At 32.1% G+C, this 144,179-nt stretch overlaps 2 protein-coding genes across 3 annotated transcripts; one reads left to right on the top strand and one right to left on the bottom strand.

The window, feature by feature from the left end:
* The first annotated feature begins 73,357 nt into the window (after positions 1-73,357).
* On the top strand, positions 73,358-83,834 carry LOC139497437 (probable methyltransferase-like protein 24). Its single transcript, XM_071285659.1, has 7 exons — positions 73,358-73,439; positions 77,962-78,180; positions 79,577-79,661; positions 80,087-80,203; positions 81,936-82,007; positions 82,488-82,668; positions 83,325-83,834. The coding sequence occupies exons 1-7, from the start codon at positions 73,358-73,360 to the stop codon at positions 83,622-83,624; spliced, it is 1,056 nt and encodes a 351-aa protein (XP_071141760.1). The 3' UTR covers positions 83,625-83,834.
* Positions 83,835-86,790: 2,956 nt separating this feature from the next.
* LOC139497187 (probable serine/threonine-protein kinase roco8) lies at positions 86,791-143,619 on the bottom strand. 2 transcript variants are annotated; one of them, XM_071285279.1, is made up of 15 exons: positions 143,426-143,619; positions 138,708-139,121; positions 135,780-135,866; positions 133,820-133,900; positions 127,861-127,947; positions 122,641-123,094; positions 120,654-120,923; positions 111,143-111,553; positions 110,330-110,472; positions 108,826-109,987; positions 108,569-108,627; positions 105,169-105,243; positions 98,296-98,373; positions 90,526-90,988; positions 86,791-87,387 (listed from the first exon to the last, which is right to left on the bottom strand). In XM_071285279.1, exons 2-15 carry the CDS (start codon positions 139,011-139,013, stop codon positions 87,320-87,322), a joined length of 3,744 nt encoding a protein of 1,247 aa, XP_071141380.1. In that variant the 5' UTR covers positions 139,014-139,121; positions 143,426-143,619; the 3' UTR covers positions 86,791-87,319. The 2 variants fall into 2 exon arrangements, with proteins under 2 accessions (XP_071141380.1, XP_071141381.1); XM_071285280.1 differs by lacking the exons at positions 90,526-90,988; positions 143,426-143,619 and having other exon boundaries at positions 138,708-139,144.
* Positions 143,620-144,179: the final 560 nt, after the last annotated feature.

Here is a 144,179-nt window from a genome sequence, read left to right as displayed (position 1 = left end):
GCTTGTTGTTCTGTTTGCGCCAAGGCTCTCCGTTGAAGGCCGTACTATGACCTATAAATGGTTTTTTTTTTCAAAACATTGTGACTTAATCTTTATAATGGCACAAGGTCAAAGTCAAAATACCATTAACGGTCAAGGTATTTTTTTTATTATGACCTGGACATAGACATCAAATTGAATGGCAATTGAAAGGTCACATGAAGATAAAATGTATGGTTTAGGACTAAAGTCTCTACGAATTCTGGTTCTTTAAAAAAGAAATGTTTAAAAAATTGTATATAATATTTCAGGAAAATAACTCTTATAAGGCTTGATAACAAAATAATTGTTTATGTTTATTAAAATTTCCATCTGTTCCTGTTCATGTCGCCATTTCCAAATCGATTCTATAGTTTTTAAGGAAAATGCAATTTTAAAAACAAGTTTAAAAAAAAGTGATAAACTCTCAAATGGTTTGATGAAGTCTTACGCAGCGTGTTCATGTAATAAAATGTACGTTATATCAAAATGAAGGCATGATATCTAAAAAAAAAAACAAAAAAACCAACGAGGGGAATGCCATGTCGATAAATTAATATGGACAAAACTTTTAAAGGGTATGCTGAAATCCTACACATGGTCAAGTGTTAATATTGATGAGGTCTAACCATGATTACTTCAATATATATGGGGGCGGGAGACCGACAATGTCACGTAGGTAAAGACCTCAAATACTACAATATCTATCTCGATAACGACATAAATTAAAATTTCCGCCATTTGATCCCTGTTGGTATATATACTATCATACTGCATCCAATTAAATTTAGATGACGTTTTCTAACATATAGATTTCTGTTCGTTCCGTTTGGCTTACAATGTCTCCTTTTCTTGCATGGAACTTTACTAATGATTGATTGATTGTAGATTGGGTAATGTCCAGTGGCAAATACGTCATGAATTTTTTAGGACGAGAAATTACTACTGCTTGTGCACACTTATTAATAGGAACAAATAGTGATAAATTGGATTGATTGCGGAGGAAAAGGAGAAGTTGGAACAATTGTCAAATATATTTTATATGTTCTGCCTCTTTTGTCCAAAAGCAATCAGAGCAAACATATCTTTAAAGAAACTTTGCTGTGAACACAACGAATAGGAAGTCTGTACATTTTTCCGTTGTAGAACATCCGTCAAAATCAGTGACCTTTTTATTGAAGAAACGTAAGATTATTTACATTTCAAAATTTCCTGTCACAAGTCAGGTGCTTAAAAAAAAGTAAAATCACAAAAATACTGAACTTAGAGGAAGATCAATTGGGAAAGTCCATAATCACATGACAAAATCAAATAACAAAACGCATAAAAAACGAATGGACAAGAACTGTCATATTCCTGACTTGGTACAGGCATTTTCAAATGTAGAAAATGGTGGATTAAACCTGGTTCTATAGCGCTAACCCTCTCGCTTTAATGACAGTCTCATCAATTTCCGATATTTTTACATTGATGCGTTAAATAAACAGACACAATAAATAAAATAGTAATTGAAGACAACAGTCATATTCACAACAAAGTTTACAAAGCCATGACATTATCACTTAATGTTCATGTACGTACTGTAAGAAACACAACACCGTTCATTATTCCACCTGCTGCTTAATAATAACTGATGCATATCGAAGACCCATTGGTGGTTCTTCAACTGAAATCCAAAGTCCTTCGATTGCATTTCCACCAAACTGTATTACATGAACTAACACAAACAGTGATAGTTTAAAAGCAAGACGTCTCGAGTTAACCGCTGATTGTTGCCCAGAAGATTCATTCATAACTTTTGTCCGTCTTTTGATATAACACCATATGATCAAGTACAGGGTTATTATGATGGCAAATGACAAAAATGTTACCAGACATATTTGTAGAAAATGGAATAAGCAGTGTTACAAAAACATCCATTGTTCCGTCTATAAAATCTGATCATAGTCTTATCAAGTTGACACTGTCAGGCGAAAACTTTAGTGAGAGAGGTCCCGGTTTCTGGAAATTCAACTCGGGTTTATTGACAGACAAAGATTATGTGGATATAGTCAAAAAATACTTTATCAGAATGTGATGATAAATATCAAAATTTAGAAAATAAAAATTTAAAATGGGATACCATTAAAAGTGAAATAAGGGGCGCAACCGTCAAATATTCCAAATATAAAAACATGAAATTGCGGGAAAGAGAGTCCAGTTTAAAAAAACGACAAGACGAAATTCAGAAAAATCTCTCTCGTACATATTTAGATAAAGATATAAATACACTTTTAATTGAATTAGATATTGTTAAAGAAGATTTAGAGCAAATAGTAAATAATCAAACAAGAGGGGCTATTATACGATCACATGCCGAGCACTGCGAAGGCAATGAAAGAAATTCAAAATATTTCTTATCATTAGAAAAACGTAATTATAAAAATAAATGTATTAACAAATTAGTTGTAAACGACATTGAAATATTGTCACAAGAAAAAATTCTAAACGAAGAGAGAAATTTCTACGAAAATCTGTACTCATCAAAAGAAGACCCTGATAAATATTCAGGTGATTCTAACTTTTTTGATTTAAATTTTATTCCTAAGCTAACAGATCTGGAAAAGGATATATGCGATGCAGATATTTCAGAATCTGAGTGCGTTAAAGTTTTAAAAACATTTAAAAATAATAAAAGCCCTGGTACAGATGGGCTTACCGCTGAGTTTTACAAATTTTTCTGGATTGATGTAAAAAAATATGTTTTGGAAAGCTATGAATATTCCTTCGAGACCGGAACCCTCTCAATAGACCAAAGACGGGGTATTTTGACTCTTATTCCAAAGAAAGATAAAGATAGAACACTCTTGTCGAACTGGCGACCTCTTTCTCTCTTAAATTTTGATTACAAATTATTAGCCAAAGTTATTGCGGAAAGAATGAAATTATTTCTTCCGAAACTTATAGATCCGGATCAGACAGGATATGTGGCTGGTAGATATATTGGTGAAAATCTACGACTAATTGCTGATATTATATTGTTTACTATTTTAAAAAATTATCCAGGGCTTATATTACTAGTCGATTTCGAAAAGGCGTTTGATACGCTAGAATGGAAATTTATTCAAAAAGCATTGGCTTGTTTTAATTTTGGTAGCAAGTTCCGGAAATGGGTCTTAACTTTATACTCAAATATATCTAGTCTTGTCGTTAATAATGGATTTAGTTCTAGTCCGTTCAAAATTGAGAGAGGTGTTCGACAAGGGTGTCCTTTGTCTCCTTTTTTATTTATTTTGGCAGTTGAACTGCTGGCAATAAATATTCGTAAGAACAACCATATATCAGGTATAAAAATTGGGGATACTGAAATAAAAATTTCACAGTTGGCTGATGATACCACTTGTTTTTTGAAAGATGTATTTTCTGCGCAAATTTTATTAGATTCCTTTAATGATTTTGAGAAGTGTTCAGGGTTAAAAGTCAATTTTTCGAAAACCGAAGCAACATGGATTGGAAGAAATAAATTTAACAAAGAAGGTTCCCTTCCTATTAAATGGACAGATGGTTTTAAAACCTTAGATTTAAAATTTAACGCTTTTGATGAAATGGTTTGTTCTAACTTAGATACATGCATAGAAAAAATGGAATCAATTATTAAAATGTGGAGGATCAGAAACCTTTCCTTGATCGGTAAAATCGTAATTCTTAAATCACTTGCAATATCGAAGCTTATTTATGTCATTTCATCTACACATGTACCAAGATCTTATGTAATTAAAATACAAAGGGACATTAATAACTTTTTATGGAATGATAGTACTCCGAAAGTTAAATCGGAAGTTATTCAAAAGTCTCCTAGCGAGGGGGGACTGAAAACACCAAATTTTGAAGTACAGCTGTTATCCTTTCGTATCATGTGGGTAAAACGATTTTTGTCAGAACATGACTCTAAATGGAAACATGTTTCCAAAGCATTCTTCTCCCTTTTTGATTTAGAGGACTTATTTATGAGCAGATGTGAATTTGAGTTTTTAAATTTAAAAGCACCTCGTTTTTATATAGAAGTGCTATCTGCTTGGAAACGTTTCAAGGGTATTTTCATCCCGTTAAATGCATTTCATGTTAGAAAAGAATTTATTTGGTTCAATCCGTTTATCAAGGTTAACAGAACGAGTATTTTTTACAGATCTTGGTACACGAAAGGCATAAGGTTCATTAATGATATTGTAGATGATAAAGGCGAATTTTTGTCTCATGACGCTATTAACAAAAAATATAATTTGAATGTTACTTTTGTAGACATTCTTTCTATTAAACTTGCTATACCACGTGACTGGAAAGATTTGTTATTACAACAACACATGTCACCTAAGAGCAACTCTTTTGGATTCGTTTTTGAGCATGAGAATAAAAAAATGCCTATTAGCAAATTATATACTAAAGATGTATATTCACTTTTTATCGATCGGGTAAGTGTTTCTCCTATTTCACAACAAAGGTGGGAAGAAAGTTTTAATATAGAAATTAGTGACGAAAAGTGGAACAATATTTATTCACTAGCTTTTAAATGTACTATTGAAAGCAAACTACAAGCTTTTCAATATAAAGTGTTACACAGAATAGTCTCACATAATTATCTCCTTGAAAAATATAAACTTTCTTTAACTAATGAGTGTGCCAGTTGTAAAGAAATAGAAACTATAGAGCATAAATTTTTTGAATGTATAGAAATAAAACGATTTTGGAGAGAATTTTCTAATTGGTGGCATTTAGTTTTTGGAGTAAAATTTTTTTTAAATAAAGACAGTGTCATTTTTGGTATATTGAATTCTGATAACTTAGTGTTAAACTATTGTATTTTACAGGCAAAATATTACATTCATTATGTAAAGTACACACAATTAGACAGATTGTTTATATCTGTGCAATCTTTTCTCAAATTTTTGAAAAGACGTCTGGAGATATTAGAATATTTATATCTTTCTAAAGACAAGCACGAGTCATTTGTCGACAGATGGGGGGAATTTATGGAAGTTATTAATTAAATTTTATTCTCGATATGATCATGTATATTTAATGTATTCCAAAGTATCTTTTACTTGTATCATATACCGATTATTCACATCATTTACTTGTATTTGTTTTTACTATGTCTTATTCGTAAAATATCAATAGTATGACTATGCCATATGTCAATCACTTATATATTGTAAAAATGTATGTATGTATGTATGCACTGTAGCTTGAACACCAAAAAGATCAATAAAAAATAAAAAAAAGAAAATGGAATGTGACGAACCCACGCTCTTCTTTTATAGAACAGCTGAAAAATAAAAAATATAAAAACACTAAAATTTAAACGGATAACAGTTTGATTCGTTTCTAAATAAGAGACGAAAGATACAAGAGGGACAGTCAAACTCATAAATCGAAAATGAACTGACAACGCCTGGAAATCATTACGAAAAAGGAGAATGACAATAACAATGGCGGCAATAAAAAATATAAAAAGAAACAAAAACCAACTCAATAATAATGGAAAATAATCAACGAAGACATATATCTTTCCTTTCAATTTCAATGATGTGTTTGTTTTCTCTTTCCAAATTTCTGGTTTTAATTTATATTCAAATACAATACAGTTGTATAGGATTTTCTGCACATATGTATGTAATTACACAATTAAGGAGCATGCTATTTGTCGCAAAATTTGTTTATCGAATTTACGAAACGTATACTGGAAATCATAGTTAATACAAATAAATTCTTAACGAAACCTGGTGATTGTCCTCGATGAAATGTAATTGAAAAATAGAACGCACGTATGTAACCTCTCAGGTCCGAGAAAAAATAACAGAGGGTTGTGTAAGGCTAAGCTTAGAGCACTACATATGAACTTTAGTTCTTATATATTTTCTCGTTTTTTGGTCATTTCGTAATATCTTTTTCTGATACGATTTCTTTAAATATGAAACCGAATCCGTTAACAGTGTAATATCAATTGAGGAATTTTTTTTTTGAAAAATGAAATATTATTATATAATACTTGCATTTTATCACAAAGTTAAATTTATCAACGGCTCAGTAGTCAACACTTCGGTGTTGATATAAATTATCATTTCAAAACTTTGAATTTGCTGAAATAATAAGTTTTTTTCACCTCAGAAATAAATTGCCTTAGGTGTATTTTGTTAAATTTTTAAGAATAACCATATTATAGTGCACCAATTGCTGATGGTAGTGTTCTAAAACCATATGGTGATACTGTAGTGTTGATGTTTTCTGTATCGTTTATCTGCGGCTTCATCATCCCTTAATGCGATTCGGAAAATGATGTGTCGACTGTGTTTGTGCTGGTTATAACTATATTATCGATGATGATGGTAAGCTAGTGTTTATTACACATTTATCTTGTTTATTAGTATTACCTGTTAAAAGAAACAAAATAATTGGCCATTTGTTATTATTAATGAACTGTTATTGCGCTCAAATGAGGCTAACCATTATATCTATATACGTATAATTAAATGGAATGGCGACTTGGTCGCTAAACAAAACTCATTAATTTTTCGATTTGCTTTATCTGTATTTTGATTCTTTACATAGATAATCACAAGGTCGTTTAAATGTTTAACTAGATCACACACGCGAAATCGCGGGCGTACACAGTTGTAAACTGTTGTAGGATGAATTTTTGTAAAAGATATTATATCTGGAGAATTTCATAAAAGGTATCAAAAGCCCCCTCACTTTTGTTCCTAAGTCCGTTATCTGTTTCTTTTCTGTTTAATTCGACTCAGATTAGCTTATTTATATTTCATTTTACGATTGGTTGTAGTTGTGCTTGTTTAAAACCGGAAAACCTATCTATTACCAAAAGTCAGTCTGGTGACGGAATAAATACCCGAACACCCTTTTTGTCGTTTTTCTCCCAAAATAACTCAGTCTGAATATCCATAAGAATGGATGACAAATGCGACTATGCATGTTACCTATAGGACACAGAGGAATGATGATTAATTTATTGTGGAAGGAAGAGAAGCGACACACAAAATGAGGTCTTCTGGTTTAATAGTATAGATGACAAAATAACAATGTCACGCAGTTTGAAAGTGTTTATTTTGTAGATGACCCTATTAGATATAAACTAAAGTTGTAGAATCATATCTAACAATAACATGGCATCACAAGCTCAGTAGTAAGCACTTCTGTGACTTGAGATAGCATTGATATGTTTGTAATTATAAATTAACTGTTAATATAACTTTGAATTTTTGAATAACTAAGGCTTTTCTACCTCAGGAATAAGTTACCGAAGTTGTATTTGTCAAAACCTTTATTTGGTTCAATGCCCTTCAACTGCGTACATTAAGGTGGTACCTAACACTACAGGGAGATAACTCTGTAAAGTCGGCTTAACGTTTTAATTACGTTATGTTGTAAAAGGAATATTAAGCTTCTCAATGATCAAAATTGTAGTTTGTCAAACTGCTAGATAACCAGTGTAATTTGTCTGATTAAACGGTTAGTTCAAAGTTTTTCAAATTTTTATATTTTTGTTAAAGGGTCAAAGTAAATACTTTGACAAAATTTAATGAAAATTAAACGAGCCAAATTAATTTAAGTTAAAGTGTTGGGTACCACCTTAATTGGTTTTTTCCTTTTTTTTATTCGGGCGTCACTGATGAGTCTTTTGCAGACGAAACTCGCGTCAGCGTAATAAAAAAAACCAATCCTGGTTTCTATGATGAGGTTATTTACAACCACAGGTTGGATACCACTGCTTATGGACATTTCTTTCCCCGAGGGTATCACCAGCCCAGCAGTCAGCACTTTTGTGATGACAGGAATTATCATGGATATGGTTATATTTATAAATTAACTGTTTACACAAAATTTTGAATTTTTAAAATACTAAGGCTTTTCTACCTCAGGCATAGATTACCTTAGCTGTATTTAGCATAACTTTTCGAAATTCTGGTCCTTCATGCTTTTCAACTTCGTACTTTATTTTACCTTTTTAACTTTTTTGGATTCGAGCGTCACTTTTGAGTCTTTTGTAGACGAAACTCGCGTCTGGCGTATATACACAATTTAGTCCTGGTATCTATGATGAGTTTATTTACAACCACTGGGTCGATGCCACAGCTAGTGGAGATTGATTTCCGCGAGGGTATTACCAGCCCAGTAGTCAGCACTTTTTGTGCTGACATGAATTATCATTGATATGGTTATATTTATAAATAAACTGTTTACAAAATTTTGAGTTTTTGAAAAACTAAGGCTTTTCTACCTCAGGCATAAATTACCTTAACTGTATTTGCATAACTCATAGGACATTTGGTCCTTAATGCTCCTAACTTCGTACTTTATTTGGCCTTTTTAACTTTTTGGGATTCGCGCGTCACTGATGAAAAACTTTTAGGAATATTGGTCCTTAATGCTCTTCAACTTCGTACTTTATTGTGCCTTTTTAACCTTTTTTGGATTCGCGCGTCACTGATAAGTCTTTTGTAGACGAAACGCGCGTCTGGCGTATATACAAAATTTAGTCCTGGTATCTATGATGAGTTTATTTAGCTGTATTTGGCAAAACGTTTAGGAATTTTGGTTCTTAATGCTCTTCAACTTCGTACTTTATTTGGCTTTATAACTTGTTGGATTCGAGCGTCACTGATGAGTCTTTTGTAGACGAAACGCGCGTCTGGCGTATATATAACTATATAACATCATTCCTAGTAAAGTTCCATGCAGGAAGATGAGACCTTGTAAGCCAAAAGGAACGGACCGAAATATATACGTTAGAAAACGTCATCTAAATACAATTGGATGCGTAGTTGCGCAGCTTTGTTATATTCAAACCCAACACCCCCCTACTTAACCCTTTGTTAAAATATTACGGACCCCGAGAGTCATAACAAATAAAAATCATTCATTCTAACAAAGATATTCCAAATGTTCTATATTAACAAAAAGAATAATTAAATTAAATAAAATAGTGCAGCGGCTACAAGCATATTTCAGAAAAATTGTGCACATCCTGCTACAAGCATGACATTTGGCATAGTCCTTTCTCAACCATTACTCTTTTATTTCAGATAGGGAGGCTTTGAAAAAAAATGTCTCACTTCCGGTAAAATTCAAAATGGCGGACATCATACTTATATCAGCCCAATATCGAAGGCTAGTATGTTAAAAGATTTTGTTATCATGCGACTATCATAATATTTGGTACAAACCTTTGATATGTACTACTTTGGGATAAAGTTTATAGATTTGATGTTTTAAAAACCCTACTTTCGGTAAAATCCAACATGGCAGACATTGTACTAAAATATGCTAATCTTTTAGGACGGGTAATTGAAATGTGTTTTAACGTATTGCTACTATCATTACATTGTGCAGGAACCTTTCGTTGGTGCTTCTCATGACTACAATGTATAAGAAATTTGTCTTTAAAACCGTTACTTCCGGTATTATGCAAAATGGTGGACATAGGAATACCACACTTTTATTTCAATATTCAACTTTTTCAAATGTAAAGAAAATGTTCTTGTGCTGGTCATTAAACTTTTGGCTTTAAGGTATCCTGAAAACCACTAATTATATTATGTTGTAAATATTTAAATACAAAGTTAACACTATCGGTAAAAAAAAATATGGCGTAAATTTCAAAGAGGAGTCCTCAATCAATATCTTTGATGCAGAGTTTTGAATAGATTGATTAAAACAAAATAAAATCACTAAAGTACTAAAACATTTTTAAAATTACTAGTATTTAGCCAAAAATACATGTTTATTCACAGTCACCACCACATTCACACAAATCAGTGCACGAGAGACCAGATTTTCCACTTTAACAACAACCGCGGCATTCTTTCTTACATCTACAATGTACAAGTTTGCGACATAATGACGAGGCCTCAGAAGAGTTTATTAAAAGTCATCATCTTCGCCATCCATCAGAGCCAATGCCAAGCAATCCCCGTAAACACCTGCCTAAGTATATTGCACGTTTTACATGATGGTAAAGTGGAGGAAAAAACCTCAATTAGCCTTCCCTTTTGCCCAAATAGTTATTTGATTGTTTTTTTTAACCATGTTAACCCCATCTGATAAGTTAGTGCGATTTTACAGTAAAACCCTGGTAATTTAGGCTGATCAATCATCATTCGTTATGTTAAAGTCACATCTTCAAATGCCATCACTGGCTCCCATCCAGTCTTTTTTCCTAGTGCATTTGATAGGTCATTGATAGATACTTATCCAAAGCTTCTTGTCCTTCCAAACACAATCCATAGTTCGTCTACCCTATGTCACGGAATGGCGAAATAGTTATGACAGCATCATCAGTAACGACTGTTCGAATCATGAATCGTTTACGTTTGTTTTTCACTGCAACAGACACATGCATCATGATTCTAGTGTCAGCTTCTTAATGTGAACATGGTGCTTAACTTGAAATACATCACGAGGTGGATAAGACAGAATATCCTTAGCATTTATTGCTACAACTACCATACGCATCCAAGACTTCATCCACTCATGTAACACTTTCAATGATTTTTTTTTAAGATAAGGTCATATGTAATACGCTATCAGCATACTCGTTATGAAACACCTTGAAACTGCAACAACAGTGGATGTAGTCTCGGATACGTACATAAACAATACCGGTAGTTTGAAAGCTGCTACAAGAAGCAAGAGCTACATTTAGGGAAACGGGAATACACAGACGAATCCAGGGTCAAAACAAATTCCTCCAAATTTGCAAAGTTTTCTGAGAGATGACGACAATAAGAAATCATTTTTTATTTTTCATTCACAGCAGGTTGCTCAATAGAGTCTGAGGAAAAGGTAAGTGTAGCAACAAATGCTACGAATGTTCTGTGTTATCCACCATATGATGATGTTTCAAGTTTAGAACCATGTTTACATGACGAGACTGACACTAGAATCAAGATGCATGTGTCCGATGCAATGAAACACAGACTTAACTGAGTCATGACTCGAACAGTAGATACTGATTTTGCTGTTTCGCTATGCGGTAACCTAGGGGCATACGAACTTTGGTTTGCATTTTGAAAGTGGGAAAAGCTTTATATCTATCTCTATCCATGACCTTTCAAATGCACTAGGATATAAGAGATTACATGTTTGCTGGAAAAGGAACTGTGTTGGTGACATGGATGGCGTGTGTTTTTATCACTTAGAATGATGATTGATCAGCCACCATCACCAGCAGATATTGATTTGATAATGTCATTGATAAAACGATACGTGTGTTTTTTGTAAGATGGAACAAACTTATCAGATGGGGTTAACAAAGCAAGAAATCATGTAATTTTGGAAGAAGAACTTATTGAGGCTATTCCCACGACTCGGTCTAGTCTTTTTCAGCATGTAAAACGTGTAATTTACCATGGCAGCTGTGAATGATCAACAAGCTTGGAATTGGTTGCTATGCTAATTGGTCCAGACGCTTATGAATGGCGAAGTGAAAATATGATTCATGGGAACCCTTTCGAACAACTCTTTGTGAGGCCTCTTCCTCTTATTGGGAGCTTGTACATTATCCATGTAAGAAACAATACCACGGTCTTTGTAAATGTGGACAATCATCTAGCTGATTGTGAATAAACATATATTTGCGGCCATAATTAGTAATTCTAAAGATGATTTTGTACTTAAGTATGGAAACTTAACGGGGTCATAATTCTTAATTTGTAACTTGTAATTTTTAGTCTCACATGTTTTGTAAAGGAAATCAAATACTCGCTTCTAAAACTACTTCTGTGTAATGTTGTTACTATGCAACTCGATTTCTTCAGGTATATCGTTGAGAAAGTTCGGTTTGGAGCTGTATACGCTTCAAACCACGAATCGGACAAACAATTTAGCTTTAATAATAAACTTTATTATAAGTTTGATTCAATGTTACATAAATACAAATGTACAAAGATACAATAACACAAAAAGTAATGGTCACGTGATAATTAGAGTAAGGAGACTATTGTTGGAACCGAAGATAAGGCCTACATTTACCTATACAGCTGTCGCTGGCATATAAAAGCTCAGAAGCTGTTGTAACTTTGTTCTTACAAATGTCAAAATACATGTAATTGCAATGGCCGTTTAAAGGCGTAAATAGTCCGTGAAAGGAAAATCGGTTTTTCGGATAAATCTAATGTTCATATTCTTATTAATAGTCTAATCGGTTTCAATTGAGAAGATTGGACAGTCATATGAATGTACAACGAAAAAGCTATAACATTTTAAGTACAACATTTATGCACAAAACAATGCAATTTAAATTTCCCACATTCTCGTTTTTGTTCATTTGTTCACGGTAAGAAACACAACACCGTTCATTATACCACCGGTTGCACCAACAAATATTGAAGCATATCGAAGACCCATTGGTGGTTCATCAACTGAAATCCATAGTCCTTCGATTGCATTGACACCAAACTGTATTACATGAATTAACACAAACAGTGATAGTTTAAATGCAAGACGTCTTGAGTTGATCGCTGATTGTTGCCCAAAAGATTCATTCATAACTCTTGTCTGTCTTTTGATATAACACCATATGATCAAGTACAGGGCTATTATGATGGCAAATGACAAAAATGCAACGAGACATACTTGTAGGAAATGGAAGGTCGTGAACCCACGCTCTTCTTTTATCGAACAACTAAAAAAAAAAAAAAATTGTAAATAAGAACGATTAAAACGGATTAAAAGTTTGATGTATAGCCTTTACGTAAAGATAAAATAAAAATACAACAATCAAGGTGGCAATCACAAAATTAGGCGCAGTGGTGGCAGTTGTACCCGTGTTTTGGCTGTTTTGTTTATTGTGTCTGTTGTGTTCACGCGTCGTTGTGGATGTGGCAGAATTTGGTGAGACTGTTGTAAAAGTGAGAGGTTTAGCGCTATAAAACCAGGTTCAAATCACATTTTCTACATTTGAAAATGCCAGTACTAAGTCAGGAATATGACAGTTGTTCCCCATTCGTTTGATGTGTTATGTCATTTGATTTTGCCATGTGATTAGGAACTTTCCGATTGAATTTTCCTCGGAGTACAATATTATTTTGATTTCACCCTTTTTTTATATATCAAAAGGAATAATAAATAGAAAAACAATTACCGAAGACACTATTATATTCTTCCAATTGTGTTTAAGTTTGTATGTTGCAGGTGTAAACAAACTCCTTCCGTGTTGTTTTCGTTTTCGTTTTTCTATTATTATTGTTCTATTGTATTATTCCATTAATGTATAATTGCTGTCACGTTATAATATAAGTAAAGAGAAAGAATAGGTGATATGTTGGCATATCATAAACATGAATTCATTTTAAATGAATCACTTTTATATTTCACAAAGAATCTTATTGTGTGCTATACCACGTGTACACATGCATATCAGATGATTTAAAAACTTTTTCAATGCTTTTAACAGTACATTTCGAAACAATCTTACGACAAGTTCCGTGAGATGAAAACCTTTATCAGCTCTGCAACATGTAAATATAGAAGTATACCATGAAGCGTATACATAAGCACACATGGACATACACACACTATGCATCTATACAATTATTTCGGATGACTAAATTCTTGAAACATTCTGAGTTTAAGTCAGTATGCTTTTCCTTACACAATTTATACTTTTTTATTACTATAGTTCCTATTTATATGTGCTACCTGAGTTTTGTTTAGTATTTTGCTTGTTTACAAAGCAGTTTGCTTTTATCATTTTAAGTACAAATACTACTTACTATGCTGGGTTTGGTGAAAACTTGCCAAAGAAGGCTGCTGTTGTCAGTTCAACCAAAGGAATTCCAATGGTAGGACAAAGTAGAAAAACATCCCACTTGCCTAACGGTAAATTCCGACTTCTAATCACAAGATTGAAAGCATTAATTGCTATCACGGTACTTAGAAAAATTTGCGAAATTGCAAATTCAAGTATTAAAATTCCGTAAATTGAACATGCCAAATTAGTAATTCTGGCATATTTACCAATTCCTTGATGAATTCCAAATGCTGTTTGAGCTGCATAAAATAGAAGATCACATACCACCGTATAAAGATTGAATCTTTCGATGACTTTCCATTTGAAGAAATTACCCGTCTTTGTTCTGATGAGATAAATCAAGACAATTGAAGAAATAATGATGCTGCAAAATGTTATAAACATTATAGGTAAACCAACTTCTAATGGTATTTCTTTAAAATCATATGGTGATAATGTTGTGTTGATTTGAAATGTATCATTATTGTGTTGCCCCATCATTTTTCAACGCAAGATAGAAAATGATCTGTTTTTTTTATATATATATATGATCAGATTATCGATGAAAATAAACGTATATTATACTGGAGTGAAATACTTTTTCAATGATGTTCGCTGCTAATAGTCAGGTTTTGATATATATTTGGAATCCTCAGGTTTTATCAATGTAGCCTTGATAAAAAAATTCCCGCTTCCCTATTATTTCTTGTTATTATTTTATTACACATAGTTAAAAAAATATTTTTGGGAATCCTTGTTTTTTTCAAATTATTTTTACAGAAAACCTTGCAAAATGTTTAATGATTTACTAAACAGGGTTCTTTGTCTGAGCAAACAAAGAAATAAATGATAATACACCAAAATTCCCAGGGTATAACAGAATACCATAACATTGTTTGTGACCGAGAATTGAAATCATTCCTCAGTAAAGGACCTAAATACCGTCCCTCGTCAATTTTTAATTGGAATACCATCCACGACACACTCCGTACTTACTGCTCTTAATGTATAAAACGAGAAAAATCTGATAGGACATCATTAGATTCCTAATTAGTATACCATTCCTTGGAGCAACTGAAATCCCCCTCCCCCCACGTTTTTTTTGGGGTTCGTGGTGCTCACTTTTTATCTTTCTATGTTGTGTTTTTTGTACTCTTGATTGTCTGTTTGGGTTTTGTCCATTTGTAGCCATGGCATTGTGAGTTTGCTTCTGGTCTTTGACTTTTATGTCCCTCTGGTATATGTGGCCCCTCTTTTTAAACATAATGTGTAAATTGTATAATGTGAGGGATGATTTTTGTCATACATGTTCGATATAAAAAAAAGAACATGTGGCCTTATTGCCAATGGGACAAATCGTCACAAGAGACCTAATGTCATATAAATTAACAGCTATAAGTTTCCGTACGGTTTTTAACAATAGGAAAAGTCCATACCTCATAGTCAACTATAACAGGCCCCGAAATGTCAGCCGTTACCAATATATTATTATAGTTTGAAACTTAAGTTTAATGTCTGTAATACAGTAACAGCATCATGCCTGTTGCCACGGTTTTCTGTTTGCTTCTTTGTAATAACTTTCACCAGATCATGATGTTTTGTATTAGTATTTAATTAAGTTACTTATTTTGTAAGTACATCATATATTTCCATAAAATGAACTACAGCTATTGTCATATGATGTTTGAACTTAAATAAATTGAATGAATACAGGTTTGATGAACTAAAACTATTGTTATATGATGTTTGAATTTATATATGATTTGAAAGAATGGAGGTTTGAAGAACGTTTCCTTGCAATCTGATGACATTTTCGTGCTATGCAAACAATGAATGCGATAAACTTATTATTCGATTAAAGAACCAAATTGTGTCAGTTAAAAAAGATTGCATTAATATAATTTCAGTTGGAATTTATATGTAAATAATGAATTTATTTCTACAAATGCAGTTTATTTTCAAATAAAATCAGCTTCAACAGATTCAAGAAAAATAAAAAAAAAAAACAATTGCTCAGAAACAATTGAAGGTTTTTCACATCAATTTTATAAATTATTGATGAGAAGCTACTTTCGTTTCATTCAAATTTACTTTTGGCTTCCAAGCATATGCATATTCATCCTGATTCAATAAGTAAATGTTTTCTTCTATATTTTTGCCTGTTATAAGGGAAAAATGGTCGACTTCCGCTTAAAAAGGGTAGCTTTATGTACACTGATTCCACAAAATATGGTTTCTATATACTGTTGCCCGTAATACTTGTATTATGGGAGATAGCAGGTACTTCCAGTTTAGTGAAATTAATTTCCGGTCTCAAATGATAGGTTCATGTTCGCATATCTAAAAGACATTTAGTTTCGAGGTACTTTTTCCAAGAAATAATTGCACAAATAGCTACTTCCGGTTTACTTAAGGTCACTTCCATTTGATATTTATCAAGGTCATATAGCAACCAACAATTTGCAAAAGACCCTATGGTTTTATGATGTACGCTTTATTTAACGGTTACAGGGGAGATCTGACCACCAAAAAAAAACACTGTTTTGGGTTAGACTTATAATCTTCGACTAAAAGGGTTAGTCACAAAAAAGTAATAGCTGTTCGATATATATGTAAAAAATCTAAGCGAGATCTTGCAAAACCACAACACAAGTTTTGAAATTTGAAGAAGAAAAAAAAAAATAATCAGAACAATTACAATAGGTTATTTCACAAAAAAAGTGGAAAGACCAATTCAAATAATCAAGTATTGTCACTAGCAAAACATTTTAACTTGGTGATACTACATTTGATAGACGTTGTATCAGTATCAAGATATATTATGTACGCCTTCTAGTTAGTACTACTTACCCTTCCGGAGCACTTATCACAATATCCGATTGTTCGATTTTTCATTGGGGGTTCGTGTCTTCAGTTTTGAATGTTGTGTTTTGTAAAGTTGTTTGTCTTTTTATCCTTTTCTGTTTATTTTTTGCTAAGTCATTTTTTGATTTTTTTCGACTTATGAGATTGAATATCACTTTTGAAAGATACTTTTGTCTATTTTTTAAAACACGTACTGAATGTTATTGTAATTGTTAGTCCTTGGATGGTGTAAATTTTCCACTAACAACATACACCATTACACCATTCACCATACACAGTTACACTAGACTGGTTACACCTTTGCACCATACACCTTACACATTTTATCTACACCATCAGAAATTGATCATAATGCAATTTAATAGCAAACATACGTTGGACTACACAATTATTTATTAATTGTAAAAAACGAATTTTGATCATAATATTGTAAATTGATGTATATATTTAATATTAGTTCTTATCAATAATTTGCATAGTTTTAGACTTTGAAACCCACACTTTATATACATGTTACACATTCACACCATTCCTCATTGACCATTACACCATTCACCATTATACAATTCACCATTATACCATCCACTATAGCACCATACACTTTCTACCATTGCACCATATGCCATACACCTTTACAGCATACATGTTCTTTCGAAAAGTTTACACCATCCAAGGTCTATATTTAGGATTTCCACAGGGGTTTATGCTGATATTCTATGACAGTTTTTCGCTAGTTTCCGCTTTCCATCTGTACTTAGTTTGTTTCCCGGTTGTATTTTTTGTCAATGGATTTATGACATTTAAACAGCGGTATACTATTGTTACCTTTATTATATCCCATGGAAATCCAAATTAAATGATACTGTATTGCTTGATTTCAACATAAAATTCAGAATGAAAATCGGGAATTTGTAAAAGAGACAACAACCCGACGACCAATGAGCTGACAACTGCCGGGGGTGACCAGTGTGTCTTCAGGGCAGGAAAATAATCGCGCCACAGCTGGCCCTTAACAAAATATATGTACTAATATATATGACACCCCGAGCGACACTTTATATTTTGATAAATAACAGTTTTAAAACCAATTAATTTTAACTAAGAAACTGGTATTTGGTATAAGTCAATGAGAGGAATACAATTCTATATAAATGATACGGAGGGTAGCTGTGTAAAGTAGTTTTTATACCGAAATTTGCATATAAAGCCTCAAAATCTGCAACACGGAAAACTAGGGCGAGGTGTTTGAGAAAACTGAGCACTGAAAGCGACTGCTTCTGCTTTCGGGAAATATAATATGTTGCGGTTCCTTCCGTGCAATACATTATATGGTACTGAGAGTTCTACAAATAAGAAATTTTGGTGCTTCAACTTACCTGGTTACTTTTTCGTCGCTTCAAAATTGCCACCCCATGTCAAACATAGCCGACACCCCGCATGTTGCGTTCTACACGGTGTACACGAGCGAATCGAACAGGTGGAGATATATAAACACCATAGTATTGTGACAAAGAAATCTCAACATCTAAAAATTGATAATTAACAAAAGGAAGTAAAACAAATCACATGCATAAGAGTATACATTTCCAGTTCGCTATTTTGTGATGCCTCATCATTTTGGAGAACTTAAAAACATATTTAGTTGTGTTGTTTGACTGATGGTACATGTGGAACAAGATCTAGGTACCCTTTCGAAGAACCTTTGATCACCAAAGATGTTTCTTATACGTGTAATTTCTATAATTAAAAGATGTAATGCACATAAATATTATTTATACAGCAGCTAGCTGTGTTTATTTCCTAAATATAGTAACATAGCTATATATTGTATAATGTCAATTTCATCATGGAACACTTTCTCCACAATCAGGGGTTCATTTAGGGATTACAATAAGTTTGACATTTGTGTTACGATTTTAAAAGCTACCAAATGTATTAATTAAAGTTGCCGTATAAAACAATATTAAGTCAATATCATAAAAATATGAACTTTATTTGTACTCTGCGCAAAATTGAAGAAAGGCTAGATAGAACCTTGCCCTTCCCCAGTTTCTCAGCCTCGTACAAAAAAGCTTGTATTTACCTGACATTGACCTAATATTGTATATTTATTTATTGATTTTTCTGTCATTGCTGACTGTTTTCTTGTCAGGTTATGTTGCCATTTTGCCGATAATTTGTTTAACATTGCTAGAAAACCAAGCCACTAGTGTATCTTTAAATGTTCTGCACAAAGTTCGGTATATGACAGTTGTTATCAAAAAGTATGTTTTAATAAAATTGAATAGGGAAATGGGGAATGTGTCAAAAAGACAACAACCCGATCATAGAGCAGACAACAGCCGAAGGCTACCAATAGGTCTTCAAAGCAGCGAGAAACTCTCGCACCTGGAGGCGTCCTTCAGCTTGCCCTTAAACAAATGTGTATACTAGTTCAGTGTTAACGGACGTCATACTAAACTACAAATAATACACAAGTAACTAAAATCAAACAAGACTAACGTTAACAAAGGTCAGGTGCTCCTGATTTGGGACAGGCGCAAAATTGCGGCTTGGTTAAAGATGTTTTTTTAAGATCATAATCCTCCCTCAATGCATTTAGCCAATGTAGAAAAAAAAGGTTTAAAGGTTTTAGTAGCTTTTAGTAGCTTTTGATGTGCATACTGACATTTTTGAGCTTTGAAAAGAATTCTACTATTAAAGAATTGATGTTAAATACCTAAACGTACAAGATGTCTGCATGTTGAGTTATATTTACGAATGATTTCCTTATACAGATGATAAAGTTAGTAAATGTTTTGACTAGTTTGTGATATCGATAACCCTTTTGTCATTATTTTTTAGTAATACATAAATTTATCTCGCTAAAATATATAGGGTTAGCGCTATAAAACCAGGTTTAATCCACCATTTTTTACATTTGAAAATGCCTGTACCATGTCAGGAATATGAGAGTTTATGTCCATTCGTTTTTGATGCGTTTTGTTATTTGATTTTGCCATGTGATTATGGACTTTCCGAATTGATTTTCCTCTAAGTTCAGTTGTTTTGTGATTTTATTTTATACATACACGAGCGAATCGTACAAGTTGAGATACATAAACATCATAAAACGGTAACAAGGAAACGTCACCATCTAAAAATGGATAATTGACGATAGGAAATGAAAAATCAGCCCTTTCATTATAATTGTTTGTATTAAGCTTTCCCTTAATGTTATAGATACAAAGATCGAGGAAAGGGCAGTGGTCATTGTTAGTATTAGCATTATTCAAAGTAATTTCAACATGATAAATTTCTTTAGTATACATACTGAAGTCGTCAGTATTGAGATTCAATATATCATCCAAATATTTAAGAGTATTGTGAAATTTTTGTATCAATTGTTGTTACGATGGGTCAGTGCTGATTTTAGTAATAAATTGTAACTCATAACAATACAAAAAACAGGTCCCCAATAAGTGGTGCACAGTTAGTCCCCATTGGAATTTCAATAATTTGACGATATACAGAATCTCTAAAGCGAACACAGATGTTATCAAGTAAAAATTCAATCGACATAGTTCTCTTATAAAATATATCATTTGATCAAAGTTATCACTTGGTATAAATTAACCAAATTTCAGAATTGACGAACAGACGTCATTGATGTCTTGATTTGTATTTCACTACAACAAATAACAAACACTGATTTTGTTTGGATATTAAATTGTAATGGCAACATTTAATCAAAATTCATTCAAACAACAACACCAACAATACACATCCAAAATATGTGTCAATCAATAAAATGTTGATGACGATTGAACTAATCATTGTATCACAGCTGGGCAATCCAAAGCTGGTGTACTGAAGGGTGGTCCATTCAGCAATATTTCAAAATTAGCAGCTGAGCTAATACATGTATATGTTAATTCAATAAATGAATTTAATTTTCATTTAATTAAATTCTATTGTGTTTTACTACTAAAAAATGACCTTAAAAAGTTTGAGCATATGTATTCACATTCTGACTTTTGAAATTCATCTGTCATTCATTCAGCCTCACAGTGACCAGGAAGACCATTATATTTAGACCTGTTGAACTTTCTGCTATATAAAGGCAACACATCTGGGTTACAAACGTAAAACTGAGGGAAACACAACAGAAATACTAAAGTGCCAAAAAAAACCGTCACAAGTCAATAACTTCCTGTCAAAACGGAAATCTTAAAAAATGTGATCCTATGTCATGTCTGTGTGGATAAAGTATTTTTTATAGTCCCATAGTCAACCGGTTTATACATGTTTTACTGTACAAAACAGTCATGGGTTGAATATGACTCGAATTTAGATATATATTATATCCTTGGCGATTTTTTATATAATGTTTTATCGTTTTTGCTATACACAAACCAACAAAGGTACTTTCAACGTATTACAAGTATGACCGGCTCACTTCATTTTAAAACTGAAATGTGTGGATTAAAGGACAATGAAACAGCAACCAAACAGCGTAACTATCCCAGGTACCTAAACGACAGAAAACCACAGATTTCATACATCTGTATGTATCATTGTCAATTGAAGTCTTTACCCATAGATTTGAATGCTATGAAGTTCAAAGAAAGTGACGGTTGAAGCACTCATAATTTTTTTTATACTACATGTATATTTTCAACTGCAAGTTAGGATTATAAAAAAATACCTTGATGCATTAAGTTCGTTTTAAACTTGGTTGCCTTAATTTGGAAATTTCAATTACAAAAAGTGAACGTTAAGTATGTATCACAACCGAAACAAGTGAAGATCTAAAATGAACCGTAAACGTAGAAAAATTAATGTTGCCTGAGGTATCTGAAACCTTCACTTTCTTTTCAGGATTAATCAATGTAAGAATGTAAGAACTGTATAAACCATGTCAGTAATAAAGTACTGATTCATGTGCTTATTGTATCCTCATTGGCTAAACGTTCACCAAAAGACGTATCGACCCAGTATTGGAAAAGAAATCGAAATTTAAAAAATATTTGCATCCGAAGCTCGTATATGGTATAACCTTCATAAGAGACAATCAAAGCCAAAGATCTATTGACATTTTTGTGAAAGAAATAAAACCTTAACCCTTACCATGCTTTACCCGTCATATGACGGGCATACCCAGACCACCGTTATTTGGCTCCAATGGCATTCCATACTTTTAGAAGTCAGCTTTATGGTATTTATTTCGAAAGTTATGCATGTTCCATCAACGTGAGGCTATCTAAGTTTCTTATGTATAAATTGCATTTTGATCTCAAAAACGGACTTGGAAAATTGAAATCAGATGAAACTCGATTTTCTAGAGGGGTTGGCTTTCCTTCTGGGCCTTACACAGGAAGTTCAGAGATCTTAAACTTACAAAAAAGTACAATCCTGCAGGCATATAACTACTGTTCAGGTCCATTTGAAGTAATAAAATCGGGAAAAATCGTGAAATTCCGTATTTTCGGTCCAAATGATCTTCTGTAGACTACTAAACCAAGATCAGATTCACCCTAGGCAACAACTGTTGAAGTCAATTTGTTAAGTGGAGTCTACTCTATTCAGGATACAGCTGGATATTTTTACCAGCATCCCTGGGTCTTCGGATCAAGATAAAGGATTAAAAATCGTCAAATTGACGCTTTTGCACGTAATGACCAACTTTGGGGCAAATTAAAGCCCTGTAATCAACAACATTAGGTTTAAAGGAAACAATATGCTTCAGCACCAGGTTTAAGCTCATTTGCATATAATTGGCATATTTTTGCAAATAAACGAAAATTATACATTTTCTGAAAACAATTCAGCATGGTAAGTGTTAAGATGATATCCACTATTATTATCAAATAATTGTTATATGATTTGCATATAAGGAAATACGTAAATATGATTGTTCGAGAGGACTTTCGGTAGTTGTTCTTTAAGGTGTTTATTTTCGACAGACGACGTTGATCGAACTTTTTTTCGTAACTAATGTAAACAAGATGGAGGCGATAATTAAACAATACGGATCGACGTTATTTTCACTTTGCGTTAATCGTTAAATTAAATAATAAACAAAAACATGTGTTTGAGTAATAATAGCAGGTTTTGTAGTTTAGGTTTTATTAGAAAGCAAATTTTTTTGAGTACATCTTTTTGCGTTAACCAACAAATCTATTCATGCGCCAGGTCTATTCAATCAGTCTTATATACAAGTTATGTATGATAGATGTTACGATTGTGGAAAGACAAATTCATATCCTCCAACCTTAAATAATTATAAACTAGAGGCTCTAAAGAGCCTGTGTCGCTCACCTTGGTCTTTGTGAATATTAAACAATGGACACAGATGGATTCATGACAAAATTGTGTTTTGGTGATGGTGATGTGTTTGTAGATCTTACTTTACTAAACATTCTTGCTGCTTACAATTATCTCTATCTATAACAGTACTTTCTGTGGAAAATGTTATTGAAAATCTTCAAATTTTAACAAAATTGTTAAAAATTGACTATGAAGGGCAATAACTCCTTAGGGGGTCAATTGACTATTTTGGTCATAGTGACTTATTTTTAGTTCTTACTTTGCTGTACATTATTGCTGTTAACAGTTTATCTCTATCTATAATAATATTCAAGATAACAAAAAAAAACAGCAAAATTTCCTCAAAATTACCAATTCAGGGGCAGCAACCTAACAACCGATTATCCGATTCATCTGAAAATTCCAGGGCAGATAGATCGTGACCTGATCAACAATTTTACATCCTGTCAGATTTGCTCTTAATGCTTTGGTTTTTGAGTTATAAGCCAAAAACTGCATTTTACCCCCATGTTCTATTTTTAGCCATGGCGGCCATCTTGGTTTGTTGGCCGAGTTACTGGACACATTTTTTTAACTAAATACCCCAATTATGGCTAAGTTTGGTTAAATTTGGCCCAGTAGTTTCAGAGGAGAAGATTTTTCTAAAAGATTACTAAGATTTACGAAAAATGGTTAAAAATTGACTATAAAGGGCAATAACTCATAAAGTGGTCAACTGACCATTTTGGTCATGTTGACTTATTTGTAGATCTTACTTTGCTGAACATTATTGCTGTTTACAGTTTATCTCTATCTATAATAATATTCAAGATAATAACCAAAAACAGCCAAATTTCCTTAAAATTACCATTTCAGGGGCAGTAACCCAACAACAGAATGTCCGATTCATCTGAAAATTTCAGGGCAGATAGATCTTGACCTGGTAAACAATTTTACCCTGTCATATTTGCTCTAAATGCTTTGGTTTTTGAGTTATAAGGCAAAAAAACTGCATTTTACCCCTATGTTCTATTTTTAGCCATGGCGGCCATCTTGGTTGGTTGGCCGGGTCACGCCACACATTTTTAAAACTACATACCCCAATAATGATTGTGGCCAAGTTTGGATTAATTTGTCCCAGTAGTTTCAGAGGAGAAGATTTTTGTAAAAGATACCTAAGATTTACGAAAAATGGTTAAAAATGGACTAAAAAGGGCAATAACTCCTAAAGGGGTCAACTGACCATTTCGGTCATTTGACTTATTTGTAAATCTTACTTTGCTGAACATTATTGCTGTTTACAGTTTATCTCTATCTATAATAATATTCAAGATAATAACCAAAAACAGCAAAATTTCCTTAAAATTATCAATTCAGGGGCAGCAACCCAACAACGGGTTGTCCGATTCATCTGAAAATTTAAGTGCAGATAGATCTTGACATGCTTAACAATTTTAAACCATGTCAGATTTGCTCTAAATGCTTTGGTTTTTGAGTTACAAGCCAAAAAATGCATTTTACCCCTATGTTCTATTTTTAGCCATGGCGGCCATCTTGGTTGGTTGGCCGGGTCACGCCACACATTTTTTTAAACTACATACCCCAATGATGATTGTGGCCAAGTTTGGTTTAATTTGGCCCAGTAGTTTCAGAGGAGAAGATTTTTGTAAAAGTTAACGACGACGGACGACGACGACGGACGACGGACGACGGACGCCGGACGCAAAGTGATGGGAAAAGCTCACTTGGCCCTTCGGGCCAGGTGAGCTAATAATAAACGCCTTTTTAACGGAATTTATTTGCGAATAAACTTGACCAATTCACTCACAAACATATCATACAAGTCTTTTATTTGTTTGTGAGTAAATTGGTCGAGTTAATACACCAATAAATTCCTTTAAAATGGCGTTAAACATTGATACATCACACACATAGGGTCAACAGAAGAAAATTGATTTTAAAACTTTATAAATCTCGATAAGCGTTATTTGGTTTGTCTGTTTACTTACCTTTGCACATTTAATAATTGACGATGGACGGTATTTAGGTCCTTTACTGAGGAATGATTTTAACTCTCGGCCACGAACAATGTTATGGTCTTCTGTTATACCCTAGGACTTTTTGTGTATTACCATTAATATCTTTGTTTGCTCAGACAATAAACCCTATTTAGTAAATCATTAAACATTTGCAACGTTTTCTGTAAAAATAATATGAAAAAGTTAAGGATTCCAAAAAACTGCTTTTTTTAACAATGTGTAATAAAATAGTGACAAGAAATTATGCGCACTCGGGGATTTTTTTTTATTGGGGCTACATTGATAAAACCTGAGGATTGCGAATATATGACAAAACCTGACTATTAGCAGCGAACATCCTTAAAAGAGTATTTCACTCCAGTATAATATACGTTTATTCTCATCGATAATCTGATCATATATAAAAAAAAAACAGATAATTTTTTATCGTGCGTTGAAGAATGATGGAGCAACACAATAATGATACATTTCAAATCAACACAACATTATCACCATATGATTTTAAAGGAATACCATTAGAAGTTGGTATACCAATGATTTTTATAACATTTTGCAGCATCATTATTTCTTCAATTGTCTTGATTTATCTCATCAGATCAAACAAGAGTAATTTCTTCATATGGAAAGTCATCGAAAGATTCAATCTTTATACGGTGGTATGTGATCTTCTATTTTATGCAGCTCAAACAGCATTTAGAATTCATCAAGGAATTGCTAAATATGCCAGAATTACTAATTTGGCATGTTCAATTTACGGAATTTTAATACTTGAATTTGCAATTTCGCAAATTTTTCTAAGTACCGTGATAGCAATGTATGCTTTCAATCTTGTGATTAGAAGTCGGAATTTACCGTTAGGCAAGTGGGATGTTTTTCTACTTTGTCCTACCATTGGAATTCCTTTGGTTGAACTGACAACAGCAGCCTTCTTTGGCAAGTTTTCACCAAACCCAGCATAGTAAGTAGTATTTGTACTAAAAATGATCAAAGCAAACTGCTTTGTAAACAAGCAAAATACTAAACAAAACTCAGGTAGCACATATAAATAGGAACTCTTCTGATAAAAAAGTATAAATTGTGTAAGGAAAAGCATAATGACTTAAAATCAGAATGTTTCAAGAATTGATTTACCCGAAACAATTGTATAGATGTATAGTGTGTGTATGTCCATGTGTGGTTCTGTATTTTTCTATTTATTATACCTTTTTATATATAAAAAAGGGTGAAATCCTTTGGTTTTAATTTGTAACCCGGATTTTTTTTCTCTCAATAGATTTATGGCTTTCGAACAGCGGTATACTTGTGTTGCCTGTATTTAATATGGTATCTAAACACCATAGTTTTGAAACATGAAACGTAAACCATGCATATATATTGAGATGGCATTAATTCATTTCACTGAAATGATATGTACAAAATAACAGCGTAGTAATGTATTTTCAATACTGAATTGTTAAAATATATGTATAGGGTAAAATAATAATAGCATTTGATATGATAGTTACAACAGCTTCTGAGCTTTTATATACCAGCGATAGTTGCTGTATAGGTAAATTTAGGCCTTATCTTTGGTTCCAACAATATTCTCCTTACTCTAATTATCACGTGACCATGACTTTTTATGTTATTGTATCTTTGTACATTTGTATTTATGTAACATTGAATCAAACTTATAATAAAGTTTATCATTAAAGCTAAATAGTTTGTCAGATTCATGGTTTGAAGCGTATATAGCTCAAAACCGAACTTTCTCAACGATAAACCTGAACCTATCGAGTTGCCTAGTAACAACATTAAACAGAAGTAGTATTAGAAGCGAGTATTCGATTTCCTTTACAAAACATGTGAGACAAAAAATTACCACGAGGACCTCAATATCTGCTGTTCTTAACCAAATACGAAATTACAAACAACAACGACCATTGCCTGATGATTGTAACGATATTAAACTAGCATATACATACTCCATACGACATGCTATTGGCTATTCCATTACAAATCCACCCATTAACCTATTTTGGACGACAGATTTCAACGACCATCGAACAATTGTTTTTTAACGTGACTAATATATTTTATTGCACTCTATTGCTGTTAACAATTTACTTAGTGTACATCATTGCACTAAGTATCCCTGATATAATAGTTATTAGGTTACCATGGAGAATATCTAAGAAAAGTAAATTGATGTTACATTACAATATCACAAAATTTTTAATGATTTCATGTTTACCGGAGAATTCCACTTCCATCCGATAGTGATTTTCAATACTAGATAAATGTGCATCGTGTTTGCAATCATCATCTTTGTGTTTTGGATAAAAATTCTTAATACATGGACAGTTTGTCTAATTTAGGGACCGTTCGATATTTACCAGATGGATGGGCCGGTGCCTTCTTAATATTGTTTCATTATAAAAGTTAATGCCCATCCTTTTAAATTCTGAAAAAAGTCCTTGCCCATCTAAAAAAATCTATAAAAAAGTTCTTGCCCCTTTAAAACTTTAAGACAATCAAAAATGATTTAAATTCGTTTTCTATTTTAAAGTTTGGATGTTATTATGTCTTGAAATAAAACAATATACTTTGGTGTAAATACAAAATTTAAAATGTGCTAGTTAATACATTTATGTGTGCATCAGAACCATACATTTGATTGTTTTTAAAACCAGTATGAATATACATGTATAGAATTGATTTTATATGTGCAGCCTCAGATGCAATATTGATTTAAAATAAAGAAAATAATTTAAATTAAGAGACAATAACACTTGGACTAGTAAACATATCATATACCAAATTACTAATTATTTTCTTAATAACAGAGCATATTTATAGTTTAAATATCAATTTCCCTTTATCAGTATTCTACTTTTTAAAAGAGATATTATGGTCTTGCAAAGCAATATAGGCAGACATGTTTTTGACTTTGATGCCACCTTTTTCACCTATTAATTAACTCCCTAAATTTGACAGCCAAACACCAAACTATCAAACAACCTGGCATTCTGTAAGATCAATATATAAATGAGATAGCTGCAAAGTAATATGAAAATCTAAAATGATTTGAAAAAGTTAGAAAAAAATTTAAAGGTGACCATCTGAATTTGCCTGAACTGAACATTTTAGCTTTTTTTAAACCTTTTTATTAAATCCTTAAGAATGACAGAAACACACCAAACTCCTAACATCTTGGAATTCTGTAAGATCAATATATGAATGATATAACAGTAGAGTTTCATGAAAATCCATGTTGATTTGAAAAAGTGATAATTTTTTTTAAAGATGCATGACCATCTTGATTTAGCCTAAACTGAAAATTTTAGTTTTTTTTCAATCTTTTTATTAAATCCATAAGAATGACAGCAATACACCAAACTACTAATCAACCTGGCATTCTGTAAGATCAATATATATGTTAAATAGCTGTAGAGTTTTATAAAAATTCATGTTGATTTGAAATAGTTATAAGAAAAATTAAAATTGACTATCTGGATTTAGCCTATTAAACTGAAAATTGTAGCTTTTTTTAAACCTTTTATTAGATCCATAAGAACTACAGCAATACACCAAACTACCAAACAACCTGGCTTTTTATAAGATCAATAAATAAATGAGAAAGCTGTAGAGTTTTATGAAAATCTAAGTTAATTTGAAAAAGTTATTAAAATATTTAAAGGTGAATACCTGAATTTAGCCTAACCCTAAAATTGGAGCTTTTTTTCTAACCAACTGCATTGATTAAATCCAAAAAATTTAACAGCAATACACCAAACTATTAAACAACCTGGTTTTATATAAGGTCATAATACAACTAAGGTTTGAATAAAATTATATGAAAATCCATGTGGATTTATATAATTTTTTTTTAAAGTGACTATCTGAAATTAGTCCGAACAGAAAATTCTAGCTTTCATGTTTAGTGTGCCCGCAAAAGAAATTTTTCACACACGGATACATTTGATAGGAATTTTTTTTCCCTATATAATAAGTTCTGGCCCATCCACTATGCATATTAAAAAAAGTTCCTGCCCATCCAAATATTTCTACAAAAAAAGTTCTTGCCCCGCCCCATTTTGCACCGGCCCATCCATCTGATAAATATTGAACGGTCCCTTAATTGCCATACTCATAGAAGAAGACCTTATTTCAATACTGAACGAATAACAATGAGATGAAGAACAACGATCAAGAGTTGTTGACGTATTTCTAAACTATGTCGAAGTCCTTCCTTTAATCACAAAGTGATTAAAAATTAATCTAGAGTTGTCTCTCTTTATCTGTTGTTTTACCGTAATTCATAAATACCAAAATTAACATGATACAGACTTTCTGCATGTTATACTCATTTGTGTAGAGGTTTCATCCTCTGTTTTTCATTTACAAATTTACAACTTATACAAAAACAATCCTTTGAATTAAACATACATTCTATTACACCAACTTGTATTTACATTTTCATGACTAGAATATACATTTTTACTTTGTGGCATTACTTTGGCTACAGAGTATTCTATAATATTTTGTTGAGGCGCTAGGGTGACTACCGATTACCTATACACAATGGCTATCAGCTGACCTATGTTGACATAGTATCATAAAACCCCTGTTAGTTAAACACGGTTACACCACCACCTACCATGGGGAGTGACCGGGGAAAACACTCGTATTACCAATGCTCAAGTTATTAGTGCCCCACCTGTTGGCAGGTGTAGGCCTCCCCTCTATAAGATGAGATGGAGGAGGTCCCAGAGTTGCCCATCTGTAGACCCCATCGTAACCACTAACCACATTTTCCAAACCTGCAAATTGTAGAACTTGTCAGGCCCAGAGCAATGGCCGATTGAAATAATCCCCCAATCACTACCAGTCTCCCTGGACCTTCCCCCATTCAAAATTGACTCTGCGCCTAAGGATAGTAGAATATAATTAAGTTCTTTAAAATGTCTTGTTTTCTTTTCAATTGTAAAAATTATTAAGTACTTAAAACTAGAATTAATTCTGGATGCTTAAATCACAATAGTCCATATGTTAATAACGTGCTTAATGACGGATATGTCCAAATCATAGAAACGCAAGTTTATTTCAAATAATCCTGTATAGGTCCAATACTATGAAGGTCCGGCTTGTATACTGGTAACTAAATATTGCAATCAAATACAGCAAACCAGTGCCTGAAAATATAAAACAAAAAAAGCAGCAACTGTTATCATAGGGAGGGTGGGCGGGTTTGGATAGTTTACCTAATTTTCGTAACACCTGCTTTCTTGTCGACAGCAAATTAACAAGTGCCGGTACGGGAATTCCAAAATTCTATTCAAGCTGATTCGGGAATTCCAAAATTCTGATTCATGCTGCGAGCGCTGCTATGGCCATGCCAAATATGGCATTGAGCTACAGGCTGCAACATCCACGCACCCACACTAATATTTGATTGAATTAAACCAGATTATTGAAAATATAACATTTTTACTATCTCAATTAAAAGGTAAGTTGACTATAATTTTCATGATATTCTTAATCGTAGGCGAAGTTTTATCTTATTTTAAAATTTAGGTATTTTAGACTAAGATCATATATAAACTACTCATGTAAACATGATTATAAACAACATCAGAGTGCACAGCACGTCAAAAATAAAATAAAATAAAATAAAATAAAATAAAAGTAGAAGAAGAAGACAAAAAAGAGTGAATTATACAATATTGAATAATATGTTATTATTTTTTAACATGTGTTAGATGTTAAAGTACATTATAGTCACCTGACATGCTCAAGTCATGTAACTTAATATTTGGGTCATGTGTCCTAAAGCATATTTATCACATAGCGAACATTACAATATAATCCAAGTTGATGCGACTGACATACAAGTGAGAGGTTTAGTTACCTTAAAACCAGGTTTATTCCATAAATATTCGATTTATGAAAATGTCTGTACCATGTCAGGAGTATGACAGTTGTTGTCCATTCTTTTTGTGAGTTTGAGTGTTGGTTTTGCCGTTTGATTATGGACTTCAGTATGATTTTGATTTTACTTTTTGTGAAAACGGAGGTTCTTGTGTGTTTATTTCCCGCACATTGCTCGTGTGGTCAATTCTGATCTATATTGCCAATGATAGTCAATTTTCTGACAGAAAGTTGGTGGTTACCCTTCAACAAAAAAGACAAAAGAGAGGATTTCAGCTTTCCAATTGTGAAGTTTCCATTTCTAAGTAGCAACATTCCAGCAGCAACTGAATACGGGGTTTATATATCCCAATTGATACGATATTCCCGTGCTTGCATTTCCTATCATGATTTTCTTGATAGAGGGTTGCTGCTCACAAGGAAGCTACTAAACCAAGAGTTCCAAATGGTGAAATTGAAATCATCCCTTTGTAAATTTTACGGACGCCATGGCGTTGTCAGTTTGTTTTAGATTTATGAGTTTGACTGTCCCTTTGGTATCTTTCGTCCCTCTTTCAAAAAGTCCGGTTTTCCCATTCAAGAAAATATTAACCACACAATATCACAATAGCATTCCTTTTTCTTTTGAAAACAACAACCCTGAATGCAACAACAAATACATACACTAATTAAAACGATAACAGGAGCACAAAACACTAATCAATCAATCAAAATATCATTTTTCTCTTAGAAAAGAACAACACTGATTGCAACAACAAATCCACTTATTAAAACGATAATATCATTTCAGTAATTTCGTGCGTCTTGTTTATCTCACTTGATTTAAGAATTAAGATACTAGAGCTACTTATAATATTGCTTTATGTATAAATACTTTCGTTGATGTTGAAAAGATATTTGGCTATATCATTATATAGCATGTAAGAACTTTTTAACTTTCAATACTTGTAGTATTTTTTTTTTTTTAAATATAAGAAAATTAATCAGACTTTCGATACCCATGTATTCAAACATTTGATAAAGAAGCAGTGCAGCTTTAAAATGATAAAATGATTAAAGCGATATGAAACAAAGAACAAAAATAAAAATAGCAAAATTCCGGGGAAAATTCAGAGCAGACCTTTACCAAGCAAATGTAAAATCAAAATAGCAAACACATCACACGAATAGATAGCAACTATCATCTTCCTGACTTGGCTTTTCTTATGTAACAAATGGTGGATAAACCTTGTTTTATAGCTATCCGATGGAAGCAAATGCATACAGGTATGTTTGAAAATATGCGATCTTGGAAAGTCGTAGTGCAAAGACTTAGATGTATTTTTGGGTGTTTATTCGTAATTCTATAAACAAATATGTCTTTATCTTTATCCCTTTCGAGCAATTTTGAAATTTAAAACACTGGTTGCATGACAGAATCTTGCACGTTAAAGACACCCTTGTAGTGTTCGAAAAGAGTAGGCTAATGCCGCTACTCTGCAGAACTCGCACCCGCAAAGTGGAAAGGGATAAATATAAGTTGCAAAACTTGTTTTCAAATTCACTATAAATAAATATGTTTAAACTAAACTGTTTGTTTGTTTGTTTTCAAAACAAATCTATCAAATGCATACCACAATTTTAACTAATAACACATTGCAAGTGCAGAGGTCGAAACGGATTGTGTAATGTCAAACAACTACATTATATACATATAATGTAGTATGTATAGAAAAAAGACAACATTATCTTGTATTTTTAACCTTGAAATTTCCATTTGTCTCCTACTGTTGTGTATTTTGTTTTTCTAAAGCAATGTATAACAGCATACTGACAGATTGATTAATATATGATCTTACGTGTCGTTTTACAGGTGATTAATATATTTCTCTAATTTTTGTCCCTTTCAATCTTATTCTTATTTTTATTTAATCGACGTTTGATCCCTGTTTTTTTATTTGTCAAAATTTAATAATTACATCAAATGTTCATAAAGAAAATAACTGTTTTCTTCGAAAATGACTTGTCTTGTTATTCTCAACAACTTAAGACAAGAACGTATTGATATGTTAGAAGAAACAAATATGAGATGTATGGTTTGCAGTGAGCCGCAATTTAGGATATGTTTTTAAACAACGACATACCGTATAGCGGGTTATAATCATGGGGTGTAAAGGAGTGTCAAATTTCAAGTTCATCTGATGAAAGATTTGGGACACTTTTTAAACACTTAAGTGTCTATTTTAGTTGATTCAATTAGTTGATGTGAAAGAGTTTTACTGATTTAGTCATTAAAAACGCTCCAATTCCAGCTTAAATATGAAAAATCTATCAAATATGCATAAAAAGGTCACCTTTCAGATAGTTTTTGTCGACAGTGACCGCATCCGTGTTCATCCACAACCCTTATAAATGTTATGTATTATCATTTAATACAACTTACATTTCAATATTAAGAATGAACATAAATGCGGCCACTTTCATTTAAGACGGAATCCGTCAAAAAATTTAACCAAAATGCGAAAATTGTGAAGATTTCAGTAATTTAGCATGACTTAATGATGCTAATATCCGATGTATGTGCATTGTATTGTCAAAAACAGCCCATATTTATGTAGCAGAAGCATTCTACTTTCTAATAAATAACTTACAGTTTACATTTTAACAATTTTTTTTAAACTGCTATATTTTGGGGCCAAAAAGGGTTCTTACTGAATTTACTCCTTTTTGCTTATTTTCGCGAATAAAAACAAATCGCCAAAGTGAATTCGGCCAATTCAAAAGTTCAAATGCAAAGGTATTGATAAAAGTTTGAAATCCGCTAAAAATAATAAACGCCAATAAATCTCGCATACCTTATTCAATGAAAATCGCGAAATATTACACCCGCGAGGAATTCGCTATACGGTATATCAGCTTGAAAAACAGCCAGATTAGTTGATATTAATTTTCACACTCACTGATAATACAGATTTTAAGTCGTATTTAATTTCAAAAGGTTTTTTTGATCCTAAAAAAAACCCCAAACCATGACATTTAGATTAACTCAATTTTCCATGACAATGCATTTATTTGAAAATAAGCAAATTTTTTTCCCCCTTTTCATATTAGCATAATACATTACACTATATTTTCCTCTTTTTTTTCTTAAAATGTAAATTACCAAAATATAATGCAGATGTAAACTTATATCGTTCTCCATTCATTTAGTTATGCGATTGCGATAATGTTGATATTTAGGTTGCTTTTCGTTAGTTCGACCATCTTAGAGACCACTGGAATGATACCAATCTTCTTTTTAATATGTATATATATATAAATGAGTTGTGATAAACATGATCGTATATTGAAATACAACCTACCTCGTTTTTTTATAAAATGATCTACACAAATTTCTTTGAATTCAAAACGCGATTTAAGGTAGCACAATACAAAGATTTTTTTACTTCCAATCACTAACCTTTGAAATGCTGTAACTTTCTTATGAATGCATAGAAAATGATAAAAGAGGTATATATAGATAGATAAAAGATTAATCTTTTAAATGAATGCAATGTTTTTATTATGCAATCATTATGTAATCAATTATTATGTAATTAGTGGCAAAATCTGAGTAAGTTCACTTGAATGAATTTAGCTCTATCATCTCTTTAACTATACAGAAAATTTTAACGGAATCTTAATCAACACATCATGGGCTTCAAAAGGGTGTCTCAGATTGTCTCTATGGTGTTCCATTCTCTCATAAATCTCTAATTAGTGTAAACATCCTAACCACATAAAAGAAGATAATGTTTAATTAGGTGTAAAATTTGTTCTATACATTCTATCTGCAATCTGAGACACCCTTTTGTAGATAATGGCCATAGGAACAACATATAATAAAATCAACCCTCTAGGGATACCTATGCAGAAGCTAATTTCATTTGAAAGTGGAAATTTGGTGAAAAATATTTTAGACACAGCTAACATTATAATTGGTTACATAATTAATGCATAATACTTACATTGCATTCATTTGAAAGAGTAATCTGTTAGCTATCCAAAACTACCACTTTTATAAATTTTCAAGCATTATTAAGAAAGTTACAGCATTTTAAAATTTAGGAGTTGGAGTTATAAAATCTTTGTATTGTGCTACCTTAATAATAACCATTATGTATCACAGAATCACAAAAGGGCTTATAGACAAATCATAAGCAAATATGAAAGACAAGAATACAAAAAATATTATAGAACAAAAATACAATGACGGGAACTACGACATATGTATAAAAAAACACAAAAGTCCCATGGACAAAGCGCATAGGTTAACATGAAAAATAATACAAACAACACAATTATGGAATGCATAAATACAGATCCACGTCTAATTGATATCATAAAACTAACCCAGACCAAACAGTAAAAGTAGTATTAATAAAGACTAATATAACCCTTGTCTAAACAACCCACGACACACCTATGCAGCGCCACGATATGAAACGTGGTCAAATCGAGGGTCAGCTGTGATCGTCGTACGTCAGTCGCACGATTTTTTTAGCATCGTGACGTTGTCGTGTGTCGTGGGACGGATATTGGAAATGCACCCTTTTCACTCTACGTTTTTTTGTCGTGTCACTGTCTTGTGGCTGTCATGAAAATGTCTTCCCACCGTCGTGCGATGAACACATTGTCGTGGGTAACACAATAAACCATTTAATAAATCAATCGTACGACTGTCTCACAACTGTCGTACGACAATCTCACGACTTTTGCAAGACATCGAGGTTGACGGGTTAGGCCATGGATCCAACAGCGCCTGATGTTTGGGCGGCAGTATAGTACACTGATGCATTAAAGTTGAAGTCATTCCTTTGATAATATTATGGACGCCAACGCAAGTTGATTGACTGTTATGAAAAGTTCGTTTCACAGATGATTAAGGATATGTTCTAATTGTAGAAACCACACTCCCGTACTTTTCACTTGAGTGTATACCAACATAGACTTATTACTTGCTTCGTATGTTTACCATCAACACGACGGGTTCCACAGATTAAGGAGTATATCCTGACCTTCCTGTTCTACTTGGGTTCGCTTGATTATTCTTTATATGTTTTGCGGACTGTTGAGGGTTTTTTGTCGTTTTTTTGCTTTTTGCACGGCATTGTCAGTTCGACTATTCTTTTTTTTTTTATCTTCCTCCTCCCTTTGATTTTTATATTTCATATGCCAAAAATTCGACATAAATAAAACGGACAAAACAGTTGTACATATTAGGTACAAGTTGTCTAGTATAAAATTCAAAATGGCAGAATAAAAAATTTAAGGCTTAAACAGGAATAAAGTGAAGCGTAATTCGGGTCTGAAATCAATATCATTCACTGACATTCTGTTTTATTGACAGCTGCTATACGCGTAGCATATACAAAAGGAAAAAAAAACTGTACGTGTGTTGTAAATGTATATGAAAGTTTGTTTCCCATTAGTTAGATGTGTTTAAGATTTAGATTTTGATATGTTATAAAGGACTTACTGTTTTGAATTCCCATGCAGTTCAGTATTTTTGTTATTCCATTTAATATGTTTTATAAGTTCCATTAACAAAATATGGTCAAAGTTATGAATGATACATCATAAATGTTCCAAGACAAACGTTACAATTTGAAGAGACTGCCCCTTTTTTTAATATTTCCCTGTGATTTCGAATGCAGCGATCTAAATTTTAAATGCTTCATTATCTTTAATACAAAAGGTTCTACATGCAACATTTTGCGATCCTCTTGCACTGAATATTTTGCAAACTCAAACACAATGTTTACCTTATTTGTTCTTGGCTACTGCAATGGACCATATTTTCACGTCATTGTGTTGTATTTGCAATAGTTTTCAAGAAAGAAATTCATTCTAATAGCATTACAAAAAACACCCACACCATAAAGTGAATTTACTCCATAAGTTGGAAAATTCATCAACATGTGTAATCAACACTTGTTTATTGATAGCACACAAACACAATTAGCTCTTTATTATAAACATGTATGTTTTGGCAACAATGACACTTCAATTGGCAATGTATGCAGATAAAAAAAAGAGGCATACATTGACAACAGTGACACTTCAATTGGAAACGTATGCAGACAAAAAAAGATGCATACATTGACACAATATCACTTCAATTGGAAATATATGCAGATAACTGGAATGTTGCACAAGCTCATAAAGAACATAGAGGGATAGAAAAATCAATTAAATAGATCTCAAAACGTATGAATTCAAATATCTGATATGAAAAAAATCGGCATATAACGAAGGCGATAACAACCAAATTGACATTTATATCACGAGACTAACACAAACGCCATACATGTTATTTCTCTTGATAAACATCCTACAATCACTAAGTACAAGCAGCGTTTAGTACTGTTTTAATGAAGGCAATTCAAAAGGGAGTGCAAAATACAAAAAAAAATAAAAAAAACACATAGGAAATGAAAAAAATGAAAGTTCCTTTTCAAATGGCAAAATCTAAAGATCAAACACATCAAACTAATTAAACCTGGTTTTATAGCTTCCAAAAACTTCTTACGTGTATGGAAAGTTAGATTTTTTTATTTTTGTCTTTTTATTATTTTGCTTTTTGGAACCAATATCCAGTAATTACATCCGAAATATTCAGTGAAATGATGGTTACGTTCGATACAAAACTTTATGTCAAGAAATGTGATAACTCTAGTCAAGCATATTGCAAATCAAACATCTATAATTGTTATCAAAAACTCATTATTGACACTTTCAAGATAAATTTTGAATATTACAGTTTATTAAATCTTATAAACACTTTTTGTTTTAATTTAAGTAAAGTTTTCTTTTTGTTTCAGCTACATAGAATGTTATTGTTGCTTCTTTTGTCAATTGTCTTTCCGCTTTCAAATCAATTTTTGATAGAACGCTCGACCAGCGATCCGTCCAAGAATGCAGCGTTTTTGACCGATACACATTACTACCGGCTTTTAGATATGATCAACGAAGAAAGCCATGCTCGACAAAAACAAACCACTGCATTCGAACAGTACATAGGTCAACTTCAAAATATTCAACGGGTGGTACTGGAACTAAAAAATCAGATTATAAATAAAGTTACCGAGTCAAAGGAGATAGGGTATTTAAAAAGTGAAACTTCAAGTTTGAAACTTGAAAATGAAAACCTTCGCACAATGCTTAACGAATATAAAGTAGATATCGACCAACTTAAGATGGATTGTAATATATCAAAGAATCAAACTGGCTTGATTGATAAAATTTCGAAACTGGAGGAATTGAAACATATTCAATATTCAAATGCAATTGCTTCAGTCGAAAACAAAACCATCATTTTGGAAAAGGCCATCAAATCATCCAACAGTCGTGTTGATGCAATAACTTCTGAAAATAAAGCAAGGCAAGACGATTTCATAGCACTTTACAATAAAACTTTGTTAGTCGAGTCAAATGCTGCTAAGAGACAACATGACATCGAATATCACCACAACACTAGTATGAGTATGCTCACAAACAAATTAAAGGATGTGTCGCAAAACTTTACAAACACGTTCATATTGATGGACAAAAATGTGAATGACAGAATTGAGGCACTTCAGGGGCATATTAATGGGACAAAAGGTGGTTTTAATACAAGCACCAAAAATCGTAAGTAGTAACTGTTAAATGGTACAATATTGTGTTTGAACTACGATGAACTTTAAATATTACCAAACTGAAATGCACGTCTTCAAAACTTTAAAAACATTGGCTCAACTGAAATTGTTATCATTATTACCCCTTGTCGGATTATGTATTATATAAAACGATAACATTATCATATTCTGCTATAATTAGATTGAGCTTGCTTAGATAGGCAGGATTGCCCGACGATATTTTGATTATGATCGAAACTTACATTATAATCCAAACTTTAGTGTATTCATTTGCACATACTCATAAAGATGAATATTATTTGTCACTCCATATTTTCTATTACTTTATGTTGATGTAGTGTTGCAATTAGAAAATCCTACACCCGGTGTCGTGTTTCAGCTGCTCCATCACAAAAATGTGTACTAATTAATGGCATACTAGGCTCCGAAATATATATATATATAAAAGAAACTAAAATTAAAATAATATAAGACTAACAGAGATCAGATGCTCATGACTTGGAACATACACAAAACATGGGGCGGAGTTAAACATGTGATAAAATTGAGAATGGAAATGGGGAATGTGCCAAAGAGACAACAACCCGACCATAGAAAAAAAAACAACAGCAGAAGGTCACCAACAGGTCTTCAATGTAGCGAGAAATTCCCGCAACCGGAGGCGTCCTTCAACTGGCACCCGGAGGCGTCCTTCAACATGATACATATCATGACATTAATATTGTTATGTTATCTTAAAATCAAAATAGTCAGGGGATTTTGATGACATTTCAGCAAGATATTTGCCTATGAATAATTATAACATTTCTTTTTTGTTACTTAAATTAGTAGTACATCAAAAGTCTGATATTTGTAATGCAACCTCACTTCAGAAGACAAGTTTTTTGGTTGGAATTTAATGACCCATCGATCTCGTTTTTAGGGTTGGTAATTGGAGATTTGTAATGTACGTTGAGGACATACATTTGATTTGAACTAAATGAACTCATTCTTCTAAATGGGATTTAGGGATTTGATATTATCAGTTTTGAGTAGGATTTCCTTAAACGATCAAATTAATATACCAATTGGCCCAAGCTTGTAAAGTGATAAGTATGATGCAAAAGTAATTGAATGTATGAACAGAACCTACAAAGTCGATGAAAAACATGAACATTTCAATTAGCTTTTTTCAATTGAATGCTCTCGGTATTTAGTCAAACATGTAACCATTTTATAAAATCAATCGAGCGTAATAAATAAAGTACTGGTAAATTGTTAATATAAAAAAGAAGATATGGTATCATTGCCAGTGAGATAAAACTTATAAGTAAAGGTTTTCTTAAACATGGTGTCCTATACGAAGTTAGGAAAATGGCAGTTGTTATCTTATAGTTCGTTTCTGTGTGTATTGCATTGTCGTTTTGGTTTTTTGTTGCACTTCAGTATTGTTTCCCTCTTATAATTGATGTGTTTACCTCAGTTTTAGTTTGTAACCCGGACTTGTTTTTTTTCAATCAATTTATGACTTTCGAACAGCAGTATACTACTGTTGCCTTTATGTTATAAGATATTTGAATATTGTTTACCCCGGCACTAATATCGATTTTGTCATCAACAAATTAAAACATAACTAAATTTGTTTTTTTTTGGGATATATAAATCCACATCAACTTTCAATTTCTATTGATAGATGGCCTAATTTTCTAATAAATGAGACATTTTTATTATAAGGTTAAGTCCTAACTATCCTACTACCTGTCGGTACTTTTGATTTGACCTTTTACAAGTCATTTCGTCATTGAATGTTTATGGGGCTATAACTCTGAATTTATTGGATGTGTTTTAATTGATTAAAATCTCTGATGCATGTTTCCTTTATAGCTTGTTGTGTGTTTGAGCCTAGGCCCTCCGTTAAAGGCCGTACTGTGACCTGTAAATGGTTTTTTTCTTCAAAAAACTGTTATTATGACCTTCACAAAGACATCAAATTGAATGGCAATTGAAAGTTCACATGAACATAAAATAAATTGTTAAAGTCCGAAGTCTCTACGAATTCAGGTTCTTTAAAAAAAATGTATAAAAAATGGTGTATAATATTTCAAGAAAATAACTCCTATAAGGCTTGATGAAAAAATAATTGTTTATGTTTATTAACATTTCCATCTGTTCCTGTACATGTCGCTATTTTCAAATCGATTCTATAGTTTTTAAGGAAAATGCCATTTTAAAGTTTTAAAAAAGTGATATAACTCTCAAATGGTTTCATAAAATCTTACGCAGCTTCATCATGTAATACCTCATGATAACATGTACGTAATATCTAAATAAAGGCATGATATCTAAAAACAAAAACAAAAAACAAGGAAGGGGATGCCATGACGATAAATTTATATTGACAAAACATTTAAAGGGTATGATGAAATCCTACACAGGGTCAAGTGCTTATACTTCATGACAAGGTCTAACGATGGACCAAATCTAGTCATGATAACTTCAATCTATACAGGGAGGGGAGGGCGACAATGTCACGTAGGTTCAGACTTCAATTATTACCATATCTATTCTCTATAACGACTCAAATTGTTATTATGTTGCTAAGTTCAACTAGTTTCAATATTTTTGTACGTAATTCAGTTGCAAGTAAATGTTCTACATAAAATGACATAAATTAAATTCTCCGCCATTTGATCCCTGTTTGAATATTATCATGCCGCATCTTTTTAATTTATAATTGGTAAAATGTGTGAACCATTCTTCACGCAAACATAGAAATTAAAGTCTTCATAAGTTATCAAATTACATAAGCAAGTTTGTTATTATGAATGTATGATTAATTGCATATGTTTTTATGAAGCTTGTCATAGCATATACATGCTTTATTCTGCAATTGAATGTCGTATGTAACTGTAACAGCCCAAGATATATCGCTAACCTGTACTTGTGTACTATACAGATATATCGCGTTATAGATCCGTCTAAAGACGGACTACTTTTGTGTATTGTTATATTCGAGTGACCTCAGAATCTGTATTGCAGTCGCATTCCAATAAATTATTGGCTACCTTATATGAACTATATAGATTAATTAACGTTCCGTATGTGTTTATGCATTTTCCTAGAGCAATATGAAATTTATTCTTTTAACTTTATATTCTATATGTTATTGTCATAAGCGCATTACACGTATAACACACACAATCAACCATGCAACAATGTCAATAATCAGTAAATGACAATAAATGTGAGTTTTTGTGTCTTTCAAAACAAATGTATCAAAAAAATATGAAGGATAAAGACAATAGCTGTTTCGTGTCTATAAATGTCAACTGTACTTGAACTATGCTCGAAACAGAAGTTATCGCTCACATATGTTCGCATTTATTTGTTTCTTAATCTCATACTGATATCGCTGATATTAAAAGACACCAAACAAGTATTGTCTATGTACATAATCTTTACAGTGAAAAATAATAATAAAGTGTAATGTGAGGCAATTTCACAGTAAACATGGTACACACGTGTTTATCTTTTTATCAATCTTTAATTTTTAACTGTAAATGCATGACACCGGGTAGTCGTGTTTCGTCGGCAATATTTATAGGTTAATATATATTTTCCAGATATTTATTTCAGTTTACTCTACTGTGTGTACTAATATGTCGAATGGAATGGACGTTGTCCTGAACTCATCCAATGATAATTATTTAATGGATTGGAGAAATTCTAAATGCAATGTTCCCGGATTTTATCTCATGTTTTTTCGGCTGGAAATGAGCGACACAGTCGATTATGTTGGATTATATAAAAACAAGAAGCTGCTCTCTTTTTCTAAACCATGGCTTAGCGTAAACGATATAAATGACCTAGACAAATTCATTCAAAGACCAACGTATCAAGTTTCAATGATGGCAGCTGCAGAGCTTCAAACAGGTGATGAACTTGAAATTAATTCAGTACCTTATGGATACACACCAGGTGATGTTGCAACTTGTTTCACCATTATTAAAATATAATAATGATTTATTGATTTATTAGCTTATACTTTGTGCCATAAGTATCTTTTGAAACATATTTTCTGTGATCATTTCGATTTTTCGATTGATTTTGTGAAATGTCTTCCTATAAGTGTTCTAGTCTGGGTTTTTTTCGTCATTTTCTGTCATTTGGTTTTGTCAGATTGTCTTTGATTTATGATTTTTTATGGTCACTTAGTATGTTTCGTTTCTTTTTAAGATCAATAGTTTATTTAGAAATACAAATAACAAAGTTTTCTTGTATGATCAGTGTGAATATACAGTGGCGGATCCAGAAATTTTCATAAGTGGGGCCCATTGACTGCCTAAGAGGGGGCCCGCTCCCGTCACGCTTCAGTAATTCCCTATGTAACCAACCAAAATATTTCCGAAAAAAGGGGGCCCCGGGCCCCCTGCCCCCCATAAATCCGCCTCTGATATATTAAAATCTTCACTAAATAAAAAATCTTTTAACAACTGAATGGTTGAAAGTGCATAACATGATTAGCCTGAGGACTTTGCATAACCTAACTCGAAGAACGGCATACAAAGTTATGACCGACAGAACATTAAGTATAGTCCAAGCCCCCTTTCCATTGAAAAAAAAACCAGTTGAACAATATTATAATCATTGAAAAAGAAGAACTATCATAAATCCGGAACTTTTTCATTTATGAATAAATTATTTTGTAATTTACATAAATGTGCAGAAACTGATCAAAATATTTAGAAAGACAAAAAGAAAAAGATATTTGGAGATGATCATATTATAATGGGGAACACTCCAAAGGTAAATACAATGTTTCGTATAAAAATCATTAGAAAAAGTTTTGATGGCCAATTCAACAAAAAATCAGCCACAGGATATATATCGTGAAGAAAACTATGAAAGAGCTCTAAAATTATTAAAAAAATTAAATAATGCCAAAAAAGCTACCCTGTACATATGACTAAAGTACACGACAAATATCGAAACGCAAAATAGGATAGTGAGCGACCGAATTCAATCATTGAATTACTGGCTCCTTACTAAGTACTTACGTACTTTCACACATACATACTACGGTGGGTTGTGTGAGTGCTGGGTACCCCTTGTTTCAAAACAAATTTGAAAAAATAACTATAAAACTCAGCAAAAAAAACTTGATTTTTCAGATCGACAAAATGCACATAAAAAATATATAAAATACCTGCCCCAAAAAACCAAAACATTTTGTGGTACTGAAAACTGAAACTTGAAGTAATTGCTTTATGACACAGATATTCTATGATGGTCAACCAAATTAAGACCTTCTTCATTGGAATAAATTACAACATTGAAACAACAATAACATCGCTAGGATACATTACGTTATAAAAAAAATAATTACTATGACGTTCATTTGCCGCGTGTTTTTCTTTATTTCTATACACATTTTTTTTAATATCGTTCCTACATTGTGTTCAGTCCATCAGTCTCTAAAAAAAAATTTTTTTATCCAAAAGGCTTCTTTAGTTTTTCTGTGAATTTTTTAACCAAAAACCTTTTCTATGGCGGTAAATTTAAAATTTTTCATCGAATGATTATGCTGAATGAAGTAGTTGGCTTCCGGATCTTCTGTTTTCTTTGTTCGTATTTTTGAAAGGTTCAATAGCATCCGTCGATAAAGTGTATCATTCGTTTGTCCTACATATATAAGTTTTTCGCATTTTGTACAATTAATTGCATATACTACAGTTTTACAATTTATTTGTCCCGGAATGGTATATTTTTTCCCGATGTTGTCACAAAATGCCTTGGTTTTAATTATTTCTGAGCATAATGAACAATGCTTACCGCATGGTCAACATCCATTAGTTTTTTTTATGAAATAGTAAATTATGCTTCTTGTGCACTACTAGTAAGATGTCTTTTACGTTGTGATTGCGTTTAAATGCTACGATAGGGGGATCATGAATATTTTCTTTAGCCTAATAGATTGAAGGAGAATTTTAAGATTTTTCTTAAAATTGAATGTATCTTTGAAAGCGTTTTAGTAAAATAAATGTCTAAGGGTACTCTGTCGTTTTCCTTCTTTGGTTTGTACTGTAATATATCTTCTCGGTTTACAATGTCGATTTTTTTCATTGAACTTCAGTTGACGAGTTTTTGTATCCACGTTTTCTTAAGTGCATTAGTATTTCTTCTCTTCTTATTTTGTAATATTCTTCTGTTGAGCAACTTTTTTTACGTGAATACCCAGTCAATATGGAATAGCATGTTTTTTTTTACAGAATGTGGATGGCTTGACGAAACATGTAAGTACTGGTGTTTTTTTTTTTTTATGATTGTGTATACAGATCTGTTTTATGTTGTCCTTTTTCTATGTGTACAAACAATTCAAGGAATTCGATGTTTTTAGTTGAGTAACGCCTTTCTGTCGGATGTGAATTATTGGACATTTCTTGAATTTGTTTTAATTCATCTGAACCCATGTACCCATATTCCTCAGATGTCAGGAACATATCTCCAATATTAAAATGGGTGTAAATTGCTGTTTTGAGATACGTTTTCTTCCCATTGTCCGAGGAAGGTGCAAACATAATAAAAAGACGATGTGGTATGATTGCCAATGATACAACTCTCCGTAAGAGACCATTTGACACAGAAATTAACAACTAGAGGTCGCCGTACGGTCTTCGGAAATGAACAAAGCCCATACCGCATAGTCAGCTGTAAAAGGCTCCAAAATGACAATGTAAAACAATTCAAACGAAAAAACTCCCGGCCTTATTTGTGTACAAAAAATGAACGAAAAACAAAAATGTGACACATAAACATAAACAAACGACAACCACTGAATTACAGGCTCCTGACTTGGAACAGGCACATACATACATAATGTGGCGGGTTCATGTCTAGATGAGAACCAATAGCTGTTCCTTCGGTTTGTAAAAAGAACTTAACGTTGAAGCTAAAATTTTTATTTTCAATGACTAAGTCTATCATTTTAAGATCATCATCTGTTGGGATTGATATATCAGATCGATTTTCTAATGCTGTTTTGCATGTTTCTCTTGCGTCTTTTCTTGGATACAATTTGGTTACATCTAAACAAAACATTATTGCGTTGTCTGGTAATAGCTGTTAGATTGCATTTAGTTGTTTAAAAAAAATGTTGTGTCTTTAATATAGGTGGGCAAGTTTCGAAAATCTTTCCAAAATTTGTTTTCCGCTATTTTCCACCCATTAATAATTGTTCTAATCGGATGATTTTTTTGGTGCAATTTTGGATTTGCTTGTTATTTCCAGGACATGTTCTTTTCGGTTATTGATATTTTTTCATGCCTTTACTATCATGTCTCTTTTGCATAAATTCTCTATAAGTTTCTTTACTTTATGTTCATTTTTCTGAGTGAGATCCTTATCTATTGCTTTGTAAGTATCGTTGTTATCTAATTCTTTTTCTACCTCTTATTTATAATCTTCTGTGTTCATTTTAACTTCGCCGGAGGATTTATTGATCGGTCCAATCACGATGCTTGTAGCATATAACAGTTCCTGAAGTGCCTATTCTCCTTCTATAGTTATATTCATTTTAAATTTTTGGCTGAATCTACTTTAAACTGCATCTTTAATGGTCTGAATATACTCGTTTAACCATCGTTCTCGTTAGTTTGAGGGTTTGAAAATACTTGATTTTTTGAATTTAGAGTACTCTTTTTTGCAATTTTCTTTTTCATCCTTTTCTTCATAAAAATATTTGCGAAGACGCATTCTTTTGATGATTTACTATTGACGTATATATTCATGTCTTTCTTTGGTTTCGAATTAATATTTTGAGATGCATCTAAAAAAAACAATTCCCGTCATCCATAATGTCTATATTCTGCTCTTTAATAGAACTAGTTCTAGTTTGAACATTGTTGAGTTTGTGTTGTTGTGTAATTCGTCTCTTAAAGATTTTCATGCTGAGATTATCTTGCTCTTCGTTCTTTTAATTTTGTCTTCTATTTTTTGCAATTCATTCTCATTATTCTGTTTAATTTCTTGTAAGATATCAATTTTCCTAAAATGTTTATGATGCATGTTGCAGTATATTTGTGTTAAATTGCTATCAATAGCAGCATTTCTTTCAACATAGTTTAAATAGTCTTCTACCACAACTTTCTATGTTTCCAACAGATTGCAATTGTGTGTGTATTCCATGCTGTTTACTTCCTATATATAAAGACTCTGAATGATTGTATAATAAAAACTAAAACACAAACTCCCATACGCTTCTAAAATTACAGCCTTCGTCATTGGAATAAATTACAACATTGAAACATTAATTACATCGCTGCTCTTCCGCTAGGAAAGAGAAGCATTAAGTGTAACCTTTGTCTGTCCGTAAGTACACTCGTCTCAAAATTGGTTTCTGATCCATAACTGAAATTTTTCTCAACCAAGTGATCTGAAACTTATACACAATGCGTATTACCACAAAACACACATCAATTTCGAATTAAAGTGGCGTCATTTTTACAGTTTGTTGCCTTTCTAATGTTATATGGAATATCTGTTGTAAAGATAACGACGAATATGTTGCATGTATCGTAACCACGATATTTTCCTCGAATATGACCGACGAAGAGTTATCATAAGGTTTGTACTAGACTGCGAAACATGACAGGTGCCAGATGGGAATCAGCATTTGCTTATCATTCTGTAGAACTTGAAATCACCTCATGGGTATTTTTTAAAAATCACGTTGTTCAGTCTTTATTTTTTCTACGGAGTGTTTTGTATTATATTACTATTGTTTGTCTTTTAGCATAATTTTTTTTTATCATGGATTTGTCTGTTTATTGCCGACTTATGAGTCAGAATTATCCGGCTGTTTTTTTTCTGCAACTCTTTGCCCTAGAAGGATCGGCAGTTCTGGATTTGATTGTATCGGTTGTTATATTGCTCATGTAAGAACACATTTATGTGTGGATTTATTGTGACCGGAAATGAGGACAAAAAAGGCATGGTTAAAGGTGTCATCAGCTCAGTCGTATTTTAAGCTATTTATAATATATCTTTTTTCAAATGGTCTGTTAATATATTAACAAATTATTTAAATAATGTAAGGATTTAACTACCGTTAAGAACATACGTACGATTTGACTACACTGTGAATGATCCTCTTGGTCATTTGTCATTATTCTTTACAGAGAAAAAAGAAACTTGCAATAGCCGTTCTTAAAGCTTTAAATAACATTGGGTTTGAAGATAGTTTAAATTTTTCTAGTTTGAACATGTTTATCTATAGTTGATTGGGAGCAAGTTATTGCAACTTATTTGAACCATTGTGGTGACGTCAGTCTATTCATTTACCGTGGATTCTTTTTTTTATATTCTTTTGTTTCCTTTGTGTGCCTAATTACATTAAGTTTGAATTGACTAATTTACTAATTTCTGTTCACTAATGGAATTGTTTTAAAAACTTACCTTTAATTTTTCTTATCAATTATATGCCTTCTCTGGGAATCGAACCCGTCCATGAATTATGTAACGTGTTAATGACAACATATCGACGAAACCTCTGGGTTACCAATCGGATACGATTTAAATGTCTAATTTAAACATATGAATGAATATATGATATACATCGGAACAACAGACACATAGGGCTTGTACCTTTATATATACATAATAGGCAAACGTATAGTATGAATTGGTAGCCACGAGGTTTCATGGTTAATATAAATGATTTTAGGTACGGACTTGTCTGTTTCGGTTCGAATCTCTGAATTCTCTCTGCTGTCCTTTTTCTTTAGTTTTCCAGTTTTTGTTCTTGTTTTGTATGTTATTGTGGATACTTTGTGTAATAAAAGCGATTTTGGTAGTTTATTATCGAATTATTGTTGGCTATTCCACATGTTTGAAACACAAATGACTGCATTCTATCTGTCCATTTTTGTTTTATCAATTAATATAATCTGATTTCATCTGATTTGCTACATAATTTTACAACTGTTAATTCGCAAATTTCTATGCTAGAAAATCGTGATGTTCCTAAAATTAGGCTTTTTGTTAGAAATTTCGAAGACAAACTTATAATATGCACTATATGTATGTTCTTTGTCGGGTTGTTTTCCCTTTGACAATTTCTCCATTTCCATTTTCAATTTTAATAGAAATTATATATCTTATTTTGTAAAAACAGATAACATTCAGACGCCTTATAGTATGAAGATCTTTAAGGGTAGACGTGATGTGTTATACTATATTTGTATTTTTTTAACCATTTGATTGTGATATTTGATTTATTTTAATGGATCGTATGACACGATTACATGGTTATTTAAACTCACTTACAATACCTTCTAATTAAGAATAGGCGTAAATTTTGAAAAGGCATTAACACAATAGTTTAAGTTATCTATACAATGGATAAGCGATGATTCATGAAAAACAAACCATTCGCCCTCCGGGCTCATGGTTTCTTTTTCAAGAATCAACGCTTATCCATTGTATCTATATCACATAAAACCCTTTCCAATTTGCGGTTTCGAGTGCTAACTTGTAGCGGCATCTCGTTTTCGAAATCCTTAAGGTTTTCTGTTACGTACGTTTAAGAGAATTGCTCTCTCCTTACACTATTCATCCATTTTTCGTCCCCTTCCGACGGACTACCCTCGTTTCACAAGACCATACTCGCATATGTGTCAAGAGGGAGCCAAACATTCAGTCCCTGGAATTTTCTCCACAGAACGGGGATAGAAACAGGAATACTTTGTGTTAGTAGTCTGATGCATTAAACACTAAATGTTTATATTCTTATAAATTCATAATCCTAGTGGTTTCCATTGATGATTTTGATCATGAACTGACGACAAAAAAGTCTACATCATCATGTAATACAACAGGCATTTTCACAACATCTGTTTTATAAATCAATGACATTATCTCAATGTTTATTAACACTATAAGAAACACCAAGCCGTTATTTATTCCACCTCCTGCACCAATAATTACTGGTGCACATCGAAGACCCATTGGTTGTTCTTCAATGAAATCCAGAGTCCTTCGATTGCATTTCAATCAAACTGTACTACATGCACTAACACATAGAGTGAGAGTTTAAAAAGCATGACGTCTCGAGTTCACCGCTGATTGTTGCCTTTGATTTCAAAATGTCAAACAAAAATCGCAAAGACCAATTGAATGACATCGGTGTTTCAGATAAAATAAATGTTCATATTCTTATATATATATCCATAGGCTTCGTGATGATGTTAAACGGTCATATGAACGAAATAGGCTACATAATTATTTAATACAATAGTCATGTTCACAACATACGTTTACGACGCCATGACATTATCGCTAAATGGTAATTTTCGCACTGTAAGAAACACAATACCGTTCATTATTCCAGCTACTGCACCAATAATTACTGAAGCATATCGAAGACACATTGGTGGTTCTTCAACTGAAATCCATAGTCCTGCGATTGCATTTCCACCAAACTGAATTACATGAACTAACACAAACAGAGATAATTTAAACGCAAGACGTCTCGAGTCGACCGCTAATTGTTGGCCAAAAGATATATGTATCGCTATTCTCTGTCTTTTGATATATATCACCATCTGATCGAGTATATGGCTATTTCATGACAAATGACAAAAAGGTATATTTCACTCACTAATCTTAGATTTTTAAAATAAAAATTGCAATGAGCAATTGAATGACATCTTTTTTTCAGATAATTTAAATGTCATATTCTTATATATATATATATTCATATGCTTCGTGATGTTAAACGGTCATATGGACTGAAATTTGCTACAAAATCATCGAAGACAACAGTCATATTCACAACAAAGTTTACAAAGCCATGACATTAACCAAATGTTATTTAAGTTTTTCAATGTCAAAAGAGAATTACAAAAACCGTTTTAAAGTCATTTTAACCATTTGTTTGTATGATAAATCAAATGTTCATATTTTTATCTATTCATAGGCTTTGTGGTTTCCATTGATGATCAGTCATGAACTAACGACAAAATATGCTACACAACTATTTAATACAACAGTCATGTTCACAACAAAGTTTACAAAGCCACGACATTATCGCTAAATCTTTATTTATGCACTGTTAGAAACACAATACCGTTCATTATTCCACCTGCTGCACCAATAATAACTGATGCATATCGAAGACCCATTGGTGGTTCTTCAACTGAAATCCATAGTCCTTCGATTGCATTTGCACCAAACTGAATTACATGAACTAACACAAACAGGGATAGTTTAAACGCAAGTCGTCTCGAGTTGACCGCTGATTGTTGGCCAAAAGATCTATTTATCGCTTTTGTCTGTCTTTTGATATAACACCATATGATCAAGTACAGGGTTATTACGATGACAAATGACAAAAATGTAACGAGACATATTTGTAGGAAATGAAAAGTGATGAACCCACGCTCTTCTCTTATAGAACAGCTGAAAAAAATAAACGGGAAAAATAAGAAAAAACGAAGATTTGAACGCATTACAATTTGATTTATGAGTAATATATTACGAAAGGGGAAAACAATACAATAATGAAGATGGCAACCACAAAATATAGAAAAATAATTCATCAATATTTTTTAAACTTCAATATGTGCTTGTATGTTGCATGTGCTTGTTTACTCTTTCCAGACTTCTGGTTTTTTCTTATGTTCAAACACCATAATGATGCATACGATTTCCTGCATATATATATGTTCTTACACAAGCATGCGATTTTTGCAAAGTTGGTTTATCTAATGGACGAAAAGTATAGTGGAAAACATAAAATTAATAAAAAAAAAATAAAGTCCTAACAAAAATAAAGTCGTAACAAATCCCAGTGCTTCTACTCAAATTAAAGGAGGAATATAACTGAGAAAGTGAAATTGGAAATCCTTAATCTACTGAAATGAACGTATTTTACCTCAACTGTCTGAGGAAATAAAACGACAGTTGTATAATGCCACGATTGGAGCACTACATAGTGAGTCTCATAAGGGTCTTAGTGTGATTCGGGATTGGTCGATTTTTTGTAAGCGTTACTTATGAAAGTCAAATGGTAATGCGTGAAAACGGGAAACGAAGTCGGTCGGGACACGTGCAATTACAAACGTTATTATAACAATATTAAGTTGGATACGGGAATCTGAAAAAAACATTAAGTGGGACCCGGGATCAACCACCCCCCTCCCCCCAACACCCCAAATGAGACCCCCTACTTATAAACTGTTAACATTTGTTTAATTTCCTGATTTCCTGTCTTTTTTTTTTCATTACAAAATAACTTTTTTTCACAAATGGTTTCTTAAGACATGAATAAGTGTAAGTTAGCAGTGTTATATCAATTGCTTTTAAATACATGATATTTTTGTGAAAGCAGATTCATGAATCGCCGTAACGTCGATCTTCGAAGTTTTCAAATTCTTTGCTTTATAAAATATAATTACATGTTTAACGCCACCGCATTTTTTGCGCCTGTCCCAAGTCAGGAGCCTCTGGCCTTTCTTAATCTTTGTAATTTTTAATTTTAGTTTCTTGTGTATAATTTGGAGTTTAGTATGACGTCCATTATCACTGAACTACTATATATATTGGTTAAGTGGCCAGCTGAAGGCCTCCGAGTGTGGGAGTTGCTCGCTGCATTGAAGACCTATTGGTGACCTTCTGTTGTTGTCTGTTCTATGGTCGGGTTTTTATCTCTTTGACACATTCCCCATTTCCATTCTCAATTGTATAATACTTTCATTCCAGACAAATTTACATTTAGTTGCAAGATATGAACAAACATGACACTACACATATACAAGCTATACAATTGTTGTGAGTGACTTAATTCGTTATGCTTTTTCTTTTTAATTAAGGAGGCTCGCGGGTACAAAAATTTCAGGAAAAAATAAAAAAAATGTTTTGTCATAAAAAATTATATTTATTACACTATTAGCTATTACTTTATGATATGATACAAAAATTGACAAAACAAATCGATTCGGTTTCGCCCCAGATGACTTTTAAAATGTTTATATCATTGAAAAAGCTCCAAATTATCTCCCTTTGGTGAAAAAAAATGCTAATTTTTGGCATTACAATTGAAATATCTTTTTGACTCATTGGTGACCTATATCTTTTATTATTGTTTTCAAATAAGCTATACATTAACTAAATTACTGTAAAATTTAAGCGATTTCTGTTATTAAGTTCTTTTTTTATTTCGATATTACCTCTTTTGCTCCTATTAGTTCAACAGAAAAAAAGTACCTGTACAAAAATGTATGCTTCTTTCGAAGAAAGATTGTGAGCGTAAATGATCGGTGACCGCTTTTTTAATTTTATTTTTCTATTAGGTATATGATAAAGTTCATTTATAGAAAAAAAAATAGCGAAATCTTATATTAAATAAAAAAATGATTTAGACCCGCGAGCTCCCTTAAGTGATACTTGTTTTTATAACAATATGTTATGTTTTTATTGTTTACAAAACAGTACAGTTTGCATTAAGTACAAGTACTACTTACTATACTGGGTTTTTAGAAAACTTGTCAAAGGCTGCTACTGTTGTCAGTTCAACCAAAGGAAGTACAATGGTAGGAAACAGTATAAAAACATCCCATTTTCCTAACGGTAAATTCTGACTTCTTATTACAAGGTTGAAAGCATAAATGGCTATCGTAATGGTTAGAAAAATTTGTGCAAATGCGAACTCCAGTGTTAATACTCCGTAAATTGAACAAGTTAATTGGTTAATGTTCGCATATTTACCAATACTTTGATGAATTCCAAATGCTGATTGAACGGCATAAAAGAGAAGATCATATACAACCGTATACAGACTGAATCTATCAATGACTTTCCATTTGAAGAAATTTTCACTCTTTGACCTAATGAGGTAAATAATGACGATGGAAGAAACGAAGATGCTGCACACTGTCACAATGATTATTGGTACACCAATTACTGATGGTAATGTTCTAAAACCATATGGTGATACTGTAGTGGTGATGTTTTCTGTATCATTTGTGTGTAGCTTCATCATTCCTCAATGCGATTCAGAAATTGATGTGTCGACTGTGTTTGCACTGGTTATAACCATATTATAATGCACCAATCGCTGATGATGGTGTTCTAAAACCATATGGTGATACTGACGTGGTGATGTTTTCTGTATCATTTATCTGCGGCTTTATCATCCCTCAATGCAATTCAGAAAATGATATGTTTTCTGTGTTTGCGCTGGTTTATATAACTATATTAAGGATGATGATGATAAGTCAGTGTTTATTACACATTAATCTTGTTTATCAGTAGTACGTGTTTAAAGAAGCTAAAGAATTGACCATTTGGCATTATTAATGAACTGTTATTGCGCTCAAATGAGGCTAACCATTATATCTAGATACGTATTATTAAATGGAATGACGACTTGATCGCTAACCAAAACTCATTAATATTTCGATTTGCTTTATCTGTATTTTGGTTCTTTACTTTTACATTATACACAGATAATCACAAACAAATCTGTGTTCATCTTGTTTCTTCATGATTTTTTTCTGTCTACTAAGAAATAACATAAAAAAATGTGGTGCACAATGAATCATCAACGTAGTGCGTTATTTAAAAGTAAAATCACAAAAAAATAATGAACTCCGAGGAAAATTTATAACGGAAAGTCCCTAGAAAAGTGTGAACTAAATTTAATTCGAAATAACAGAAAACAATAACATTCCGTCATTTTGATTTTATTCTGAATTACATTCTTTAGGAGTTAATCATGAAAATTAGTAAGCAAACGTATTCGATATTGACTGCATTTTCTGCAGCTTGTTGTACCCATTTGACAAAGCGTATATGTGACCTACCGATTTAGACTTACTACCGGGTTTGTATTCGCATGAGCAACGAGTAATTCTAATGCAATTAGTTTGTAACGATAATTTTCATTGGACGTTGACAAATATTTTGAGGGATTAAATTCCACGTTCTTCCAGTCCGTAACTAAGAAAGCCACCATTTTGAATTCTAATTTTTTTGGGGTATGTAATTCTCAAAAAATAAACACGATAGTTACATTTTGAGTCTCAAAATCTTCTTTTTGTCTATATTGAAGCCATTTTGAAGCGTACAAAAAGTCAAAATACGTTTAGTATTCATGTTTGACATCCAGAGTATACATATGATGTCATATTGTTTAGATGCTAAAGACGATGCAACAGTTTCGTGGACTTTTTCATTTATGCCATTTCTAAGCCAAAATATTCACTAAATTACATTTATTTTAATATGTAGCATTATAATGGAGATAACTGTATTGTATTTTAAGCTTGGCCTTCGTATAACTTGATTTTATTGTCGCAAATATCCGTTTACCTATCTCCGCTCCGCGTCGCTAGCCAGCAAACACACAACATTGTAACAACATTTTTCAAATGTCATATGGACGTCTCTCACAAAATATTTCAATAAGATATCATTTAAACATCGAAAAAGTGTTTATTTTAATGTTTTGAAATGTTTTATTTCTAACATTAAAGTAAAATGTTTTTTGATAACATTAACAAAATATTATTTGCTAATATCTTTTATTCATGTTCTCAAACATTGTTCTAAATTATCCTGGAGATATTTTTTTAATATAAAAAAATAAAATTTTCTTCAATTGATATTTTATATTATTACAACATTTAAAGTAAATATTTTCCAAATATCCCAAAAACATTCTGCAAAAAAATGTTTTACAGAAAATGTAGTTTTGCTATTTGCATAAAATGTTTTATAAAGTAAAATTAAAATGTTTTACGTTATACTTCTGAAAAACATCAGCTAAATGTTTTCTATAAAATATTTTGACATGCACATTATTTAATAGTTTTACTGATATTTTATTCAACATCTTACGGATATATATATAACATTTTATCTAAACTTTATTCAAAACCCCACACACATCGTCTTGTGGAATTAACTCGTTTTTTTCAGGATATAAGATATAGTACTACATTTCATCAATATCATGACAAGCAAGATACATGTACTATACCATTGTAATCCTTGAATGGTATCTGGAAGGAGTTAGATTTTATTCCTTCTTACAAATGTATATTAAAATTCAAAAGATTCAACATTAAATTAAGCAATAATGTATTAATAAACAATTATCTTTCTTTAATATTTTTTCTTTTCATTTCGTTCGTGTATATTTCAGAAATTAAATGAAATGAAAACTCGTAACTGTAGTAATTCCATTTGTGTATCGTTTATATGCATGACGGAAAACCGATCATTTCCGGAATCGACTTTTGTTTTATCACCGGAAATGACACTGAATTTGAATTTTGAAACGAAGAGGAAAGTCAGAGAGCAAAGAAAATTGTTTGTTACGCGATATATACTCACTTGGTAAAAATGATTAATCTTTCAAGACGAAACATGTGCATTCAATTGTGTGTTCAATCATTATCGGAACCAATACATCTGTCTCTAGAACTGCGTTTCGAGGTATTTAAAAAAGGGGAGGGGGGCTGTCCGAGGCAAGCAATCGTTTGGTCCTTTTGAGTGATTCTTGTAAATAGTCTATGCATTTGTCTTATATGTAGCTCCATAAGGGGGTCTATGCCCTAAATCCGCCAATGTTCCAGCATTTACATACCCAAATTATGCGATTCAGAGGCACTTGTTTCTATCCATTGGAAGACCCACTATCCACGTTTATTCACAGGTACATGTTTCTATCTATGGGAAGCTCCACTATCACATATATTTATGTATCTACAGACTATACGATAGTGAACCACTTGGTCTTCCCATGAATAGAAACAAGTACATGTGGTTTGATTGCCAATACACCTTATCGCTATTCGTCCGTCAGCACTGGCCATTGACATCACAAAAGTTTCTGTAAAATGTTGACGTCATAATAGAAACTATTTGACACACATTATTGCTATTTGTCCGCCACTAATAGATAACACACAACTGTCACAACATCCCATACATTTTTATGTCATAATAAAAATATCTGACGCCAAAATGGAAAAGTGATTGTTGTTTGACATCAAAAGTTCAAGCAGGACAGATTCTCAGGTCAAGCGGGAATAGTGATACGGTGTATTATTGTATGAAGTTAAGCGATAAGGTGTGTGAGACAGCTATCAATCAGAATTCAAATGACTTGGATAAAAGAAATTATAGGTCACTGTACAGCTTTGGACACTGAGAAACCCAATAACATATAGTTCACTTTAAATCAGCCTTTAAAAGGCCTTGACAAACAAATGTCAATTTTTTTCTCAACACTATTGAAACATATCAACTAACCGTCTACATTAAATACACATTATGAAAAACAAATATGACAGACTTAAACCAAAAAAAAAAAACTATTGCAATAAGCATGACTCAATACCTTGTTCTGAGTCACACAAACAAGTTACAATAACACTAATATAAGCGCCACGTGAATATGGAAATTATTTTCTAGTAAAATCAGTGTACGTATGTATTTGCAAAACAGTAAATTAAATTTCCCTTAACAGCTTAATGAACATGCAAAAAGACTATGTAAGACTTCAGTACAAACAAGATAATATAAACTATTGCTTAAAATTATATTTATTGATTTATATAAGCAATGTACGTATATCTATTATTTTTTAACAGGAGATAAAAGAAAAGCCACAAAGGACACACTCAATATGCAGGGTTACAATTTAGAAGTGTCGCAGGTTCTTTGGAATGAAGACAATCTTTCAGGAGGATTTTTTTTTAAGTAAGATTTCCATACAGAATTACTGTTATTCCATATTTAATTCAAATATTTAGCATAAACATTACATTGCATTCAAGATTAAGGACACAATACAGAAAAAAATATCTGGATATTTGAATAAATTATTTTTTTGGTGACAAAATAGATGTTATTTGGATAGAGAGTTGTCTCATTGGCACTCATACCATCATCCTATATCTATAAGTTATTTATTTAAATAAATCTTTTGGTCCAAAAGTTTGCTTTCATAGATAACATATATTTTGCTTTACTTTGAAGTATTTAAAATACGTATAAACAACTCATTTAATGTCATCTGTGTGTTTCTCGGAAGTTGTCATATTATTATCATCATTGTGAAAACAATGCGTAACACTTCGATAGGTTATAATTATTATGTGCCTATACTGACTACAGTATACAACTAGGACTGTATCGTATGCCCTTAGATACAAATGACAAATTATAAACTATGTCACTCTGCAGTTAAACACTTAAAAGGGACAATGATATGTTTAATGTAGCAGGGCTTTTAAAGGACTCTACACATGTACATTATACAATGTATTTAATGAAAACTATAAAAAACTAAAATAAAACATCAAAATCAACAGCCTAATTTAAACAAAACAATTATAAAAAAAAAATATGATAAACAACAATCAACGAGTATGATGAAATAAGACTCTTGACTGGACACATTTCTAGTTTAAAGTTTTTTATGTTTTTTTTTTTTAACTAAACAAGGTTCAGCGTGGCATATTGCTCTTGCATAACAAGGTCAGCCATTTATCGTCCCATTCCGATAGACTAACATTGTTATTTGTTTCAAAACTTTTAAGGGGAGGGGATGTATATCCTTCTGGCAACATGAATCGTTTTCTAATAAAGGAATGCGCAAGAAGTTTATATATATATGAATGTAAGATTGATATTTTTTTTTAAAAGCATGGCCTAGCAAGAAAAAGATATAAGACACTACAAGAAGACATTCCAAGTGATTTTAAATAAGACAATTGATTGACTTTTTCAATGTACAAATGTATTCTTTAATAAATCAAATAGTTGATGTAAAATGGTGTTTTGTTTTCATCTCTTAATGATTATTGACTCAAGATGTAACCCTATCAGAAGTGTAACGTTTTAGTTTAGAAAGAGAAGGTTATATTGGAAAATCTTAATTTGGGACACAAGTTTTAGTCAATGTAACTTCAATTTATAATTGTATGTGTATAATGTTTGTACATGTTCATGTTGACATATGCATGATGTGTATATAAGATAGTTGAGAGTGAAAAACTAAACATTATACCATTGTCGTAGGAATGTAAGCTTTCTTGCACTGTCTGTCGTCTGTCCACCTAAATTTGTTTGATTTTGTTCAACAAATATTTCATTACTAAAACTGCTGATGAAGATGAGTTCAAATTTGATGAGCTGCCTGATAGTGATGAACTGTGATGTGTGACCATTTTTGTATCTGGCACCTGTTTCCTGTTTGCTTATGTATTTTTTTCAAAATGTTGAATGTTCTTAAATTTTTCATTACTTTTATTAGTATTGCTGCTGAACAGAATGACTTCATATTTGATAAGTTTTTATAACGTTATTTGATGTTCATGATGTTTTTCAAACGTTCAAAAAATATTTCTAGAAAATATTTTTTAAAAGATTATCAAAATGTTTATACGTCATTGGTTTTCACATTATCATGATATTTCTTGACAACATTTTGATATTGTGGAAATATTTTAGAAAATATTTTAGAAAACGTTTTAAAGATATATATTCTGCCATACAATTCATGTTTTTCTCATATGTTTTTATGATATTTTCATGACATTATGCACAACATTTTAATAACATTTTAAGGATGTTTTTGTGTTTGCTGGGTAGGTAAACTCAATTTGCGATAGTAAAATCTACGTTTTACGAAGACCAAGCTTAAAATACAATACAGGTATCTCCTAAGTTGGCACATATGCAGCATAATATGACAGTTTTTTCTAATACAAGTACTTTATCGATTAGTAAGGATAAATTCTAAAATATCCCACTAATAATAATCACCAAAAAGAACCCGAAACTATATAACTTAACCTTAACTTTCATTTAAAACTCATCATCGATTTATTGTTAGTTACTTATAACCTAATCCAAGATCTTTTTCCATGATATCGGACATGTTCCTTATGTCGTAGCTGCAATCCTATTCCCTTTCATGAATTTGACCTACCGAATTATTAAACAGGTTTGTAATAGCATGAGAAACACGGTGGGTGCAACATATGATGCAAGATCTGCTTACCCTTCCTGAGCACCTGAGATCACTTTCAGGTTTTGGTGGAATTCGTGTTGCTCAGTCTTTATCTTTCCATGTAATGTTTTGTTTGCTATTGTTTGTCTGTCTTGGTTTTCCCTTTTGTAGCCATGGCGTTGTCAGTTTGTTTTTGATCTATGACTTTTGATGTTCCTCTGGTATCTCTAGCCCCTCTTTTCTAAGGTAGTGTGTTAATTTCTCATTATGAGGGAGGATTTTTGTCATGCATGTGATTTTTGCGAAAGAATTTTGTAGCCATGGCGTTGTCAGTTCGTTTTTGATCTATGACTTTTGAAGTCCCTCTGGTATCTTTGGCTCCTCTTTTATAACATAGTGTGTTAATTTCACATTGTGAGAGATGATATTTTCATGCATGTGACATTTATCCGAAATATATTTCAACATGCAGACATCTAATACGTTCAGGTATTTCAAATCAAATATTTTATGGTAACATTCTTTACAAAGCACAAAAATGTCGGCATTCATTTCAAAAGCTAACAAAACCTTCAAATAGACTGATTAATATGGAATATAGTTATGATACTGTTGTCATGTAAAAAAAAATTGCATCTTTTGCCTTTAATATTGGTTGTAATTTGTAAATACAACTGTTTCTCAAACCACGCCTCTTTTGGGGAGCTATAATATTCATAGAACATAAATTTTGGTTACATACTGGTTCCCAGTTCTGATCTGTATCTTGCATTTCATAGAGACATAACTTGGGAATGTTACCAGTAAATATACATGTGCATATTGTTTATATTGAAATCTCTGTTAATCCTTCATTCGCGGTAGGGGTAGTTAAGAAAATTAGTGTTAGTTTAAAATCTGAGAAGTTCAGGGCATATAAACGTTAAAAATATGCAGCACAGCACTATATATTGGCCTTTGGAACAAATTGTAGTGAATATGAACTTTCAATTCTAGGATAAGATTTCTTTCAAAACTTCATAGTAAAAGTGGTGGAGTTTTAGCCGAAAAAGGAGTTCCTATGGGAAATTGCTTTGTCAATATTTACAGAAATGCAACCTATAGGGTCTTTGCATCGGAAATGAACACATTTATTTAAAATCCAATTGTTGGCATGATGTAGGTTATGTTCTACTCATTTATTTTATTTTGATATAATACTGAACCCTTCACAGTAGGGATTGTACTTGATATTAATATTATAAAGACACAATCTTTCTATCAGCTTAATTGAGGTCTGGAGCTGGCATTTCAGTAACTGTTAGTTGTCCTTTTTATTTTTTATTTTTTATTATAATTGTAATTTTGTTTTGTTCAGTTTCTTTTGTTACCTATTCTAACATCGGATTCGGACTTCTTAAGAACTGAGTTTTACTGTGCGTATAGTTGTGAGTTTGTTCTTCTACATTGGACAGAGGTATAGGGAAAAGGTTGAGATCTCATAAAACATGTTTAACGCCGCCTCAATTTTGCGCCTGTCCCAAGTTAGGAGCGCCTCCGGGTGCGGGAGTTTCTCACTGCATGAAAGACCCATGGGTAACCTTCGGCTTTTGTCCGCTCTTTGGTCGGGTTGTTGTCTTTATGGCACATTCCTCATTTCCATTCCCAATTTTATCGAAATAATATAAGAAGATATGGTATAATTGCCAACGAGACAAAACTTCAAAAGGGACCTAATGTTCTATAATTTAACAACTATAGGTTTCCGTACGGCTTTCAAGAATTAGCAAAGCCCATACCTTATAATCAGCTACAATGTATAACAGGCCACGAAATTTCAACCGTGACCAATATATCACAAATCCGATAAACGTAGAATGAGAATGTTTGAATGATGGAACCGATTTGACCAATGAGACAGGTCGGACCTCCTTGCAAATTGAACTCTTTTACGACATGATTGACCTTTTGTATATTGTCATCGTTGCGTCCTGTCATTTCTTTATCACGGCTGTCCGAACAATCACTTAATTTCTGTAAACAGTTATATACAATGCTCATAATCACCAAACAGTCTATACTACGGGAATCCTGCATCTGTATGAGGAAACTGACCCACGTATATCTACAAACTGGGGCCATCCATTCCCTTAATACATTGAGACTAGTTGTTGAGTATTTATTTAATTTCGTCATCGTTTTTTCTTGTTTACATCAAACTTATAATTTGAAAACACTTTCGTATTGTCAAAGATGGTGGATAGTTGTCTGCAAATTAATAGTTTGAAACCAAAGTTTTGACATGCAGACTTTGATAATGGAAGGTAGGGAAATTCCTAATTTGTTAAACTTGAGATGTTTGATAAGTGTCTGTAATTCAGTATCATCATGATTGTTACCCCGGTATTCCGTTTGCTTCTTTGTAATAAGTTTCATCAGATCGAGATTTCCTGTACTAGTATTTAATTACGTTTCTTATTTAGAAAGTACGTCATATTTTCCCGAAGAAAGAACTACAGCTATTGTCATATGATGTTTGAACTTATATAAATTGAATGAATGGTGGTGTAGTGAACTAAAATTATTGTCTTATGATGTTTGAACTTATACATAAATTGAACGAATGAAGGTTTAATGAACTATTCTTTGTAATAGGACAACATTTTCGAGCTACGCAAACAATGAATGCGATAAACATATTATCAAATTAAAAACCAAACTGCGTCATTTAAAATAGATTGCAATAATTTCAGTTGGAAATTATGTGTAAATATTAATTATATAACAGATTCAAGAAAAATAAAATAATCACTAATTGTCACCAGCGAAACATCTTACATTTGATATACGTTGTATCAGTATCAACAGACATTAATTACCCCTTCTAGTCAGTATCAACAGACATTAAGTACCCACTCTAGACAGTATCTACTTTCTATTCAGCAGCACTTACCATAATATACTAATGTTAGATTTGTTATTGGGGTACGTGTTGTTTAGGTCTCAGTTTTGAATGTTGTGTTTCGTAAAATTGTTTGTCTTTTCGTCCTATTCTGTTTTTATTTTTTGCTAAGTCAGTGTTGGGTTATTTTTTTTTACTTTTGAGAGTGAATATCACTTTTGAAAGCAACTTTTGTTTAATTTTAAAACACATATTTAATGCAATTGTAGTTGTTATTTAGAATCTCCGGGGGTATAGGCTTATATTCTCTGGAGTATTTTGTTGTTTTCTTTTATAGCTGATTTGTTTCCATCATTTTTAGTTTGTTACCTGGATTTGTTTTATCTACTTCGATTTATGTCTGTTGAACAGCGGTATACAGCTGTTGCATTTATTAAATCCCATGTGAAGCCCAGAAAAACTGTATCGCCTGATTTTAGCCTACAATTTAGAATTGGAATCGAGAATATGTCAAAGAGACAACAACCCGACAACAAAGCAGACGACAGCCGAATGTCACCAATTGGTGTCAGCGAGACAATTCCATTACCGGAGGTGGTCATTAGCTGGCACCTTGAAAACAAATTGTGTACTAATTCAGTTAAAATAGACGTCACACTTAACTCAAAACATATTAATGAACTAATATAAAAACACATACAAGACTAAAAAAGGCAAGAGACAAAATGCGACAGGGTTAAACATGTTTTGGAGTTTTCAACCCTCCCCTTTTAACTCTATCCAGTGTAGGATAAACACATAGCAATACGCACAGTCAAACTCAGTTTAAAAGAAGTCCAGGTCACATGTCAGAATAGGTAACAAAAGAAACTAAGCAAAATGACAATGATGCATACATGAACAAAGGACTACTAACAGTAACTGACAGCTCAAGACCTCAATTAAACTAAATGAAAATTATGTCTTCATCATGAAAATCAAGTCCGTTTGTATCATTCGAAATAAATATCTGAGAAGAAAATAACTCGTGTCATGCAAATAACTGGTTTTAGAATACATTCGTTTATTTCCGATGCACCTTTTTTGCTCTACGAATTTTTTGTCGTGTCGTGCGACTGTCGTGCGATGAACACGTTACGTGGGTACCAACATAAAACATTTTAACAAATCATTCGTACGACTGTCTAACGACACCGCCGTTGGTGGGTTAGGCCATGGATCGAACGACACCTGATGTTTGGGCAGTATAGTACGTACACTGATACAAGAAAGTTAAAGTCATTCCTTTAAGAATATTATGGACGCCAACATGAGTTGATTGACTGTTATGAAATATTCGTTTCACAGATAATGAAGGATATGTTGTTATTGTAGAAACGACACTCCCGTTCCTTTTTCAATCTATTGTATACCGACATAGACTTATTACTTGCTTCGTACTTTAACCATCAACACGACGGATGCCACAGACGGAGCAGTATATCCTGAACCTTTTGGAGCATTTGAAACCGACTCCTGTTCTAGTTGGGTTCGCTTGATTATATTTTAGTTTACTTAATGTTTTGTGGACGATTGAGTGTTATTTTGGTTGTTTTTCGCTTTTTGCACGGCATTGTCAGTTTGACTTTGACTATTTTGTTTTTCATCTTTTTTTTATCTATATATTGAATAGGCCAAAAATTCAACATAAATGAAAAGGACAAAACAGTTGTACATAGGTACAAGTTGTCTAGACTAGAATTCAATATGGCCTTATAAGAAATTTAAGGCTTATACAGGAAGCAAGTGAAGCGTACTTGAGTTCTGAAATCAATATCATTCACTGACATTCTATTATATTGACAGCTGTTATTTTCGTATTGTATACAAAAAGTGAGAAAAAAACAGTACGTGCGTCGTTAATATATATGAATGTTTTTTTCCATTATTCAGATGTGCTTAATATTTTAATTTTGTCATGTTATAAAGGACTTTCCGTTTTGAATTTCCCATAAAGTTCAGTATTTTTGTTATTCTACTTATTTTTTTAATAGTTCAATTTACAAAATATGGTCAAAGTTATGAATTATACATTATACATGTTCCAAGACAAGACTTACAATTTGAAGAGACTGACCCCTTTTTTACAATATTTCACTGTGATTCCGAATGCAACGATTAACATTTTCAATGCTTCATTATCTTTAAAACAAACTTTTCTACGTGCATTTTTTTTTTGCGATCCTCTTGCAGGGAATATTATGCAAACTCAAACACAATGTTAACCTTATTTTTTCTCTGTTACTGCAATGGACCAGTCCGTTCAAAGGGGGATGGATATTTTCATTTCTTAAAGGTAGCATAAGTAATTTCTTAAGGGTTTCAATTGGCTCATAATAAATCTGAGAGGTACACATTTTTTTATTCTGTTTGGTCTTTTCTTGACCAAATATTTAACAATGAGGGGTTGATGACACAGTTTTGAATCTGTGGGTTTTGACCAAGGACCTTAGCGATTCTCAAGTAGGTTTTTGACAAGTAATCATCCACTACCCCGATTAAGTTATTTAATGGAATGCCCCATTTTTTTTAAATAGCTGCTCGACCATGGCTAATTACACATAATCTACTATGAAGATGCTTAATTCAGCTGCTGTGAAAAATAAACTCAACATGAAAACGTACCACGATATATCCGAAAAAAAAATCAATTAATTTTATTCTACCTGAAATTAAAGAAACACAAGTTCTAGTAGAATTTTAAGAATTTACACATAAAACGTTTTTAATTTTGTAAATGCACGGGCTACAAAACTAGTTTGACATGTACAACATTGTGTGCATGTAGCTGTTAGATCTTAATACATCAAAGTGTATGGTAGAATAATACATCAATCGACCTTCCGGCATGTCTTCAATAATTAACAATATAATAAACGGACATTTTCAAAGCATATCCTTACCACTATTTTTTTTACAACCCTAAAGGATGATTTTTATTTTTACATTTTGCTGGCATATTTTCATGTCATTTTAATGTATTTAAAAAAGTTATTATGACCTTGATAAGATTATAAAAGGTGTGTATCTGTTTTCAAGTTTCTAATATTTAGCAAAATTATGTCAATTTTGAATTCAAGATGGCCACCATGAATATGTTGGCTACCCCTCTAAATTGCTAAAGTACACCATAAAGAGTGTATGTGCAAATTCGTATGCTTGTATCAACCTTTGCATGCTTTTGTCGAATTTTCGTACTAAGCCGCCCCACTAAATAAAAAGAAATATAATGAACAGTGATAACATATTGGATGATATACGACGGCAATTTATCAACAAAACATTCTTTTTTGCCAGTATTTTTGTAACATACATTTGTATCAACATACATATGACTTTTTTGCCAGATTAACAGGAATTTGGCATTCCTACTACATTTAAAAATGGTCACAACAAAAATATTTTACAACCTCAGTACCTTCACCCATGCAGGCAGTGATAAGCTTTGCACATTTCTTAGGGATGTACTCAGGTGATAGTTGAAAAAAAAAAAAAAATCTAAAATTGATACTATAAGTCGGAAGAGTTCTACGTTGTATTTCCATTGATACTATTTGGGTTAAAAATCGAAAAAAAAATAACAAGAATTTGTTAAAAGTTTGGTAAATTACCCATTATGAACTATTGAAGTCTTATATCTAAAGAACAATATGTGATATTGGCTAAAATGTTTTACCCTGGAAAAAACAAATGAGTCCGTATATCTGACAAAAATTCCTTGACCTCACATACGTACATCCTAATTTTCTAAAAGTAGTTAATGTAAGTGCACGCAACGGAATACTCTTATCTTGTAACAGATATAACATAACAATATGGAAGTACTGTGACCGAATTTAAGCTAGAACTTAAGTCCGACTTGAACAAACTAGAACATGCCGCTATATTTTCGTCATTGTCATGTACATAACACGGTCAATTGCATGCCTTATCAACTATATGTATAACAGCTATTTACATATTTTTCCAAGTTGAACAGGTGAAATCTTACACTGGATTTATAAATTGTATATTATTTGGAATTAACAAAAACAGTTTTGATATTTTTAACATCAAGTGAGTACATATTTTCATCGTAAATGTTTGAAATCTGCAATAGTCTAAAGTGTCAATTCAATGAACACTAAATGATAAAACATCAAAATTACTATACTTGAATTTTCAATGTCCGTAGGATTTCAATACATAAACGTTTGTATAAAGTAACGATAATAGGTATGTGAAAACGATTTTCAATGATATATTTGAAAAAAATTATAAATAAAGATAAATAAAGGCAACAGTAGTATACCGCTGTTCGAAAGTCCTAAATAGATTGAGATAAAACAAATCTTGGTAACAAACCAAAACCGAGGAAAACACTTTCAACAACAACCCCAAACAAACGAAAATTTAACACACATAGAAACCAACTATAAGGTAATAGAAAAAAAAATGGTGGATTGAACTAGGTTCTGTGGCTGTCCACACCTCACGCTGTGATTGCAATATGAAATATAACAATAAAAGGACAACATTACATGACAGGATTACAGTATAAATAAATGCAAGAACATTCAGAACATAGAAATACACATATAAACAATATGCAGTAATACATTCTGACAAGCTAATAGTTATCAAAGGTACCAGGCTTATAATTTAATACGTCAGACGCGGGTGTCATAAGAAAGATCCATTCTAAATTTTACACCCTCAAAAGAAATTAGAAAATGGAAAACAACACAAGGAACTTTAGGAAAAATCAAATAAGGCAACTAATCACATACACTTTATCTAAAATGTCGACCAGAATATACAATAGGGCTGTACTGGTACCTGGATTATTTTCTTTGTGGACAATTATATTTTTGTCGCATATGACCAGCTATATGAAGAAAAACAGATCGAAAACTATTCTTTCGACATGACCTAAACGCCGACACCGTAAAGTAAATTTAGTCCATAAGTTGAAAAAAGTATCAACGAAAGTAATCAACGCTTGTTTGTTTATAGCACAGCGCGCGTCTGGCGTATATACAAAATTCAGTCCTGGTATCTATGATGAGTTTAATTATACACAAACAATTTATTTTTTGTTGAAAAGCATGCATATATTGACAACAGTATCACTTCAATTGGAAATGTATGCAGAAAACTGGAATGTTGCACAAGCTCATGATGAACATCGACCTATAAACAATCAATTAATAGACCTTACAAAGTAAAAAATCGAATATCTTGTATTAATAAGATCGGCATATAAGGGAGGCAATAACAACCAAATAAACATTTTAACACACGAGTTTAATACAAACGCCATAAATGCTATTTCTCTGTATAAACATCTTACAATCACTTATTTCCAACAACGTTTATTACTGTTTTAATGAAGGCAACTTGAAAGAGAATGCAACACTATCAAGTACAATAACAAAAACACCAAGAAAAAAAAAAAAAAAAAATTAAAGTTCATTTTCAAACGGCAAAAAATAAAACTCAAACACATCAAACTAATTAAACCTGGTTTTATGGCTACCCAAAAACCTCTAACCTGTATATGAAGGTCTTGTTTTTTCATTTTTTCATTTTTATTTTTTGGCTTTTTGGGACCAATTTCCAGTTATTATATCACAAATGTTAAGTGAAATGATGGTCCCTTTCGATACAACACTATACGTCAAGGAATATTGCCAATCAAACATCTATAATTGTTATCAAAAACTCACTATTAACACTTTCAAGATAAATTTTGAATATTCCAGTTTATTAAATCTTATAAACACTTTTTGTTTTAATTTAAGTAAAGTTTTCTTTTTGTTTTCAGCTACATAGAATGTTATTGTTGCTTCTTTTGTCAATTGTGTTTCCTCTTTCAAATCAATTTTTGATAGAACATTCGACCAGCGATCCGTCCAAGAATGCAGCGTTTTTGACCGATACACATTACTACCGGCTTTTAGATATGATCAACGAAGAAAGCCATGCACGACAAAAACAAACCACTGCATTTGAACAGTATATAGGTCAACTTCAAAATATTCAACGGGTGGTACTGGAACTAAAAAATCAGGTTATAAATAAAGTTACCGAGTCAAAGGAGATAGGGTATTTAAAAAGTGAAACTTCAAGTTTGAAACTTGAAAATGAAAACCTTCGCACAATGCTTAACGAATATAAAGTAGATATCGACCAACTTAAGATGGATTGTAATATATCAAAGAATCAAACTGGCTTGATTGATAAAATTTCGAAACTGGAGGAATCGAAACATATTCAATATTCAAATGCAATTGCTTCAGTGGAAAACAAAACAATCATTTTGGAAAAGGCTATCAAATCATCCAACAGTCGTGTTGATGCTATAACTTCTGAAAATAAAGCAAGACAAGACGAGTTCATCGCACTTTACAATAAAACTTTGTTAGTCGAGTCAAATGCTGCTAAGAGACAACATGACATCGAATATCACCACAACACTAGTATGAGTATGCTCACAAACAAATTAAAGGATGTGTCGCAAAACTTTACAAACACGTTCATATTGATGGACAAAAATGTGAATGACAGAATTGAGGCAGTTCAGGGGCATATTAATGGGACACAAGGTGGTTTTAATACAAGCACCAAAAATCGTAAGTAGTAACTGTTAAATGGTACAATATTGTGTTTGAACTACGATGAACTCTAAATATTACCAAATTGAAATGCACGTCTTCAAAACTCTAAAAACATCGGCTTAACTGAAATTGTTATCATGTTTACCCCTTGTCGGTTTATGTATTATATAAAACGATAACATTATCATATTCTGCTATAATTAGATTGAACTTGTTTAGATGGGCAGGATTGCCCGACGATATTTTGATTATGATCGAAACTTACATTATAATCCAAACTTTAGTGTATTCATTTTCACATACTCATAAAGATGAATTTTATTCGTCACTCCATATTTTCTATTACTTTATGTTGCTGTAGTGTTGCAATTAAAAAATCCTACATCCGGTGTCGTGTTTCAGCTGGCCCATCACCAAAATGTGTACTAATTAATGGCATAATAAGCTCCGAAATATATATATAAAAGAAACTAAAATTAAAATAATATAAGACTAACAGAGATCAGATGCTCATGACTTGGAACATACACAAAAAATGGGTCGGAGTTAAACATGTGATACATTTCATGACATTAATATTGTTATGTGATCTTAAAATCAAAATAGTCAGGGGATTTTGATGACATTTCAGCAAGATATTTGCCTATGAATAATTATAACTTTTCTTTTTTGTTACTTAAATTAGTAGTACATCAAAAGTCTGATATTTGTAATGCAACCTCACTTCAGAAGACAAGTTTTTTTTGTTGGAATTTAATGACCCATCGATCCCATTTTTGGGGTTGGTAATTGGAGATTTGTAATGTACGCTTGAGGACATACATTTGATTTGCAACACATTTTCCGTGTTGTAGGTTTTTTTTTTTGCACTAAATGAACTCATTCTTCTAAATGGGATTTAGGGATTCGATATTATCAGTTTTGAGTACGACTTTCTTAAACGATCAATTTAATATACCAATTGATCCAAGCTTGCAAAATGCAAAGTATGATGCAAAATTAATTGAATGTATGAACAGAAACTACAAAGTCGATGAAATGCATGAACATTTCAATTAGCTTTTTTCAATTGAATGCTCTCGGTATTTAGTCAAACATGTAACCATTTTATAAAATTGATCGAGCGTAATAAATGCAGTACTGGTAAATTGTTAATATAAAAAAAGTAGATATGGTATCATTGCCAGTGAGACAACTATCAACAAAAGACCAAAATGACACAGACATTAATAACTACATGTATAGGTCACCGTACGGCCTTCTACAATGAGCCAGTCCCATACCGCATAGTCAGCTATAAAAGACCCCGATAAGACAATGTAAAACAACTAACGGCCTTATTTATGTAAAAAAATCAACGAAAAACAAATATGAAACACATAAACAAACGACAACCACTGAATTACAGGCTCCTGACTTGTGACAGGCACATACATAAATTATGTGGCGGGGTTAAACATGTTAGCGGGATCCCAACATAAGGACGAGCTATAAAACTCAGTTGAAGAAGGCTTAACTCATCAAATGGACAAAAATACAAAAGTACTCGCATGGATTGCGTTACCATAGTTTTTTCTGAAAATTTACTAAATCTTTCATAGATACAAAGATTTGATTTGTAAATTTGGCTATAGTCATCATAAACAGTATTTCGCATTCTAGATTTTACGATAATATTGTACTAAATGCGCGGTAATCACCATGTCGAACCTTTGATAAAACTTATAAGTAAAGGTTTTCTTAAACATGGTGTCCTGTACGAAGTCAGGAAAATGGCAGTTATTATCTTATAGTTCGTTTCTGTGTGTATTGCATTGTCGTTTTGGTTTTTTGTTGCACTTCAGTATTGTTTTCCTCTTATAATTGATGTGTTTATCTCAGTTTTAGTTTGTAACCCGGATTTGTTTTCAATTTATGACTTTCGAACAGCAGTATACTACTGTTGCCTTTATGTTATAAGTTATTTGAATATTGTTTACCCCGGCACTAATATCGATTTTGTCATCAACAAATTAAAACATAACTAAATTTGTTTTTTTGGGATATACAAATCCACATCAACTTTCAATTTATATTGATAGATGGCTTAATTTTCTAATAAATGAGACATTTTTATTATAAGGTTACGTCCTAACTATCCTACTACCTGTCGGTACTTTTGATTTGACCTTGCACAAGTCATTTCTTCATTGAATGTTTATGTGGCTATAACTCTGATTTTATTGGATGTGTTTTAATTGATTAAAATCTCTGATGCATGTTTCTTTTATAGCTTGTTGCGTGTTTTAGCCAAGGCTCTCCGTTGAAGGCCGTACTTCAAAAAAATGTTATTATGACCTTCACAAAGACATCAAATTGAATGGCAATTGAAAGGTCACATGAAGATAAAATAAATGGTTAAAGTCCGAAGTCTCTACGAATTTAGGTTCTTTAAAAAAAATCGATAAAAAATGGTGTATAATATTTTAAGAAAATAAATCCTATAAGGCTTGATCACAAAATAATTGTTTATGTTTATTAACATTTCCATCTGTTCCTGTACATGTCGCCATTTTCAAATCGATTCTGTAGTTTTTAAGGAAAATGCCATTTTAAAGACAAGTTTTAAAAAAGTGATATTACTCTCAAATGGTTTCATAAAATCTTACGCAGCTTCATCATGGAAAACTTATGATAACATGTGCGTAATATCTAAATAAAGGCATGATATCTAAAAACAAAAACGAAAAACAACGAAGGGGATGCCATGACGATAAATTAATATTGACAAAACATTTAAAGGGTATGATAAATCCTATACAGGGTCAAGTGCTTATACTTCATGACAAGGTCTAACGATGGACCAAATCTAGTCATGATAACTTCAATCTATACAGGAGAGGGAGGGCGACAATGTCACGTAGGTTAAGACTTCAAATATTACCATATCTATTCTCTATAACGACTCAAATTGTTATTATGTTGCTAAGTTAAACTAGTTTCAATATTTTTGTACGTAATTCAGTTGCAAGTAAATGTATTACATAAAATGACATAAATTAAATTCTCCGCCATTTGATCCCTGTTTGAATACTATCATACCGCATCTTCTTAATTTATAATTGGTAAAATGTGTGAACCATTCTTCACGCAAACATAGAAATTAAAGTCTTCATAAATTATCAAATGACATAAGCAAGTTTGTTATTATGAATGTATGATTAATTGCATATGTTTTTATGATGCTTGTCATAGCATATACATGCTTTATTCTGCAATTGAATGTCGTATGTAACTGTAACAGCCCAAGATATATCGCTAACCTGTACTTGTGTACTATACAGATATATCGCGTTATAGATCCGTCCAAAGACGGACTACTTTTGTGTATTGTTATATTCGAGTGACCTCAGAATCTGTATTGCAGTCGCATTCCAATAAATTATTGGCTACCTTATATGAACTATATAGATTAATTAACGTTCCGTATGTGTTTATGCATTTTCCTAGAGCAATATGAAATTTATTCTTTTAACTTTATATTCTATATGTTATTGTCATAAGCGCATTACACGTATAACACACACAATCACCCATGCAACAATGTCAATAATAAGTAAATGACAATAAATGTGAGTTTTTGTGTCTTTCAAAACAAATGTATCAAAAAAATATGAAGAATAAAGACAATAGCTGTTTCGTGTCTTTAAATGTCAACTGTACTTGAACTATGCTCGAAACAGAAGTTATCGCTCACATATGTTCGCATTTATTTGTTTCTTAATCTCCTACTAATATCGCTGATATTAAAAGACACCAAACAAGTATTGTCTATGTACATAATCTTTGCAGTGAAAAATAATAATAAAGTGTAATGTGAGGCAATTTTACAGTAAACATGGTACACACGTGTTTATCTTTTTATCAATCTTTAATTTTTAACTGTAAATGCATGACACCGGGTAGTCGTGTTTCGTCGGCAATTTTTATAGGTTAATATATATTTTCCAGATATTTATTTCAGTTTACTCTACTGTGTGTACTAATATGTCGAATGGAATGGACGTTGTCTTGAACTCATCCAATGATAATTATTTTATGGATTGGAGAAATTTTAAATGCAATGTTCCCGGATTTTATCTCATGTTTCTTCAGCTGGAAATGAGCGACACAGTCGATTATGTTGGATTATATAAAAACAAGACGCTGCTCTCTTTTTTTAAACCATGGCTTAGCGTAAACGATATAAATGACTTTGAAAAATTCATTCAAAGACCAACGTATCAAGTTTCAATGATGGCAGCTGCAGAGCTTCAAACAGGTGATGAACTTGAAATTAATTCAGTACCTTATGGATACACACCAGGTGATGTTGCAGGTTGTATAACCATTATTAAAATATAATAATGATTTATTGATTTATTGGCTTATACTTTGTACCATAAGTATCTTTTGAAACATATTTTCTGTGATCATTTCGATTTTTCGATTGATTTTGTGAAATGTCTTCCTATAAGTGTTCTAGTCTGGTTTTCTTTTCGTCATTTTCTGTCATTTGGTTTTGTCCGATTGTCTTTGATTTATGATTGTTTATGGTCACTTAGTATGTTGCGTTTCTTTTTAAGATCAATAGTTTATTTAGAAATACAAATAACATAAGTTTTCTTGTATGATCACTGTGAATATACAGTGGCGGATCCAGAAATTTTCATAAGTGGGGCCCATTGACTGCCTAAGAGAGGGCCCGCTCCCGTCACGCTTCAGTAATTCCCTATGTAACCAACCAAAATATTTCCGAAAAAAGGGGGGCCCGGGCCCCCTGCCCCCCATAAATCCGCCTCTGATATATTAAAATCTTTACTTAATAAAAAATCTTTTAACAACTGAATGGTTGAAAGTGCATAACATGATTAGCCTGAGGACTTTGCATAAACTAACTTGAAGAACGGCATACAATGTTATGACCGACAGAACATTAATTATAGTCCAAGCCCCCTTTCCATTGAAAAAAAAACAGTTGAACAATATTATAATCCATCGAAAAAGAAGAACTATCATAAATCCGGAACTTTTTCATTTATGAATAAATTATTTTGTAATTTACAAAAATGTGCAGCAACTGATCAAAATATTTAGAAAGACAAAAAGAAAAAGGTATTTGGAGATGATCATATTATAATGTGGAACACTCCAAAGGTAAATACAATGTTTCGTATAAAAATCATAAGAAAAAGTTTTGATGGCCAATTCAACAAAAAATCAGCCACAGGATATATATCGTGAAGAAAACTATGAAAGAGCTCTAAAATTATTAAATATCAAAATAATGCCAAAAAAGCTACCCTGTACATATGACTCAAGTACACGACAAATATCGAAACGCAAAATAGGATAGTCAGCGACCGAATTCAATCATTGAATTACTGGCTCCTTACTAAGTACTTAAGTACTTTCACACATACATACTACGGTGGGTTGTGTGAGTGCTGGATACCCCTTGTTTCAAAACAAATTTGAAAAAATAACTATAAAACTCAGCCAAAAAAACTTGATTTTTCAGATCGACAAAATGCACATACAAAAATATATAAAATACCTGCCCCAAAAAACCAAAACATTTTGTGGTCCTGAAAACTGAAACTTGAAGTAATTGCTTTGTGACACTGATATTCTATGATGGTCAACCAAATTAAGACCTTCTTCATTGGAATAAATTACAACATTGAAACAACAATAACATCGCTAGGATACATTACGTTATAAAATAATAATTACTATGACGTTCATTTGCCACGTGTTTTTCTTTATTTCTATACACAATTTTTTTAATATCGTTCCTACATTGTGTTCAGTCCATCAGTCTTTAAAAAATATTTTTTTTTATCCAAAAGGCTTCTTTGGTTTTTCTGTGAATTTCTTAACCAAAAACCTTTTCTATGGCGGTAAATTTTTAATTTTTCATCGAATGATTATGCTGAATGAAGTAGTTGGCTTCCGGATCTTCTGTTTTCTTTGTTCGTATTTTTGAAAGGTTCAATAGCATCCGTCGATAAAGTGTATCATCCGTTTGTCCTACCGATATAAGTTTTTCGCATTTTGTACAATTAATTGCATATACTACGGTTTTACAATTTATTTGTCCCGGAATGGTATATTTTTTCCCGGTGTTGTCACAAAATGCCTTGGTTTTAATTATTTCTGAGCATAATTAACAATGCTTACCGCATGGTCAACATCCATTAGTTTTTTTTATAAAATAGTAAATTATGCTTCTTGTGCACTACTAGTAAGATGTCTTTTACGATGTTATTGCGTTTAAATGCTACGATAGGGGAATCGGGAATTTTTCTTTAGCCTGTTAGATTGATGGAAAATTTAAAGATTTTTCTTAAAATTGAATGTATCTTTGAAAGCGCTTTGGTAAAATAAATGTCTAAGGGTACTCTGTCGTTTTCCTTCTTTGGTTTGTACTGTAATAGATCTTTTCGGTTTACAATGTCGAGTTTTTTCATTGAACTTCAGTTGACGAGTTTTTGTATCCACGTTTTCTTAAGTGCATTAGTATTTCTTCTCTTCTTATTTTGTAATATTCTTCTGTTGAGCAATTTTTTTTACGTGAATACCCAGTCCATATGGAATAGCATGTTTTTTTTTACAGAATTTGGATGGCTTGACGAAACATGTAAGTACTGGTGTTTTATTTGATGATTGTGTATACAGATCTGTTTTAAGTTGTCCTTTTTCTATGTGTACAAACAATTCAATGAATTCGATTTTTTTAGTTGAGTAACGCATTTCTGTTGGATGTGAATAATTGGACATTTCTTGAATTTGTTTCAATTCATCTGAACCATGTTCCCATATTCCTCAGATGACAGGAACATATCTCCAATATAAAAATGGGTGTAAATTGCTGTTTTGAGATACGTTTTCTTCCCATTGTCCGAGGAAGGTGCAAACATAATAAAAAGACGATGTGGTATGATTGCCAATGATACAACTCTCCGCAAGAGACCATTTGACACATAAATTAACAACTACAGGTCGCCGTACGGCCTTCGGCAATGAACAAAGCCCATACCGTATAGTCAGCTGTAAAAGGCTCCAAAATGACAATGTAAAACAATTCAAACGAAAAAACTCCCGGCCTTATTTGTGTACAAAAAATGAACGAAAAACAAAAATGTGACACATAAACATTAACAAACGACAACCACTGAATTACAGGCTCCTGACTTGGAACAGACACATACATACATAATGTAGCGGGTTCATGTCTAGATGAGAGCCAATAGCTGTTCCTTCGGTTTGTAAAAAGAGCTTAACGTTGAAGCTAAAATTATTATTTTCAATGACTAAGTCTATCATTTTAAGAACATCATCAATTGGGATTGATATATCAGATCGATTTTCTAATGCTGTTTTGCATGTTTCTCCTGCGTCTTTTCTTGGATACAATTTGGTTACGTCTAAACAAAACATTATTGCGTTGTCTGGTAATAGCTGTTAGATTGCATTTAGTTGGTTAAAAAAAATTGTTGTGTCTTTAATATAGGTGGGCAAGTTTCGAAAATCTTTCCAAAATTTGTTTTCCGCTATTTTCCACCCATTAATAATTGTTCTAACCGGATGATTTTTTTGGTGCAATTTTGGATTTGCTTGTTATTTCCAGGACATGTTTTTTTCGGTTATAGATATTTTTTCATGTCTTTTTCTATCATTTCTCTTTTGCATAAATTCTCTATAAGTTTTTTTACTTTATGTTCATTTTTCTGAGTGAGATCCTTATCTATTGCTTTGTAAGTATCGTTGTTATCTAATTCTTTTTCTACCTCTTATTTATAATCTTCTGTGTTCATTTTAACTACGCCAGATGATTTATCGATCGGTCGTATCACGATGATTGTAGCATATAACAGTTCCTGAAGTGCCTATTCTCCTTCTATAGTTATATTCATTTTAAATTTTTAATGGTAGCTCCATAAAGATTGATTGTTTTTTGGCTCCACATATTCAGTGAAAAACAAATACCAGATAAAAAGCTCAAACTGGAGGAGACAGTTTTTATTGACTGATTCAGCCCTCAAAAAAGGACCAGGAAATTCGTCACAACAATATTGCATGTGCTTACCGTGTCTCACAGTTCATATCTGTCTATATTTATATTAATATCGACATTGCATGCCCATTGGTAATTTTTGGACGTCATGTCGATGGATCATTTAATGGCGTTAGGTCCCAAAATACACACGAAATGCAATAATGCGTAAATGTATCAACTAGTTTTGAGAATTATAAAATAGAAATGTGTTCAAATTTACTAATTTGAAATTTTAAGAACCATTTTGGGGCCTTATTGAACCTTTATTCTCCTTTACATCTGAGATCAGACGACTTTTCACTTTTCATGTGTATATATTGCTTACACTATTTTTCGGATTTTCTTTTGTAATAGTTATATATTCAATATTTATTTGAATGTGACGGTTATGGATAGAATTGACATTATAAAGATGAAGCAAGACTGAATTATCTATGAATGTAGTCTACAAGAACCCGTATTCCTTTTGGACCTTACGTACAACCAAATATACAGTGACTCGCTAAAATTTCAAACATTAAAACATATAAAGATTGATACCTTTCAGTATGTTATAAATCAATATTTCAAAAATTGAATCTATACAATATGCACGAACTTGATTGGATTTTTTGTGTTTTAACGGAACTTTTAAGCACCGCATTTAGGCTATTTCGTGGCGGCCACTTTTTATTGGCGGAGGAAGCCAGGATGCCCGGAGAAAACCACCGACCTTCTATAGAAAAACTGACAATCCTAGCTTTCAGAACTGACAACGTGTACAAAACATCAGGCTGTACATTTTGTTTTTGTTTTTTAGAAAACGCACCTGAAAACACAATCCAAGCTAGAAACCAGGGTTTTATAGCTCGTCACACACCAACAAAAGAACAGAATGATAAGGTGCTGCCAACAACCGCAAAACAACAGCTTATTGAGGTTTCTAAACTAAAAGATTCGAAAGAACCAATCGATTGGAAGTTGCCAATAGCCACAACACAGCACGTTTCAAAACTACCAGAATCGAAAGAACAAAACGGTAAGGGAGCTACTATTAAATTTTTATGGGGACGGGCAGCTAAGATGAAATTTGAAAAAAAGGCAAGAGACGAATTTTGAGTTAAAAAAAGGGCAGGATGAGACACTTTGCCCCCCCCCAAAAAAAAACCAAAAAGGCTGGACCGAATAGAGTGAAAAATAAAAAGGAAGGACAGAGATTACAAAAAAAATAAAAATAAATAAATATGAAAACATGCAAGACAATTTTTTTCATTCTAGCCCTCCCATAAAAATCAAATGGTAGCTCCCTAAGATCACAATGCTTTAACTATAAATTGATGTTGTTCACAGCTGTAACATAAGACTCTTTGTACATCTTGTTTATCACACTGTTAAAGAAAAACATTTTATATGTGAAAATTGAAATAAGGATAGCAATTACAATATCCTCTTCGGGATAGAAAAAAAAGAACCCTTCCTCTCCGTTTCATCCGACTGCTTTTGTCTTACATTTTTGTTCTCTTTATATATTCGTCTAAACTCTGCCAATTCCGTCACTCTTCTAAAAATTGGACAATTCCGTGCCTCTATTTGATTGGACAATTCCGTGCCTCCATTTGATAGAAAGTAACAGATTCAGCCGATGATTGCCGATTGCTCTTTTCAGTGTCTTTCTAATGCCGCATTATTGGACCACAGATGAATTATCACGTTGTGATTGGTTAAACGCCGTCACGTGGTGACCCCCTATGAGACTGTAGGGGGTTAGTAAGTTTCATAGGGGGTTCATGACGCGTTAATGGCGACGTCATCTATTAATGTTGTTGTGTTTCATTGTTTATTTTTCAACAAAACGCCGCAGAAAAAGACCAGCGTCCGATAAATTCGTTATACGGTTAACTACTGACCCCCTACGGATCCATAGAGAGTGAATAAAATTCATAGGGGACTCGGCCTCCGGCCTCACCCCCTATGGATTTTACTAACCCTCTATGGATCCGTATGGGGTCAGTAGCGAACCACATAACTTATATTGTTTATCCCTATTACTCCGATTGCTCTTTTCAGTGTCTTTCTAATGCCGCATTGTTTATCCCTATTACTCCGATTGCTCTTTTCAGTGTCTTTCTAATGCCGCATTGTTTATCCCTATTACTCCGATTGCTCTTTTCAGTGTCTTTCTAATGCCGCATTGTTTATCCCTATTACTCCGATTGCTCTTTTCAGTGTCTTTCTAATGCCGCATTGTTTATCCCTATTACTCCGATTGCTCTTTTCAGTGTCTTTCTAATGCCGCATTGTTTATCCCTATTACTATTTTCATATTCTGATGTAGTTTTTCACTTTATACAGACTTTCGACATTTTAAAGCATTACACCTAAATAAAATGTATTAATTTTAATTTGTCTTTATGATACCTGATTGTTTTTCATAGGCAATGGTTTAAAAGTTAACACGAATGACAGTAAAAAACCAAATGAAACGACAAACTGGATCGAGGCTTTTAGAGAGCTAGCAAGGTTTGTAAATGGACTTTTTAATTTTGGTTTTCTGTGGGGATTCATTCAGGTAACTAACTTTAAGGTCACTCCTTAAAGTTATTTTATTGAACTGCAAAGATTTACTCGGTTTTCAAACGAGACTAGCAACCGATATTTTTACTTTTACTTTTATTCATTAGGGGGCGGGAGGAGGGGATACAATAGCGCTTACCATTTGAAATTTCTATAAACTTTTGTGGGAAAATATTGGTTGATTATTTAGGGAATCATTATAGCATGGCTGACGCGGGCCCTCTCATAGGCAGTCAGTAGTCAGTAGCCTCCCCCTTTTTATGATAATGTCAGTGTTAACCCGCCACTGTTAATACATGTATGAGCATCGTTGATGAAATAGCTAGGTTAGACATAAATTAACAAATTAATATGTGGGGTCTTTATTTTAGAGATTTGAGAGAAGACGATTATTTTTGCCCAAATAAAGTGGAGAGAGGCCAGTTGAAGTTTGATTGCAATACTAGTCCATTTGTAGTACAGAAACCATGTCTTGTTTATTCATTTGGGTAAGTTTTAACAGATACAAGAAATCCAATTATTTTCCTCTGTCTTTTTCTCTTTATCTAAAAAACTTATCTCGACAAAGACAAGAACAACACCACAAACAGAGAATGAAAGAGAAAAAAAAAGCAACACGTGAAACCGAGTGCGCTGACTGATCACCAAAACGGAGTATCATACCTGTACAGAACAGACCAGTCGGTAGATACACCAAAATATGAAATATTGTTATCTTTTAAGATGACGAAGAAGACATGGTATGAATGTCGATGAGACTATCCACCAAAAACCAAAGAACAAGGCTGTATCCAATTACATGCGTTCGTATATACGACTTTCGGCAATGAGCAAACTTCATTGCATCAATCAAACATGTGTCAATTTAAGATTGGTTATACACAATTCAATTAAGGATGTTCGCTGCTCAGTTTCAAAATAAATAACTTTTCATTAAACTAGTATGTATTGATAAGTAATAAATTGAGGAATCAAAAAAGCCAAAAAAATCCAGGCCGTGGTCAATGTGCTTGTTTTCGAGATATTAGACATTGGAATTTTGGCGGGAAAATGTTCTCTCTTGATTTTTCATAGCTCTATCATTGACCAGTTAAAGTTCTCAAATACTATTAAAAAATAAATTAAATTTTATAAGACTTTTACAAATGACTTATAGTTATACATGTACAAGATTTATAAAAAGAAAAATGGGGATTCATGGGAATTTTTTTTTTAAGGCATTCAAATGTATAAAACCAGAGAATTCCGAAAATCTGACAAAAATTCCAAAACATGACAAGCAGGCATCCTTAATAGACCACTTTCGAGTTCATCCATCACCGTAAAAAACTTGTTAATTATGTTCGCTTTTATGACGTCATTTACCAGAAAGAGTGGATCGCCTGTATCCCTGCATTATTAACGTTCATCAAGCGTCTTAGTGATCGTCATTGTGCAAGATAAACTAGAAACAAAGTTTGTTTTGTAAGTACTTGATCACAATTACCTAATGACAGCAGTGCTGGTTGTCAATTACGAAAATTTAATTTGCCGAATAAGTCGTGCAATATAGCATAATAGTTTTCCAACCACTAGCTCAACATTGGACATCGGAAGTGACGATACACATAAAACGCACGAATGATGTTCACTAAAACCAAAGTTTTTGACGGAAATTCATCAAACTCGAAAGTTGTCTATTAATTCCGAATTATATATTGAATAATTTTTGGCATGATCGACGTTGCCCTAAAGCGAACCCCAATGGGGAGACCAACATTTAACTACTATTTAACAGAAATGTTGATTATGACCGTTCGCTCATTACAGAAACAGGATACATCAGGAGACGCTGTTTTAAATCTATACTATGTACAAAATCTCTAAATCTACTCGAAGGACTTTGGATTTGCTAAAGGTTTATACGGTGTACATTTTATCATATTTAAAAAAAAACCAAACGTCTAACGTCTGTATGACGTAATACAGATTTTTGGGATTTGACCAATCCTGTCACGAATGAGTGATGTCGATGTCACCATGAATGGTTGACACAAAATGATTGCCATTGATTATATAACACCAACAAAAAAATACTTTGTTTTACTATAAAGTATATAATACGGGACAGGAATATATCCCATAGTGTATAAATTGTGTGCAATTACATGTGATTTGTGTGCAATAAAATGTGTTTTGTGTGCAACTAAATACGTGGTTGTGTTTGTTTCAACTTTCCAGCATTAACAACCAGTGGAGTTTTGATGATGCAATGGCTAACATAGGGTGTGATGTCTTTTCTTTCGATCCTAGGTATGTTGAAACATTTAATTGATATAAGAAAATGTAGTATGATTCCCAGTAAGACAACTATCTCATCCAAGTCACAATTTGTATAAGTATACCATAACTGGTCGACAGCAAGCTATAAAGAGTCATAAAATAACATGTGGAAAACCATTTAAACTGGAAAACCAATGGTCTTTTCTTTATTAAAAAGAAGAAACAAGAACCACATTAACAAACTACAACTACTGAACATCAGATTGCTGACCTAGGACAGGTGCAAACACAAGCAGTGGGTTGAGACGTTTTAATAGGTACAAATCTTTGCCTTTATCTGAAACATGAATGTTTTTTTGATTGTTTAACCTCCAGTGGCAAATATATCAGGCATATTTAGGAAGAAAAAGGTCTCATACTATTTTCCGCCAACATTTCTGTACGGAATTTTACGAGTTTATGAAAAAAATCTAGGGGGCGTACTACTTATATCTGTTATTTTGTTTTCAGTATGGGATATACAGGTGAACACGTGAGACCATCTGGTGTCCATTTCTACCCAATTGGATTAGGTTCAAAGTCCATGGATGACTTTACTCCACGCATGGATAACTATGTCAAAAAAAATCCTGGGAAGAAATGGAAAATAAGAACCCTAGGAGACCTAGTGAAGGAGTTAAACCACAGCAAAGTATGAACTAAATGAAATATAGGGTTGTCCTTCTGAAATATTTACCTCCATCTCGGTTAGGTACTTTTTTTGAAAAAAGAAAATAAATATTTATTTGTTTTACGTTCACAAACGGTCATGCGATATTTAAATTTGACTTATGAACGAAAATAATACACACATCAATGCCGAAGACAATATCTATATTAGAGGTCTGGATGTGGTCTTTTATTTCTGTATTTTAAAATATTTTTCACTGTTCCTTCATATTGGCCCATAAGTTTATTGTTTTTATTTAAGCACACAATTATTCTCTTTTCTTTATTTTTTTGGTCAATATTCAAACCTCGCTTAACGAGACAAGACATTGCTACTGTAAATTTCAGGCATTGTTGGTTTAATTTTTTACGAAGTAAATACTTTAATTAACAGTAGGGGGGTGTTGCATGAGAATGTTTTTTTTTGTATTGACTCTTCCTTTCCATCTGTTGCTTTGCATACTTATTTATTTCTAGCAAGTACCAGATCAGGATAATCAACATAAGCCCCCCCCCCCGAACAGCAAAATCAAGTTATTATCCCTAAAGAGTCGTCCGGAAACAGTCACCCAGAATTAATTAAATGCATCATAGGATATATTTGAATGTGTAAACATTGCATTTTTTTTTATGTTTCAGAGGCCTATTGATATGCTGAAAATTGATGTAAAATCATATGAATGGGAAATCATTCCAAATATATTACAAAGTGGTTTAGTTCCCCGTATAAAACAAATGAACATGGAGTTTCAAATTTTTGAGGACACGCCACCGGAAAGAATTCCGTATTTTCTAAATGTGTACAAAGCGATGACGAAAGCTGGTTTCAAGCAGTTTTATTGTATGCCAAGTGTTACTCTCAACAAAAATGATTTGAAAAATAAGCGCCTTATTTCTGAATGTGCTTATGTAAATGTTAATTATGGGTTTAGGAAATGAATAAAGTTGTTCAATAGAAAAAAGTTTGAGAAAAAATGCAAGCTCATGTTTTGATGCAAACTTAAATGCCAAGAAGCAATATCAAACTGTTAAATATACAGTTAAACATTTGTGACCTCTGAAAAGGTTTATGAAGAATTTTATTTGTCAATTAAGACACTCAGAGGAGCAGAATAATTGCAGTTTTGATTAATTAAAGCTGTGTACAAATAGTTGTGATGTTTTTTTTTATTGAACTATGATTACAATACATACATGTGACAATAAAACTAAAACTATATATAGGAAAAGGGAGACAACTTCCCTAAGATTATTAGTGAGTAAATACAATCAGTACCGTTGTATTACTGAAGGAAGAACTTTACATGTTCAACATACGACCATGAAAATCATACAAGTTTCTAAATTATTTGACTATATATTAAACGATCATAGTTAAATATAAACAATCATATGCTCTTTGTTGAAGGCCGTACATTGACCTATAATGGTTTACTTTTATAAATTGTTATTTGGATGGAGAGTTGTCTCATTGGCACTGACACCACATCTTCCTATTTCTTTACAGCAAAGATAAAGTTTGCGAATTCTGACATTACCTTAAATTGCTTATATATATATCTTTCTGTTGACTAGTATATATAAAGTTCAAAGTTCTTTATTTTCCAATTAAGGGCCGCTGACGGGTCATAATGACAACAATACACAATACATTCTGATTCTTAACACATAAACATATAATGAAGATAAAATTAAAATTAAAATTCACATGAAGAGAATATAATATCATAGAATATATATATATATATCATATAAAATGTCACATCATAAAACTATTGTTATTATTTATAAGTTATTTTAGTTCTCTCAAAGTTTCATATCTTTGATTTTTTTTCTACCATGCCAGAGTGCCAGCAAAATAGTATAATTAATGGACGCCACACCGGATGCACCCGCACAATTTATTTTTCTAAACGGAGAAAAAATATAATTTTTATACTCCGGCTGTCCGCATCCATTATAGTAATAATAAATAAATAAATAAATAAACTTTATTTAGAGTCGGCAAGGTATACAAACATAGACAAACATAAGCTCTAATGAGCTTTTAACCGACATAGTAATCATATCTATTTCCAGTATTTTTATACTCCGGCTGTCCGCATCCATTATAGTAATCATATCTATTTTGCAGTATTTTTATACTCCAGCTATTCGCATCCATTATAGTAATCATATCTATTTCCAGTATTTTTATACTCTGGCTGTCCGCATCCATTATAGTAATCATATATATTTCCAGTATTCTTATACTCCGGCTGTCCGCATCCAGTATAGTAATCATATCTATTTCCAGTATTTTTATACTCCGGCTGTCCGCATCCATTATAGTAATCATATATATTTCCAGTATTCTTATACTCCGGCTTTCCGCATCCAGTATAGTAATCATATCTATTTTCAGTATTTTTATACTCCGGCTGTCCGCATTCAGTATAGTAATTATATCTATTTCCAGTATTTTTATACTCCGGCTGTCCGCATCCAGTATAGTAATCATATCTATTCCCAGTATTTTTATACTCCGGCTGTCCGCATCCATTTTTATAGTAATCATATCTATTTCCAGATTTTTTTTAATGTAAACATTAAACAGATAAAGGTGACAGTAACAAGGTAGTATTTCCTGGCCCAAAATTTGCTCACATGAAATTCACATGAAATTCACATGAAAAATTTCACGTGAGATTCACCTCAAACGAGCTTATACATGAAACTCACGTAAACATTTTCATGTGAATTTCACGTGAGTTAAGATTCACAAGAATCTGATGTGAAATTTTTCATATGAATTTCACATTAAAATTTTCAACAACAAAAAATGATATTTTTCATAATTTAATTAAATTTTAAAATATAGATGTTATTTGAATTACTCTATTTTAAAAATTGATGTGATTTTCACATGAAAACAATTTACGTGATTTTCATGTGAAATTCACAAAAAATTAATTTAACACGAGTTTCACGGATAAGCTGGTTTGAGGTGAAATTTATGTTAATTTCACGTGAGCCTTTTTGAATTTTCACCACTTTCTTACGCTGCCCAAAATTCTACATATACAGTTACCTAAAATAATGTCATTAAGGTGTCAGACCACCAATTAAAAATCCCTATCTGTTCAACCATATTTGCAATTGTCACAGCTTTCTAAATATTTAACCTTAAGTTTACTTCATAGAAACCAGGTATACCCTGTATTGTACATGTATCACCTTTGTACATGCCAATTTTCAACCCATGTTTAAAATATTCTAAGAAATAACTTCTCCAAAAATAACCCCCGGTTTTCTGGAAATCTTAAATTAGTTTACCATGTAGACCGAATTCGTCTGTCCCTATAATGCATCTATTTACTTATTTACATTTGCTTTTTATTGATTTGCTATTTTCATTTTTAAAAGAAAATAGCAAAATCAATAAGAAGCAAATGTAAATACATTTGTATATATATGCATTTATAGGGACAAAAGAATTCGGTATATATTCTATGCAGAGCATTAATCCTGAATTGTTAATGCAAACTCATAGACAAGTGAATTTTGGCTCAAAATGGTCTAAATATATTTCTCTTTCACCAAAACTTTCATTTCTCCAAATTTGTTGGTTAGTTTAAGTAAACAATGACATCAACAGCACTATTTTGTGTCACGAGTAGGGCTACTTTTACATACGTTTTGAATATATGTATCATGACCGTTAACTCTTTTTTACTATCTTTAAAAACCTAAGGCCACTAGTGCTTTTAGGTCTTTTATCATGCAGTGAACATGGTGAATACAAAATTAAAAAAATTCTTAAAAAATAATTTTCACCTGTATCTTAAATTATTTCTTACACCTGATTCATTGCAGTTTGGGAAATTATGTTCAGTTGATACTGCATTTTTTGTCCAATCACTCTGTTCAGATACAATGACGTAAGGAAGTTAACTTATCATGTTTTGTCAGATTTTCGGAATCCTCTGGTTTTATTGATTTGAATGCCTTAACAAATTTTGCCCATTAAACCCGTTTTTCTTTTTATAAATCATTTTACATTTTTTTTTATTATAAGCCATATAACTTGCCAAATGATAAAGCTATGAAAAATCAAGTGAGAATATTTTCCAGGCAAAATTTTAATGGTTAAAATCTCGAAAACAAGCACATTGACCTATATATATTTGTTTCGAATATTAATTAACACAGATTTCTAATCTAAGTAAAAAGTACGATTCTTAACAAAATCATGCTGATTTTCGTTGTTAGAATAAAAACCTGACGAGGGAGGTGTGTTGCCTTCAATGTTTATGCACCTGTCAAGAGTTTAACGCCTTTTGTTCAGTAGTTCGGTAGTTGATGTGGTTCATTTTCCTCCGTTTGTAAATAGAGTAATATCTCAACAATTAGCTCCCTATCTCAAATCCTGATCAATATCTTCACAAATATTTGATATCTTGAATTCAGTTAAAGACTCATTATGTGTTCACTATTTCAGCATAGCCGTGGTATTTAAACAGCAGCATATTTGGTTATATTGGCAGCATTACAGTTTGTATCCTTTGTAAATCTGTGTCTATTTCAAGTATTTATTCTACATTCAATACATATATAATTCAAGGTTCAAAGTACATGCATATAAATTGTGAAGATCATGATTTCTTTTTCTTGTGTGGTGGAACATACGTAAACTGTTCTAATTCGACTTCCACAGCTGTTTCTGAAAATATATTAGACCATCACTGCAATCATACTATTATATAACTTCATGATAATATATTGTTCATTGATACAGTTCTGTAATAAATACGGCCCTGTTCTCTTTTCTTCGAATGTGATACTTTGTATTTACCCTGAACATCGTGACTTGTGATACATGAGAAACTTGATAAAAATTAAAAACACAAAAACACAAAATTGTACCCTACTGGAACATATCAAATCACCCCTTATTTTGCTTAACACTAGTGTAAAGTGCTCTTGCTTTAGTATCAATATTGTACTTATGTTTTTTTTATTTCACATTCTGTTTAGCTTAGACTAGTTGCATCTTCGGTCTTGTTTTTTATATCTAGAAATTGACACTGAGGGTCAGTTGACTATAAATCATGTTGGGTTAAAATTGTGTGTGTTCTACCTTCTATGCATGCAGTATTCAGTCCTACCGTATAAGCATGGCTCAAACATTGCATAAACATAAATATTTTTAGATGATAAACAGATGATAAAAACTTCATTAAAATACATCAAAGTAAGCATTTCCCTCCAACAACCTTTCCATTTTATCTGTCGGATACACAGATATTCAGAATGGTCTACCAAATCATGATCGTGTCCCCAAAACTGTCAAAGGAATTATTTAAAAAGTAAACAAGAAACATAAAAAAAGATAACGCAGACTAAACCTAATTTTAAATTATGGAAAGCCATCGGGGTCAAAAATATTAGTTCGTAAATTGTCATTTTGTAACTTGTATATATATTTGTGATATGTATATTTGTAGTTCTTGAATTAGTGTTGTAAATTGTACATAAATTGGTATTTTGCAACTTGTAAACTTGTAGATGTCAATTAACATCAATTTTTGTTTTTATGTTATTTTAAAATCAAAGTGATGGAAATCACTCATGGAAAGATTAGAAGAGTAGTTTGAATTATTTCATATTAAGGTATGGTGGGGAAAAATGAACATTTATAAAGCACTATTGCTGAAAATTGCATTTACAGCAGGTCTTTAGAAGGAAACTTGCTTTTCCAGTATATATGAGGATAAAATGAGCTCAAATTAAATAATATGGGTCTCTTAATTTGCACAATTTTATTTAAACTGCAGTTTATATCTTATCGAAATTATGTTGCCGGTTCTGAACATGTTTCAAAAAAACAAAAAAATGCAAAAATTCTTCCAGTAAATGTTACCAACTATCCTTGTAAGACATAAATCTGGACCAACAGCTTAAAACTTTAAAGTGTCAACAAACAAAATTGAAAAATGTTGTTATGGGGCATTTTATAAGTTGAAACAGAGGTTATAGGGCATTGAAGATTAAAAGTTTTAGAGTGCCTTTTGATCAATTTTTAAAGTATTTTTTAACACAGGGCATTGAAAATGTACTTTTTCAACGTAACCAATTAAAAAACTTATCTTATTGAAATGTGGATTCTTTCTTGATTGCAAACATATGTATTCACTTCTAATAAACATTCAAATGACTAAAATAGACATAATGATTGATGGGAAATAAACTAATAAACAATGGTTTGTTATAATTAAAAGTTTTAAAATTTTTAAACTGTTTCAAGCCAATTCCTGATAAAAAAAGTGTACTTATTTAATTGTTGATTAATTACAGATGATTATTGGAAATTTATCAAGTAAATTATAGGCCTTACTTGAATACCTTTTATTTCTTCATATTTATATTCATATTTCATTTTTTTAAGATCTTGTTAATCCATTAATCATTTATCTTTCAGATATAATTTACAGAATCACTTTATGTAATGTAGATCAAAAATAATTGGCAATAAATAAATCTATCATCCTTATAAATATCAAACATCTAATATACACATTTGTGTATTCAATTATGAGGTCAAATACTTGTGTATTAAGAATTATATTGAGTGGTCTGTATAATTATGTAAGACTGAGGTTGATAGGTAATGTGGTCAATTTGATTGGCAGTTTAGGAGGTGGGGCATTTTAATTAAAGGTTCACCTTGTCTCTGATTGTTTAGTGATAATGACAGTTGTCAATCATACTAGTTGAATCAATACCCAGTTACCTAATCAAAATGTTTTTTAAAAGCCTGCACATCAACACACCTTAATGACATACATTCTTGAATGAACTGCTCCAATAATATACCCAGTTTTTTCCAGTTTATATGTGTATTATGTGCACATATATCAGAACCATAGGGAACTATATTTCAGTGTGAATAAATTTAGTAACAGTAGCTAACCTGTCCTGTTGTTAGGGAGGCTGGTGCCTAAGTAAAGATTTAGAACAAGTTCTAATCTTTCCAAAAAAGTATTATACTTGTTAATCGACACTTTTCTAATGCTATGATTGCAAAGTGTGTGATTTGTTCATTCGATATTTGTACATTCATTTGGTGCTACATTTTAATATTATGGTAACACATGGCGCTGCTGTCGGATTTTCGATATATTTTGGGAAGTTACCAGTTTCGACATATAGAAAACGTGGATGAAGAAAGACAAATAATGTAGCACTTGTAAACAAATATTGCAGTATACAAATCTTTGACACTCTATGCCAGGGTTATTATAAAATATTTGACCAAAACAAAGAACGAAAACAATGTTCCTTATTAGTGAAAATATAATGTGGGTTGTGTTTTTTTTTTGGTGGGGGGGGGGGGGGGTAATTCCATTCTATTGGGTATAAATGTGCCGAATGCATTTGTCAAATCATACCATGTTCTTAACAGAAAATACTGGGAAAACATATCCCATTCTAGACACTGGCTCCGAAAATGTAAACCCTTTTATAAACAGGCTCGAAAAATGTAAACCCTGTACAAATCACAAATGTACAAATTACACAGTTACAAGTTACAAATTGACGATTTACAAATCAAGCAATTTTAAATTACCCAGTTACAAATTAAAGTAACAAATTGACAATTTACGAATTTAGAATTTTGAACCCTGATGGCTTTTCACACCAATTTGTCCAGTGATTTCTGAAAACAGCACATTGAAAAGTTATTGACAAAACGAAGGAGAAAATTTAAAGCATTTGCACAATCTCAAAAACTGACCGTATGGTCCGGATTAACACTAAACCTGCGAATGACAGAGAAAAGGAGGTTAAATGCATTTACCTAATCTAGCATCTGTTTCATTTTCAACTAATGTCACATCCTCCGCGGAAATGGTCTTAGCCAAAATGTCATTTAGGTGATCTGTATACAATCTGGAAGGTTTATTATGTTGCTGAAGCCTTTTCAAAAGATCAACTATAATATTACACAACTCCGTAAAACGTTTATCAGGGAGATTAAATGTCTTAGAGTGCTGCATTTCATTTCTCATATGCCGAATGCGTTCAATATCATCACCAATAGATATGTCTGTAATCTGAATAACATGCCAATCCCCACCCCATTTATTACTTGGAATGTTTCTATTAAGTGTCCTGAGATTACGGTACAAGTACGTTATATCACATTCACACCTGGGAGGCAGGTGTGGTTTATCTGGTCTCAATAGATCATATAAAACATCAGCAAGAATATTCAGCACAATCAAACCCATCCTTGTGAAATTGTGTTCTCCCTTGGTCAACTAAAGAAAAAAAGATAAAAGTATAGCTAGAATACCTCTAATGTAAAACATATGCATTGTTATTTTTTTGTTAAATACTAATCTCATAAAACAATTGAAGGCTTTGTCTGAGTACAACCACCTGGCATTTTGTTAACCAAAGACTCAGAGTAGACGCTAAAATAAAGTTGAAATATTAATATGTATTTGCACATTACTTTTAAATTTCTATCAAAGCTTTTATAGCAGGATTCGGTAAAGAACACACATATCATTTTCAAAATGTCCCGAAATCTCGAAACCTATTTCAACCAACGCATGTTTTAGATAAATTGGTACATTGTAAAAAGATGTTAAAGTGAGACTTCAACAAAATTATAAATCAAGGACAATGCGACTTTTATGTTAGTTTCAAAGTTCAGTTGAGTTAAGTTATGATTGATGGACATGAAGAGACAGAAAAGTGACTATGGCAATGTCCATGACTAGAACCTGGAACGGTCGTAGTATGGGCGTAGTCAGGTCATAAAAAGAGCCTGATGAGGACGGCAGAGCTAGAATCGTACTATAGCATTGAACAGCGAGGGGTAAACATTGTATAGTCTTAGTTGAAGCGTGGTTGGGATGCGCTGAGCACATGCAGTACTACGATCTTACTGCGATCTACACGATTGTACTACGATCGTCATAATTTGTATTTTGTTCAGAGATCGTAGTGCAGTCATTGCCTTGAGTGACAGGGGTATTAAAGACAGATGACTTTCGTTCATTTTTCACTTGATATTCAGTGTTTGGTGTTTTTACTATTTACATTTCATCCATTTCTTAAAATCACTATTAATTTTGTCAACTGAATATAAACAAGATGTGACATGCTTGCAAATGAGACAACTCTTAACCAGAAACCAAATGACATGGAAGTTAACAATTTGTAGGTCACCGTTCATCCTGCACCAATGAGCACAATTCAAACCACATAGTCACAAAAAAGGCCTCGAAACGATCACAGTGTAAAATAATCATGATAATTTAATCGTGAAAGCAAACGGCCTAATTTATGTACAAAGCGAAAAAACAAATAAAATATACAACAACCGTTCATCCTGCACCAATGAGCACAATTCAAACCACATAGTCACAAAAAAAGGCCTCGAAACGATCACAGTGTAAAATAATCATGATAATTTAATCGTGAAAGCAAACGGCCTAATTTATGTACAAAGCGAAAAAACAAATAAAATATACAACAACAAACGAATAAAAGGCTTCTTACTTGCTAAATGCATATACTGAATGTAGCATGTTTATGAGTTTGACGGTCTCTCTGGTATCTTTCGTCCCTCTTTTAAATAAGTGTAAGGGCACATAGCCCTCCTCTAACCTACGGCATTGGTGTAATAGTCATAGTTTACAAATCAGTTGAATAGGGCATAATTCATCTTTTCGATTCAAAGCAGAAAAACAAGAAACAAAAACACAGATTGACATGGCAAGGTATAAATACATCACCATAAACAAACAAAACAAGAAACACTAAGTACATATCTGAGAGTATATACAGTTACTGACACGTAGTTTAAAACCAATAACAACTTAAACACATTCATAACTTTCAAACTGAAGTACCAATCAGGACGTGTCAAACATCCAATAGATTAAAGTGTATACTTATATTTGTCTGTTTGTCTTTATTTTTAAGTCATCATGCGTTGTCAGTTTATTTTCGATCTATGAGTCTAACTGTCCCTCTGGTATCTTTCCTCCCTCTTTTTAAAGACAACATTAACAGTCAGTGATAAATACAACCTTGTGCAATCACTACAAAAGTCAAAAAGTCTGAAAAGACTGGTTTTGGTCTGAACCTGCATGAATTTTTACTCGACATTCTTTATTTGTCTGAATCATCTTTAAAAATACTTAACATAGTATGAATTTGTCTAATAATGTTCTTGATTTGTCTTAAAATTTCTCGACACTTCCTGTATCATCTGATAGGGGTCTTACTTAGTCTCCATCAATTCTTGACTGTCTTAAATTTTCCTCGATCAGTCTTGACATATTCTTGACATTCCTAATAATGTCTGAATATGTCTTGACATATTCTTGACAGTCTTATAGCTGTTTGAATATATTTCGACACATTATTGATGGTCTTAAAGATGTTTTGACACTATCTCAACAGTATAAATTGTGCCAAAAATGTGAACAGATTCATTCTGCACTGTTTATGACTTTATATTTCTATCTACTCTGTTTTATACTCATTTTTATTATCGCTAAAAAAAACTTTGAGGAATCAAGGATTAGTTTTGTATAGTAAAATACCCTTTGGGTGAACCTAAGTGGGAATACATCGATTGACCCCCAATGTAGCTTCATTTTGATTTATTTTTTAATAAAACGTTTAATTAATTGTTGTCACTTGAAATATATCAAAGTTGCTGACAAACAGCATTTAGATATTTGCCGTTCGAAACACTGCCAGTCAAATTTGCTTTACTAAAATGGGTGACTAAATGAGGCAGTTTTAAAATGTGACCATGTGTCTCTTTTAGACCCCACAAATTCATCGTGTGCATGTGTGTGACCCAAATGAGGAAATGGGGGGGGGGGGGGGGGCTTTCGTTTTGGATAAAAAATTTGTTCCCATCTTGATTAAAAAAAAATAATAATTTTTTTAGACCCAAACATTTTTTTTATTTAAAATTGAATGTTTAATTTTATAATTTTAAATCAAAACTAAATATTTGTGATAATTTCTCAAGAAGTCATAGAACAAATATAAAAATCATTGATGGACCCTTTATAAATAATAGCTTTCTACCATTCCCGGAGTAGATTATTATTTTCTTTTAATCTTTGGGAAATAATTAAATTTTTTTTGGTTAAATATTTCTTTTCATATTTTTTATGAAGAAAATCCATTTCAATTCATTTTTTTTAAATTTTGTTATGATTTCAATTTTATCTATCAACAAACTTTTTTAAATTGTAGTTGCTTGGTCAGTCAACTGATACGTTGCATTGCTGATTACAGGTAAAGCAGTAATTTTCTATATCACAGTTGCGTGTACCCAGGGGTGTGGAATACCTTAATTTTATGGAGAACATCCTGTCTATGTGTAATACTTTATATACATTACAACATATGAAACTACAGAAAGTTTATTCTGTTAATCAAGAAAAATTAGGATACAATAATACTTTGCTATCAATAAAAATCACATTTTAGTACATTTATTATTTACCATATCAACATTGAATATTATGCATGTAGAATGAAATAGGTCTACAGTATGATTGGTTAATTTAGCAATTATTTATAAGTTTTAGGAATCAATATTTGTAATCATTAAAAAAAAAATAGAGGCTCTAAAGAGCCTGTGTCGCTCACCTTGGTCTATGTGAATATTAAACAAAGGAAGCAGATGGATTCATGACAAAATTGTGTTTTGGTGATGGTGATGTGTTTCTACATCTTACTTTACTGAACATTCTTGCTGCTTAAAATTATCTCTATCTATAATGAACTTGGCCCAGTAGTTTCAGTGGAAAATGTTAGTAAAAATTTACAATTTTTTTGAAAATTGTTAAAAATTGACTATAAAGGACAATAAATCCTTAGGGGGTCAATTGACCATTTTGGTCATGCTGACTTATTTGTAAATCTAACTTTGTTGAACATTATTGCTGTTTACAGTTTATCTCTATCCATAATAATATTCAAGATAATAACCAAAACAGCAAAATCTCCTTAAAATTACCAATTCAGGGGCAGCAACCCAACAACGGGTTTTCTGATTCATCTGAAAATTTCAGGACAGATAGATCTTGACCTGATTAACAATTTTACCTCAGTCAGATTTGCTCTAAATGCTTTGGTTTTTGAGTCATAAGCCAAAAACTGCATTGTTCCCTTATGTTCTATTTTAGCCATGGCAGCCATCTTGGTTGGTTGGCCGGGTCACAAGACACATTTTTAAACAAGATGCCCCAATAATGGTTGTGGCCAAGTTTGGATTAATTTGGCCAATTAGTTTCAGAGGAGAAGATTTTTCTAAAAGTTAAAGACGACGGACGACAGACGACGCCGGACGCCGGACGCAAAGTGATGGGATTTTTTTTTTATCAACAATCGTTAATACTTTAGCTTTCATAGTCATATTTGTACGGTAAAAAATATTCACACATACCCAAATTTTCGATTATTTTACATGCCCAACTTTTGTTTCTGTTGTAACAAGTGTAACAAGTGAAACAATTTATCAGTCATTTGACAGTATATCATATAAAGAGAAATAAAGATAAAATTATATCATGTATACTGGTCATGATTTGTAAAACTCAAAATTGTCAAGTAAACTTAAGACACAATTCAAAATGTTCAGAATATGTCAAGCCATACTGAGAAAAAATAAGAACGTTGATAATCTGTTGAGAATTTCAAGACACTATTCAAATGTCAAGAATTGGTCAAGAAATTTTAAGAATGTCGAGAATCTGTCGATTAAATTTAATACATATTTAATATAAATGAGAATTTGTCAAGAAAAATTAAAACACAAATCATGCTTTTGGAGAATGATGAGTACAAATTCAAGATAACTAAGACAAAAATTGGTCTTTTCAGATATTTAGATTTTTGTAGTGAATGCCAAAATACAGGTATCAACCGATTGTAGAACGATGAATTTACGTATGCATATGTATTTTACAATGACATTAGTTTGGTTTTAGTTACAGTTAAAAAAATCAATTAAACCAATATTTTTTTAAAATATAAATACAGTGTTAAAATGATAACTTTTTAGAATAAGTACTATATTATATACCATGGTTCTTACGAGTTAACATATCTAAACAAACGAAACCGAGGTACCTAACGCCGTCAGATCCTAAGAAACGTCAACAGTCAAAAAAGGAAAATTACCACTAGCAAGTATATCTATCATATTTATCTTTCTCATTAGAGAAGAAGGCTTTAAATGAGTTCAGCAGTGTTCTCCCCAGGCCGTTTTAGCGTCGCGGTACCGCGACGCTATATTTTTTCACCGTGATGCTATAATAATTCCCGCGACGCTATAATTATTCCCGCGACGCTATAATTATTTTGAAGATGCTATTTTACTTGTCCTCAATTTTGAACTTTCATCTATTATCGATTATGATCATAAAAATTATATCACCTTTAATTGTAATCCCTTTAAGTCGGACACTAAAGGCAATTAAGAGATTAAATAGCTAGGTGTTAATTGCCCTCAGGGTGATAACTGTTTGGATGCGAATATCCCAAGCTGACACTTGTGACATGACTAATACCACGTGTCTGCAATCACCAATTTCGACATGGAAAAATGCAATCACAAAAACAATTTGAAATCTACGTTTTGTATTACGAAATTTCAAAGATTGAAACGATTTTTTTTTTTTAAAAGGTCGTTTATTTGTGCATCTCTCCAAAAATTACTTTCTGTCTCTTCCGGTAATACGAGAGCGAGAATTTTGGTTAAGAGCTAAACTAAGTTTAATACTTCTTTAAAAAGTTATCATATTTGGCTTAAGTTTATGTTTAATCCATTTAATACATTAAAAGCGTCTTATTCATGCACAATCTTTTGTCAAACAATGTTTATTCTCGGACTCATTTTCGTAAATTTTTCTACGGCCGCCATTGCACATTTTTGTGTAAACTGTGGATCGGAACCGGACCAGATATGACAAAAATCCGCATTTTCACGATGGACAGTAGACAGAAAAAATATACCAAGAGAGAAAACTACGCATTAACAGACTATTTGTTAGATAACTTTGTTAAAAATACATATCATTTTTATGTAAAGATAAGAAAAAACTGGGACTAATTCATTGAGTGCCATGAATCAATGAATTTCATAAACATGATAAAAAATAGTTTTAAATTGATTTTTTTGTTGCTACTTTTGCTACTTTATCTTTACTTGATATAATATAAAAAATAGTTAATTTTGTGTACTAGATATTTAGTTTTGTATATAAACAGGTTGATCTATAATGAACCATTCATTCATTTGACTTATTGTTGGGTAACTGAAACCACATATTTATATTTATTTGGCAAAAGAGGAAAAAAATAATTCTGTAACTATAAATGAATAAAGAAAACATAAACTGAAACAACTGTTTTTGTGGTTATAGTTTAATTGTATTCTCAGTTATGAATTGAACAATCTAAACTAAAACATATAAAGGAAATACAGCATCAACGCGACGCGACAAACGACATTAAAAAAAAATACAGTTATTTTTTTTACGCATAATGTGATGCTATCCAAAATTTCTGGGGAGAACACTGAGTTGCAATCAGATTTCTAAACGACCATTTAATTAAAAAGCAAAAAAAAAAAAATGTTTATTAAAATTGTGTGGATGTTTGGTATAAAGGTGTCAGATTACCAATTCCTATCTGTTCAACTGAATTTTGCAAATTTCACAGCTTAAGTTTAACTTCATAGAAACGAGGTATATCCGGAATTGTACATGTAAAAGCTTTCTACATGCTAATTTTCAACATACCTTTAACACTTTAGAAGAAAAAACTGACCAACAATAACCCCTATACTATAGAGAGCATTAATCCTGAATTTTAAATGCAAACAAAAGTGATTTTTTGGCTCAAAAGGGTCTTAATATATTTCTCTTCCATGAATTTTCATTTCTGCAAATGTGTTGGTTAGTTTAAGTAAACAATGACATCAAAAGCACTATTTTGTGTCAGAGTAGCGTTAACTTTACAAACGTTCTAAATTGGAGGGAGTAATTGATGGCCTGACACCTTCAAGAGTAGAAATTCAAAAATGTCAACAGAATCAAAAGGACCATCAAAAGAACGTTATTTATCTAAAACATCTAAAGATTTTTTAACACTTCCAAGAAAAGTTAAAAATTTTCAAATGTATTTAGCAATATTAAAGTAATTATTCATGATAAGTTTTTGATAGGATTAAGGAACGTGTTAAAAGGACTGAAAGATTAGCTGTGGAACACTAACTAGATACCGGGATACTTAGTAGAAACCTCCAACTGTTCAGAATTGGCGTTAAGCTGTTATGAGGTTCTGATATGAGTGTATACCATATGACTTTCAATAGAGAGCACTGACCTAAAACTGAATATATAATTTTATTGAAAAGAACTTTCATGAAGTATTTACGTCATACCACCATCACATTGTTGGATGTTTTGTCGGCCAGCACAATCAAAAACCACTTGGCTAGTGTTTCAAAAAGTTTTTTTTTTTACTATTAAGCAATTTATAATATTCAGATGTGCAAATTAGAATAGTTACATACCCCTTTCAAGCTGCCTGTTCTTGAGGACCCAGATGCGTTTGATGATACTCTCAAATCAGTTTTGACACGTACACGCACCTACAATTTGTCAAATTTGTCTTTTATTGTGGATGTAATATGAATTGTCAACCTGATGAAATTATTGTTTTTATTTCTAGGAGTTTGACAAACCAGAGATGACTGAAAATTAATGTATTGTCATATTTCATATTAAATTTAAGCTATACGGGGACACTGTAGATGTCTAACAAAACATGCCTGCCACATTTAACAGTGATGAAGAATAATCGGGTATTATTTAAGTTCAACAGGTTACTTCCAGAAATACAATTCATTGGTTATGATATTAGAACAACATGCATGTGTGCTATATAGAAGGGTAACATTCATTGTACAAATAACAATTACAATCTGTTATACAGTCAACCATATTTGTCTAGATATGATGATTCATCTCTTGTTCCAATTTCTGTAGTAAACGGCCTAGCCACAATTAGATGTGCATTTTGTGTTTCACATGAAATCAAAAATGAGTATCACCTCAGGGAAAAACTCTTTTGATATTTTGGTTCAAAAATGGTTTAAATTATGAAAAATTGCCATCGTTAGGCTAACACTGGAAGCATTTATATAATTACATGCAGTTTTGGGAAGAAATATTTAATATTTTTATTAAATAAATGGTGTTTAAAAACTGTATAATTTTCTTTAATGGTTGCCTTCAAGACATGGTCACCAGTGTCAGATTTTTGGTCAATGACAAAGACAACAAAATATGTTTAGAATTATTGAATATCAAACATTTTAATTGAAAAAAATGACAAGAACATGTTTAACTCACAGTTCTTTCAAACAACAGTAGCTTTCTTTGATCATTAATCTTATCTGATAAAACTGTATCTAAACTTATCTATAAATAACAAAACTTCCAAAAAAAACCTTTCTTTTGGAGTATCATGTGTATAGAACATTAAAATAACTTGATGCATATTCTTACAATAAACAATCAAACTTAGCAATACAATTTGTATGTTTCGTCTACAGACAAGACATTGTATTCATATTTAATGAAATGCATTATTAAAACCTAATTTTGATTTAGCTGAAAGTGTTCTCTTGAAAAAAAAACCAACATTTTATCAGGTTTATCTATCAAATGATGCTTAACTTCGATGAAAATGGAAACAAATACATTTTGATAATGTCTACGGACAAGACATTTTATTGATATTCAATCAAATGCTTTCAAAGATGATTGTTAAAGTTAAGATTAAAAGTTACCAATTAAATTTTAAGCTGTGTTTTTTAAATATTGGAAAATATAACCAGATGCTCCGCAGGGCGTAGCTTTATACGACCGCAGAGGTTGAACCCTGAACGGTTAGGGCAAGTATGGACACAACATTCAAGCTGGATTCAGCTCTAAATTTGGATTGTGATTAAATAGTTGACACAGCATAGGTTTCTGACACAGAATGAATGTGTTCTAATGAACTTAAAATTTTTGTTTCTCTTAGAGCAATTCACTATGCTGTTGAATATCAATCCTCTCAAAAAAATGTTTGAAGAAATTTTCTTTTTTATTTATGAAATTTCAAATGAGAAAAATTGAACCCAATTTTTTTAATCACATCCCCCTTTCCCTTATTCCAAAACTAATCTCAATTAAAATTTCTAATGGAGTTTGCAACAATAACTACTCATTTAAATACATCATAAAATATTAAGATGTAAAAAAACTGCTTGTTATCACTGAATGGTAAAGATTATTTTAATTTATCAGTTGGTAGTAAAAAGTGAATATACATTGTATATTGTATATAACAAAGATTTAAGTTGATTCTGGACAAAGAAAGATAACTCTAATTAAAAAAAAATTTGATATTTCACAATATTGTGCAATTAGATATTTCTTGCCATTGCGCAATACTGTGCAATTGAAAAGACTTGCTATATATATAGCTATTGCACAATACTTAATATAATAATTTTAGATCCTGATTTGGACCAACTTGAAAACTGGGCCCATAATAAAAAATCTAAGTACATTTTTGGATTCAGCATATCAAAGAACCTCAAGATTTCAATTTTTGTTAAAATCAGACTAAGTTTAATTTTGGACCCTTTGGACTTTAGTGTAGACCAATTTGAAAACAGGACCAAAAATGAAGAATCTACATACACAGTTAGATTTGGTATATCAAAGAACCCCATTTATTCAATTTTTGATGAAATCAAACAAAGTTTAATTTGGACCCCGATTTGGACCAACTTGAAAACTGGGCCAATAATCAAGAATCTAAGTACATTTTTAGATTCAGCATATCAAAGAACCTAACTGATTCATTTTTTGTCAAAATCAAACTAAGTTTAATTTTTGACCCTTTGGACCTTAATGTAGACCAATTTGAAAACGGGACCAAAAGTTAAGAATCTACATACACAGTCATGACAGTTAGATTCAGCATATCAAAGAACCCCAATTATTCAATTTTGATGAAATCAAACAAAAGTTTAATTTTGGACACTTTGGACCCCTTATTATGTTGGGACCAAAACTCCCAAAATCAAACCCAACCTTTCTTTTATGGTCATAAACCTTGTGTTTAAATTTCATAGATTTCTATTTACTTATACTAACGTTATGGTGCGAAAACCAAGAAAAATGCTTATTTGGGTCCCTTTTTGGCCCCTAATTCCTAAACTGTTGGGACCTAAACTCCCAAAATCAATACCAACCGTTCTTTTGTGATCATAAACCTTTTGTCAAAATTTCATAGATTTCTATTAACTTAAACTAAAGTTATAGTGCGAAAACCAAGAAAATGCTTATTTGGGCCCTTTTTGGCCCCTAATTCCTAAAATGTTGGGACCAAAACTCCCAAAATCAATACCAACCTTCCTTTTGTGGTCATAAACCTTGTGTTAAAATTTCATAGATTTCCATTCACTTTTACTAAAGTTAGAGTGCGAAAACTAAAAGTATTCGGACGACGGACGACGACGCCGACGCCAACGTGATAGCAATATACGACGAAAATTTTTTCAAAATTTGCGGTCGTATAAAAATGTACCCATAATTCTTTACATATTTCAATAATTTATTGATTAAGCCAAAATGAAGACACATTCTTTTGACTGAAATCCATATATCTGACTGTTTAAAACAATCAAACTATTATTAAAACTCAATTTTGACAAAGTTGAATGTGTTCTCTTGAAAAAATAACATACATTTTACCTATCAAATTAGGCTGAACTCAAGGAAATTGGATACAAATATATTGTGGTAATGTCTACGGACAAGACAATTTCAGTTAAAAAAAAATTTGTTAGAATTAATTGCGACTATATTTATGTTGAAAATACTGAGTTTTAATTTGAATAGATAACTTTCATCACCTATAAATAAGATTTAAGTTCTAAAGCAGACAAATAATTGAATTAAATACTTGTTATGCACAAGTGTCTTGTCCGTAGACACTTCCTCATCAGCTGTTAATACTGAAATGCAAAAGATTAAGTTAGAGAGAGAAATACTTTTTCTTCGTTCAGTTTATCATTTAAGGTATGCAGCAACTGGAATAAAACAATATTGAGGTAAAATAAGGTATGCTTTTTATGACTGATAATCTGACACTTTTTAAAATCCATTCCTGTAAAGTAATTTTACACAAATTGAGAACACTTAATTACCATTTATTTATTTAAAATAAGATATATCTCAGTTTACACAACACATATGACTAATTAAGACCCATAAAGTCAAGCAATATTGATAAAAAGACATGTCTATGGACAAGACATGTGTCTACGGACAAGGCATTCTGACATATTTTTGAATTTTTTCCTCTATTTATAGATGGTAGAAAAAAATGTGAGTAGTGTTTTCAAATTTACAAAAGAACAGGAACTTAGCAATGCAACATAAATGTAATTATGCTTCCAGTTTACTAGGGAATGCATGTCTAAGGACAAGACATTTTTTCACTTTATTTGTATATCCAACTTTGATGGCATAAATCTCCAGCTAGGGTACTGCAATTTTGATAAATGAGGTAGTTTTTGATAATGTATATACTAGAAGATAAAACAAAACACATAATAGCATAAATTTGATTTATTTTTCTCTTTTATCACTACACTGAGCAAGCTAAAAACAAAAGTACAAAATTTCATAACAAACACATAGTATTCAACTTTTTATCATAACTTTGTATAACCACTGAAGATTTTTTGTTGCAACAACCAGTAAAAGAAAGATGAATAAATTGTCTATTACAGTGAACCAATAATGTAGTTCAAATTAAGTTCACTTATTAACTATCAATTGATAAAAACAGCGAAATTTTGAATGAAATAACGTAACGTGAAATTTTGGCCATTTTCAGCGTGTATTTTAGTGTTTTTTTTTTTCAAAACGGTAACACCTATACATGATATTTGATATTCATTGTGAAACCCTATTCCCTTCTTCAGTTCAAAGATGTATTACTTATGTAAAGTTTATCTTCTTGTCTTTACAAGCCTATAACATAGACCCAATATGAAATGCACATCTGATCTTGGCTAGGCCGATAGTTCCCTGGAAAGAACATTTTGTTCCATAAGGTTGGACGAACAGAGGAACAAACCGGATGGACAAACGGACCCACAGACCAAACCACATATTGCCCTTAAGTGGGGCATACACAAACATTCAGATAGATACTGTAAATTTAGAAATTATTGCGTGCATATATTAATGCGAGTTAAATTGTGAATGATTTAACGAAAATCTACACAGGGTAAATTTATTTTGTAAGTATTAAATATCAACTACGCGTTCTTATTATACTTGGACGTTATATCTTTTGCATCATAAATAAAATGCTCGCAATTAATTCCAAACTTACAGTGTATAAACACAATAAATTTATTCAATAAAAAATTCTTAAGGGGTCCACGGAACCCAGTGTCTCGCCTACTTTTGCTGTTAATCGCAGACTCAACAAAAATGAGGAAAAATATCAATAAAAATTTCCCTCTCGATACTGTCTTTTGATTGAAAGAAACTTCCAAGTTTGGTAAAAAAATCCAGGATAGTTTATGAATCTAATAAATGTTTTATAAACTTTAACTGCAGACTGTATGTAATGTTAACTGGAAGAAAAACTAAGTCCATTTATAAGTAAAATACGGAAAAAGTGATTTTTTTTTACAAAATTTACTTCTGAATAATATCTTATGATCAGAAACAAGCTTTTGTCTAAGTTTGGAAGAAATCCAGGATAGTTTAAGAACATTAAAAATTTTTTAAAAACTTAAACCACAGAGTGAATGTTTTGTTTCTGGCAAAAAAACTAAGTCCATTTATAAGTAAAATACGGAAAAGTGGAAATTTATTTTTACAAAATTTTCTTCTTGATACTATCTTATGATCATAAACAAGCTTCTGTCCACGTTTGGTACAAATCAAGGAAAGTTTATGAAAGTTATTAAAATTTTAAAAACTTTAACCACAGAGTGAATGTTATGTTTCATCGCAGAAAAACTAAGTCCATTTATAAGTAACATAAGGAAAAAATGGAATTTTATTTTTACAAAATTTACTTCATCTGGATACTTTCTTATGATCATAAACAAGCTTCTGTCCAAGTTTGGTAGACATTCAGTATAGTTTAAGAAAGTTATTACTGTAAAATTTCAAAATTTTTAACCACAGAGTGAATATTTGTGGACGCCGCCGACGACGACGGAATGTAGGATCGCTTAGTCTCGCTTTGTCGACTAAAGTCGAAGGCTTGACAAAAATGGTTGAATAAAAAAATCGAATCTTTTTAATTTAAACTGCTATTAAAAAGGGTAAAATATAAATAAGTTTGCCAATGACATTATCTCTCATCATTTATATGTGTCAACGAATTAGTTTGGGATATTTGATAAATACATTGTCTTATCTAAATGTTAAACCAAAATCAAAAGTCATAACAGTACTTAGACATCTTACTACAGAGATGTGCATCTTTTTTATTTCTTTTTATCCTACGATTAACCTTTTTGTTTCTATTTTTGTTTTAAATAATGAAAGCAACAACAATGTTTGTGTGTTCATAATTATAGTGAGTAATCTAGTTAGTCTTTGTTAATATTTTCCAATAAACTATTTCACCAACAGTGATAAATTTATTAGTACATGTATTAATAAATTTTGAAATTATTATGAAACTAAGGTTACAACTCTCTAAGGCAAAGTTGGCTTTAGATGAATTTGGCAATTTATTTTAGGTATTTTTGACATATAGCTATTCAACGATTTTCGGTACTTACTATCTTCGGATTTCAAATGTTTGGCTTTGAGCGTTCCTGATGAACTTGATGAAGGTAAATCCAGACAAGCGCTTCGGACACAAGAAATTATTAAACGTGTTGTTTTCAATTTTTTACTATTTATTACATTGGTTGCAATAAATTACATTGATTTCCCAGTTAGATAAATACCGATAATTTCACATGTGAAATAAACGTGGTTATTCATACAACAATAGGCATTGTCAAAATGTCAATAACGGCGGATCAAAACAAATTCTGAATACGTAGAAAAAAGATATAATTCCTTACATGTTTTACATTAATTTCTTTAAAAAAAAAGACATTTGCCAATGTAATAAAAAGAATAACTAATTAAAGAATTCAAATATCGAAAAATATTCAACTCCTGACCGAACAAAACTGATAAATTAACTCATGTGCTACTCGCATTTGTGAATTAATGTGTTGTTCGGTCACTCGTTGAATATTTTTCTCTATTTGAGCTCTTCGATTAGTTATTTTATAAAGATTCGCAAAACAAGGTTCGGTTACGTTGTCAAATTTTTAGCATATGCTCCTTACCTTTGTGATTGAATTCTCATTATTCCCGTCTTTAGAAGAATTAGAATCGGAATCATCTTTGGTAGCCTCGGACAACTTAAATAATAAATAAAAGAAAAATGTGTCTGAGAACCCAAATGCCCGCGCTCAATCTTTGCAATTTTAAAAGTTAACCAGATGCTCCGCAGGGCGCAGCTTTATACGACCGCAGAGGTTGAACCCTGAACGGTTGGGGCAAGTATGGACACAACATTCAAGCTGGATTCAGCTCTAAATTTTGATTGTGATTAAAAAGTTGACACAGCATAGGTTTCTGACACAGAATGAATGTGGTCTAATGAACTTAAAATTTTTGTTTTGCCTTTGAGCAATTCACTGTGCTGTTGAATATTAATCCTCTCAAAAAAATGTTTGAAGAAATTTTCTTTTTATTTATGAAATCTGAAATGAGAAAAATTGACCCCCCCCCCGCAATTTTTGTTTTCACATCCCCCTTTCCCTTATTCCAAAACTGATCTCAATTCGAATTTCCAATGGAGTTTGCAACAATAACTACTCCTTTAAATACATCATAAAATATAAAAATGTAAAAAAGTGCTTGTTATCACTGAATGGTAAAGATTGTTTTAATTTATCAGTTGGTAGTAAAAGTGAATATACATTGTATATTGTATAAACCAATGATTTAAGTTGATTCAACTACTATTCTGGAAAAAGAAAATTAACTCCACTTGAAAATTTCTTGCTATTGCACAATATTGTGCAATTAGATATTTATTGCTTTTGCGCAATACTGTGCAATTAAAAATACTTGCTATTGCACAATACTGTGCAATTGAAGATTTCTTGCTATTGCGCAATACTATGCAATGGAAAATTTCTTGCTATTGCACAATACTGTGCAATTGAAGATTTCTTGCTATTGCTGAATACTGTGCAATTGAAAATTTCTTGCTATTACACAATACTTAATATAATAATTTTGGATCCTGAATTGGACCAACTTGAAAACTGGGCCCATAATCAACAATCTAAGTACATGTTTAGATTCAGCATATCAAAGAAGCCCAAGAATTCAATTTTTGTTAAAATCAAACTTAGTTTAATTTTGGACACTTTGGACTTTAATGTAGACCAATTTGAAAACGGGACCAAAAATTAAGAATCTACATACATATTTAGATTTGGCATATCAAAGAACCCCAATTATTTAATTTTTGATGAAATCAAACAAAGTTTAATTTTGGACCCCGATTTGGACCAACTTGAAAACTGGGCCAATAATAAAAAATCTAAGTACATTTTAAAATTCAGCATATCAAAGAACCCCAAGGATTCATTTTTTGTGAAAATCAAATTAAGTTTAATTTTGGACCCTTTGGACCTTAATGTAGACCAATTTAAAAACGGGACCAAAAATTAAGAATCTACGTACACAGTTAGATTTGGCATATCAAAGAACCCCAATTATTCAATTTTTGATGAAATCAAACAAAGTTAAATATTGGACCCTTTGGGCCCCTTATTCCTAAACTGTTGGGACCAAAACTCCAAAAATCTATCCCAACCTTCCTTTTATGGTCAGAAACCTTGTGCTAAAACTTAATAGATTTTTATTTACTTATAATAAAGTTATGGTGCGAAAACCAAGAAAAATGCTTATTTGGGCCCCTTTTCGGCCCCTTATTCCTAAACTGTTCGGACCTCAACTCCCAAAATCAATCCCAATCTATTTGTTGTGGTTATAGACCTTGTGTTTAAATTTCATTGATTTCTATTTTCTTATACTAAAGTTATTGTGCAAAAACCAAGAATAATGCTTATTTGGGCCTTTTTTGGCCCCTGATTCCTAAACTGTTGGAACCAAAACTCCCAAAATCAATCCCAACCTTCCTTTTGTAGTCATAAACCTTGTGTCAAAATTTCATAGATTTCTATTTACTTAAACTTAAAGTTATGGTGCGAAAACCAAGAAAATGCTTATTTGGGCCCTTTTTGGCCCCTAATTCCTTAACTGTTGGGACCAAAACTCACCAAATCAATCTCAACCTTTCTTTTGTGGTCATAAACCTTGTGTTAAAATTTCATAGATTTTTATTTAATTTTACCAAAGTTAGAGTGCGAAAACTAAAAGTATTCGGACGACGACGAAGACGACGACGCCAACGTGATACCAATATACGACCAAAATAATGTTCAATTTTTGCGGTCTTAAAAAATAGGCCAACACTCTAGAATGGTAAAGAAGTCACTGCTTATATTCAAACTCTGTATGCTAGTTTTGGTTCTTAGTCTCTGTTAGTTAATTGGATGTTGTATGACGAAAATTGAAGTTAGTGTGCAGAAACGAAAATCAAAATACCACAGGGCACAACTCTACTATGAACGGTAAATTTACTCATTGCTTAAATTCGAAATCTGTCCGGGGTTCATAAAACTTGCATAAATGATTGCGGAAACAAAAATGTGATGGACAGACATACCAACAGACAGACTGAAGGACAGTCAAAGGTAGTATGTTATGCTCCCGTTTGACACAACAGCGCCATCAAAACTGTTTATCATTCTTACTAAAAATATCTTCATGTTTTATAATATTTTGGTGCTTATATATAAAGAAATTTTGCCATGCATCCTTTTAGAGGTGTTTGTCTTCTATTGTATGGCCCTTTCTGAATGAGTCAGGTTTTGCTGGTTGGTGTACATGTATATCATGTTTTAGGGAATTTCGTTTATCCCTTTCTATTTATATACTTTATGAAGACATGAAGAAGATACTTAGATGTCAAGGGGTCAAGAAGTAAAAAAAAAAAAAAACACAAACAAAAACCAGACAATTCCATGGCACAAACACAATAATATACGCCGCGGGCACAAATTGATAGAAATCGAAACCTGGACAGTTATTGCAAATATGGGAACTTCATTCCAGCAAGGAGAAGCTGTAATTTGTATGAAACTTTGTATTAAATGAATTAATGATTTTTAGTATTATAGTCATTTTTAGTATTCTTGTGATTAATTATACTAATGTGATTTTTTAATAGAGTGTCCTTATGTCGCATGTTTTTCTTTGTCGCAAAGTTGTTTTAAATGAGGCCATAATCAAGATAATAACACAATGTTGACTACTTTACACCGGTTTTTGACATTTTAACCTATTATGTCTGTTGGTTTTGCTAACTTATCAATATCAATATAATGGACTGTCGCATTTAATTATTATTGAAAACGATTGAGCATATTACCGGTTGATAAATTGCTGAATTTTGCATAGATATGTTGCCCACTAAGATTCGCATGGAGAAAATAACTAGGAAATGTACATTGCGGAGAGTAAGCGTTGTCTCATTGACAATCATACCACATCTTCTTTTTTAATATATTTGCAATATTCATGATATTAGAATATATCACTTACGCATAGTTCTGTATTTTGTACTTCTAACCATTCATCATTGAACCTGTGTGCTGCTTTACGTGAGAGGTTTAGCTAGCTATAAAACCAGGTTCAATCCACCATTTTCTACATTAGAAAATGCCTGTACCAAGTCAGGAATATGACAGTTGTTATCCATTCGTTTGATGTGCTTGGATTTTTGATTTTGCCTTTTGATTTTTGATTTTCCTTTTTGAATTTTCCTCGGAGTTCAGTATTTTTGTGTTTTTACTTTTTACATGTGTCACAGTAATATTCTGCAAATTTCTCCTCACTAAAGTAATTTGATCCTGTAACAGACTCTGGCTCTGTAAGGCCGCATTCCAATTTTTTCTCAATGATCACATTTGACATCTTGAATCGCAAACTTATAATTTTGTTAATTTCATCCGTCACATAGTCAGCAACATAACTATACAATCCTGCTTTAACTTCTTTCCCAAATTCTAAAACCTGAATTTGAATGATATTTTGGCATGTCATAACAAGCAATTTTCTCATTTTGTTCTTCTGTAACTCAAAAACCACAGTGCTTCTGAAAAGTGCAATTTGCTTTTTCTTCTGTTTAAGGACACCCACTTCTGCAATATCATACTTTCGGCATAGTGAAGCAGTTAAATGGTTTTTTAGATGTGGTGGGAGAAAGCTAAATTTAAAACATAACCAAATGGATTTTTGACAGTTCTTTGTTGTTACATTAAACATTTCATAAATGTCAGACTCTGGTTCTTCTTTAATCATACAGGGTACATAATAGCAAGTTTGTAAATCCGGCAGATGTGTCTCTGATATGTTTGGATGTATTAGAATGTCAAATTTCTCCATAACATTCAGGATATGGTCCTTGTGTTTGTACAATGACTTATGTTCTTTTTGGAATATATCTTCTAAAACTTCTCTGTGTAATTTCCCTCTGCAGTGAAATTCCTCCCATCGTTTCTGGTTCTTGATGCTAACATTACGAAATTTCTTTGCGCTAACTATACACTTAAAGGCATTCGACAACCATAGGGTATCTAAAATAATATAATCTGGAAGATCCTCAAAGTATACTAAAGCTCTAATATCATGATGATATTTCAAGTATAATATAAGTTCCTCGTCATTCAATGGCTTTGGAGTTTCAGTACTGATTTGCTTAAGTTCATCAAAGGCAATAATGGGTTTCACTTTTTTCTTCTCATGAAGACTTTTTTCCAACTGAATAAATTTTAAAGGATAATCTTTATTCCATGTTCTTAATGTTCTAGCTATCTTTAAGATTTCTTGTCGTATTGACTGAAAAACACTGCTGTCATCTTCTGTATTCGAAATGACAACGTCATCCCGTATATGTCTGCGTTCATCTTCTGTTATATTTTCAGTATATGTTAAAATACTTTTTTTACAAACTTCTAGAATCTAAAAAAAGGATATACAAAATGCCTTTATTTTGAATAACTTTGAAAACATGAAACACGTAATATTCAAATGCTTGAAAAATGTTAAAACTTTTTATAATTACATAATATGATAAGCATATCATTACAACAGTATCTTATTATAGTAAACAACACTCAAATTTCTAGATGGCTTTGAACACAGGGAAAACACTGTAAGAATTCCTCACTTTGAACTGTTTTGTTAAAGTCTGATGAGACTTATATTAACTTGATATTGTAAAAGGCTTAAGTGAAAGGGGTTTTGGATTCAACTAGGTCCTGATAACTGGGCAATATGAAATACAAAAATCATGTTCTATACCTCTCCTGATTGTGAGGTCATAGCATCTTTCCAAGTCCCAACAACAACTACTGGTGGATCAAGATACTCTTGCGTTCTAATGATATCGTCACTTTCCATTTTACAGTAGCAATGTATTGAGTCCATCCATAAGCAGAATAAATCTACAAAGTCAATGGTACTCTTATTTTGCCTATTTTTAATAATTAAATTAAATGTTATGAATGTTTCATGTTTGAACCACATCAACAAACGACAAGTACTAAACATCAGATTCCTGACTTAGGACAGGTGCAAACAAATGCAGAGGGTTTACACATTTTAAAAGGTAATAACCCTTATCTGAAACAATAGTATGATATCACAACATAGAAAGAACTGTTATTACTAGGTTCAGCTTTTAGACAGGTCAGTATCGTTCCCCCATATTTTACTTGAGAGGAAAGGTTTATGTTGTAAATAGTATAAATGATCTGTATTACTGTCGTCACTGTACATATTTTGTTCTTAATCTTATAGAATGCTAATGTACATTGTGTTTATAGCTGATGGCAATCGTCGATGACATCAGATAAATAAATAACTAATATATGTGCTGTCAGGGCGAGCTGCTAACCAAATATAGCTTTTTGTCTTTATAAAATGTTATAAAATGATTTATGTTCGCTTGAAGTATTGAATTAAGTAATCGCAGATCATGTCCAAACTCAGAATGTCCTTTTCAGAAGCTGTGCTGCGGCAAATTCTGGATGTCTGTCTTATCAAAGCCTACTAGTATACTATCAAACAAATTGCCTTTCTATTACTTTATTATTGATTTATGTTAAATATTACCTTGTGCTTCTTTGTTGTCGGCTTCACTGAGGTTTGCTACAACAAGATAAATTGCATCTGGAGATAAAAAGGTTTGATGTGTGTGATAGAATTCTTCATCTCCAGCAAAATCCCAAAACAATAATGTGGCATACTCCTCTTTGTCATGAGAATTAACATCAGATTTAAGCATTTTTTCAAGATCCTTTTTTGTTTGTTCAAAAAATCGGTCGGGTCGCTGTGTGCTTTCTGAAGTATTAACTTGCAATTCAGCGGTTACGTGATGTTTTCTTATTTCAGGCTGCTGAGATGATGTTTCTGGTTCCGTTGATTCATCCATACGTCCATTCAAATCTGTTGTGATGGGTGCTTTAATTATTTCTCTGTATTGTTTCAACAGTCCTGCCTGAATTTTGGATTCTTCATTGCTTCCTATTATGAGAGAATGTAAACAATTACAATAAACTTATCATTGATACCAGGCTTAAATATTTGTGCATCAGACACAGGTTTCGTTTTCAAAAGACTCATCAGTGACGCTCGAAAAGCATATAAAAGAATGAGAAGATATGGAATAGATATTTAGTAAAACAAAGTTTACAATACGCAAGAACTAGTTGTACAATATAACTCCTCCATAATTTAAACTGAATCATCAATTATACAAATATGCACATGAAGAGTATTCAAAATTGAAAAAATGGATTTTTTTTCGCAATTATACAATGTATTTCTTTTTACGACAGGTCGAAAAACAAATTCTTTCAATTTTAGCATTACAGTAACATATAGTGGCAGCTGAGGGTGAAACAAACATATTATTTTTCTCAGGGTCAAAAACAAATTATTTTTTTCTCTAAAAACTAGAAACAAACTTTATTTTCCAAAAAATTCGTAGCCCCCCACCCTGCGAAAATCAAATGGTTGCTGCCTAATGTAATTCAAATAGTCAATGGCGGTCGCTAACCTACATAAAAAACATAAGATACCGCGATTGACAGTAAGATCTCATCAGACTCACTAAACGAGCCCCTGTGTACCAGGGCAAACATCTACCTTATCAGTGGCGTACTTAAGGGAGGGTTCTTGGTTTTTTTTGGGACAATCATTGCATTTGAATAGGGACATATAGTTGGATCCCCCCTTTATCCTGGGTTGGGAACCGCCCTTTTTGAAACGGCTGGATCCTCCCTTGCTTAGAATGAGGAATATGGATTTAAACTAATTTAAGAAAATATTTGAAATAGAAAAAATAAAAAAAAAAGGATTTTACTCAAATTTTGTAATTTCTTATAGAATTCATGTAAGACATTTATTGGTCCTGAACTAAGGACATTCTCAGGATATTCACAGGATATACCAGGATTATCCCAGGGCCAACTCAATGCAAGCAAATCTGTATATCCTGACATCAGGATAATTTCCTGAGACCAGGACCTGAGAATCCGGAGCACAGGATTATCACATTATTTTCTACTAGGTAATTTATGGTCTCGATGGTCCCCGGATATCCTTGGAATATCCTTGTTCCAATACCGTCCATGTTTAACCCTATGTCAGGGTCAGGATATCTCAAGATTGCCCTGTGATTTTTCTCAAGATTATCCTGAGATATCCTGGGGAAATCTTGTGATATCCTGCACCATTTTCGCATGGGTCAGAAGCCATAAGGTGAGGTATATTTTCATACATTTACATTAACTCAAAATATAAACTGGAGACCAATCGACTCAGAAATTAACAAATTTGGTTATTTCATACTATTCTGTTCAAAGGAAAATAACTTAATATAAAAATAAATAAAAATAAATGAAAGGTCTACAAATCAACAACAAGAAAAGCTTAAATCGTGATAATAAAACTCGACCTTCATTTAGTCACAGGAAACAACATATCATAATTTGAAACCAGATGCTCCGCATGGTGCAGCTTTATACGACCACAGAGGACGAACCCTGAACAGTTGGGGCTAGTATGGACACAACATTCAAACTGGATACAGCTCTGAAATTTGGATTGTGATTAAAAAGTTGACACAGCATAGGTTTCTGACACAGAATGAATGTGGTCTAATAAACTTAAAATGTTTTTTTTTTGCTTTTGAGCAATTCACTATGCTGTTGAATATTAATCCTTTGATATTTGAAGAAATTTTCTTTTTCATTTCTGAAATCTGAAATAAGAAAAATTGAACCCCACCATTTCTTTCCACCTCTTCCTTTCCCTTATTCCAAAAATGATCTCAGTTCAAATATCTAATGTAGTTTTCAACAATAACTACTCATTTAAATACATCATAAAATATAAAATGTCATACAGTCATGATTTAAGTTTATTTGACTACTATTCTGGACAAAGAAAGATAACTCCAATGCAACATTTTATATTGGCAAATTTCCAATGAAGTTCATTAAACTAAAGTTTTTGGCAAATTTCCAATGGAATTTATTAATAACAAAGTTTTTGGCAAATTTCCAATATACATAATTTAAGAGCAGTTTATGTTAGCTATTAAAATGAGTTTCAATTACCAACTTTACACGGCTTTTAAATTTATGTTTTGTACTTAAGTAATTGTCCATTAACCTAGAAACCCTTTTCCCTTTTTTGCACCTTATTCCTTGACGGTTTGAGCCATAACTCCCAAAAACAATTCTTACCACCCCTTTGTGGTATTCCAATATCCAAAATCTAAATACATGGTTAGATTCATCATATCAAAGAACCCCAAGAATTCAATTTTTGATGAAATCAAATAAAGTTCAATTTTGGACCCTTTAGACCTCAATGTGGACCAATTTGATAACTGGTCCTAAATATTAAAGATCTAAATACATGGTTAGATTCAGCATATTGAAGAACCCCATATATTGAATTTTGTTGAAATCAAACAAAGTTTAATTTTGGACCCCGATTTGGACCAACTTGAAAACTGGGCCCATAATAAAATCAAAGTGCTGGATAGCACCTCTGGACAGTTTGCAATTGTAGCTGTGTATTATTCCAAAAAGGTTATAGACGTGTATTATTTCAAAAATCTATTTCATCACAGCTTGGATGTTTTAAACTAAACCATTGTCTTGTCAGTAATGATCGAAAATCACTTTTTTCATGTTTGTCATAAAAAGTTTTAATATTTTCTATTGCAACCTAAAACTGTAGATCTAAAATATTGAAATATACAGAAAGCTCTGATAATTTCTTTTTAAGTACCCAAGCCATGTCAACATCAAGGGCCTGTGAATTAGTATTTTTCTATTGGTTTAGAATTTAGATCCTTCATATTTGTTTTTAGTAAATTAACACGTAAGTTTTTTTGTTTGAATTGCTTCACATGTTTGCTATCGGGGCCTTTTATAGCTTTCTGCATGTATATGGTACAGATATTTCTCATTATTGACGACCATATGGTGGCTTATAGTTATTAATACATTTTCCTCCTTTAAACTCTTTTGGATAGCATTGGTTCTTTGCAAACAAATACCACATCCTTTTTTATAAATAAGACAGTTACAGTAGCGTAAATCAATACAACTGTAATGAAAGTGAATTTATATTAAAGGTTTTTATCAAAAATAGGGAACGTGTCCATGGGACACAAATGATGCCCCCGGTAGCATTATTTGATTTAATGTTATAAAGGGTCACAACTCAAGAACTGTAAATGTGCATGACGCTACCAAAATGTGTACTTGATCTGAGTTATGGGGTAATAAGCATTGTGTATACATTCTAATTACACAGTATTGCGCAATAGATTTGTTAGATTTTGACATTTGTTTTGCGTTAGAAACCTATATATTATGTCAAAAATTTGATCGCAATCCAAATTCAGAGCTATATCAAGCTTGAATGTTGTGTCCATACTTGCCCCAACTGTTCAGGGTTTCGACCTCTGTGGTCGTATAAAGATGTGCCCAGCGGAGCATCTGGTTCCATTTGTAACGAGGCACAACCCTAGAGCAGTAAAAATTACTACACCAAAATTCAAGATGGATCTTTGTTTTATTGTTAAAGTATTAACACTGTATAAATTTCATAACATTTGGTTGAGCGAACTTAAGTTAGATAACTGAAACGAAAATATTAAGCAATTTTTTACATATGTAAAGGGGAATAACTCTAAAATGGTATAACTATCGCCACCAAAATTCAAACTTGATCATTGTTTGTGGTAATGAGCATTGTGTATACGATTCATAGCATTTGGTTAAGACAAACTAAAGTTAGAGAATAAAAACTTAAATTTCCAGCAACTTTCCTATTTGTAAATAAAATTGAGAAAGGAAATGGTGAATATGTCAAAGCGACAACCACCCGACCATAGAGCAAACAACAGCCGAAGGCAACCAATGGGTCTTCAATGTAGCGAGAATTCCCGCACCCGTAGGTGTCCTTCAGCTGGCCCCTAAAATATGCATAATAGTACAGTGATAATGGACGTCATACTAAACTCCGAATTATACACAAGAAACTAAAATTTAAAATCATACAAGACTAACAAAGGCCAGAGGCTGCTGACTTGGGACAGGCGCAAAATTGCGGCGGGGTTAAACATGTTTATGAGATCTCAACCCTCCCCCTATACCTCTAGCCAATGTAGAAAAGTAAAAGAATAACAATACGCACATTAAAATTCAGTTCAAGAGAAGTCCGAGTCTGATGTCAAAAGATGTAACAAAAGAAAATAAATAAAATGACAATAATACATAAATAACAACAGACTACTAGCAGTTAACTGACATGCCAGCTCCAGACCTCAATTAAACTGATTGAAAGATTATGTCTTCATCATATGAATATCAGGTACAATCCCTCCCGTTAGGGGTTTAGTATCATACTATCATAAAATATATGAGAAGAACATAACCCGTGTCATGCCAACAACTGTTTTTTTAGAAATAAATGTGTTTAGTTCCGATGCAAAGACCCTATCAGTGAATCAATGTTAAAGCCAAAATATGCAATCTTTAATGACCTGACAACAGTATCGTAACTATATCCCCTTTTAATAAGTCTATTTAAAGGATTAGTTAGTTTCTGAGGAGAATACTGACATTTTTGTGCTTTATAAAGAATATTTCCATAAAATTTTGGATGTGAAATACCTGAACGTATAAGATGTCTGCATGTTGAGTTATATTTACGAATTATTTCCTTATACCGGTGATAAAATTTAGTAAATGTTTTGACCAGTTTGTGATATCGAAAACCCTGGTGTAATAAAGAATGGTAAAAGTGACGCAACTAAAATTCAAACTTGACTTGTGAATTGTGGTTATAATCATTGCGTATAAGTTTCATATAATTTGGTTCAGACAAACTAAAGTAAGAGAACAGAAACGAATTTTGGGATGTACGGAGGCACATGTACGTACAAGTAAGGGAAGGACGTACATACTTACAGCAGAACAAGGATAAAACTCAATACGGTGGGAGCATAACAACAGCAGTATGACCACAGGAATAAAAATATTATAAACACTCGATTCATAGAGGTGCTTATAACTTGTAACACATTTAGTTGCTGTTGTGAAATTAAGCATTGTCTTATGAGTTAAGAACATTTGAGCAATTGAAATCTATTTATATAGGGCATGGTATGCCTTAAAACTTTTCCAGATGCACAGGCGCAGTTTGTCTGTAATCTATCTCAATTTTGAGGTGAACATGCAGCCATTTTAGCCAAAGGGTACACATCATTAACCTTAATCATTTCTATAGAACTTGTCTTGATACCCTGAACTATAATATTCGAAGAAGTAGATGCTGACTCGGTTGCTTTTAATACGGATGCTATATGATACGAATTTACAATAATACACCAGAAGTGGTATGATGTAAATTATTGGAAGAAGACTGAAGAAGAACTGACGTTGGGTCAATGTTTTTCTGCTGTCAGTTTGATCCACTTGAGCATGCTGAACGAGTGAAGTTCCTTATATCCACATTTGAATGTGAAACAATTAGTATTTAAATAACGGAATAATGTTTTAAAATGATTTTTGGCATCAAAATCTTCCTATCGATGTTTAGACAAAAACAATGCATTTTTTATTTATTTTTTTATCAAAGCCAGTATTTACCTTTACTCGTCCTTGGCGTGAGACGTTAGACATATAATATAATTATCGAGTATTTTATATTCTTTCATCTGTGTTCTGTTTAAACAAACCATTATCACTTTTCAATTATCCGACGGCTTGGTCTAAATGTCAACTTGTTCTCGCATTTTAATCAGTCATTGCCGATTCTTTCGATACACTCGGGATTTTACCACGTTTACGTACGTACATATAGTGAACAGGTAAAAGTAGAGCGGGGAAATGTTCATTCATGAAAGATTCATGAATGAATATAAACGCAATCTCGCGTAGATTTCTTGTGATTTTTTTAACAGTGCATGGCAGATCCGCGAAGTAGTGTTTGTAATACTCATTTTCAAAATGAAGTTAAATTCATCTGAATCGTCGGTGAATATTCATTTCTTTTTATTCAAGCTGTAATCTTTTCAGTCAAAACAGTAGTTACTAAAAATTTTAAAAGAATCTTCCAAGAATCAGAACTCAAACACTAGTACTACACTATCTCGGAGCAGAATATATTGCGATAATCTGTCAACCGGAAGTTTGAGGCCACGCCGAAGGAAAGTAGCAATAGCAAGCTATAGCAAACTTTCCAAAAACTAAGTACATGTTTAGATTCAGCATATCAAAGAACCCCAAGAATTCAATTTTTGTTAAAATCAAACTAAGTTCAATTTTGTGTGAACCCTTTGGACCTTAATGTAGAACAATTTGAAAACGGGACCAACGAGCCTGTGTCGCTCACCTTGGTCTATGTGAATATTAAACAAAGGAAGCAGATGGATTCATGACAAAATTGTGTTTTAGTGATGGTGATGTACTTTACTAAACAGTCTTGCTGCGTACAATCATCTCTATCTATAATGAACTTGGCCCAGTAGTTTCAGTGGAAAATGTTAATAAAAATTTACAAATTTTATGAAAATTGTTAAAAATTGACTATAAAGGACAATAACTCCTTAGGGGGTCATCTGACCATTTCAGTCATGTTGACTTATTTGTAAATCTTACTTTGCTGAACATTATTGCTGTTTACAGTTTATCTCTATCTATAATAATATTCAAGATAATAACCAAAAACAGCCAAATTTCCTTAAGATTACCAATTCAGGGGCAGCAACCCAACAACGGGTTGTCCGATTCATCTGAAATTCCAGGGCAGACAGATGTTGACCTGATAAACAATTTCACCCCATGTCAGATTTGCTCTAAATGCTTTGGTTTTTGAGTTATAAGCCAAAAACTGCATTTTACCCATATGTTCTATTTTTAGCCGTAGCGGCCATCTTTATTTGATGGAAGGGTTACCAGACACATTTTTAAAACTTGATATCCCAAAGATGATTGTGGCCAAGTTTGGATTAATTTGGCCCAACAGTTTCAGAGGAGCAGATTTTTGTAAATAATAACCACGATTTACGAAAAATTGTTAAAAATTGACTATAAAGGGCAATAACTCCTAAAGGGGTCAACTGACCATTTCGGTCAAGTTGACTTTTTTGTAAATCTTACTTTGCTGAACATTATTGCTGTTTACAGTTTATCTCTATTTATAATATTCAAGATAATAACCAAAAACAGCAAAATTTCCTTAAAATTACCAATTCAGGGGCAGCAACCCAACAACGGGTTGTCCGATTCATCTGAAAATTTCAGGGCAGATAGAAATTCACCTGATAAACAATTTTGCCCCCATGTCAGATTTGCTCTAAATGCTTTTGTTTTTGAGTTATAAGCCAAAAACTGCATTTTACCCCTATGTTCTATTTTTAGCCATGGCGGCCATCTTGGTTGGTTGTCCGGGTCACCGGACACATTTTTAAAACTAGATACTCCAATCATAATTGTGGCCAAGTTTGGTTTAATTTGGTCCAGTAGTTTCAGAGGAGAAGATTTTTGTAAAAGTTAACGACTACAGACGACAGACAACAGACGACGGACGCAAAGTGATGGGAAAAGCTCACTTGACCCTTCGGACCAGGTGAGCTAAAAATTAAGAATCTAAGTACACGGTTAAATTTGGTATATCAAAGAACCCCAATAGTTCAATTTTTGATGAAATCAAACAAAGTTTAATTTTGGACCCTTTTTGCTCCTAATTCGTTGGGACCAAAACTACCAAAATCAATCCAAACCTTCCTTTTGTGGTCATAAACCTTTTGTTAAAATTTCTAAGATTTCTATTAACTTATACTAAAGTAATTGTGCAAAAACCAAGAAAAATGCTTATTTTGGGACCTGTTTTTGGCCCCTTATTCCTTAACTGTTGGGACTTAACTCCCAAAATCAATCCCAACCTTTCTTTTGTTGTCATAGACCTTATGGTAAAAATTCATAGATTTCTGTTTATTTATTCTAAAGTTATTGTGCGAAAACCAAGAAAAATGCTTATTTCGGCCCTCTTAAATTGGCCCCTAATTCCTAAACTGTTAGGACCAAAACACCCAAAATCAATCTCAACCTTCCTTTTATGGTCATAAACCCTGTGTTTTAATTTCATAGATTTCTATTTACTTTTACTAAAGTTAGAGTGCGAAAACCAAATGTCTTCGGACGACGACGACGATGACGGACGACGACGACGCCAATGTGATACCAATATACGACCAAAAATTTTTCAATTTTTGCAGTCATATAAAAAAATAGTGCAAGCGTTATCATATCAATGAACGGACACTGTTTGTCAGCCGCCGATCTGCCCACCCGGCCGCTACGGTATAAATCCCCAAATTAATAACCGATATTTCTTTCAAAAATCTTGTTAAAAATAGTTTTTTATAGTTATTTGACTTGATCATGATTACATGTGTTGTGCCATACTCGTCCATTTAAAGTAAAGAAAAGAAATACAGAATATTTCAGCAAAAATATTTGTGAGCGAGGGATGACGCCATTGTCAATATATTAGAAAACTGTCATAAGTCTTGCAAAAATAAGCAAAAACAATTAAGTTTTTATCGAAATTCACTTCATTTATGACGTTTTAAATAATCACTGGTGACGCAATTGGCGAACATTTGTTTTAACTGAGACAAGCATTTCAACATATAATCAATACATTACAAATAAAAATTTTCAAATTTTAGAACCAAAATTATAAGTTTTTCTGTTATTGAACAAATCCTTTTCTCTATTTATAACAATTTTGTAGCATAAAACAACATCTTCATATATAACCTGTTACTGTCAGACATACAATTTTGTCAAGGAAGACAATGCAACTTTATTGTTGAAGTTGTATTCTTTTCTTATAGTGAATAAAAAATTGCACCTTTAGCAAAAATTGTCCTTTCAGCTAGTTGACTATTCTATCTATTTATGAATTTTAATGACCTGGGATCATTGAAATATGACCAATGCATTTTATCTTGTAAGATATATGTTCCCTAAACTGTACATTAATTTGACATTGCAGAAGAACAAGTCATAGAGCTAATACATCATACCATCAGATTTATTCCATATACCATCATCTGACTTTGTTTTGCATGTTATTGTGTGGATTTCTATTCCATTTGTACTATGAACATCTTCTATCCCTTCAGAGAACAATCTTCTAAGCAATGAGGTCTTTCCTGCCTCTTTCTTTCCAACTACTACTAAACGTATGTCTCTCTTTTTCTCAGATCCTGACTCGAGCAAATGGAGGTACAAGGGAACAGATTGTTTGTCAGTCATTGATTTTATTTCAGTTGGAACTACATCTACAAATACATCTACAAATATATATCGTAAAGCGATTATACCACCTGGGTCAAACTGTTCAGTAACAATGGCCGACTACGATTGTAAATATTTTATCAACATCGAAAATAATTTTAGAAATTACATATACATATTTTTACAAAAGTACAAAAACTAAAAGTAAAGCAAGAACAGATTGATGACATCATAACTCCCAAATCCCCAACTTAGACATGTTAGAGGCAAGATTAAATTGTTAAATGCCGGTTGTAAATGATTATCAAAATTGCAATTTCAATTTTTGTCTTATGAATTAACTTTTGACTGAAATTGCTTATTGTTCAGTTGTTAAGTTGCAAGTATGTCATGCTGATTTAGATGGAACATAAAAATAATTCTATTACAGTTGAATTAATAGTTTACTATATACATTATTTTGTACTAATCATGTATGAATTCTAATGTTGCAAGGCGGTTTTTCAGCAAGATTGACTGCCATTTTTTCAAGAGTTCTGGTATTTTGAAAGCTATTCAAATCGTTAATTAGTTATCAGGTTTTTAACAACTTTTGGTTTCGAGCAAAAACACACAACAAGTGACATAACGACCAGAGCCAAATATGTCATGCTTTTTTGAACAATGCAATGTTAACAATAACTAATATAGATATGATCTATTATCATATACTTAGACTAAATAACATATGATTTTTACCGTATGATAATAGCATTAAATTAAAGTATTTTCCATATTTTCCGAATTGGTGCTTAGCGGGCTGATATGAAAAGTTTATCACATGCTTCGATTGTTATCACATGCCTTTCCGTAACGTTATCACATGGCATTCCGGTGATACTCGGCAAATTCCGGAAAATACACCTCAATGCTACGTTTTCAGTGAAAAACATTACAAAGTAGTGTACAAAACAATTATTTGAACAGTGGAAAGTATATTGTGTAAAATGATTAAATTAAATTAAAAAAAAAATATATTAAATAAATGCAGTTTTTAAGTTTTTCTGAAACATAATTTAGAAAGTTACTTTAAAAAAGTTGACTTTTCCAAACAATGTTCATGATGCATATTGTTGAATTATTTTTTGTCAATTCGTCAATATTTAAATGATTTTTTCTCTGTTGAGGCATATGATAGAAAGATTTCATATTGAATGTATCAAATTTTTGGTCCGACGTCCGTGAACTTTTTACTCTTTCAACTTCTTTTCGGGAACCACGTAGAAAGATCAATATATGAATCTGTTATTTTTCTCTACTGTTGAAGCATATGATAAAAAGATCATAACATGTCATTTTTCATATCGCATGTATTATCAGCCCTCGGTCAATATCAGCCCTCGAGCCATGCGGCTCTTGGGCTGATATTGAACCTAGGGCTGATAATACATGCGATATGAAAAATGCCATGTAATAATCTGATATTATCGTACCGGGAACTAAGTAGCCTAACTGTTTACAGGTATAAAAAGGATAACAACTAGTTACACATGTAGGATATATCAATCTTATAACCGTACAGGTTCGAGCTACGTATCAGTTTGAAATTTATTTTGATATAAGATCTTTACGGCATACTCAGAAGAAGTAGCTGGAAATTGTTTAATAAATATTTTATATGTCTGCATACACTCATATTATTATACAAGCACGGCTGTATGAAAAATCCTAATGCACGTTGAATACAACAAGAAAACATTGCAAAAGGGTAACAAATCTAAATTTTATAATTACCCATTTTTTGATTTATGGCTTTTGCCGTTTCCTCTGCAGAAATTTTTCCAGCCAAAATCTCTTTTAGTTCATCCGTATACAACCTTGTTGGCTTGCTATGGTAATTTAACCGTCTCAAAATGTCATTCGTTATACTAACTAACTCATTAAAACGTAAATCACCAAGTTTAAATGACGGAGAGTTCTGCAATTCGTTTCTTATAAGTCTTATGCGTTCTATATCATCCCCAATAGCTATATTTGTATTCTGAATTTTTTGCCATGAACCTCCCCATCCATTGCTAGGTGTGTGTTTATTAAGTTTCCTGTGTTCAGCGTACAAGTATGTTATATCACAATCGCTCCTTGGACGTAGATGTGGTTTATCTGGCTTTAATAGGTCATATAACACACCAAAAAGAATATTCAGGATAATCATTCCCATCTTTGTAAAATTTATTACCTCTTTTGTGAACTGAAAAGAAGATAAATGTAAAGACATTTGATGTAAAATAAAAATAAATGCGAGGATGAGACTTAACATGATTTCTAATTGATTCAAAGAAGTTACAGCAAACCAAAACGCTATATAAATGATATATTTTTAAAGCCTTTTGCCGCCAATTGCAAATTGTGTTACGGTATTCAGTACGTAAGTGAAACTGGACGCTATTTATCTAAATACACACAAGAACAACTTTATCGATTTTAAAGACCCATTAAATTCAAAATTAACGTTAACCAACACCTTAAGAATCATGATATTAAATATCTAACAGTTCAACCTTTAGAAGTAGTAATAAAGCAGCCTGGTAGATCTCATTCAAAGTTTGTAAGCTCACCGAAAAAAAATTAATTAAATTTGATTTCAACTCTCTATCAGGAAAGATGTGTGAAGATGAAAATATCAGTTACAATACACCTCCGTCATGTAATTGAAGTAATTCCAAATACATGTATGGTCCCAGTTCTTAACATAGTTCTTGCCAGATAGTTTAAATCATTCCTCAGTATTAAAAGAACCTACACATCGTCCCCCATCAATTATTAATTGGAATGGGTGTCGTAATATCATCCACGACTCACTCCGGACTTGATGTTCGAATTGGATAAAAAGAGAAAATCTGACATGAAATCTTTGGACTATTTTTTTTAATTCAGTAAAAAACGTAGTTGATATATATATATATACGTATACAAGATTTTTAAGAACATTTTACTCTTTTAACAACAACCATATAAACCCTATTTATCGTATCAAATATAAACTTAAGGAACTCGCCAAGGAATTTGGTTTTTTCCCGGCTGATAAAACTGCTAATAACATAATTATTGTTTGACGTAAATTACACATTGACGTCCTGCAAAAGAAAATCATGAATTCACCAACATTCCAACTGACTCTATTTTCAGAAAACGACATAATTATGTAACAAACATAAACCTTTAGCCAATGTTAGCTACTTCTTTACAAGTAGAACCAAAAACAATGAAAGTTCCAATTTTTTGAATTAATTACTTTCAAAAAAAATTAAAAAATAAAAATGGAGTGTCAAATATTCTTTGGAAGTACTTGATAATTTGCAAGCTTTTATTGGTGACTTCGAATCTGTTCAAATCATGATTTTTCCAAACGTATATATCGCCTCACATTACAATTAAAGAAAAGTCACATACCTAATTAAATGGCCATTTAAAAAGTCTGAATACAAATACATATGTTCAAACTCTTTTAGGTCATTTTTTTAGTAACAACAAACAAAAGAACTATGTCAATTGGACATGCTTTGATACTATAACTTACCGATTAGATATTTTGGCTTTGATATTGATTCACTTATACATGGTATAGGGTCTTTGTATCGGAAATAAACAGAGTTAATCTAAAACCAGTTGTTGGCATGATATGAGTTTCTTCTCATATATTTATAATGGTATATCACTTAACCCCTAACGGGAGGGATTGTACTTGATATTCATTTGATAAAAACATAATCTTTCAATCAGTTTAATTGGGGTCTGGAGATGACATTCAGTAACTGCTAGTAGTCTGTTGTTATTTGTGTATTATTGTCATTTTGTTGAGTTTCTTTTGTTACCTATTCTGACATCGGATTTGGACGTCTTTTGAACTGAGTTTTAATGTGGGTATTGGTTTTTTTTTCTAAATTGAGGTTTAGGGGGAGGAATGAGATCTATAAAAAAACATATTTTTCCTTGTCGAACTTTTGCGCTTGCTTGTCCACAGTCAGGAGCCTCTGATATTTGCTAGTCTTGTATAATTTTTATTTTTAGTTACTTGTGTATATTTCGGAGTTTAGTATGACGTCCAGTATTACCTAACTAGTATACTTTTTTGTTAAGGGGCCAGCTGTAGCACGCCTCCTGGTGCGGGTGTTTCTCGCTGCATTGTAGACCCATAGGTGACCTTCGGCTGTAGTCTGCCCTTTGGTCGGGGTGTTGTCTCTTTGAAAACATTCCCCATTTTCATTCTCAATTTTATTATCTAAAGGTTCTATGTCGCACACATCGATATGTGTACATTTCCACAATGGAAGGTCTTCACCATTAAAACAAGAATTTATTGCTTGACCAAGATCTCTTTTTTATTGATCTTGTATTGTTGATAATTTTTGTATATTATCAGTTTCTCTTTATCTTCTATAGTCTTTGTCACAAAAACAAAAATGTATTTAATCGTAATTCAAAGGGAACATCGGTTATAAGAAATGGACTTTACATTTATGCTTTCTTAACCATTATGTATATCTTGTCTTGCTGACCACAATTGCTGTTTACAGTTCACTTTGACTTCCTCAGTTTCCTACATGTCAAGTGGCTAAATGCACCATTCAAGAGTTATAACTCCTATACAGAGTAAACTGACAATTTTAGTAATGTTCCATTGTTGATATCGTCTTGCATATTATTATAGTCTTTAGATTGTGCATACTATGCACACAATAACAAGGTAAAACTATCATTATAGGGCATTAACTTCTACTAGTAGTCGACTGCATATGCAAGATATTTTGATATGCTTGCAGACGTGTTTGTTCTTCAACTTTGATGATTACACTTATTAATGTACGGTTATAGCTTTCGCAAAATATATGAAAATGGGTAAAATTCATCATTGAAGCGCAATTTTGTCATTTTCAAAACGTTGTATACATTGTCTTGTGGAGTATAATTGTTGTTTATAGTTTATCGTTAAGTACTTTTATTTCGTTATTATACTGATGACAAGTATTTCTTTATTTGAAACAAAGATAAATTCTGCAATTTTTTTTTTAAAGTGCTAATTCAACAAAGACTAATAAGAGAAAATCAATGCTTTACATTTATATTCATGTACTCAAAGGATTTTTTTGTAAAGAAACGTTAAACTGGTCAGCTGCCCTTTGGACGAAAAGGACAATAATGGAACCTTTCCTTAGATCAATTATATGCACGTTACTCAAATCTTTTCGGTCACAAATTCATAACTGCCGTACAGTAGCTAAACTGTTTAATTCACAGTTTTAAAGCGTTTAACTGGATTAAGAAGTCGTGCAACACAAGGTCAATGACTTTCGAATTATATTTACGGGCAGCCGGATTCCCTTTAGATGCCCTATATAATTCAGATGCTCATGCAGACTTTCGTAATCAACGATAAAGTCCGAGAATAAACTGGACCCATGCTGTTGTTTCGCTCTAATCTTGTAGCAAAGTATCAATCAGCATTTATTCCAAGAACTCGTGCCTGTACAGATAATTGAAAAGATGATATCGATTCAACTACGTAGTAGTCATTCGACAGTGACTGAGAATCTGAATTGGTCAGTGAATCAACGGATTAGAAAATAGTCGGACATCATTGAACTATTTATACCTTTACTCAACGAGGAGCGTGATTGACGGAGTGGCGTTTGACTGATATGAAAAAAGAAACGATACGTCTATCTTCATCTACCTAGAATTTTGCATTTACATCTAAATTATCATGAAAATAAATTGCCGTCTGTTGTGTTACCTATCGTCCTTTGTCAGTTTGTGCCACAATTATTTTGGTGTCGACTTTCGTTTACCCTTTAAATCCGAACACCTGTGAAAACCGAACAAAACGCAAAGTCCCGTGGGTGTTTGGTTTGGGCAGGTTTCACTGTACATTTAATTATTACTTCATGTTCGACGAATCTATCAAATAATAAACCTTCCAACAGGTTTAGTGTAAAATGGTCGTAAACAGTCTAAGAAATAAACAAACGACTTTGTGCAATGCATTTATATAATTAACAGTAAATGAGTATTAATATAAAATATATATTGATTGCATATCAATGTAAGTGTTTTATTAACACCATCACAGTTAAATTTAAGAATGTGATATTACGTTTTGATAAGAACTCTACTGGTACTGTCAAACTTCCTGATCAAAATTTGTATGGATGAAAACATTTTCCAAGAAGAGGGAAAGGGACATCACCTTTCAAAAATAACTATGGGGAAACGAAAAAGTTTTATACAACTCTGCCAAGAATTATACACATCAGAACACTCACAAGGCAATTTTCTATATATCCATATTTCTAAAGGAAATAACTCTTTTAAAACAAATCGATTGGAACAGATTTTCGGCCACATTCAAGACATTGATGATATAATATATAAACAAAAAATCATTGATAGAACAAGAGGAGTACCTTCTATGTATCACATCATCTGAGTTTATGTTATTATGGCTGTGTGGTTTAAAAAAGAAATATAAAAACAAAACTTAAGGGTCAATGGAGATTGACGGAAAGTGAGAACAAATAGCTCATATGTTTAGCTTACCATGTCCATTTGAAACAGCTTAATTCGGTATGGCTTATCTGGGATTTGCATGAATTGTGCAAATGGCTTCGTCCTTTTGTTTGGTGAGTTGGAGCTAATGATTTTGCCATTTGATAAGGGACTTCCCGTTATGAATTTTCCTTGGAGATCGGTATTTTTGTTATTTCACTTTCCATTGCAAAAAACATTCAATATGTCATATCATCCTTTGTTAATTTTAACCAAAGTGGAAGAATTCACTTTTAAATAATTTTATGTCAGAAGTGAGTATTACCGTTATGATATACAAGTAACACTAATTAATCTATAACATACTACAATATTACCTACCTTGCATAATAACTTCTGCCAGTTTTACAAGTATACAAATATTTACATAATGTTAAATTATATGCTACAAAGAATCATTTTTTTTTTAACCTTGGTTGATGTACCGGTTGTTTGGATTTGATTGGTGTTTTCGGTTCCACTATTCGATCCAGGAATATTTGCAAGACTCGCTGACAACTAAAATTTGATTTCAAAATAAAATTTATCATTATTGGATAATCATGACTGCTTTAATCGATAAAACGTTATGGCATATAAATCTATTAAGTATCAGTATATTTTGTTGTTACTATTACAGATACATGTAGTAACTGACATATTCAGCTTAGCCAAAAGAAAAAAACAAATCTCTTCGAACATGTTAAAAAAAAATGTACATGAACAATGTGGAAAAAAAACAATGTACATATCAAGGCCAGCCAAAAAATCAAAGAATGTACTTGATTCAAAATATTGCATTGCAATATTCAGGGACCATGACATCAGAGTCAAAATAATAATAATTAAGGCATTTCATTTTCAAAGTTCAAATCATGGTGTTCACAATGATCTCTATCCAAGGTCTTTCGCGATGAAGAGAAAATTATGAATACGGAAATAAGCTTTTCGTTAATCAAAAACGAAATGATGCTCAGTAGTCATGTTAGTTAAACACCTCCCAAACATCAATCCAGTCGAGTTTGGTTGATTATGGCTAGGTGGTTTTACAAAAGTAGATGCAAATCTTTTAAAATTTTGGAGGATGGAAGTTGACACAGACCAGAGCAATTGGTCACATGGTCTTATAAGCCAAACATCTTTGTTTTGTGTTGTTAAATTTATCACGGACTTGCATGAATTGTCTGAGTAGTGTTCATTTTAAATGATATCAACATTACATGTCATCGCTTGTCAATCTAAAACAAGATACTGAGTCAAATTATGAATACTTGTCAGAAATGAGTTATTAAAAAACCAGTTGTTGGCATGACACGGGTTATGTTCTTCTCATATATGTTATGATGGTATGATACTAAACCCCTAACGGGAAGGATTGTGCCTGATGTTCATATGATAAAATCATAATCTTTCAGTCAGTTTAATTGAAGTCTGGAGCTGGCATGTCAGTTAACAGCTAGTAGTCTGTTGTTATTTATGTATTATTGTCATTTTGTTTATTTTCTTTGGTTACATGTTCTGACATCAGACTCGGACTTCTCTTGAACTGAATTTTAATGTGCGTATTGTTATGCGCTTTACTTTTCTACATTGGCTAGAGGTATAGGGGGAGGGTTGAGATCTCACAAACATGTTTAATCCCGCCGCATTTTTGCGCCTGTCCAAAGTCAGGAGCCTCTGGCCTTTGTTAGTCTTGTATTATTTTGATTTTAGTTTCTTGTGTACAATTTGGAAATTAGTATGGCGTTCATTATCACTGAACTAGTATATATTTGTTAAGGGGCCAGCTGAAGGATACCTCCAGGTGCGGGAATTTCTCGCTACATTGAAGACCTGTTGGTGACCTTCTGCTGTTGTTTTTTTTTTTTTTTTTTTTTTCTTTTTCTTTGGTCGGGTTGTTGTCTCTTTGGCACATTCCCCATTTCCATTCTCAATTTTATACCGTAATACAAAAGTAATAAGAATTAATCTATAATCTTCATTACGCTATGACGACTGCCAGCTATATAAGTAATATCATAATGCTAATGTATAAGCTGCAAACAGTAGCTTGTTCATAATGTTAACTGTAATGCTTTACAGTACATTTGGAGACTTACTACGACGATAGTCGGACTTCTTACCTGTCCGTCATCTCATCTCGGACATATGTCCGACAGTCATAAATCAATTATTTGTCAGGTACAGCTACCTACATGACCCCTTTCATCCTTAACCGACTCTAAAGACCAGCACGTGTTAATCGATCTGTTACGGTAGAACGCTTTTTATCTACCTGTGTACACCAGGTGATGGTTTTTTAACATGATCATTATTTTTTTCTGATGTAATTGACGGAAAATGATGTAGATGTATTGTAACTTTATTACAATATATTTTAGTTTTGCCGTGTGATAATTTGTTTTTCTTTTTTTCTGTTGGTAACACTTTTAATTGTTTTCCATCTTGATTTTTTTATGTAATTCGTACTCTTTAACTTCATGAACTAAATGTACTTAATGTCTTTTTACCTTGCATTTTGTATACCAATAATAAAGACGATTTTGTTTTGCTAATTAATATTTTGGAAAGAACACAATAAATTATGTCCATGAAATCTATTATTCATGAATTAGCCACACTCTATTAACTATATATAACCGTGGGAAAATTACGGCAATATATATACTAAGAATTCGACATATTTATGTCATTTAAAAAGACGATTTAATAACATTACTTTCGTGGTCTATAAATCAATTTGATGTAGATAATCAGAATTTGGTTAAATCGGGATGAAAATATAGATTGACTCGTGTAATTAACTTGTACTTTTGCTGGTCCTTGAATTTTACGATTGCATGCCATGCATATATTATAATAAAACCAAGGTGTTTAATTGACACAAGTTGTCGATTCCCACACAATTAATTTTATGACCGGATGTAGAACAAAAACATCGTAGTATTGTAATCCTATAGGTGGCACGGTAGTATTTGCATTCCAGAATTTAGGTTACTCTTTTGTGTACCCTACTTAGGTAAATGTATCTAAACAGTGTGATTTGACAAAAAATACAGTATCAACTGAACATACTTTCCCAAACTGAGGGATGAATCAGGTGTAGGAAAATATGAAATAATATTACATACAGATGAAAATGAATTTTTGAGAATTTTTGAGAATTTTGTATTCACTGCACCATAAAATATCTAAAATTACTAGTGGCCTTAGGTTTTTAAAAATAGCAAAAAAAGTAAACGGTCATGATACATATTCAAATTCATTTCTGAATAGTAAAATGAAAGTACTTCAGTTAACTGTGAATGTAGAATTTTTTGCAGTGTTAGAAAGTGGTGAAAATTCTAAAAAGGCTATCATTATCCCTTATGGGCCAGGAAATACTACCGTGCCACCTTAAGGGGGATATGTATTTTTTACACTAAATCAATAAAGGAACTTTTTTTACCCATGCAATTTGTAAGTTTATCAATAAAAAGTTGATTAAGGGCAACTATGATAAAAACAAGCTTTAAATTCCACCCCTGAGTGTAAAAATTGCTGATTAAGGAAATTTTGGCTGATTTGTAGGTAATAATGTAAAAATTTACCTAGAAAGTAGAACTTCATTATTTTTATGTAACTTGCAAAATATTTTTAATTATAAATGCTCGCTTTAACTTTTCGCAGTGTCTGACACATGTGCAACCACTGAAATTTGAGACGCGACATTCTTCGGTTGCATGTACATCCTATTATTTTCACCGAAATAAATAAATTGCATAATTTCTTATTTTTTTTAACACAAGTACAGCTATTCTAGTTTTCTAGAGGTTTAATTTGTAGTTCTAATGTAAAATGACACCAGAAGGAGCTTTTGGGGAACCAGTAAGTGGATAAGGGGTTCTTTCTTAGTCATTTATCTCTCATATTGGTCTGAAAAAGAGATAGAAATAGGGGTTTCTGTACATTAACTAGACATTATTTTTGACAAAGAATGTATTTATGATGCTATATCAGTAAGATTAAATGGTTTATTCATTTTCCATGCAAATACCATTAGTTGTTAATATTTTCTGACAGTGAAAAACACAATAAAGGCAAATTGATTATGGAAGGGGACATAATTTAACTTAATGCATACATGAGAAATAGACAAACAGTCAACTTAGAGATGTATTCTAGTACATGTATTGTCAAACAGATTTTGGAATAATAGTTAACTGCAATCTAAAGACTCTTGTTGTATTGCCCTCATAATCTGGAAATGTTTAAAGTAATATTAGGCATGCTGTAAAATGTGGAATGGACTTTAATATCAGTTTTCATGATTTGGTGCTTAAACTGTTTCATTTAGTCAGATTAACCATAAACATAGTTGGCAATCCAATAATTTCTCCTGAATCACCATGTTTGACTTCTGTGTTGATTTGAAACATAATATATTTGGGTTTTGTTCACTCCTTAAGTAAAAATGGTAAAATGAAAAAAAAAAAATGAAAATCTGCCAATTGGGGTAGTGATGTAATGTTTCATTTTTTTTTGGGAAAAAATGAGTGCAAACTAGTATTCTTTATTGTAATATGTTCCAAAGTAAGAAGTCTATTAATCTATTGTTATAGCTGTTGCAAATTTTAAGAAAATGGGTAAAATTTATAGTTAACGTTAATTTATGAGTGTGTGAACGTTTATCGTGTTAGGACAGTTACAACTTTAAAACAATTTGTAGCAGTCCTATTGTACATGTGACAACTTTTGAAGCGTTGTTGCAGTCGATTTTTGTTGGAGACAAACACTTTTAAAGTTGTTAAAGTTACATAATAGCTGCCACAGTGAAATTTAGCAGCTGTCGCAATTTTGATAAATCTTATTAGTTATCAAAAGATTAGGTTAGGGTACTTGTTTTTTAAATCATAACAATGGCTCATATGTTCAGAGTATCTAAATTCTTCATTTGATTAAGTTGGGCTTAACTTAGATTAGCTTGGATGCGTGAGTTGTTTCGTCCATTCGTTTGATGTACTCCAGCTTAGGATTTTTTCATTTGATACTGGAATTTCCGTTATGAATTTCCTTTTTATTTAGCCTCATTGCAAAAGCTTTCAATATGTCGGATTATCCCTTGTTGATTTTAACAACATTGCTAGGATTGACTTATGGATAATGTTATGTAAGAAATTAGTAATACCGTTATTAAAGTAATAATAATTAACGTTCCAGTTATACAAGCTAACATGTATGCTACCAACAATGGCCTGTTACCATTTGAGGTTGAACCTGTTGGTCGGATTTGATTGGAGCTTTCTATGTAAGAATTGGATCCAGGAATATTTGCAGGACTCTATGACAACTTAATTAGTTTTCAAAATAAAAGTTATTACTATTGAATGATCACGCCTGTCTATATAAGACGTACAGCTGAATCTGCTTAAATTTATAAAACAAATTTATGTTAAATTATTGATGGCATGGATAAGGTATCTTGTATCTACCGGTCACATATAGTTATTTTATGTTGCTGTAAGTATTTCATGTACAGAAAGTAACTTACATACTCAGGTTATTCCACGACAGTTCTTCATTTTTCTTCGAACATGTTAAAACTATGGTAGCCGGTTAAGGCCATCTCGCATTTTCGCATTTTTGCCTTTCATATTCTATAGGGCGAAAACAATCTGGATCGTATCCTGGTTTCAACATGCCTTTGATTGAGAAAAACACTACATTCGGATAATTTGGTTCTAATAAAGTGGTACTTCTGATCTGATTAACAGGACATCGCAGCATTTGTACTCTAATTCTATAAATTTTGACTTCATCAATAAAAAAATTGAAAAGGGTTCAACACTTATCTCCATTTCTAAATCTTTTAATATATGCCAAAATACCACACCTATTATTTTTTATTGATAAAGTTATAATAAGACGTTTAAAAAGAACCATTTTGTTTTTGTGGACTACTTTCCTGTATGTACTCTCTGATATGGTTTAAATTTGTTGTTCTATACAATGTTGAACTCTTACTCTATCTTTACTAATTCATACATGTAATCATGAAGTGAAGTTGTTTGCGAATACTGATCGACTGTTTGAAAGTGTATGACCAATATTTAACAGATCGTGCTAAGTTTGCATATTGATACTCATAAGGTGAAGCTAATAGCTTAGTTTGTTTGTCGAGCACGTGAAATTTTCCATCTAATGTTGATCAAAAAAAGGTAAATGACCAAATACTACTAGTTTCATGCATTAAATATAATACAGTGACACTGTTTGTGCATGTCTTCTTCACATCTACTGAGCATCTCCAGTTTGTTTTCGTGATTAATTTGCAGCAAAACAAAAACGCATAAAGTGCATTTAGTATTTTTCATATAAATATAAAACCGGAATAAACTATAATAAAACATACCTCTGCAAACCTGGCTGTTCCTGGTTCCTCAACATTGACCATGGATGTTTTTCTTTCACCAGCTTTGACCCTGACACGTACCTGTAATCGAAAAGTTTTGTCTATTTCTCTAAATAGAAAACAGTTGATAAACGTTACAAAAAGTCAAACAGTGATTTTTACAAGGTGAAATGGTGGATAGCACATTTAATTTAATTCTGTTTTCTTTAACAAATGCTATGGTCTTCTTTGATCATTTACCCATACTATATGTTTATATGTCCTCGTTTGGCTCGCTGATCAAAACTCATTAATCGATAGAAAAAAAAAACAAATCTGGGTTACAAACTAAAACTGCGGGAAACGCATTGAATATAAGAGAACAACGACACAACATTAAAATGTAACACACACACATAAAATAACTAAGCATTAGACAAAATCCGATGAGAATAACAAATATACGTCAAAACTAAATACATGAATTTGGGATAGAAAAGTACTGCGACACGCCTTATAATAATGTGAATTTACACTCAAATATAAGAGGAAACAAACGACACAAAAGAAACAAAACGTTAAAATGTAACACACAGAAACGTACTATAAAATAAAATGGTCTATAGGGGTTAAAATATAAGGCAGCGTTCATCCCTCCATGAACATTGGATAGTGGTTTAAACGCACACCATAAGAATGTACTGTAAAAATCAATTGCAATTGGCTTAACTAAAAGGATCAGTACCAATAAAAAAGAAACAACACCAACTCGAAAACAAAGACAATTATCACATGTATCACAAAAAAAGATACATCAAATAACTAAATTCCAATTAATAAAGCCAATTACAACATGTACAACCCATAGTTACGTCATGTTCGACGAATCTGACCTATCAAACAAAAGCCATCTAACAGGTTTAGTGTAAAAAGGTCATAAACAGTCTAAGAAATATAAACGAACGACCTTGTGGAATGCATTTATATAATTAACAGAAAATGAGTTCAAATATAAAATATATATTGATCGTATCTCAAAGAAAGTGTTTTATTAACACAATCACTGTTAAATTTAAGAATGTGATATCACGTTTTAAGAAGAACTCTTCAGGTACTGTCAAACTTTCTAATCAAAATTTGTATGGATGAAAACATTTTCTAAAAAGGGGGAAAGGGACATCACCTTTCACAAATGTTTCAAAAATAACTATTGGGAAACGAAAAAGTTTCATAAATTTTTTGCAATTATTGTACACATCAGAGCACTCACAAGGCAATTTTCTATATATCTATATTTCTAAGGGGAATAACTCTTTTAAAAATAGTCTATTGGCACAGATTTTCAACCAAATTCAAGACACTTTTGATGATATAAACATTTAAGATAACAAAAATAATCATTGCTTTTCGTTTAACTAGAAGAGTATTTTTTATGTATCAAACCATCTGAGTTTATGTTAATTTGGCTGTTCGCTTTTAAAAAGAAATATGAACACAAACATTCAGGGTCAATGGAGATAGACGGAAAGTGAGAACAATAGCTCATATGTTTAGATTAGCTAACCATGTCATTTTGAAACAGCTTGATTCTGTTAGGCTTATCTGAGATATGCATGAATTGTGCAAATGGCTTCGTCCTTTCGTTTGATGAGTTTGAGCTAATGATTTTGCCATTTGATAAGGGACTTTCCGTTATGAATTTTCCTTGGAGATCGGTATTTTTGTTATTTCACTTTCCATTGCAAAAAACATTCAATATGTCATATCATCCTTTGTTAATTTTAACCAAAGTGGAAGAATTCACTTTTAAATAATTTTATGTCAGAAGTGAGTATTACCGTTATGATATACAAGTAACACTAATTAATCTATAACATACTACAATATTACCTACCTTGCATAATAACTTCTGCCAGTTTTACAAGTATACAAATATTTACATAATGTTAGATTATATGCTACAAAGAATCATTTTTTTTACCTTGGTTAATGTACCGGTTGGTTGGATTTGATTGGTGTTTTCGGTTCCACTATTCGATCCAGGAATATTTGCAGGACTCGCTGACAACTAAAATTTTGATTTCAAAATAAAATTTATCATTATTGGATAATCATGACTGCTTTAATCGATAAAACGTTATGGCATATAAATCTATTAAGTATCAGTATATTTTGTTGTTACTATTACAGATACATGTAGTTACTGACATATTCAGCTTAGCCAAAAGAAGAAAACAAATCTCTTCGAACATGTTAAATAAAAATGTACATGAACAATGTGAAAAAAAACAATGTACATATCAAGGCCAGCCAAAAAATCAAAGAATGTACTTGATTCAAAATATTGCATTGCAATATTCAGGGACCATGACATCAGAGTCAAAATAATAATAATTAAGGCATTTCATTTTCAAAGTTCAAATCATGGTGTTCACAATAATCTCTATCCAAGGTCTTTCGCGATGAAGAGAAAATTATGAATACGGAAATAAGCTTTTCGTTAATCAAAAACGAAATGATGCTCAGTAGTCATGTTAGTTAAACACCTCCCAAACATCAATCCAGTCGAGTTTGGTTGATAATGGCTAGGTGGTTTTACAAAAGTAGATGCAAATCTTTTAAGATTTTGGAGGATGGAAGTTGACACAGACCATAGCAATTGGTCACATGGTCTTATAAGCCAAACATCTTTATTTTGTGTTGTTAAATTTATCACGGACTTGCATGAATTGTCTGAGTAGTGTTCATTTTAAATGATATCAACATTACATGTCATCGCTTGTCAATCTAAAACAAGATACTGAGTCAAATTATGAATACTTGTCAGAAATGAGTTATTAAAAAACCAGTTGTTGGCATGACACGGGTTATGTTCTTCTCATATATGTTATGATGGTATGATACTAAACCCCTAACGGGAAGGATTGTGCCTAATGTTCATATGATAAAATCATAATCTTTCAGTCAGTTTAATTGAAGTCTGGAGCTGGCATGTCAGTTAACAGCTAGTAGTCTGTTGTTATTTATGTATTATTGTCATTTTGTTTATTTTCTTTGGTTACATCTTCTGACATCAGACTCGGACTTCTCTTGAACTGAATTTTAATGTGCGTATTGTTATGCGTTTACTTTTCTACATTGGCTAGAGGTATAGAGGTATAGGGGGAGGGTTGAGATCTCCCGCCGCATTTTTGCGCCTGTCCCAAGTCAGGAGCCTCTGGCCTTTGTTAGTCTTGTATTATTTTGATTTTAGTTTCTGTGTACAATTTGGAAATTAGTATGGCGTTCATTATCACTGAACTAGTATATATTTGTTTAGGGGCTAGCTGAAGGATACCTCCAGATGCGGGAATTTCTCGCTACATTGAAGACGTGTTGGTGACCTTCTGCTGTTGTTTTTTTTTGTGGTTTTTTTTTTGTGTTTTTTTTTCTTTGGTTGGGTTGTTGTCTCTTTGGCACATTCCCCATTTCCATTCTCAATTTTATACCTACCGTAATACAAAAAAAAATAAGAATTAAACTATAATCTTCATTGCGCTATGACGATATTATCATAATGCTAATGTATAAGCTGCAAACAGTAGCTTGTTCATAATGTTAACTTTAATGCTTTATACAACAGCTTGCTACCTTGCATGCTGTACAGGTGGTTTGAGTTTGACCTGATATTTCTATGACCGAGTTCGATCTTTTAAAAGTTTAGGACCTGCAGGTGACCGGATCAAAATGGGCAATTTTGAATATTTAAAAAAAATAGTATCTCAGTAAAACTGGTATGTTGGGGTGAAAACATGAACATTTGACTTTCCGTTTATTTGTATGAATTGTTGATGGAATAGACTTTTAAACAAGAGCGTGTCCATAGTTCACGGATGCCCCAATCGCACTTTTATTTTCTATGTTAAGTGGACCGTGAAATTTGTGTAAAAATTCTAATGTGGCATTAAATCTAGAAAGATCATATCATAGGGAATATTTGTACTAAGTTTCAAGTTGATTGGACTTCAACTTCAGTAAAAACTACCTTGACCAAAAACTACAACCTGAAGCGGGACGAATGGACGGACGAACAGACGGAAGGAGACACAGACAAGAAAACATAATGCCCCTCTACTATCGTAGGTGGGGCATAAAAATCAATTACAATTTGAAGTTGTATATATTACATCAGAAGGCCCCCTAGATCTCACTTTATGATAGCCTTTAGAAGTTAAAATGTTCTACAAACCTGTTTTGGTAATTTAAACCTATCATGAACAGTATGTATTCTAAAGTAGTGGTACACATATATACTACTTTAACATCTATTTTTAAAATTTTAGATATTTTATATTTTTATGGTTTATATGCAGTTTATAGGTGTGTAACAGTTTTGTATTCATAGTGGCAATCATAAAATTAAAAGTACAAAATGTTAAGGCTAAATCTTTATGTTTAAATAAATCAAACTCAGGTTGATCAAACTTAACATCTGAGAGGCGTTTACCTTAACATCTATCTTTTCATATAATTGTATTTTCTTAGATACATTTTTAAAACATTGCAAATGCTTCTTTTAATCAGATATTATGTCATATCATATACAATGCTTACCGTTGATTCCCATGATATATGTTCATATCTGAAACAGTTCTACTTGAATTTAATAGTGATTGACAATACTTGCTCATTTGACTGTAAAACGCATATAGGACTGTTGGTAGCATTGCGTGTAAGAATCACGACACAATCCTGACAAAAAGGGAGTTGACGTTCAGAGAAGGTTTGTGATAATTCGCTCTGTGAGTAACACATATAGTCATTCTGTGTCTGTTTTGGTGTGGGATTTATATTGCAATTTGATGGAATTGTTAAAATATGTGTCGCTGAATCTTCATCGACACATATTTATAAAAAAAAAAACACTCACCGTAGGCTTAAGAACATTAGCTCCTGACTTTGATATATCATCCTTGAATTTGCGTAAGGCGACTTCCAAATGTGAATTATATTCGTCATTGTCCCTCATTTCCTGTTCAACATCTTCGACCTCTGTTCCATCCAGAATCTGTTTGTCCAAATTTTCAAGTATGTCCTTTTTTATCATCAGTGTTTCAACGGCTGCTGAAAGTTCTTGATTTCCGATCTCTTTATCAGAGATTTTCTCATTAGTCCTATTGATCAGTCTTGTGATACTGCTTCTGTGTCCATTACGATTAGTTTTCAGGTTCTCCATGAGTCACGGTACTGAAATCTTGAACTGATATGCTTAATTATTGCCGGCAAATCTTTGACAGTGAGGTACTGCGACCATCATACTCCACAAATCTGTGTCCACACTTTTCTAAAAAAAACACCCTATATATATATATATAAATAGATACGTCATTTATTTTTTAATGTGTCTTTTAATTTGTATTTTATATCGTTATGACCACTAAGGCATTTCTCAGTTTAAATATCCAATTTGCATACGTAAATCTATAGACGACCTTTCTTTATAATTGAATGTTTTTATAAGGTAGCCAAAACCAGTCGCATGTGTTCTCTATATACACATTTAACCTTATCGGAAGCATATTTTGAATGGTGCTGACAACGCCTAGCCATGTCTTCAACGATGGTTTCATCTTACTCAGAAAAAGAGCGGAATAAAACTATCAGTTTTGAAAGGCATGATGCAGTTATTCGTCTCTGATACAGAGACAAAAAGTAAAATCACAAAAATACTGAACTCCGACGAGGAAAATTCAAAATGTTTTGCCTTCCCTCAAATCAAAGGCCTAGACCATACAAAATAGAAAAAATGACACTAGCGCAAACTTTACCTGTTCTTAAGGAGGAAAAGGAGGAGAAGGCCCCGATGTACTCCTAGATAAAACTACTAAAAGTACTGGAGATATGCTTAGTAGATCTAAGTTAAAGACTTTAACATAAAATTGACAGTTGGACCCGTGATGATACGCAGATCTGTCAAAATAACTAGATATATTGAAGAAGAATTACAATATACATGATATAAATATATCAATATAAACATGAATAATTTTATATTTGATTATATTCAAATAATGCATCTTAAAATGACCATCCTAAGCTTAACTGCCGAAACACGAAATCAGAAGTGTCGGGTCCTATCTTGCAATATAGGACGCGTGGTTGCATTACAACAAAATTTATCAAAGTCTAAAGCCCGTAGTTTCAACAAAAATTAATGGAGCGGAACGAAACTTAAACTTGATCTGTAACATATCATGACTAACTAACATACAAAAAAAAAGCCTAACATCTTAAGGTTTTAAGAAAAAAAACTCCGTATAATGGTTTGTTGCGGAATGACGGAATTAGGGAATTTCGGAATAATGGAAATACGGAATTAGGGAATTTCGGAATTGCGGACCAGGGTAAACCTATATGGCACGGACAACTTCGTTGCGGGGCCATAAAACGTTAACAAAAAGATACAAACCAAGTTATCTTCGAGACGTAATCGTACGTTGAAAATGTGGCAGGTTTCAAGTTTAGCATATCTAAATAACCGGAGTTTGAAATTCAAGATACAAATGTATAAGGTTATCAATGTTGTTAGTCAGAATTTAAATCTCATTTTGACATCTTCATGGCTGAATAAAATAATATGTATTTAACAGATTTAACAGAACTATAGCTTATGAATTCATATTTTGTGTAGCTGAACGTTTTGAGAAAGATGTGATGGAAACTGTTGCAAATAGTGTTGTCCGTAAAAAATGGTAAAAGACAGATAAATATTGTCAAATTGCAAGACTGTTATTCCCCTTAATTAAATTCTCATCAGTACTTTTTTCATTTGTTTTTTTTTCAGTCATTTTACTCAAATGTTTCCAGTTTATGATTCATATCAGTATACAACTACATTTTTTTCAAAACGTTTAATATTACGTTGCAAATTACATTCTCTGTTACTGTATCGAGTCCCTTTCAAGAGCGTAGCGCCCAAACACTAAGAACTACAAATTCAAAGTAATGAGGAAAAAGTGAAACTTTATTCTGTGTTGATACCGTATCTAAGTGAATCAATGAGTTAAGAGGTGAAAAACATTGCTGATATTAACCGTTGATATACGTTCCAACCTCTTTCAAAAATTGTACGCCAACAATGAAATTTCCTTATAACCACTATTTACAGGGGCATAACTTTTTAATTTTCCATAGATCGGCACTGGTTTTTTAATTTGTCTGCGACATAAATGACCTCTATATACATGATATATATATATTAAAGACATTATACAAAAATAAAAAGAATCACCAAAATGTTTTGCTCTTACGGTGAAAATAAACATAATCAATCATTCGAAGAGTATCAAATTACAATACAGAGTCTCTAAACATTTAAAATTTCATTTTACTGGAACAAAATTCCAACATGATCTTTAACTTGATCAACCCACTATTTTTTGTCTTAAAACGCCCTGTACTACATGTATTATAGTTCGTTTCTTGTCTGTTACATTTTAATGTTATATTTCTGTCGTGTAGTAGTTCTCTTATATTTGATGCGTTTCCCTCAGTTTTAGTTTGTAACCCGGATTGGTTTTTTCTCTATCGATTTTTGAATTTCGAACAGCGGTATTCTACTTTATTTTTTCATGGTGTCACTGGAAACTATATAGCAAAAACCAAGACAATATTTTATTTTTCATTTTCATTTTTTGGTGGTTTGTTTTGTATATGCGACCTTTTGTATTTCTGTTGTTCTTATAACGTGACTCTGTACTTTTTTTACGTCAGTATGATATTGTTCTATTATATGTCATTATGTTATATTTCTATTATGAATTACAATATACGTTGAACCACAAACGTCAACATCATTCAATCGCGCAGTGGAATTACCTAATTTGGATTCTTATAAATTCTATATATAACTTTTGGACTAGTTTAAATCTCTGTCTATTTCTGAAATTTATTCTTACATACTTTTGATTTTTTAACCCTGTATGCTAACATTCCTATGTAAATTTTAAAATTGTTTGTATGCACATTGAACGACAAATTTATGGGACATATAAGATTTTCTGACGTCAGACACTCAAATCAATGAATGTGTTCGTAGATAGTAGATGTTTTTGTGTTCTGTTAAATTCTTCCTTTTAAAATTGTTATACGATGATGACTGATGTACCCATATTTTGACTATTTTATTTATTGTGTCTGTTTATTTAATGCACCAATGTAAATATATCGGAAATTGATGAGACTGTCATTAAAGTGAGAGGGTTAGCGCTATAGAACCAGGTTTAATCCACCATTTTCTACATTTGAAAATGCCTGTACCAAGTCAGGAATATGACAGTTCTTGTCCATTCGTTTTTGATGCGTTTTGTTATTTGATTTTGCCATGTGATTATGGACTTTCCGAAATGATTTTCTTTTAAGTTCAGTATTTTTGTGATTTAATTTTTTTTTAAAGCATGACAGAATGAAATCACGTGTTTTTTAGTTTCAATCAACTTTTATTAATTCATATTCGTTTTATTATGCATATATTGCACACTGAAATATCAAAATATCAATAATCAATACGTGTTAATTTGCTTTGTTTATTTGCACGATTTGTTTTACTAAACATTATTCCTGTATAATGTGTACAAAAATGTATTATCTGCATTTTATCACTTCAGGCAATCTAGGCACACCTCCAGAGAGGCACAACCTCCATATTCGTTTCTATTTCTTAATGATTTTACTTCAACAAGTAAAGAGAACACAATTTTGAAAGCATGGGTGTATAATGCACACTCTTCAAGTAAATCAATTTCTAAAAATACCTCATTTCCAATATTAAATCAACAACCACATGCACACATATTACCTAAAATTATCTTAAAGCGAAACAGTACACAGCTTTTCAGAAAGCTCAAACTTGTAATCTGCTTATATTCATCTTATCTAATACCACAACTATTCACTTTTTATTGAAATCAAACTAAGTTTCATTTTAGATACTGTGTACCTTAATGTTGACAAGTTTGAAAAAATAGGCAATACATTTTAAAAAAAATCAAAAATTTAAAGAATGTCCATGGCTAATAAGAATTAAAATTTTGTAAAAGTATGAATAGGCTTTGAATTGTATTTTTTTGCAAGCAAATTTCATTAGCTGCATTTTTCAATATACATCCTTTATATGATTTATGTTTACTGTGATGAATGTTTTAATATAATATCATGAGCATACAATTCAATTTAATTCAACCAGCACAGTATTTTTCAGCAATGTAAAGGTGTATCAGACATTGTGTTTCTGTAATTATTTACAGATTTCCAAATTTGTTAATCGGGCTTTCCATAGCTTTTCGTTGTCATAAGAACGTTTTATAATAATGTGGTTGTTGTTTGGGACGCATGAAAAATGCAGACAATAAACTAATACTGACTGATTGATTTAGGGTAGATATTCAATCTGGCTTGACATTTAATTGTATATAAAAAGAGTTTGATAATGATCACTGACACTATGTTAAAATATTCATTCAATTGTACGACAAATTCTACATATTTTCTCATTCGCTTCTTTTGAAATGCAACGGTGAACAAGCTGTATGTAACTTCCGACCATGTATCCAATAATGCGTATCTAAACAATAAAATCGTTGATTTTACCTGTACACCAGAAAAAGTAGTAAATAACTTCTTTAATTGTTATGAGAGTATTTAAATCCATTACCCACAAATATATTTTAGTCATATAAATAAGCTTAGACATGTTAGATACAATATTAACACTATATCAGTTTATAATAATTGAAAAACTTAACATGTCTGCATTTTGTCCTGTTGAGGTCAATGTCAACACTGTAGTAGGTTCCGGTGTAACATGTCACATATGCGCAAACATAACCACCGAGGGTCTGAATGGGTGCACTATCTAGAGCTATTACAATTAAGAGATAACTGTATTGTATTTGAAGCTTTAAGGACGTCCATCGGTAGTTTTACTGTCGCAAATTTAGTTTACCTGGCGACGCTGAGCGGAGACAGGTAAACGGGTATTTGCGACAGTAAAACTACCGATGGACGTCCTTAAAGCTTCAAATACAATACAGTTATCTATCTTCTAATGCAAAACAAGCACAATTAAATTTCAATCATTATTTCAGTGTAAAATCTTCATTAAAGAAAATTCCGTGAAAAGATGTTATCTTCTTTGGTCCCTACACTAGGTGACGTCATATGTATGCTTCCGGCGTCAAACATATACACCGGGCGTTTTCTGTCTTCTGTGCCGCTTCAGAATGTGATAAAGTTTGATAAAAAGAAGATTTTTAGGTGCAACATGTGAGTTGTTTTGCTTATTATTGTAGAAACTACATACATGTCAATACATTCAGCAATTCAAAATGTCGGCTTCCTTAGT

Source organism: Mytilus edulis, chromosome 12, assembly GCF_963676685.1.
Source record: "Mytilus edulis chromosome 12, xbMytEdul2.2, whole genome shotgun sequence".
Lineage (NCBI taxonomy): Eukaryota > Metazoa > Mollusca > Bivalvia > Mytilida > Mytilidae > Mytilus > Mytilus edulis.
This window is presented reverse-complemented; position numbering and strand designations above follow the sequence as displayed.

Bases quoted from the DNA above. Each gene is read 5' to 3' on its own strand.
- LOC139497437 (XM_071285659.1), top strand. From the start codon at position 73,358: ATGGCAGCTGCAGAGCTTCAAACAGGTGATGAACTTGAAATTAATTCA. The intron at 78,181-79,576 runs GTAAGGGAGCTA...TGTTTTTCATAG, and splicing joins AGAATCGAAAGAACAAAACG to GCAATGGTTTAAAAGTTAAC. The intron at 82,669-83,324 runs GTATGAACTAAA...TTTATGTTTCAG, and splicing joins AGGAGTTAAACCACAGCAAA to AGGCCTATTGATATGCTGAA.
- LOC139497187 (XM_071285279.1), bottom strand. From the start codon at position 139,013: ATGGAGAACCTGAAAACTAATCGTAATGGACACAGAAGCAGTATCACA. The intron at 111,554-120,653 runs GTATGATGTATT...CTCTCATAATAG, and splicing joins TATATGGAATAAATCTGATG to GAAGCAATGAAGAATCCAAA. The intron at 109,988-110,329 runs GTATAGAACATG...TCCTTTTTTTAG, and splicing joins TGACCTCACAATCAGGAGAG to ATTCTAGAAGTTTGTAAAAA.